Source organism: Lathamus discolor, chromosome 2, assembly GCF_037157495.1.
Source record: "Lathamus discolor isolate bLatDis1 chromosome 2, bLatDis1.hap1, whole genome shotgun sequence".
NCBI classification, from domain to species: Eukaryota; Metazoa; Chordata; class Aves; order Psittaciformes; family Psittacidae; genus Lathamus; species Lathamus discolor.
The window spans coordinates 113,108,059-113,216,084 of record NC_088885.1 but is presented as its reverse complement, the minus strand read 5'-3'; the positions used below and the strand labels follow the sequence as shown (position 1 = coordinate 113,216,084).

Sequence of the window (108,026 nt, the reverse complement as noted above, 5' to 3'; positions counted from 1 at the left end):
GGAAAATGGGAGGTTATGGGAATATTCAGGATGAGATAAGGAATCTGAGGCAGAAAAGAACACACCAATTACCTCAGCTCACACGCTCATCTGCCAGATGAAACCAGTTTTACCGGCTGTTGCCCAAAGGCAAAACACCATAGGGCTTCTGATGTCATGTTGGCCTTTGGTTATGAGCCCGGGTAAATGGGTACCTGGCAGAGAGAGAAAAAGGTCTGTGCTGCTTAATGCCAGCTTCATCTATTTATGTTCGTCTAGCATCAATTAAAAATATCTCTGTCTCATTCTGCCTGCCTGCCTGCCTGCCTGCCTGCTAGTGTGGTATTCGTTTTCTTTCCATAACACTGTAAATTGCCTTGCCTTACAGTTTACAACAGCGAGAGCTGGCATTTGCCTTTGGCAGGGCAGAGGATGAGAAACCATTTTACTTTCATACCACTTTTCCTCCGCTCTGTGTGCAGAGCAGCAAAGGTGTTTGATGTGCCAGTTGTCGTGGAGGGGTGATGTACAAGGCCAGGGGTGCTGTTAATTTGCAGTGCTTCAATAACATTAACTTTTTCCTTAGGATTTAAATTGAACTGGTGGCATTGCTGGGGCAATATAGCGCTGTATATCTGAACTGTGCTCCGTGTACTCATCTGTCTTTTTTTCCTTTATTATATTAACCTTCTTTTTTTTCCCTTTTTGTTTTTTTCCTTTTTATATCAGCAAGACCCAGTGAAGCAGACTTTATGTTGCAATAATTCTGCATGTTTTGGTTATAAATATCCCGAAGCAAAGTGAAGGTTTTTTTCACATAACTATCAAAGCAAGTGTCTGCTTCGGCACAGAGCGAAAGGGACGTTTTACACATAAAAGCTCATCAGTGGGCGGTAAACAGCTTTTGTCCTAATACATATTGCAAATACTCTGCTGCGGCACAGACTGATGGCTTTGGTGAAATTGGTAGCATCTGACTGAGACGCAACAGTTCCCTGTGCAAGCAGCTATCGTGGGAGCCTAACCAGGGTCTGAGCACTCAGGAAATCCTAGGAAAATCAAGTCTTTCGCCTGCTGCACTACAAAGGGCATCTTCTCGTGTTTTAAATTTCCAGTTGTCTCCTTGAGAGCAAATAACGCCGCAAAGTGATTTAGAAACAGAGGTAAAAATCAGTAACTTCAGCAGTAGCACTGTAGACAGTTTCCTCCATCACGATCTCCCATCTAGATTTTCCAAGCAGACCTGTGATTTCAGCAGCTGCCTTGGCAGGTGCCCAGCGTGATGCACCTGAAAGCAGCCAGGCTGTCTCAGAGCAGATGTGCAGTGGTTTCGGAAAACCAGAGTTCTTCAGGAGTTCTCAAGTCGATCATTGAAAACTACTAAATATTTCACTTTTTTCTTCCTGCACACCCTCAGAATGACAAAATCTGAAGTCAACACAACAGTACTGTTGTATCACTGGCTTGCAATAACATCTCTGTGAAAGGATGTCTTAAAGCAGTCTGCAGTGCTGGAAGGCGGCTTTTTCTGTACTGCTCCTAGCAAGGATGTGCTGATCTGAGCACTCAGTAGCATGATTTATTTATTAGAACTTCATGCCATTTTTTTCTTCCCATTGACACAGGATTAAAATTAAACATCCTCAACGGCACAAGATGAAAGTATAGCTTAGTTCAGTCAGGTACGTCTGTATTAGGTACATGTGAAAGTGATTGCTCTCCACTAGCTTGATCTTGCATTCTCGTACAGGCAGAACTCCCATGACATGACTCTCCCTAGTTGGATGTTTAGATGAACCATGACTGGACCAGGCCAGAACAAAGCTTTGCAGCCTTTGATTCTGCAAAGACCTCATCAATAGCTGTCATTAATACTAAGGGGGGCTGTTGTTAAGGCTGAGCTCCTTGGAGCTCAGTAGTTAAACAATCATCCAACAATCATTAAAGCTCAGTAACTCATCTCTTCACCCCTTCACTTCGTAACCCAAGATGAGTTCTTGGGTCACGCACCTGCCTTGCAACTGCTCTCCAGTGGTGCTGAGTGGCCATGGGGACACCCATGCTAGAGGAGTCTGACCAGGCAAGAGGTGCTTCCACGAGTGAGAGCCTCATGGTGGGGCTTTGATGTTGTAGGAGCACTGCAGCGGAACTCGATGCATTGGCAGCAAGTGGGGTTTGCATTCAAAGACCCATTAGAGGTGTACTAAGCTGAGGACGATGCTTTAGCACGTGCAGATTTTGCAGCTGAGAGGAGAGGGGTGGGAAGCAGTCATCCATTCTGGGTGCAGGAAAGGGACTTGCTAGTCTTCTGCTGATGAGCATGGTATGGAGAAGTCAGAGTCAGACAAGATGGGGTGGTGTTTTTTGGCATGTTAGAAGCATGCATGGTGAGGACTTGCTTGGACTGAGTGAAGTCTGAAAGAGCCTTGTTGAGGATGCAGAGGGTTTTTTGGAAGAGTGCTGCCCACAAAGGCCCTTAAGCTTTGCAAAGCACGGAAGTGAGCACAGTTCCTTTTAAAAGGAGCAGGATGGACTGTGGTGGGAAATGGGCTGTGCTCGATCTGCCAGGGGGTCTGCACAGCATCCAGCAGACCAGTGCGGATATGGGTTTCAGAGGAAAGCAGCGGCTGGAAGTAGTGTTACCTGGAAACTGTATGCTTTCCCAGCAAGGATGACAAAGGAGAGATGAAATACACTTCTTGTTGGAAATACCATTGAACGCACAGCTTGTTGCCTTTTACATGAACTGTTTTGGAACACAACCTCATCCTGCATGCAACCATCTATGAAATCCAGGTCTACTTTATCCTTCAGACTGCCCAGTTTCCCTCCATTTGTGATAACTAACAAGTCTATTACTTTATCCATTGCTCTGTGCATACATTACGTGGTGGCATATGATGTGGTGATGGGACTGAAAACAGCTGCCTTGTGCTTGAGATTGCCCAAGGCCTGTAAAGGTGGGCTGGAATGAAAGCCACCGCCACAAAGACCTTCACACATGGATTGGTTGGTCGGTGATTATAGAATATGAAGGGATGCACTAGTAATGCTTGGGCAGTTAGATTGCAAACACTGTGGTGAAGGTTATGCCGTAAATGTTGTGGTGTCCTCGTTCATGAAGCTTAAATCACACAACTGGAGAAACAGCCATGTTACCAATGCTTGAAGAAAGGTAACGTATATGAAAGTACTTCCAGTGCTTCCATCTCCCCAGAAGTAAACAGAAATTATAATGTGCTCTAAGTTTGCACACACAGGATCATTAACTCTGTATAGTTAGGGACTAGAGGGAGGGAGGGAAGGGGGATTTTTTGGTAGGGTTTTTTCCTTTTTTTCACTTTTGCCCTGGGCAAAATTTTCAACATTAACTAATTAATGTTTATAAAGCACTTTGCATATATAGTGCCTTTCATCAGGGGATCTCCGAGTATTAGATTATATTATCTTGAAGGCCCCAGGCCTGTGCATACTAGCCCTATAAAGTATTAGCCTTATAAACTTCAGTAATACGTTTTGCGTGTTGTTTTTTTTTTTCCTGCTGGGCCTTTTTTGGTTGGGTTTTTAATCTTGCCTCTTCTGAAAATGTGCCGAGCAGTTTGGCTGTGTATGTAAAAAGGCGGTAAAAAGGGTGGTGTCAGCCAGAATGACCATATGAAAAATCAGCGCCCCACAATGCACTTCTCAAATCCTCTAATTGCTGGAGTTGGGGAGTAGCAAATGTGCAGGCTTAAATTGAACTGTAAATCCCACACGTCAAGTAGGGATCAGGAGGAGGCATCATCACAGGTGAGGGAAGGAACTCTGATATTTGCTCTGCATTACATGCTAATGACAATGGGGATAGGGAAGGAAAAGAAGACCTCTGATCTCCAGCAGCGTCACAAGGCAAATACAAGTTCCAGCACGGGGCAAGCTGGTGGCTCTTCTGTGTCACATCAAGTTTCTGTTCCTGGTGGCTGGGAACCCGAGGATGGTCATGCAAATGGCCACATTTAGCCCATCTGGTGTCTCCCTTGCTGTCACCACACTGGGGGGAGGCAGGAAGCAGTGTACCCCAAAGCCACGCCAACAGTAGTGAATCTCCCATGTGTTAAATCTGAAAAGCCTGCCTGGGCGTGGGCTCAGCGGATGACTCAAACAATTACTTAACAATAGCTGGTTGCATGAGCTGGCAGGGATGTAGCCAGGTTCACAATGGAAAAAATGTGTGGGCATCTCGGCTTTGCAAAACACATGGGGAGCAGACTTGCTGCTGCATGCAGGAACTACCAACAGAGAAAGCAAGGCCTTGGGGAGCAGAAACTTGACAGGGACAAGGCAGAGGATGTCTTTGCCCTTACTTGCACATCTTACAGGTGGAATTCCCCCAGCTGAATTTAGCTAGGTAAGGGCTGCTGCTCCAAGGGCAAAGACTGAGCAGCAAATCCAGTCTTTCTAAGAGTCAGCGGTATTCAGAAGAACAGAACCATCTCCTCCGAGGCTGTCTTGCTCTGACCAAAGCACCCTTGTGAGCAGTGAAAGTCCACAGTGAAGGGTGGGAAATCATAGAACAGTTTGGGTTGGAAGGGAACTTAAGCTCATCCAGTTCCAAGCCCCTGCCATGGGCAGGGACACCTTCCACTAGACCAGGTTGCTCCACGGCCCTTCCAGCCTGGCCTTGAACACTGCCAGCGATGGGACAATCACAGCTTCCCTTCCCTTCAAAGGAGAAGGAGAGTTCAGAAGGCTGATGGCACACGTAGCTTAATCAGACAGGTCATAAGACCTTCTTAAGAGTTCTTCCAGAGCCTGCACACGCTGAAGAACTTGATGGGGAGATTGGAATGAATGAAACCACTCACTTGCCACCCATGGGCTGATGTTCTGAGTCTCAAAACAACCCCTGTGTGGGATTCCCAAGGGAGAGGAAGTTGGGAGAATTGTGCCAGGGGTCTGCGGGGAATGTCTCTTCAGCCTGGGTGCAGGCAGCATCTGGACACAGAAATTCATGTCAGGAAAATGAGCAAGTAGGATTCACTCACCAGGCCTGCAATGTGAACAAGAGGCTTGGGAGGCTGTCTTGCACCCTGCACTGTATCCTGAGGAAGAGTGAGAATCCCATATGGATCTGAAGGGTGCTCACTGTGTTGACCTAGAGCAGCATTCAGTTGGAGGCGTAGCTGTGACACCTCAGGTCACAGCAGGAGACGGCTTTTCTGTGGAGCTCCACATCCTCTATCCCTGGAGCCAACACTGAGTGGCCAGGAGGCCCATGTGTTGGCAGATCTCCTGGGAAGCATGGCCCACATGGGCTGCCCCGTTGCTGCAAACAAGAGAAGTCTGTGAGGGCCAGCTGTGGATTGTGAGTGAAGAGAGAGCTAACTTTCCTCCTCCTTTTCTCTTTCCTTTACAGCGCAGAGTTAGCCTGGGAGCAAGCAAAGGTTTCATCACCTTGCTCCGGCTAACAGTGTAGGCTGATGTACTGTACAGGAACCCCGGGGAGCATTAAGAAGAATGCTGGTCTTCTCTCCCCCCTCAGGTAGTTATGGTTGAAGAGAGACTGGAAGAGGAACCAAAGCAAGAGCTATGTTGGGGTATGGCTGCGTCTGTTCTCCTTGGCTCTGATGGTGCTCTTTTCCTGGGATCTCCACATGTGCTGGGCTCATTTTGCTCTTACATCTTCTCCTGAGCTACACACACCGTGCTCATCTCCCACTAGCAAGTGTGTATTTATACTGGCAAATGAGACCATGTAGCAGACAAAGGGCATCTGATGAGGCAAGCAGGCACATTTGCAAAGTGCCACTGCCCCTGGCTGTGTATGCATGCGTTATTGTCACTTCATCTTTGATACAGACGCTTTTCTTTCGGGTCAGGCTGATATGCCTGGTCTTTCAGGCCAGGGTATTCCAACACTTGGTTGTTATGCAGCAGAAGGGAGCGCTTGGTCCTATTGGTGTTACCTCCAACCTAGGGCAAGAGTGGATTAATCCACGCTCATCAATAAGGAGCAAGGCAGCTTTTCCCTTTCACTGAACTCAGGGAGCAGACATTGCTGCACCAGGCCCCGGGGAGCCTGGAGCCGGTCATGGTGGCTCACAGGTAACCATAAACTGGCTGTGAGTCACTCCTGCGCTGGAAGCCAACCAGCTCCCTCTCATAAGCTACCGTTGCAAGAACTACTGCCCCGGTTAGACATGAGTGGTTTCCCTGCCTACTGGGTTGGAAGTCACCTGCATTCCTCTGCCATGGGTAGGTGGTACAAGTGTTTTGGAGCTAAATACGATGCTCAACTTGAAAGGCTGTGAGGTTTTACCCATTGCCTGGCTGCAGCTCCACCCTTCACCGAGGCAGGTGCACTGCCAACTGCAGGCTCCAGCCTCAGCAGGTCTGGGAGAATCGGAGCTCTTTGGTTGCTCTTCCCATTTGTATGCAATTCCCTCTACCTCCTGAATCCTCTCCCTGCAACAGGTAATTTGCCTACCTGACAGGAGCTTGGGAAGAGCCATGCAACCTGGGATTTCCCCACGCTTCACACCAATGAGTCCTGGCTGGTATGTTCCTGTAACTGTGAGCTGCGCTGTAGAAGCAACAAGGCAGCAACACACAAGGACGAGAGTGGCTTCTGCTGAAGCAGAAGAGATGTTGGTCCAGTGCAGGGAGGCAGTGCTAACACGTGTGGGCTAGGGAAGACCATCGCATGGTGCTGTGCAGGCACTCATCCATGGGGGTGCTCCCCCACAGAGGTCACCCTGCTGCTCCTCTGATGTGTGCAGCTGCAGCACGACTGAAGGGTTTGCAAGGACCAACATCGCAGCACTGGCAGTGGCTGAGGGACTCCAGAGGAATAGGCAAGAAAGGACTTGCAGCAGAGCTGACTCTGCAAGGCTGAGTTGGGCAACAGCAGTTTAGATCAGCTATAGATCTAGAGGCCCTCAAGTGAGGCAGGAGACAGAGGCAGCTTCCCTCTCCTGCCAGCACATCCCTATTTGGAGGCGTGGGTGATGGCTGCTCGCTGCCTGGAGGCTCAGGGGCCATCAAATTGGGCAACCTAGTCTAGCACAGAGGAAGTTCTCCCCAGTGCTCTCCTTCTCACGTTTTGGGGCTTTGGGGTGACTTTGGAGGAAGAGGCATTAATTTGTACCCCCCAGATGAAATATCTTCAGCTCTGTCTTATACCGAGCTCTTGCGCAGTGTGGAAAGCAACTCATGTCCCTCTAAAATGGTTATTATGGGCAGCTCTCCCTACCTTGGGCAGTGCTGCTTTAGTTTAAGGCCCAAGCTAAGTACATCTTTGGAGTATTCAAAGCAGTGGATCCTCTTACCAAGGTCTATGGTACAAAACAGAGGTGCCGCTTCCTCACCACCTATCCATGCAGCTGGGTAAGTGCAAGTGGCTGGTTTTCCCCACTGTGTCAAGATGGGCACTGGGGCTCTACCACCCCTCCAGGCAGCTCAGCAGGGACGTGAGGGAGCACAGTGTGGGGTGAGCACTGCAGAGATACAGGCTTAGGGGTTTGGGAGGGTGGGATGACTGTCTCAGGCTGCAGCACAGGGGGGTTGGCCTCCCATAAACATGTGTAAGCCTCAGCTCCAGCCCATCAGAGCATTCTCTCCCCAGCGGAGAGCGTGCAGATTCCCCTAGAGCACTGAAAACATGAGGGAAATACCCTTCAGAAACTGCCCAGATTTCATATTTGAAATTCAGACCACCAGTCTTGTGATTCCTGGAGATCTGATTCATGCTTTTTGAACGTGTGGGTTTGGCAATCCTGTGCTTGCACTTACAGCCGTTTCCCAACCCCTTATTTTCCCCAGAGGTGTTCTTACTTTTCCCTTTTTTCACTCCTGTATACATGAAATAAACTGCTCGGGGGCTAGGGGAGTTGTTACCGATAGCAAAACTTATCTATTAAATTCACAGTGAGCTGCTCACTAAACAGCAACAACAAAAAAATCCCCCCAACGTCACAGCCTAAAACAACCACAGCGAAGTGGAGCAACTCCTCCCTGCTCCTGCTTTGCCTTGGGGCGGGACACACTGGGCTCGTTTCCCCAAGGAGCAGCAGGAAAATGCTGTCCCCCACAGCAGCCATGCTGGTGGTGGCAGACAAACCCTGGACCATCGTGGTGGACGTGACCTATCTGTCCCCATGTGTTTCTGTGGGGAACCTGAGCTCCTGCCCCATCCGCTGCTCTGGGGAGGGAAGTCCAGGATGCATGCAGGCACGTAAACCCCTAGGAGAGCATCTAAGGACCTTTCCTGGAGTCACAAGAAGAGGATGGTTTTGTTTGGGGAGATTACGTGTGGGAGTTTTGGACCTCTATTCACTCAAGTAGCAAAAAAACCCTTTTTTTTTTCCTGTCAGATGTTTTTTTTCATCCAGTCATGGCAGGGACTGTATTTTTATCACCACAGATATCAATCAGGGCATAAATGCTACCTTAGCTCAAAGAAACAGCATTCATTATCCAAAGCCTGTGCTGAGCACCATTTGTATTCTCATAGACAGCCTGCTGCTGGCATGATGGAAGGCAAAACCCCACACCCATGGGAGTGGAGACTGTTTTCCATTCCCTGTGAGGGATCCCTGCCCGTTTGAAGAGAAAGCAGCAGTCAGCGAGCGAAAAGGAGCCCCACTGCGAGGGAGAAGGGTTGTGGGGTGCCAATCCGGAGCGGGGCAGCGTCATCCAGGGGAGGTGCTATGAGTGTAGCTTTGTTGGTGGGTTTGGGGCTAGCAGCTAATTTCAGCAAAGGGCTTTGTTGTGGTAAAGGTCAGGGAGGTATAAGTAGCCCCTGCTGCCCTTAGCTCCACTGACTCAAGTGACATGCCAAAGAGATCCCCAGAGGGTGGCACATTGGGAAGGGGAACTACCAACACTAGATGGAGGGAAATTCCCAACACAGGGCTTTAGCTGTGGAGAAGCAAGTGCTTCCTTCCAGCGGCTTTGGCTGTGATGCTGCAGAACCTGACAACAGCAAGTTTTTATTGGCATCGTAGCAAAGCCCAGCTGGAAGGAGACAATCAAAAGGTGCCTCCTTACTGCAGCGGGCATGCACAGGGGTCTGGGAAAGGAAAACTGCTCCACCCTAGCTGTCCTCACATGGGGAAAGGGAACCTGCATCTCTGACACCTTGGGAAGACAGAGATGATGGCAAAGACCTTTGCAGCCAGCACTCCTCAAGGCCTTCCAGAAGTCATGTCCCAGATTTGGAAGCTCTGGTGAGGGCAAATACAACAGCAGCAACATCACCTAGACATTTACAAAGAAGGGGTAACGGGTTAAAACTTAAACAGGGGAAGTTTAGATTGGATATAAGGAGGAAATTCTTTCCTGTTAGGGTGGTGAGGCACTGGAATGGGTTGCCCAGGGAGGTTGTGAGTGCTCCATCCCTGGCGGTGTTCAAGGCCAGGTTGGATGAAGCCTTGGGTGGGATGGTTTAGTGTGAGGTGCCCCTGTCCATGGCAGGGGGGTTGGAACTAGATGATCTTGAGGTCCTTTCCAACCCTAACTCTTCTATGATTCTATGATTCTATGATCATAGGAAGAGAAAGTGGCTGAGCCTTATTTTTGCCCCATTGAATTTATCTGTCTCAGCATGCCCTGAGGATCTCCAGGTGATCACAGTTTCTGCGTATGTAGGGGACAACAGGTTAGTAGTGATCAAGATTTGTGAACCATTAGCCCAGACAAGTGGCAGCTGAGGAGCTGTCTGTGCCGGAGGTGTCTCCTATGGAAGGCAATCAAAGCAGCGAGCCTGGGGAAGCCTGGGAAGGGATGGTAATCATCCAAGTGCAGCGGGTTATTTGACGGATGGGGATAAGAATCAGGAGAGCCATAGAAGCTGATGAGGAAGGCAAGATTTTTTGGGAGGAGAAGTGCCCAACAAGCTGGGCAACACAAAGGAAGGAGCACCTGGTCTGGATATTTCTTGGGCATGAGAATTGACTTTGGTTTTACCTGAGCAGAGAAGGTAAAGACAGGCTGGAGGGTGCCTGGACAAAGCAGTTTGCTCTGTTTACAAGTCACTCCAGGTCTTAAAACACTGAGAAAGGGGAGTGGATAGGGAGACCAGAAAGGGAAGGCAAGCAGTGTTACAGAGTGCATGAGCATGGGGGCAAAATACACCAGCTTTCCAGTACCTAAAGGGGGCCTGCAAAATATCTGGAGAGGGGCTTTTTACAAGGGCAGGTGGTGACAGGACAAGGGGAATGGCTTTGAACTGGCAGAGGGGAGGTTTACATTAGGTATTAGAAAGAAATATTCCCCTGTGAGGGTGCTGAGATCCTGGCACAGGTTGCCCAGAGAAGCTGTGGCTGCCCCATCCCTGGCAGTGTTCAAGGTCAGGATGGAAGAGGCTTTGAGCAACTTCATGTAGTGGAAGGTGTCCCTGCCCATGGCAGGGGTTTGGAACCGGATGAGCTTTAAGGTCCCTTCCAACCCAAACCATTCTATGGCTCTATGAAAATGCAAAACTGAGGCAGCTGTGGGTGAGGAGGGCAGGGGAGGTGGGAAGGAGATCCAGTACCACAGAAAGCAGGTGGATGGAATGACAGATAAGAGTGGAAAAGCTGGGTGGGGCCACCCTGCATCTCAGCCAGAGGCATCTGGGGATCGCTGGGGATCACTCATGCCGCATCCTCTTGTCGGGAGCTCGAGCCCCTTACATTTGGGTTTGCTGTCCATGATGGAGACTGTCTTGTCAAGGAGACCCCCTCAGTGTGGGGTGTGCCGGAGCACACGGTGCTGTGACACATCACGAAGGAGCACGCAGGCGGAGCAGCCGGGCCAACTAAGGCTCACCCCCCGCCCCCATGCAGGGCTCATCCCCCGGCCGGGAGCCACCGTCGCCGTGCCGGCGCAGCCGAGGGGCAGGGCAGTCCCGCAGCAGCTCGCTGGCAGGCTGGGCCGGGCCGGGCATGCCGGCGGCCCGAGGCGGTGTTGGCTCTTGCGGGCCCTCCGCCAAGCAGGCGGCTTTCTCAAGGGCGCCTCCGCCAGCGCAGCCCCGCCGCCCTGACCGGGACCGGGACCCCATGCAGGAGGCAAGGCAGAGGGGCCGGCAGCTCCTGCCGCTCGTTGTCCCCGTGTCCCCTGCGCTGCCTCTGGCGCCTCCCAGGGCAGGGGCAGCCGCACAGGGTTTAAAATCCCTTCTCGAGTGGAGAGCCGTGCTTCTGGAGGAAAAGAGCACTCCCAAGAAGCAGCGCCCTGCTGCTGCCTCCCTTGATAGATGCTCCCCGTCTATCTCCCTTGAGGGATACCGCCCTGGGGTCAGCTCGGCTTCCCCTTTCCCAGCCATCCTCAGAACGCAGCTCAGGACTGCAGAACGTTTAGTCTCTCACGGAGAAAGAGCCTGCAAAGGCAGCCGTCCACCTCAGGAGGTGCAGGAGCCTCACCCAGGTGTAGGGAGGTCCGAAAGAGCTGGGTCTCTGCGAAGTGTTCTTACATTTTGATCAAGATTATAAAGAAAAAAGAACTCAAACGCAAGCCTCCTGACTCACCCTCTTCCCAAGACTGCCCCAGCCCAGGGCATTTTCCCTGCCTTGGGAAGTGTTGCAAAATTTGAGCTTGCCCTGGAGGTATCTCTCACTAATTACTGGATATCCTGGTTTTGTGTAAGGACATAGGCAGAACCTTCCCACAGCTGCTGCTCCACGGCATGGGAAAAAAAGCTCGAAACACTGATTTCTGTTTCAGCATCCGCAGCAGACTGCTGTGAAGGGCTGATTGCACACTCGAGGGGATGGATCTCTTTCTGGAGCTATCCTCCCCAGCTCTGGGGCATCACTCAACAGCAGTCTCTAAGCAGAGAGGAATTTCAAAGGCAAAACCAGCCTCACTTTTAATATTTGCCCTCTGTACCTGAAGTTTGGGTCACTTTCATTTTTTTCCCCTGTAATAAAGAAGGCTAAAGCTTTCAAATTAGAAGCAAAGACTGAGAGCTGTGTGAAATGAGGCCTGTTTCAGTTCCTACTGCTGCCAGCTGTGCTGCAAAGGGCTAATGAATTGGCTGGTGAAAGGCAGGGTACAGAAAATTACAGCCCTGGCCTTGACAAGAGGTAGCACAACCCTAATTATCATGTCAGCTTGACGCAAGGCAGATGCTGACATGGGCTGTAAGCCTCCATCCATGGTTTATTCGCATCGGGAGAGGCAAAACTGCTTCAGCTCTGAGATGTTGAATAGCCCATGATGTATATCTACACATCCTCTAGTATCTACCTTGTTTAACATCTTCGTTGCTGACATGGACAGTGGGATTGAGTGCGCCCTCAGCAAGTTTGCCGATGACACCAAGCTGTGTGGTTCGATTGATATGCTGGAGGGAAGGGATGCCATCCAGAGGGACTTCGACACACTTGTGAGGTGGGCTGATGCCAACCTTTTGAAGTTCAACCATGCCAAGTGCAAGGTCCTACACCTGGGTCGGAGCAATCCCAGGCACAGCTACAGACTGGGCAAAGAAGAGATTCAGAGCGGCCCTGCAGAGGACTTGGGGGTGTTGTCTATGAGAAAATGAACATGAGCCGGCTTCAGTGTGCGCTCGCAGCCCAGAAAGCCAACCGTATCCTGGGCTGCAACAAAAGGAGCGTGACCAGCAGGTTGAAGGAGGTGATCCTGCCCCTCTGCTCTGCTCTTGTGAGACCTCACCTGGAGTATTGTGTGCAGTTCTGGTGTCCTCAACATAAAAAGGACATGGAACTGCTGGAACAAGTCCAGAGGAGGGCCACGAGGATGATCAGGGGACTGGAGCACCTCCCGTATGAAGACAGGCTGAGGAAGTTGGGTCTGTTCAGCCTGGAGAAGAGAAGGCTGCGTGGAGACCTCATAGCAGCCTTCCAGTACCTGAAGGGGGCCTATAGGGATGCTGGGGAGGGACTCTTTGTCAGGGACTGTAGTGACAGGACAAGGGGTAACTGGTTCAAACTTAAACAGGGGAAGTTTAGATTGGGTGTAAGGAAGAAGTTCTTTACTGTTAGGGTGATGAGGCACTGGAATGGGTTGCCCAAGGAAGTCATGACTGCTCCATCCCTGGCGGTGTTCAAGGGCAGGTCGGACAGAGCCTTGGGTGACATTGGTTCAGTGTAAAGGAGCATGGAGGGGGGGAACCCATGGCAGGGGGGTGGAACTAGATGATCTTAAGGTCCTTTCCAACCCTGACTGTTCTATGATTCTATGATCTACTGTACCTACACATCTACATTCAAGGCCAGGCTGGATGTGGTTCTGGGAAGCCTGATCTAGTTGAAGTTGCCCCTGCTCATTGCAGGGGGGTTGGACTGGGTGACCTTTGAAGGTCCCTTTCAACCCAAACTATTCTCTGACTATGATTCTATGATCTTCCACTCATTCCAACCTCTTCTTTCAGTATGTGTCATGGTTTAAACCCAGTCAGCCACAATTTCTACTCCTCCCCCCCCCACCCCCCGCTTCCAGAGGGATGGGGAGGAGAATCAAAGGAATGTAACTCCCATGGGTTGAGATAAGAACAGCCCAGTAACTAACGTATAACACAAACCACTACTGCTACCACCAATGATAATAAGAGGAATAACAGGGGAAGAGAATATGATACCACCCACCAAGACGAGCCCGACCAAGAAGAGAGTGCCCTTCCAGGTAACTCCCAGTTACCTCCTGGGCATGACGTGCTGTGGTATGGAATACCTCTTTGGCTAGTTTGGGTCAGGCGTCCTGTCTCTGCTTCCTCCCGGCTTCCCCTCCTCCCTGGCAGAGCATGAGACTCACAAAGTCCTACGGCCAGTCTAAACATTTGAGCAGTAACTAAAACCATCGTGTTATCAGCACTGTTCCCAGGCTGAAAGTCAAAAACACAGCGCTGCACTAGCTATTAAGAAGGAGAAAAATGACTGCTACTGCTGAACCCAGGATGGTGTCAGGCCACAGGCTCCCGTGAACAGCATATGCCCCCCAGTCCTGCATCCAGCTCTGTGACTGGTCTGCAGCTGGCCATCGCTCTTCTTGCTGCTCCTTCAAAGACAGATGAGATAATTACCGAGTGCTTCTCTAAATTGTAACAGACATTAAGACAAGGACAAAGACTGCGTTGAATAAGAAGCAATGATTTAAGGATTTCTTCCTCAATAAATCATTAAATACACAGCCTGCGTTCAAATACCCACCTATTTTGATGGATCTTTTTTTTTTATAGCTAGGCCCTTTTCTGTCATTTCTGTAAATGAAAGCCTCCGCCAGAATATACATAAAGGTATCACCAAAGCTCCTGGAGAGAGGAGCAAGCTCTGTCTTCCATACTCCAAGTGCCTTTTCCTTTCCCTACCGTCGCTCCTTGAGAAGCCCTGCTGATCAGCTCTTCAAGAGACTGTTCTCAGCCCAATTTTGCACAAAGGTATCAAAGGATTTTAACATACTAAAACTGGCAACCGCACCAAGAATTTGTCCCCTTCCTCCCTCTCTCCGTATTGCTGCAGTTTCTCACCTGGGAGCTGCTGTAACTCACTCTTTACAAGAAGAAGGGTTTTTCTTTTTAGAAGTTACTCAGCCATCCTTAGACACACACAGTACATGTATATTCATACATAATTCCTTGGGAAAAAAGAAATACTTCCCCTCCTCCTTTCCAGCTTCTCAGGACGAAAATAAGAAACACCTTCAAATAACTGTAAATAATAAACCCCGTCACGCTAAACACTTCAAAGTGGAAGTGCAAATATCTCAAGAAGCTTGGGGAACTGCACGTAATTATGAATTAGCTCTCAAAAACAGATACAGATGATCTGTTAGATAATAATTCATTCCAAATAGATTTAAAAATTATATTCCCTGTGATCTGGTTCAGAGAGTAGCTGCTCACCGCTAACTGGAGTTCTCCAAGTACAGCCTGTGGAGTGGGAGCGTGTGTGCCAAGCTGCTGCCGTAAGGATGACTTTTCTGCCTTAGCAGTACCCATACATAAGACCCCCACCTTTGCTCCGTCCCACCATGGCACAGCCCTAGAGGAGGCAGTGACAGTACTGATGGGCAGAGCTCTGGAAAAACATGTACTGGTCACCCTCTGGGTCCTCCGGGCAGGTCTAGATACCACTCAAGGTCCTCCTGAAACACACAAGACAGCTCTATATCCTTCCCTACTTCTGAGAGAAACAGGCTGAAGAGGAGATACCTGGAAGAGATGTAGGACTGCGAGATTGGGGTTGGGAAGAGAACAATGACGGGCTCTGATTGGGTCTCCAGCATGAATTTTAGGTAGCTCTGCCAGGGAAGCATCTCTTGGAAGGTGGAAGCACCTACAGCTGCAAGGACATCACAGAAAGCTCAACTGAAGTAGTACTTAATGGTAGAAGCCTTGGCCAGCATGAAACACAAGCTTTCTGCGAGGACCTGCTCCCTGCACAGAAAGGAGCAGCCTCAGGGCTGATGTGAGCTGACCTGCACCACCACTTCCCTCCACCCCACAATAACCTTTCAAGTCCAGATTGGACATCCTCCTTTCCCCACTCCTTCACAGCAAAAACCCTTTCAAAAGCAGGCTGCCAGGCTGCCTGGAGACAACTTGGGGTCTGTGAAGCAAGGGATCCTGAGGAGAGACTGGGTAGCAAGGTTAGCAGCTGACCTGCCAGAATAGGCACAGAGAGCAGGCAACGAGTGACCAGCTCTTCCCTATAGTGGAAGAGGTAAGAAAAGCTGGTAGGAGCAAGGACTGACGTACTCAGAAGGAAAAGACAGTGTTTCTTGATATTCCTTCAGTGTTACAAAGCCAGCAGAGGTGGTCATCTAGCTTACGAAAGGCCTGCACCAAGTGAAACGCTAGCACTGTGGCCTGCATAGAGGCAGCCTTTCTGCCAGATGAGGATGGGAGAAGCCACTGACACATGGTAATGACCCCAGCTCTGAAAGCTGCAAAACAGAGAGGCCTGGCATGCTACATTCTTCAGCCTTGGTACTCAACTTTGCACCCATCAAAGGAGTAAAGCCTTCATTGCATACTGTAGTTATCTCCACAGCTGCAGGCTCCAGCCATGAGGCCTTGGATAACAATGGCTGGATGCAGCTCTCAGAGTATCTGTAGACATCGTGTGCGCTATGTGCAGAGGGAAGCATGTGCAGCACTTGGCCTCAGAAACCCAGCAGCCCTCATTTGAGAAGCTGCTGCAAGCAAGCCCATTTTGCCAAGTCCAATCACTTGGACTGTCTGCCCCTTCAGGACATCCTCATTTGCTTTAGTCTTTCCTTCTTCACCCCAGAGATTACAAACGAAGAGGAAAGCAAAGAACAGAGCAAAGAGATGAACCTGGAGAACAGCTGACAGCATTTTTGCTGAGCACAGTGCACTCACATGGCAGGACACAGGTGCCTACAAGAGAGTGGGCTTAGAACAACTAGATGCAAACAGTAGCCTTAAGCTACTCGTGTCAAAGTGTCCAAGAGAGTGCAATGGCTTTGAGGAATCATCTAGCAATGTCTCACAGTTCCCCACTACCTTCCTCATTAAACCTCGAACAAAGCTGCGGGGTGTGTTAGTGCACTCCGGCTAGTCTTTCCCAGGGGGAGAAGGGAAAAGCTGGAGTCAAAGACAGTGCAAAGGGCTGGATTCAGTGGTAAGACTTGAAAACGCCAATAAAGGGAAAAAGCAGCAGCTGGAGGAGAAAGATTACAAAGCCCCTTTTGTTACCATGTAACATACAAAACTTGGCATACTACACTGCTAAGATAAGTAGTAAAGAGCCAGCCACAACAGCTTTTCCCCCACAACTGTATACAGTGTTTTCCCTAAAGGCTGAATACTTGAATGCCAGGGATAGCTGCCCAGATAGCTAGGTGCCACCAGGCTAGCAGACCATCTGGACAGCAAGAAGTGCTTGGAGCAAGCTTTAGAACCCTCGCAGCATCAGTGGCATAGATAGCTCTGCTGCTAGGCTCCCAAGCTTGAATATGAGCATGCCAAGAACCAAGAGGCAAGGGACAGTGATGGCAGGGTTTGTCCTCATCACCTTGTGACTGGGATTTTAGTATTCCCATAAAGCGCAGTAAGACTGCGGAAAGGGGAGAAGTGAACTGCTGGTGAACTCTCCTTCTATACCTACTGTGCATGAGTAAAGCCCAAGTGTCTCCTATGTGCCACTCTAGAGGACACTTCTTATTCTCAGAAGCCAAGCTGCACTTGAATGAGAGGCAGGCTGAACCCTTGGAAGGGAGACAAGTACTTTCAGCATTTGCACCAAGGCCTTCTCTGTCCTGTCTGTAATTAGGCCTAAGGACCTGCTGAGAAACCTTGCTGAAAACGTCTGCTACTCAGACTACTTGTGCTACTACAGCAGAAATTTTTTGGGTTGGGGTGCGGGGAGGTGGTGGACTACTGGTGAAAGAGCAGGGCAACAACGAAAGTATGCAACCTGCATTGCACTCGAACCATCTAGCATACTTTTTATGTACCTAGCTATCAATTATTTTCTCCAACATCTTTCATTTCAGTATCGCACTGGTTTAAAGATGATGAAGAGGCAGGCCAATGTGCTCATCTTTGTTCTCCAACCTGCACTTAATTGATTGGGAGTTGCTTTAGAAACAACTCAGGACAATGCTTCCACTGCACATCGCTGAAGTCTGTGTTTTTACTGCCCAGAACATGTGCAAAGCGCTCGCCTCTGCCCAGCTGTTAAAAGAGCCCCAACCAACAACAAAACCCAGCCTCTGCACTGACGGTGGGAAATCACACAAACGAGAGGTTGCTTTTTCTCCCTGCCCACTCCCCCTTCAAGTAATCATCTGCTCTGTCACCTCGTTCTGTTTAAAAACCTTAAAGTATAGATGTTTATCACTAACATGTCACATGAGGCAACCGTGCCAAGCACTGTGATGGGCAGATAGACAGGTCTCTCTCTCAGAGCCACGCCATTAGTCATGGTGGTGAGTGCTTCAGATGCTGAATTTCTCATGTTAGGAAACAAAGATACTGATTTATTATTTTTAATAAAATAATTGCTTTGATGCAGTATTTAAAATAATTTTAAACATCTGCTCAATAAGATATAGTACACAAATATGGAAAATGCTGCACTTTACATAAAAAGTAAAGCTAAGCATTTAATTATACAAAACAATTTTGCCTGATGCCATCAATATCTTGCAAACTATAGCTTACTCAAAGTACTGCTCTTTTATATATATATATATATGCTATATATACATATATAAATAATTTACAGCATTCATTTACTAGATTTCTTTACTACTGTTCCAACAAAAAAAACCCATAACAGATTCAAAACTTCATGAATTTGGTAACTATCTGCAGTGGTTCTGAAAGAGGAAGGTGTTTGAATCATTGCTTCAAGTTTTGAAGTAGCATGCCAAGTAACCATAGAGGAAGCTCATTTCTTGAAAGAAAACAGTTTCAGCAGGAAGCCATTCAATACAGTCAGTGCCTTTCCCACTGATCCTGGGAAACAGCCACGCTATACAGCACTGTGTCATGGGAGGCAAAAAGTTTGGAGGCTGGGGAGAAGAGTGACCCTGAGGGTATTCCTTCCACCACAAGCCAAGCAAGTACAAAATATCTGTATCTATCCTAGCAGTCTTTATAATTCGGAGTCCTCCTCCTTCTCACTGAATGGAAACCAACTGCCTAAATACTTTCGATTTGGTAATTTTCCCTGTTGCAGCACATTAAGGTATTAAATCAGTATTCTCAACAAAGCAGTGAATCCGGTGCTTTGGAAACATTGTTTTTCTCCTTAAGAGAGTCTCCAGCTGCAAAGTTACAATGCACCTCAAGCTTTCCCCTTTTTGTAGTCAGTAAAGGTTGCTTTTGTTAATTTCTTTCTACATCTATGCTCAAGTTGAATGCTACAGAAAGATAAACTGTTTCTTCTGTTTACCCTTCCTTTTTAGGGTCTTTCACTCCTTGTATTCAAGTCTATTAACTCCAGATTTTCCCCAATATATGTCCTAACTACACTGTCTAATGTACTTTAATCACAAGAACCACCAATTTGTTCACCTTCCCAAGTCACTTTCTCAGAGGAAAGGGGGAGGGCAGTTGAGGCAAGGCGATGGGGAGAAAACACCCCTCACTCCTTTTGCTTGTTACTTTGCTTTTCACAAATGAGCATCGAGTAGTAATTATAAACCCAGAAAAGTTAAGGAGACGCTGAGCCTGATAGGCAATACATTAGCATATTGACTGACTGCCGGTTCACGATTACAGTTGCCATGCTGTGCAGTGCATTTAAAGTGTTACTTGTTGCCCTAAATAAAGTTGGATTCAAAGAAGGCACTACATGTAGAACAGATGTGGCAAACTCTGGAGTACATAAGAAAGCGACAGACATGAGCTGGGGACATGTATCAAGCCCTCAGACCCTGCATGACAGTTAAATGCAAGCAGGTAGTAGTCAAGTGCTTGTGTGTGCAGCTCAGTGTTTTCACTGGTTTAGAGACTGGTTTAAGCCAAGTATTATTAAAACCCCTACAGGTGCTAGGTTAGGCATTTAATAAAAATGTTTATCTGTAAACAAGAGTTATCCTTACAACGGATCATTTTCCAGAAATTGGAATTTCAAGACAGTGCAACAATGCTTCAGTGTTTTCTTTGGCAGTAGACAGCAAGGTGAAATGTAAAATTCAAATCACTTCAGAAGAGCGCGGTACAAGGTTAGAGAATGCTTCATCTCCCTCTCTTGTTCCATGCAGAATATCAAGTCCCTGAGACAGACACGGGTTATTCTTGGACAGAGCAGCTGTTTCGTAAGGCTAAAACCTGATGATCCAGGAGCAACTCCATTGCCATTCAAACCCTAAATGGGGGAGAGACAGAGAAAAAATTATTAGAATTCCATGTAAATACATGTTTTTAACTGAACTTGTTGGATTATACTGCCTGCTTGCATAAACCTAGCCGGCTGATGTTCAGCTTTACATGTTGAAACCCAGTCCTTGCACATTAGGTAGTTTAAAAGACAAAGCAAGCACTTGCCGATTGCTGCTTTATTTCAGTCAAAGCAGCCAGAAAAATTCTTTCTTTAGACAAATCTTTCTTTAAAACTATACTGTTATGGTAAGGTGAATAACTGCCATTTCACTGAAGTCATATAACACAAGACACTTGCACTGAGAAAGAACAAACTAACTATGAAGGAGGTACTACCGCAGTTCCTATGCACAGCTGTTACTGCCACAAGACCCCTAAGCCAGATGTTTGTATCTCTTCTTGAAGAAGACCATCACTGTGAGTGGGCTCTAGCCTTGGAACACAGACAGAAGAAACTCTTACCCTGGCCATCACCTCTGAATTGTCCTTTAAGGAAGCAACAAATACACACAGTCAAAGCATCTGCATGTTCAGAACACTGTATCTGAGTCTATCCATCTCAGTCGGCTGCCTCGCTTGGTTATGAAAGCACAATTGGTAGGAGATGATGATGTTGAGTAGTTATACATTCAGGCTACTGGAATGAGCAACCCCCACGCATTCCAAAATGCCCCAAGATTTATTATTAGGGGCAGGGAGGAGGAAGATTACCATGAGCTGCACAATAGACTGGCTACTTATCTTGGAGCCAATCTATGCTACACAGCCAGTCTCTTATCACTACTGGAGGGTTCTTGGTAATGAATGCAATTTGTACAAATACGAGTGCTCAGTCTCTGTAACTTCAGGAAGGCAATGCCTGCCAGCATCAACACCACTTGGAGATGGTGTTGCTTGGATGCTGTGTTAACTATATCAGTTCTTACCCTAACACTCTCTGCAAGACTTCTGCAAAATGACTTTGCCCACTTTGCTTAGAGAAATCTGGTTAAACCTCCCATATACTAGAAACAAATACCAGTGCTGGACTATCTGTAGCAGTGAATGCCACTGTTGTTTGGTGGGAAGCATTGAAATTTATTTAAAAGATAAAAGAGATTCACCAGAGAGCACACACTAACCACAGAAAACCCAGGGCATATTGCAGAAATGGAAGCTGTATTTCTTACTAGCAGCATGCAGGGTATTCAGCACCATTTCATTTGCTTTACAGTCGATACTATTAAACACTATGAAACGCCATCATTTGAAACTTTCAGTTTGTTAAATGGCTTGGAACAAATGTGTGCGTGGGGAAGACTGCTGGCCACATCACACAGAGAGGGCACTGCTGGCCTGGTAAGACACAAAAGGGTCACAGTTCAAGTTTGTCATATGACAACCCTGAAGGATCCAGGGAAAAGACAACTCTGCAATGCAGCTGCCAGCACGGGTTGAAAAGGAGGTCAATCCAACAGGATGCAGCAGAAGGCCCGAGGCAATGTTATAAATGAAACAAACCCCAAGGGTTTTCAGTAACCCAACAGCAATGTCCTTTATAATTCAAAGAACTTTATTGAGGTGAAAGTATTTTCTCTCTAAACAGTTATTAGACTAGAAGTCTTACCTTTAAAGGGACACCAAACAAAGCCACCTCAATCCTGTTCACTGCCTTACAAAAAGGAGGCAGGCAGCACAAATCCCACAGCCTGCTTTGGATGCTGTTGGGAGCTGTGAGATGCTACAATAGGGCAGAAGTGCCAAGCTGCCTGCATTTGAGACAGAGTTATGGATTTGTTTATTCTTAAATTCTTACCCATCGTGCCCAGTGCAGAGATGTAAAGTGATGTTACACTGTAATAACACATCCAAAGCTTGTCCTGGCATCCTGTTTGCTAAACCAGACAGTTCATACTTTTAAGTTCCATGTAGCATCATACCAGTTTATCAGAGCTACTGAGTAGAGCATTACAGAGGCCAGGCACTCTTTGAATAGTTACTGAATACATTTAAAGCAATCAACAGCTGCTGCCACACCAGAGTTAAAAGAAAAGGTCCTTCTCTCAAAGCCTCTAAAGGTTTAAAATTAAAGAAGCCAACAGACAGCCTAGGTCATTCCAGACCTGGGACTGTGTTGGGGGACTCACTCTAAGTTTAAAGGGAGATAAGCACTAACTCCATTTAGCTACTGTCCTCCACAGCTGCATCAAAACATTGGTCTTTCATGGTTTGGTTTTGAACCAAGCAGTGGAGGGTGAGGAGGACTAACTTTCTGTCATAAAACATTTAGAGAACCAAAAGTTCCTGTTGGGCAAAAGGTTGATCTTGTCTGGCCCTAGGCAACAGCCAGGAGGCCTCTCCCTTACATCTCATATACCCCTTCCTGCACAGAAGCTCCCTCACACTGCTTCTGAGACCTTAAATACTCTGTTTTGAAAACCGGTCCGCTCCCTGCTCCCAGACATCTCTATTATGTTCCTTCCAGTTGGGTAGCAACTGCTTCTTGCATCTTGCTGTACTGGGGGATTCTTACCTGCAAAAGTCTTCAGCCTACCCCAAGACAGCCTCTTCTGAGGGGAAGTGACAAGTGCTACTTTTCAACCAGGCTACAGACAAGTACAAAGGTAAGTGAATATAAAGCGTATCCCTGTAGATCCAATGTTAGCAAAGGGTGCTGCCACCAGCCTGCAATCCCCCTTCCGCAACATCTAATTATTAGTGCCTTAGCTAGCAACTGAAGTCAGCCATATCCTGAAGTTCCTGACTTCCGCTGAACCCCCAGCACCCCGCTTCCCTTCTGAAAGAGAAATGACAGAGACATGCAGCCCAGAAAAGGCAACTACCAGCACAGATACAACCAGTCAACTTGGGTACCAACAGCTGATAGACCCTGTTCATACGCCAGGTAAGGTGCTGTGGCAATGGCACTGGAAACCACCCTTCACAGCAACAAGAACACCAGCTGGCTTAAAAACAGCCCCAGGAGGCCACAATAGTAGCAGTCCTGCTTTTGGCCTTATCCTGAGAGTCAAGCCAAATGAGCTACTTTGCCAAAGCAATGTGTTGCTGCCCTTTCTTCATCCTTAGAGCCTTTTATACACAGCTGATAGAGATCAGTTGCTCTCACTGATCTGGGCAGCAGAATATAATGTGGCACTCCTGTTGCAGACCCATGCCTGTTGTGCAGCTAGTTTTGTTGAGAGGTTGCTCTTGAAACCTGTTTTAAGATCTCTAGAGCTCTCTCCAGTGGCTGGACTGAGAATTAAATACCAACTCTCCAAAAAGGCAAGAGCAAAGTTGATAAAGAGGCACAGCTTGCACCAAGGCTCTTAATTTACCTGAGCTGCCATCACCACCTTATTCCTAGTCTCCGAGGTACCTGGAGTTTGTGACCTACAAGTCTGTATCACAAACATCGGCATGGATATCAGAGTTGCACAGAGCTATTCTGCAGGCCCTGAAACAAAGTTCAGAGGGGTCAGCAGAAAACTTCCCTCCCATCAAGTTCAGGTGAGGCTCAGTGAGCTGTTCCTGGCTCCCTTCTCAAATTCAATGGCTTCACACCAATCAATTGCAAAACTTTAAACTCTTGGGAGGGGGGGGCACTTTAAGGGAGCAAAGTGTTCAGTCAAAAGTCAAGACAAGAGTTCTCATTTCAGCTTCTGGTGTGGCTCAAACCTATCCCAGTCCCAGAGTTAAGATCCTAAGAGACAGAACTGCCATTGCAGCTCTGCTGCACATTATAAAGAACACCACCAGCAGAAGGAAGCAAAGTCACTAGATTTTTTAATGACATCTCCAAACACTGTAAGCTGCATGCAGAGAGACATTGTCAGAAGGTGGTAAGAGCACCTAGCAAGTCAGAGCCAAAAGCATCCAGGTTCAACCCCCAGATCTGTCACCTGCGGTCACACTGAGTTTGGTGGTGTCTAGTGTACCCTGTGTGGCAGTTTCTCAGCTGTAAAACACAGGACACATTCGTGTCTCACAGGAGGCAAAAAGGTTGAAAAGACATTAACACATTGTGGAGCACAAAAACACTTTCCTGGGTCGCCCTCAGCAGCAAGGGGGAACAAAGAGACCCTGTCAGAACTGTGACAGTTTTGCTCTACAAATAAGTGCCTAATTAAAGCCTGAGAAAACAAAGTGAAAGAAGTTGGTAATACTTTGGTTACAAGCCAACTTACTGATGCTCCCTTTTCTAACAAACCTTAGCCTAACAGAAAAACTCTCACATTCACAATACGAAATACCACATTACTCAGTATTTACATGATTCTTTTTTAAAAAATAAAGTTGGTTAAGTGGTTGGGATTTGGGAGAGCTGGGGTTTTTTTAACCTTATAGACCATTAGGGTAGATCAATCCAATGACTGAAAGGCTTTAGATCTTTTTCCAGGCTGCTTCTCACAGAGCTGAAAACAAACATGTATATTTATGATGTTATCTGCAGCGTGAAGCTGTCAGATCTATGTAATAGAGAACTCTATTCAACTACACATTTTTTCTGCAATTTCATTGCAACATTCCTACAAGTCCTTTCAAAAGTAGGCAACAACATGTTTTACATATTGAAACAAATTACTGTGAATGTAATGTCAGTTTATTCACTATTATGCCCAAGATTCATGTACGCATGTCACTTTGTATGGGTACATCAGATGCTTAATCTGTACCTGGAGGTAATGAATACTATACAAATATGTCATGTTAGTTAATAGACAATTATTAAGCTGAAATTTTCTGGCTCTTTGCCACTTCATTTTAAGCAATGTATTGTCAACTAAATTATAAATCTCTTGACCCTTCACATGTCATCAACATTTGCACGTTACCAATATGTTCAGCCTAAAGCTACAATGCAATTAGTCATTTAAATTGCAGATATCTTTCACACATAAGAAGAATTAAGTTCATCCGTAGTACAGAGAAGGCACAATATGGGCCAATGAACTGTATTTCTGGTGTGTGTGAATGGCAGACGAGAATATTTTTGCCTATTTACACGGGGAAAAATTCACATCAGTTGTACGGCCTAGACTGACAGCAGCCAGGAAAATCAGCACTGAAACTGAAACTCTCTAGCTGACAGGCTTGTACTTTGTACTTAGATAAGCAAATTTCTATGTGCTTATCTTGCAGCAGATATTAAGATGCTGAAGACATATTTTATAATTGCAGCAACACTTTCAGCTCCCCTCTTTCCCCAAGGTATGACCCCACTGTAGACTCTTCCATTGTCTGATAGCTTGAATAAGAAACAGAAACTGAAATCAAGAGTCTGCATATGTTAAGCATAAGGAAAGAACCTTCCCCCCCCCCCACTTCCCCACACCAACACCGCCCTCCTGTACCGCTTTAGACCTATAGACCAATGGGTCATAGAGACACAAATTGAGAGAAACCCCTCAAGTATAGAAACAGATTTTGTAACCTGGCTCTGAACACCTACTTACACCGAAGTCAGTCTAGGTCCAGTGGGTGAAGTGATTGTTTTTAAGTTCATTTTCTGCAGCTTTTAAGAAATTATATTAGCAGACTATCACATACCACTGCCAAGCACCAGCCAGCAGCCTCTCTGCACCCTGTGGATATACAGGGAACAGGAAACCTGTCATGATTCACTACAGAACCAACTTCTGCATTTAACTCACATTTAGACACAATCACATCCTTAACAATTCTGAAGTTGATGAACTGGGCTAGTGGGTCCTCTCATCGGAAGAGCTTATGGCCAAAAAAGTGGCAGTAATTTCTACAGCTACTGCTTTTAAGAGTGTAAAGCCACATAACCCTTAACTACCACACATCCCTTCTGAAAATGCCAAAAAACCTGAAAGTGATTTGACTGTCACACAGTCGAAAAAAAAAAAAAGCCCAAAACAACCTCTCTTCTCCAATCATTAAGAAGAGTTGGGGTTTTCTTTCATTCTGCAGAAAAGGGCTTGCTGCTCAGAAGTTTAATTCTTCCTAGGTCAACCTAAAGAGCATTTCTAAAGCTTAAACAAGCACCATATACAGAATACATTTAATCAGCATGCATTCCAACATCCTAAGCTGTAAAGCAAGGCAGTTAAGTTCTACTAACAATGATCAGATGTGGCAGAGACCTAGCCCTAGAAGAGATCTGGAGAGTTATTTTCTCCACTCACAATCAATATTTAAAATGGAACAATGACCGGTGTGGTAAACAAGACATTTCTCCCATTTCTTGCCAAACTTCTTCCCAGAAGAATAAAAGCTTATTTGTGAAATGCTGTGTTAGATCACTCTGGAAGTATCACATTATTTTAAGTATGTTGACCAGAGCTAGGAGTTTGACAAAAAGACAGTACTTGAATGGCTCTGCACTGACCTGAGGATGTCAGCTGCACCATTTGCTTCTGTAGCAGCTACTTGCAGTAGCTTCAGTTTCTACAGCAGAGCTAGACTACAGGGGGCAAGGCAAGACCCACACTTCATAACAGTAGCCAGCCTTGGCAGTGGACAGAACAGCCACAGTGTCTGGGAGGAAGAAATTTCCTTTGAAACTGGATCAGGCTAAAGAAAGAATATTTAACCCAAGATTTACCCCTCAGTCAGTCAATGTGACCAACCTGGAAGAAGGCAAGTGAAGGACACAACAACAGCAGCACTTCAGGGCAAGACAGACTGCACCACTTCCAAGTAGTTAATGTAAAAATTACACAGAAGCACAGGCAGCCAACTGAGTTTTCCTGTATAAAGCAGAACGATGGTCCCACCACAGACTTCAGAAGCTGACCATAAGAGCAACAGCCAAGTCTCCTAGCCATATATAGGCTTTTTCCCTTCCCTGCTGCATGACACCACACAAACATACAGCTCTCAGTTCAAGGTCAAAGACTACCTTGGACCCAGAACACCTTTGGATAAAAGCAAAGAAAGTTTAAGGGCTCAGAACTGCAACCTGTTTCTCACAGAAATAAGCTTTAAATATCCGCAAGGGTTTTCAAACTTCTAAGACTCCACAGTTGCAGTGAGAACGAGACAAAGCTGTTTCCAAAGTAGCTTTGTCATCAGAAAAGCAATAAAACTTAATCCAAAAATATCTTTGGCTATTTGTCAGCATTGGAAACATTATGGGGCATGTTACCAACCAATAAAGACTATGAGACAGAACACAGAATTGGGAAAACGAGTCTGTGGCTTCAAGTTTACTTTTTTCTGATTTGTTTTAGAAGTGTTCTCTCTTCTCAAGATGAGTTATTTTTCAGTTCTTCCCACCCTTTAATTTATTACTGTTCACCACACGCCTCCAAACTGGGGGAGGGAGGGAGAAGAGGTGGGTAACAAATACACAAACCCAAAAATGCACATGAATCAAATCCAAAGGCCTCTCCCCCTCACTGTATCCAAAAGTGTCCAGAGGGACCACAATGACAGAGATGAAGATATCACCACCTCTGGAATACAAGTAGCAGCAATTAACACATTTCCACAATACAGAGATTTTCCTACCAGGGCTTTCTCAAATTGCTCTTTCTGAACAATGCCATTCAAATGTTAAGTTGCAGTGAAAAGAACAAGCAGAACTACCCAAACCAGTGTTTCCGACAAGGAGAAAAGAGCTCCCATTATACTGATGCCTTTTTCTTTTTTTAATTAGGCCTAGAGCATTAGCCTTATTTTTCCATTCCATGAACATCATGGATTTGTCCCTACTGCTACTTCATTTAGGGATACATAAGCAATAATCATGGCAAGATAGAGCTCACTCTTTTTATATTGCTTTTAGGTCCAAATTAGTTGACAGACTCCTTGGGGCAAGAACCTGTTTATTTGTTACCTGCCACACTATGAAGTGATGTGGCTTCTGGTAAGCAGGCTCCTAGCCGTAAAGCAAATGCTTGTGTCACCACATGAGCTAGTTCCAAAATTAAAATAATCCATAACAAGTCTCCCTAAAAGACCAAGTACAGAAAGCAGAATTTCAAGTAACAAGATAAAATGAACGTGCAGGCATCAGGCACTCAACTACCACAGAAAAAAAGACTTTCCAGGCAAGATGCAAAGTCAGGTAGCACAGTGCAGAGAAACAGATACCTAGGGCTGAAAAACCATCCCCATTAAACAGATACTTGCCTGTGGAGAAAGCAAACATGGTATGCTAACAAAATGCCCTTCACACTGAAACAGAAGGCAGCAGATCCATACCAACACAGTCTGCTAAGCTGCTTTCTTCCAGTACCCATTACATTTTGGTAGTGAATAATGAAAGGCAAATAAGTAACAAATTTGCTTACAGAGTTTCACTTTTTTTAATACATTCTATAACTGATTATTTCTTCCCTGTCTCCTGAAATACCTTAGGGCTTCTTTTTACATCAATAATGGCTTGAAACAATTCCTTTCCTTTAATTACTGCAGTAGGCAACAGTAAGAAGAGGCTGAACAGAGTCAACTTTGCTGTAATATGGATGTAAGAAATACAAGCACTGTACAAAGAACATTATCCAAGGATAGCTGAAGTCTTGAGTTAAAAAACTTAATGTGGTTAGCACCAGTGATTTCATTCAATACTGTCAGAAGATCACTCGTATACAGGAATAACTTCTTCCATCATTCCTGTCTACCAAGGTATCAGGCTTAAAAAAAAAAGGTCACAGGAGTATTACCCAGAGATTTACTCCTTGCCATTGCAGTCAGAAAGTTCTGACATTTAAGATTACTTGAGAGTAAAGCTGTCTCTATTTGCAATTTGAAATGAGAAAGTACATCCTGCCTGTTTAAATTATTCTCAGACAGGTTGCCCAAAAAGATGATTTTAAAGATGCCCAAATGTGCATCAGCCTAAGGCCATATTGTACTTGCTTTCAGTTTCAAAGACCTCCTTTCATCTTTAAAGAATGGAATGTTGTTTACTGCTTAGGATGTTTTGCCATGTTATCATGAATGTATTACAAATGTTCTGCTTCTTGAATTAGAGTGTTTGTCAAAACCATTCTTTATTCCACATGAGATGTCTTAAGCCCTTTATAAATCCTTCTCAGATATATTTGGACACTTAAACATCTAAATCTAAACATCCCTCCCAAGTTTGCTATCCTGCATAATTTCACAGAAAAAGAAAAGAAGGTCTGCAGAGAATTGCTTTCTGGTAGCAGGAAGCCTAAGCACTAGGTACGGGAAGAATGCAAGATTGCATGTGAGAAAAGTAGTTTCAGTGGCAGAATTGCTTCCACCTACTGCCCTTACAATTCAGTCTAATAAAGCAACCTATATGAGAAGCATCTTAAAATACAGCAGGTAAGTTTGTGACAATGGAATACTGCCAAGGCTTATGGTCAGTTTGAGGCATGTTATGTCCATGTTCTCTTAAACTGGCAATGTAAATAATGGATCACCACCTTTTAATAGCAACACTGTTATCTGTCTCATTCTGGCACAATCTTATGAAGCTTTTAATAAAGCAGACACACCGCAGACGATGAGAAATAACTAAAAAGTACCTAACAGGCAGACTTGTTAAATATTCAGAAACAAATCCGGCAATAATTATAGAAAACCACTACGAAGAACAGGAATAGTTACTCGATAGAAGCTCGGGGGAAGAGGAGAAAAGGATGGGGAAAGTCATTCTTGTGCTAGACTCATTTTTTCAAGTTTTTCCAGTGGTATTATAAAAAAGTAACTATACCTTCAGCATGATGTGAAAGTACATTAAAAAACTTCAAAGAAAAGAAAAATAGCTGCTCAAAAGCTGGGAACGCTGCTTTCTGCAGCTTGTTAGGTACAGATTCCTTCACTTGCAGGAAATTAAGCATTCGAGGAGCTAATTCTGTCTCCATGTGAGGAAAAAAAAGTAAAAATCAGAAAAACAAGTCTGCCTTGGCTCCTTAGACAGGCCTCTTGTCACAGTCAAGGCTGAGGGAAAACCTACAGGACAGATGCCACCATTGTCTCAGTTACACTGCAAATAACTGAGCTTCATACAAGGTCCCTCCAGACTACAGTATGCAAAAACACTGGAGTGTTTTCAATCCTAGCATCTATTTTAGCTTCCTAAGCCACAACAATGAAAAAGACTTAATGAAAAAGACGTAAGGTTTATCAAAAAGGACAGCTTTACTACCACTTCCTCCACATGAGAGTTACTTTCCAGGCTTCTGCTCACTGTGCTTGGGTCAGCCGCCAATCAGCCATCCACTTGAGCAATATTAAGGCTTTATGAGAAAAAGGAGCAAAACTGGCAACAACACTTGAATGGCAGCCTGCAATACACTTCTGTCTCCAGCCAAGATTATGGCCTCTTAACAGAAGTAGGCTGTCAGTCTCCTTGGAAAGAACTTCTACAGTCCCACAGGTTTCCCGGGTCCCAGAAACTTAATCTCCAACACAACATTGAGAGATTTGTTCAGACAAAGATTTGTTAAAAGCACCTTCAAGGCACTTTTAAAAAGCAGCATGAGCCAGAAAAGATAATCTGTCTTACTGCAGGAACTGAATGGCCTAGCTTTATTTATTTATTGGTTGGTGGGGGGATCTAGCCAATGTGAACTCACAGTTCACTTGAAAAGAATGCCTATGCACTATGCGTGGAAGAAAGTCCACAGCCAAATGTGAAAGCAAGAGCCATTTCAAAAGCCATCCAAAACAGCCATCGTGAGCAAAATGAGGGGCCATGACAACTAGCTGCTGTGAAAGATCACCACAGCTTTGTTACCCTCCAATGCAGATGGAAGTTTCTCTGAGCCATCATTTCATTCAGTCCTTTACACAGTGCTCTCATCCACAGTTATTCCTGTACACACAAGTAAACATCCCCATCAAATTTACCAGAAACAATCCTTTCAAGTATCTAACACAGAGACTAGTTTTCTTATAGTATGTAACCAGCCATTTTGTGTAAGCGAATCCTCACTTCTTCCTACAAGGAAAGATAAAAATAATTCAGTATGAAGATTCAACGCCATGCAAGTAATTGTAAGCCATCTACGTACCTCCAGCCCAGATGCAACGTTTGCTGAATCCAGTGGTCTTTTCTTCCTTGATCCAATGGCTGCCAAAGCTGTGAGGTTGGCTTCTCTTTGTTGTATTTGTGCTAACTCCAACTGTTGCATCTAATTTAAAAAGAAAACACCTACATTAATTATGACACACAGTATTGTAAAGGTCTTGTTTTCTTTATGGCAACTTCAGACAGCTCTGCAGTCCCTACTGAAGGAATGTATTTCACAGGATCTTCTCCTGTCTTTCCAGACAGTTTTGACAAATTCCAGTACTCAGTCATGCTCAGAGCCTTGAAATGCTAACGACCCTGTAGGTAGCACTGGGTAAGTAACTCTTTTCATGGAGTCTGCATTGTGGTATCAACGTGGCCTTAACAGGAGCCTTGCTGCTGGTTCCTCAGCTCATAAGCTTTGCCATTTCTGATTAATAGAAAACATTGATCAGAACTGGTTTGAGGCCAGATCAGTATTGAAATTTGAAGTTACCGAGTTCTTTGAACTGGGCATATTCTTAATTCAAAATCTCAATTCACGACTGCACGAGCAAGACACTCAATTTCTTCATGCTGTATTACCTGAACCCAGCACCCAATGTTACTATTGTGTAGCATCTTATAATCAAGTGAACAAGATGCTGTCAGTTCACCTTTTTCTCTTTTCTCAGAACACATTTGTGTGTTTAGGCATACCTGAAGCAAGTTAGAGATACACTGCATGCATCTATTCTCACTCATCTCCAAAAGCTGTTCAACACACAAAAATCCTTAGGAAACAACCCCTCAGGTAAACTTCAGATGGGAGAAAACCCCATAGTCAAGAGGATTAAGGAAAAAAATGTTTTATGTCTGAATTCCAGGTACATACTCCTTCATTCTATTTGATAATTATGGATACCAGCTGCCTTACAGCTCAAACTAGTCAAGTCTGCTAACAGATTTAGTAGCTTGGATTGGCCATCTTAATAATGCAACCACACTGCTTTCAGATCTGCTAGCTGTCCGGCTTGGAGCATGGGTGGAAGGCAACACTCTCTTCTCTGTAGAGAACAAAGCTTTTCTGCTTACTTTGGTTGAGGTTTTCCTTAAACAGAAACTTCTGGGTTTGATGCTAACCCTTACGTGATCTGATATACAACTAGAGCAGCTCCCTAGCCCATGCTCATGTTTCAGTTATGAAAACAACACTGTTTGCAGTCAGCTTTGATCACACTATGTAGGCTTTTACTTACAGAAATGCAGTAGCACTTTTTCAGGGCTAGATACCATCATTCACTTACCAGACAACCTATTCTTACTTTTGTGTGCAGTGAAATCACTTATAACTTTATTTACCAGATTTAATTCCATTCTGAGTGGGGGTTTGTTTGGCTTTGTTTGGCTTTGTTTCAAAGCATATAGTATTGCTTTCAATAATATTTTAGAGGCTGTAAGGTTTTATGTCCGTTAAAACTTGGGAACTTCCAGCGTTCTGCAATTGTCTGAGGCTACCTACAGCCAGCCTACTTGCATAAAATGCAAGTCAGGAAGACTCTGCAAACAATCAGGGACAGGGGAAAATCAGATTACATCCAAAGTAGTAACCCAAAACTTCACAAACTGTGTGAAACACTGAGGCTTAGGAACTATTTTCATGTGACATCTTCATTATCCCTTGGGTTGATCTGGAACAATAAAACACCAAGATTCTTTAGCAGAGGCATGTGCTGACTTCCAGCCCCAGCTGCCCAGGCCTCCAACACCTGCAGCCGCCCCTGCTTACAGGCAACTATGGAGCATCCCTGTAGAAGTACACCTTCCTACTAGCAATGTAGTTCAGTTGTCACAGTAGTTGCATGTACACCACAGTTTCCTTGCCAAGAGAAGAGGCGTTACAACATGCCATACACATGGCATTCCTCTGGGGCAAATATCCAAAAGGCTACAGTGGCTAACAAAGGCAGAAGGGGGAAGATTATTTGCTTTACTTTTTAAGAATCATTACACTTAAAATGAAGAGGACTTTTAAAACCATTTAACTTAAAACAAGAAAACAAAACAGAAACCTTTATTAGCCTAACCTTATGCTTCCATCCCTGGGAGTCATTAGAAAACATATCTCCCCTCTCCGTCAACCCTACGAAACACATAAAACCAGCTCGGTGCAGTTAAATATGTCAAAAATGAGTAGCTGCTAAATATTTGGTCACTGGCCTGAAGAGCACTGAAAGAAGACCCCATCATCTTTTTTGCAGCCGATGTTCATGGGCAGCCATGGTAAAGACTAAGGACAAGGGACTTTTTACAAGGGCAGGTTGTGCCAAAACAAAGGGAAATGGCTTTAAACTGAAAGATGGAAGATTTACATTAGGTATTAGGAAGAAATTCTTCACTAGGAGGGTGGTGATGCACTGGCACAGGTTGCCCAGAGAGGCTGTGGCTGGCAGTGTTCAAGGCCAGGCTGGATAGTGCTTTGAGCAACCTGGACTAGCGGAAGGTGTCCTGAAACTGGATGATCTTTAAGTTCCCTTACAACCCAAACCATTTTGATTTCATGATAATACCAAGGGCCTTTGGGCTGGCAATCAGCACAAGGTACAGGGGACTGAGGGCAGATAACAAGACAGGATGACACTTCCTGAACTGTAAGGAAAAGATGAGTTTTCCAGAAACGGAACTGGTGCACCTTTGACAATGCAGTTCCCAAGACAAGGCTGGAAATGCATGTCATCATCTACTCCCCTCAGTACATTTTCAACCTTGCAAACAGTCAGAGGATTTTTCAAATCAGGCAGAATCTCACCATGGTTTTGGAGCAAAAGGAAAAAAGAAATCATAGTCTTCTTGCATTCTAGGCATCTCGGGGATTTTTCTGAGAACCTAATTAAGACAAATGAATTTAAACACTCAATCTCCATAATGGACTCAACAGATCCCCATTAAGCAATATGGGCAGACATCCAAATTACCCTGCTGAAGCCAGCAAAAATCATTTTTTTTCCTCAAGTTTTGTTCCATTAAATAGGGTGAGATTAAATGTCCAAACATTGTGTGAGCAGTTAAAAGCACAGGATCAGGAGAAGACAAGCAGATAATGTCAAGGGATATCTGAGGATACTGGCTGGCTAAATACTGCCAGATTTTCCTAAACGAGTTTAGGAAAGAGCAAGAGGCAACTATGTAGAGTCAAATCTGTCTTTAACAGTTTTGTAGCACACACATTAGGGCAGAAAGAGCACTGCAGCAAGTGAAGGACAGTAAAAGTAGTATATATACTTTATTAAAATATAACATAGAGAAGCTGCATCTAGTATTGTTTCCCTTCCAGGGGCCAGTTTTATTCATACTGGTGTCTCTGACTAAAATAGAATATAAATAGAAACTGTCATACCCAGGTTTGTATCTTGAAACTAGATGATTTTTCTTTTTCCTTGAAGGTATAAGTGTGTAATGGCAACTCAGGAGGAGCAAGGGGAACTTGCACCACACATTAGACCCACAAACTACCAGGTTTCTCCTCAATCCAACCTACTTGGATCTGCTGAAAGATGCTGCTATTCCACCACAACACAGGAGTCCAACAGAGATTCCGTTCAAAATTCATTCCTCAAGATGGGCATTGAGAGGGGAGAGTCTCCAGGCAAGAAGCAAATGAATGTTCATGCTCCTTCTCCCCCCTTTCTTATTTTTACATATGCTAAGAATTGCAGTACAAAGAGTTTTAAAAACTTGTGTATAAAGATCAAATTGCTATGAAAACGTCTCAGAACTTGTAAAATAGTCTTTGTTGCTGCTGGCCTTTTTAATAATAAAAATAGGGTTTAAAGTCTGGTCTTGCAGCAAGCTGGAATCTCTAGGGTGACACAATAACCGTTTTAGTTAATCTGACCTGCAGCACAAATCAAGAAATAAGGTATGATTTAAAGTCCTCCCTTATAGTGAAATGGCATTTGCAGCATGGCTGTAATCACACAAAATGAAAGGTTTTAAAATTGACCTCTCTGTTCTGTACTCAATCCTCTACTGAGAAAAATATTTCTTTTCCTGCTCACGGAAATTCTATCTCACTTATGTCTCACACTCCACATTTCAGAAAATGTGCAAAATCTATTTTTACTACTACACCAGTGACATTTTTGTGGCATTTTAATATTAAAAATTAAATTTCAAGTTCCATGAGAAGACAAGAAGTACTTCAGCTATGAGATGCTGAGACTGTTTTTTTAAAGCAATACTGCAAGTTAGTTTTAAACTCCACCTGTTACGAAGTGCATGGTATGCGATTGTCCACATTATTAGAGCTCCATTAATTCAAGTCATGGAAATTTTGCAAGATTTTCCCTAAGCACTGTTTCCCTAACAGGAAGAATCCCTTCAACACAACTGAAGTATTTGGTATAAGCTTTCACAGAAGACAAAGCACATGAAGCCTTTGCTCTCTAGATCCTCATGAACAGTTTTATTGGGGAAGGTTTACCTTTAGAAAAAGATAGAGATAAGAAATTGGGTATCTGTATTAGCCACAGCTAACACGGCTCACAGAGCAGTAATAGGACAGGGGTTACAGAAAAACCAAAACGGAAGGCACTTGTCCAGCACAATGCTGGCAGACAACATACATCGCAAGAAATTCATACCACTGTCCACTTACACAGGAGCTTCAATACACAAGTGCTAGGTAATAAATGAAGAGATTTCTTACCTCGACTTAGAATGCTAGGAATTTATACTTAAAAAAAAAATAGTCTTGGCAATGCAATAACAAATAAATACAGCAATATGGATGTAAATGAGCTCAGATGAAATGCTAGTAAGACAGATGGGGAACCTACACACCACAGTTCTTTACTTGGTTATAATTAATGTAAGGGAAAGACTAAGAAGTATATGTACAGGATACTGGGTTTAATATGACGCAAAAAGTGGGGATGTCTCCACATATGGCATTGTCGGCTTATAAGAGAGTGGGACAGATTAAATAAATATTTAAAGTAACAGAAGAACTGGCAGGAAAGGGAACCAGGGAAAGCTGAAGACAAGTTAATGTATGCCTAAGGGTTATGTGTGTTATCCAGCAATAAGTACATCAGGAGTAATAAAAGCACTAAAGCAGATGAACAAGAATTTGTATAAGACTTGCAGGGGAAAAAAATCAGCAAGGAATATAGGCATACCAAAGAGGCAGAAGCTTTCCACTTCTTTGTTTCTGCTTTCACAGTAAAAAAAAAAACCCAACAATAAATTAATGAACATTAAAATACAAAGTATGTCAAAGCAACTGTGACCAACCATCAACATGTATTTTTAATAGACTGCACCAGTGAAAAAGGAACCTGAACACCTACATGGGTCTTTACTATCACCCTTTACTGTAAATTTTAAAGAACTTAATACCAAGGTGCCTTTTAAGTGGGGCCACTTATCCCACTGAAATGACTTCTCTCTCTTGTTTCTCTCCATTATTTTCTGACTAGCTTTTCCAAAGTTTCACTGGGTTTCATTGTGTCCTCCGTTTAGCGCTTTGAAAGCTTTCTGCTCTTCTCAGTTGCTTCTGCCTTCATTGTCTTTGGAAGAAAGCACTCCAATTTTTTTCAAATTCCCTTTAAGCATTTTATGGAACTTGTGACGAAAATGAAAAATAAACCTTAAAAATCTGTTTTCAATCCCAAGACTCTCGCACTGGTTGTCATTACTGCCTCCAGCCTCTACCTTTCCTGTACAAAACTTTCTGCCCTACAGGTTGAACGCAGCTGAATAGCAGACTTCTCATATGGGGGGCATTCTCTGAGGAAAACTGACATTTGAAAGCTGCATATTTAAACATTTACCATCCTCTCCTCTTGCCTATAATGCAATTTCTCTTCTCACAATTGCTTCCTTTCAAACTGTTTTAATTAGCCATACAATTAGTTTCCACTGACTTTTCCCTCTGTTGTAATTTAGATTTAACAGCAGAAAGGCAGAAGAGCATGCACTGGTTTAATACGTGGTCCTAACTTATAATAGGGCTGTATGTAATTCCGTAAATTTCTTTCAGGTTAATATTCCACATATATGCTTCAGTGGCAGAACATGCCCTACCATGGCTGCATTTCCCCAAGTTCAGCTGCCTTGTCTGTCTAGGAACCAAAGGGTGCAACAGGATGCTTTGGATAACAACAGCAAATTTCTCAAGGATAGCCACGAAGCAACCTACCCATAGGGCCGGGGAGAAAGAAATCCTTCAGCTGATATCTGATATTCCCTAACATATAAATAATTAACTCCCCATACAAATTTAAGGGAAAAAAATCCAGGGTGCAGTGACTTCCTGATTCTTTCTTCTTCTCCATTCTTGAATTTCCCAGGTGTGGAATGTGTGTTGCCTTCTATCAGTGTTTTGGTTTGTTTAACAATTATTGATGCATTTCTGTGTATTCTAGACCACCTGGAGCATGCCATGTGCGATCCCATCAGCTTGTCTTGCTTGGAGGCCCGGGGAACTTCCAAAATATCTAGCACCCAGCAATGAGCTCTTTACCTGTGTTTTCAGACACTGCCTAGGCTACTTTTGTTGCAAGACCAAGAAGGTGGCTGCAGCACACCACCCCAAAGCAGTATATTCTGTAGTTTTTGTTTCAGATGCTATCACTTGTGAGATGGCTGCTCAGTGACTGTCAGCAGACCTGCATTATCACAAAGGGACAGTGTCCAACCCTTGCAAGACATTACTTTAAAACCAATCACAGTTCTCCCAAATATATGGTATTTTGAACGATTTTTATCTTCTGTAATACTGTGTATTCATTCACTCGTGCTTGAGGTCTCAAAGCAAGAGAATGTTTAAGACTCATCTTCCACCCGCAGGTTTCTCTATCTCATCATGCAGTCCACCCAACACTTGTTCTTGGCACAGAACTCTCTGGCTTTCCATTTTCATCGATTTGTCATACTTTCAGTCCTAAAATTTCCTCTATTAGCAAGCTTCTAATCCAAGGCCATCCTTCCAGCTCATTACATGCCCATCATAGTCTCTCAGAGAAACTGAGAGAAGACTATTATTTGACAATCCAAGAACAGGCTTAATGGAGTTTTGAGGGAGCTTTTGGGTTTCATCAGATGAAAGACAGTTGCTACCATCTTCCAGATGGTTTTAGGGTATCTGAAGCAGTATCTCAGCTGCTGTTTTCTTACACTCCTTCCAAACACCCATATGAATGCCACATAAACAGGGATTTGGTTCACTTCTTAGCTTGCTCGATAATCTAGCACTAGACAGGATTTCCATCCCTGATCTTCTGCAAGACTCGTAACACAAAATCTCTGATGACAGTCCTTTGTGATTTGTAGGGCTCCACTGCAGGTAACAAAATGTATGTTTGTTCAATAACCATGCCTGTTTTTTTTGTTTTCTTTTTTTCCTCAAAACATGCAGAAGCAGGTAATAAATGCTAACAGAACAACAAAGATAATATAAATCAGATAATTAAGCAGAAGCTCTCAGGATGTCACTAAAGGCTCACAAAAAGCCAACCAATCACAATGAGATGTTATTTTGTTCACAGCATCTTGTTTGCTTTCTTGAGAGGCTCTGGTTAACTAGGGAGTTTCCTTTTCCCCTGTCGCAAGAGTGGTCTTAAAGAATTTGAACCATTAAGTCCAGAAGACTAAATATAGAAGCAGCATAAGAGGTGTGGGGGGAAAAGGAAACAATCAGCTTGAAAACATGGGTTAGAGATGGTAGCGAGAGCAGCAAAGAATCAGGTTACTTGTTATCTGAGAATGAGAGAGGAAATAAGGGGAAGAGTTGGGATGGAGAGATGAAATAGGCAAAAAGCCCAGATCATTTTTGAAAAAGATTCTACAGACAACTAAATTTCGGTCATTACTATATAGCAACCAGGAGCTCACTGGAATCATGCAGGCTTTCTGTTTTATGTTTTTGATAGGGTTTGTTTTGCCTCTGCAAAAAAAAACCAAAACAACACACCCTTGGGTCTGCTATTTTCCTCCCAGCCAATTGATACTAAAGGTACTGAATTTTCTCAGCACCTCATCTACTGCCGTCTTCTGACATCTGTGTCAAAACTGTAACACGGAAATGCAAAAGTGCATCAAGCAGGCAAAAACAAGGGAGGATCTGTGTAGTCATAAGTGAGCAGAGCTGCTTGAAGAGCAAGGAATGGGGCAGGTGAGTCTGCTGTCCATCAGGTGCTTGCTCCACATGCTCTCTCCCTTAATCCAGGATGTGGCTGCTCACCTCTATCCAATGATAGATGCTGCAAGGTGCCACAAGGTAAGAGCAGAGGAAGGTAGATACTACAGAATAAGCAAAGATGCTACCAGGATGATACCTGCTTAACCCCAAGCAGCAATCTTGCACACATACAATTTGAAAGACTTGTCCAGGTTCAGCCTTAAGCTTCCTGAAGCCATATTGCAAGCACACTCACTTTTGAAGGTAAGACAGAAGTACAAAAGATTAGGGTTTATATTTAAATTTACACTACACACTGTTTAATACTGACATTTTCACAGGTCTTCTGGGATGACATACTTGACTTCATATGACATACTTGCACATTTGACAGCACCCTACACCTGGTCAATTTAAGTAAACTCATTTCAGAAAAGGCATGAACCCAGAAGAAGTATAAATACAGCTACAAGAATTGCATCAAGTGAACATATTCTTTGTAGCTGGAAGTATAGTTGAAAGTAGAAGAGGAAATAACAGAAGGCACCCAAAACCAGTTACAGTTTAAAAGTACAAGTGTCAGGGACAATGCGAGGACTGTATCCTCTCAGCTTGAAATGACAGATAAGGCTGAATGAAAAGCAGGGGTCATTTACCCAAACTTCAGGAATGGTGTTGCACAAAGAGCAGGCCCATGAGGTGAGAAAGGACAAAATTCTTGAGTGCACAAAGGAGCAGCTTGGGGCAAGCCTTGCAGCTGCCTCAGAAGGAGTGCACACTTTCCACAGGTATTAAAATCTGCTGAAACAGGTGAAAGGGGAAAGAAAGTAAATAAAGACTTAATTCATAGTAAGCTACATAGACGAAGAATATAGGAAAGTAAATGACTTGGCATAGGGGAAGTTCGAGGCAATAGGTCATGCAAAAAGGAATGAAAAGGTCACAGCAATTATGTATAGCCTCTTGGATAAAAGAATCCACTGCAGAGTCTCTGGATATACTTCCAGCAATGTTAAGATGTTGCCTCCAGCTGCTGGATGACAGCACATCCTGGATTTGTAAGCATTCATTGTTAGGATGTACAGACTGCATTTTGGGAAACTTCACTTTAGAACATGCTCCAGTGCCATTACCCCACACCATCTCCCTTCCCCTGAGGCTTCATCATCAACAGATAAAAGACAGCTTTAAGGAAGGAAGGTGCATATTTGTTTTTAAAGAACTATAAGCAGACAGTCAGATCAGGCTTTCCAATGGATACTCAACCAGAATGGCCAGGAAAGGATCTGATTCCAGCTGACAGAGGTATCTAAGATCCCAAGTTTGGTTTCTTAGGAGCAGACTATAATTACAATCTGATAAGACAGACAATGGTGAGCCATTTCAGGCTGTCATCCCAGTATACTGTACTTCTGCATTACCAGTTTCAGCCTTGGGATATTTGTTGATTCTTATTTTGCTCTTACTCCAGCTCTACTTACATTTTTTAATGCAAATGCGTGTTGACCATTTATATCCAAACTGTCAGTGAAGCACTCAAATTAACCAGCTACATTTGGGCTCACTTCCACTCAAGGTCGAGATGGTCTCACAGATAAGAAAACACCCCTGGCACAGAAGGTGGGCTTCCCATGTGACATGTGAAGCCTGGAGAAGTTCTGCTGCCTCATTCCTAGAAAACAAAGCAGCAGGACAGAGGGCAGTGCAATACTGACACAAAGATCTTTGTTGTCCAAGAGGCACATCTGCTGCTGCTTCTTTTGGTGAAGCAGTTGGAGATCATCACTCTGAGAGCAGCACAGCATGGACAAATACGCAGTACAAGTGCAATGTGTTAGTCTGTGTTAGTCTGGCACAAGATAAGATGCACTGAAGGAGGTCAACTCAAGCACTTAGAACACCAAGCGCTAAACTTAAATACCTTCTCCACTCTGTTAGCTCCTTTTCTGTACACCTATATGCCACTTTTAAAGAGAGATCAGAAAAAAAAGACCCAGATCACACACCTCACTTCTGTCTGTCCTAAATATCCAAATCACTGAGTATTTTTCAAGATGATAGAATCATAGAATGGTTAGGGTTGGAAAGGACCTTAAGATCATCTAGTTTCAACCCCCCCACCTACACATTAGAGGAAAAGAGAAAAGAAGCTGCATAAATTAATTGCTTTGCAGTGTTGTATTGAAAGAAAGAATATCTAGAAATGACCAAATGATACAGAGGTAAAGCCACCTACAAAACAAATTAGCATCACCAATTGAAGTGTTGATACCGGTGGCACTAGAGGCAAACTGGGAAGGGCTTTAGGGCAACTCTGTACTCACAGATTGGAAGCATGAAGAAAGAGTTATAAGCAGAAAGAAAGAATTAAAAGAGAGATAATAAAGCAAGTTCCTTCTCTCTCCTCTTATTTTACAAATTTCTTTTACTATGGTGCAAATCCAGAGCATTGATTCTAATACTATTTTACTGGATTTCCATTTGTTTTGCCTGGGCTCCTACATTAATCCAAACAATAAGGGCCTTTAAAGCATTCATAAATAACCTGCTTCTGCTGCTGGCACCTAGGAGCCAAGTGCAGCAATGTTAAGCAACAACGAATTTCATAGTTCAAGAGGCACAGTTAAGGAAAAAGGTTGCTCAGAAAATCACTCTCATTTAGCACAAAGATCCTTAAAAATTGCATGAAATCAGTCAAGTAACTATAGAAACCAATTTCTTCAGCTCTGTATCACACGTCTCACACCTCAATTGTCTTTATTATCGTCTGCTGTCAGATCCTTAATCAGAAATGTGAACAGGCTTGATGATTTATTCAGCAGGGAAAAGAATCTGTAGGTCAAGTGAAAAATTTCACACACACATACACATGCACACACATCTTCAACCTTAGGTACTTTCATTTCATTCTGTTCCCAGTAGCTCTGGGGGCAACTCCAGTGAGATCCAATATTAAGGCTCAATTAAAATAAGCTCCAATTAGTGGAGCTTTTTTCTCCCAGGCTAGAAAAGTCAGGAAATGGATATTGGGAAATGTAAAAAGTCAGCTACTGAGAGGAGGCTGCAGACATAAATGAACTTATTTGTTGATTTCTACAGTTGCTATGCAGAGGCCTCTGGGAGTAAAAGCTTAACCAGTCTAAGCTATAAACTAAAACCCCTGCAGCTAAACATGAACTGTGTGAAACAAGGGCTCCATTCCAGAACAGAAAACTGCTGGGCCCAGAAAATTAAAAGCCAGAGGCGTTTTCCATTTAAAACTAAATCCCAGTACCGCCTCCCAGCCAAAGAATTATAAGCAGTATCAGATTTACAAAACGAACAATTACCCTGGAAAAACGTAGCCTATTGTACAGTCCCAGATGCTAAATCTCAAAGTTTCTTTCTTTTTCTTTTTTTCTCTAATCCCACGTTATATTCCTACCAAGTGAACTGCTGCAGTTTACAAAGCACCATTTCTAGACAGGACTGAAACTACAAAAATAAAATAAAATGTTAAGAAAGAGAGCTCATAATTCATTGACCTCATTTGAAGCACTGCCCTTGCCTGTGGCAGTTCCTGTCCTTCCCCAAGGCCTCTGCAAATGGTATGCAGCAGCAAAATAAACCCTGACCTAATTGCCAGGACAGGGCTGCCAACCTTCTCTCAACACACAAAGGCAAGCATGGTAACTGGAAAGTCCTACCTCTTTTGCTTTCTGCTTTAACCGCAGTTGCTCTGGATCTTCTTTGTTGGAACGGCTCTACCAAAGGAAGAGGGAAAAAAATTGAACAGAAATTACTGGCATCCAAACACCATCGCATCCGTTAAATATTTAATAAATGACAATTTTCTCTGGTGATTGAAAGATTTAGCTCCAGGGGCGAATGCCTCAATCCAGACTGGCTTCCCTCCCCCCCTCCACACACATACACGCACCCCCCTCCTCATCTGGGCCAGCTGCCTCTGCTCTAGCCTGAAGCAAGATTAAGCTGAAAATGATGCTAACACTGTCAGTCAGGTCCAGTCTAGGCATGATGTTGTTCATGTCAGCAGCAGACACTTAAAAAGGACAGGAAGTATAGGAAAGAAAGGGAGTCGTACTCATGCAAGTACAACATGATTCTTTCAACTCAAGATTAGGCTTCCACCCAAGGGGCTTCAGAATTCAGCTTGAAACAAAACAGAAACACAAAAAAAAAAAAAAAAAGGATCAAGTCACACCTGATGGAGCAACATCTATGGATTTTTTTTCCCTCCTGTTCTTGAGAGGAGGGAAGGGGGAAGAAGGGTACTTTTGCTGTACTAGCAGTGGCTACATTGGGGTTCAGAGATGCTTGGGTACCAGCTCCAAGGACAGCTCCAAGGCTAGCGTTCTGATCTTGACTACAGAAAATAAATACCCCTGGCAGGATGGTGAGATCTCACCAGGCTCCAGGTTGGTGAGATAGTGAATCCATATTTTCAGTGCTCAGTATGTGATGGAGAATGACATACTGAGCCAGAAACAGAGACAGGAAGAAGGTTTACGGCTATATGAATACTGCTTTTATTTCCTTTCGACCAGTAGGAGTAACCTCAAAGGAAGAGTTCACACCACCACACATGTGAAAGAACTGCTTTGATATTTTTTTGTAGGAATGCAAAAAGCTAAAATCCTTTTTTTGTATAGCCTAAGCTGTCCTAAATATTACAGATTTCCTGTTACAGGGTTAATGGTGACTGCATTTAAAGCAGAAATTGGAGAAACCTGAAGTTGTTTGCCAGTCTAAAGAACAATACTTCTTGCTTTCCAAGGAAATAGTGAAGTTCTTACCTTGGCTGCTCGAAGCAACATTTCACGTTCCTCTTCATCCCTTCTCCGTTTTTCTAGGTGATCAAGCTCTTCAAGAAATCTCAGCTGTGCTCTGGTGTCACTAGATACGATGTAGTTATCACTCCCCTGGAAACAGAAGTTTGTTATAGACAACCAGGCTTTCATATACACCAATAGGGATAAGAAACCCAATGGGAACAATCCAACAAGAACAATGCTATTTTTCAAAGCCAGCAAGTGTCTCACTGAAACCACTGTTTCAGAAAGACTTCAGGTGGTAGGCAGTCATTTACAGATCTCTCCACTGAAGTATGTTTCTTGGCATCTGTGATGACTAAGAGTATACTGAACAAGTGACTACTAAGAGGTTATTGAACAATACCGACAAGAATAAAGTCTTTTAGATTTAAAGGCTAAAATTTTGTTTTAAACAGCAACCTCATACCCAGTAAACATACGTACAAGACTGCCTTTTGGATAGGTTAAGAGGGGAAAAAAAAACAAACAACTGTAAAGCAACAGAATATCATATCCTTTATCCTTTCCCTTTTAATATGAGAAAAAGTGAAATTTGTCATTTGAGTGTTTGGCATTGTAGCTACAGACATAATCCAGAGTTTTAAATAAGCATCACCTAGTATTTCCAAAAAGAGGTTTTATGGTTTAGAACTAGTTATAATGAATCTTGAGGGTGTAGAAAGTGAGGTAAATTATATATGGTTTATTACAGCTTTAGTAATACGTATCTTTTCCTCAGTGGATGCTCTCAAGTTATAGAATAGTTGATGTTGAAAGGTGACCTCTGGAAGTTATCTGGTCCAACTCCTGTACAAAGCTGGGCTAGTGAATAATAATGACTAGTTCCAACAGTTAACTGGACATGTATGCATCGAAACACAACTAGGGTCCCTTTGGTCTAAAACCCAGCAATTAGTAGTTTGGTTTTCACACTATTTTTACCCTCACTGGAAAGCCTGAGTTTAGCTCTACTTTAGCTACGAAAGACGACAAAGAAAGGAAATATCTAAAACATGGTCAACATGGAAAAGCTTGTTTTTACTATTCAGCCTATCTCTGGAAGAGCAATTTAAGCCATGTGTTGGCCAGAGTGCGTTAGGCAAAACAAGGCAGGGAGCCCATTCTAGATGAGGCATGTCTGTGCCACCTGTTTGTACCACTCTTTAATGCATGTCTTGGAGTCATCTTCTTTCCCTGTTACTTTGTGAACTTGTCTGTTCCTGAGAAATTCATCCTTGAGCTTTTATCAGTCAAACGCAGTATGTACTTTCAGCAACTCTTCACCCCACCCCAATTTCACATTTTTAATGAAGCAACCTTGACACACAACTATAAGCATACGATGTTTTACAGCTGTATTTCAGGCAAGGGTATATTTTAAGCTTATGGACTCTCAGTGACTTCAGATGCTAAATTTTTAGTTCTCAAACACACTATACTCAGACTTTTCTTCCCACACTCAGTCATACACTTTTAAAAGCTGTAAGGAAAGTAAAAGTCTTCTTGTGGGGCACCATTGTCTCCTGATCTGAATTCTCACAACCCAGCCAAAGACTGAAATCAATCCCTCCTCTGGTATTAAGTTTGGTCCTTTTCAATGAGCCGCCACATTGTCACGTATCACCAATTGTGGCTCAGACCACACCATGTGTTGCAACCAAGGAGGCTTTCCAAAGAAGAGTCTGTGGCTCTGCAGAAAGTCCAAACAACCTTTCCCCCTCTTCTGTTCCTACTCAAGACTTTTTTTCCCCATTGCTCCCCACAAAACATACACTACTTTGAGTCAGTCTCAGTACATTAGTACAATTTGTTTTGAAACAGCAGTTTATAATAATCCACCACCATGCCACAATCCTTTTAAAGGGACAAAGAAGAAAGCCGTATTACCAGAAGATTATTTTTTCCAAAGTTTAGAAGAATTTTGCTTTGGAACGCTCAAAGTCAGAGTCAGATTACATTTTTAAAGCCAAATCCAAGACCATATGCCAATTAGAAAGGCAAGCCTCTCAACCAGAAGCACTCTACCATGTTCTTATATGGGACATGAAATGGGAGCATCCGTAATAGTGTTTCAGCTTATCAACAACTGGTTTAAGATACTCTATTTCAGGAATTTTTAGAAGAGGAACACCTATTTATATTTTGTCCAAAATAAACTTGTTATCTATAATCATTTAGCACTGAATTGCTTAGACAGAAAAGATTATATTATATACCTGTTCATAAATTGTAGCCATTACTGTTATGATGGAGTAAGTTGGATTCAGTTGTTCATGCAACAGTTAAACTTCCTTACATAAGGCCAAAGTGTCCGCAGCTACAACAGTGCAATCCCAACCAAAGTAAAGTTAAAAGTGTAATCACAGACAGAATTTAAGCTACAGATAAAGCACATAACCACAATAGAGAGCATGGTTAGATTCGTACACGTGAAAGCTGATCTTGTATATCTGGCAGTTAAAAAGTTGGTTTTACTTTATCTGAGCTACACTTGATCTGCAGTTCACTAAAAGTGAAAGCCATTCTGCTACCTTAAAATAAATTATTGCTTTCAAACAACAATAGCACATCTATATAATCTTGTTATAAAATTAATTTTTCCATGCCTTTTTTTTTCCATCAAAAGAAATAAAGAAATGTATACAGTCAAGACTCTCACAGATGTGCTCTACAGCACAGCCAGCTCCTACCAAACTTTTTATGTTAGGTTTACACATATTTGAGACATGCAGCTTTGAAGCAAAGTATTCCCAGGTACATCTTTAGCAAGAAGAGAACTAGCAACAAATTCAAGAGCAGGTATATGCCTTGTCTGTGATTTGCAACTTCCTTCTTAGATTGTCACATACCTGTAAATGAATCTGAAACCTGACTAAGGTACTTGCATTTTAGCACCAGGAATGTATTGTATGTCCAGGGGCAGAAAGGAAAAACCACACACAGCAAAGCTGTGCTCCACTCCAGTCCACCAGGAAATAAGTGGAAAGAATCCCACAAAGACCAGCTCTCCCACAAAATTGGAACAGTTTAAGTCACACTGAACAGCCCTGCTGAGGACAGAGCAGGGACAAGCAGCTGCAGAGGTTCAGCTACTATGTGGGAACTTGATAAGCTCTGGCTTTAAACAGTCAACTCCTAAACCAGGTTAATAACAGAAAAGCTTCTGGTAAGTTATTTCTGCACTCTGCAGTTTGCTGGTGGCATGGGGTAGGTAGAAGACTGGCTGCTACCACATCTAGGAGTGCTCACTCCTCGCTATGTTTAAAGCTTACCCCTAAAACCAGACCGGTGACACACCACATCACCCTACAGATAGTGCAGTTTAGGGTTGCAGTATTTTACTGCTATTGCACATGGGGAAAATGTTTGCATGAAGCAATGCTTATAGCACAGCATGGTACCATGCCTCTCATGTGCTCATGGGCTCCAAACACAGGAACAGAGCAGTCATGCTGTGCTGAACCCATCCACATAAAAAACATGTTTTTAATCACCGTACTCTTTAGTTGTCATTATTAATTCTGGTTTTGGGTATCATATTATGTCACATACATACTCTTACACCTCAGCAGTTCTCCAGACTGTAGGAAGTAAGCAGTCAAGGAACCAAACCAGCAAGCTAATTACCTTTGTGGTCTTAGCAAGGCTCTATAAAGGCACTGCAACAAGAATCACAACAAAGAGCCGTTTACAGCAACCTGACAGGCTACTCCGCCTTCAGATAAAGAGACTGCTATGATAGTTTTATCTCAGTTAAGTTAGTGACTTCCAAAGACAGACTCCTCTATCTCCCCGCTCCAAAACTTAGTAAAAAAGGGGCAAAAGTTGGCAAGCATGGCTGCATGATATGGCTGCCGACTCACTCTCCCTGCAAGGGTACCAATCAGATGTAAGTTGCTAGGCATGAGCTGAGCAAACTGGGGAGAAGAGTTTCCCAAGTATGATCCCATGAATTACTGGCTTTTTACACCAACTTCAACCTTAACAATACTTACCCTAGTTTCACCCCACCTAGACCCATTACTGTATATCTTTTTGTCATGGACATAAGCAAATACAAAGCCTTACAGGGCAACTTGAAAAGGCTCTGGAAAATTCTCTGAAAAATATGATGCCCACATTGCCCACTGATACCTATCAATAGCCTAGAGGGAAAAGAGGATGGGGAAGCACTGGGGGAAGTGGAATACAGGGTTGTGTACATACATAAATAAATACATAACAGGGCTCCAAAACCCTGTAGTGTTCTGCTCTTGAACATTTAAAAGCCTGTCAGCATCTTTCACAATATTATTACTCACAAACATAATCCTAAGGACACTCCTGTAACGTAATACCATCTTCCTGACAGAAGAGGGTCCCTGTGCCTCTAGGATTATCATGCCCATTACTTGTTTGTTTTGTTTATAAGAAAAAAAGGACAAGAAAGCAAGCTTATTGTAAGACTGCAATCTTATCATTGCTCCTGGCAATTCAATCAGACAAAAACCTATCAGTTTTCCTACTGCTTTAGTTCAGTGAGAAAGAAATCAGCCCTATCAAGCTCACTGTCCAAGAACATTCCCTTGTGCCCTTGGTGTCTGCAGGACACAAAGTCCTACTGGTTACCCAGGACTTCAACTTCCACCTCAATTTTTGCTCAGGATCGTTACTGGATCTCCCACTTTGAAGAGACAACATAGAACATGTACAGATTTCTAAAGACTTCTCATTAAAAACTCTTTTTCTTTTTCTGCATGGATTTTCTACCATGTCTTCTTCTGGCAAGGAACAACATACTCCAACTGCTCCAGACATCACTATAAATACTTGGAAGTTTCTAAATAGTTTCTGCTCTTTACTATTGATTCTTCAGTGCTTAAAAGCCGATAAAAAGTGTTCAGTCAAAAATAACTCCTATTCCACCAGTTAGTAGCTCTTCTTAAATTTCATTAAGTATAAGTTCCTGTGAAAAAAAACTCAATAAACTAAACCTGCTTGATATTGAAAATGTGTGGACTAATATCTTATTACTGAATGACAAAAAAAGAGAACTATTTTGGCCAGTAAGTTATTGCTTCCCATTTGTACCATACAAGTATCTTAAGGGATACTGGCTCACTGGAACCTAATTTACTTCATACTGAATGAAGCTAATACAAGAAGGAGGGGAGGGAATTTTAAGTAGCACTGGCAGAAGAAGAGTTCTGGAAACTTTAAGATCAAAGGGGTCTCTGCCTTCACATGGAGCACATTCTAAAAATAAAATACTCCATTCAGTTTCCCAAGGCTTTTTTATTGAGCCAATACTGCAGTTTCATCAACAGTAAACACATAAAGCAAACACACGCCCCTAAATCAACCCGACCACCAAGAGCATTCAAAAATAGCTTTACATTTAACTATGCAAGACAGATTTTTGTGTAACAGCCACCACTTTAGTGGAAGAGGAGAAACACATGCATTTACTCTTATGCTGGGTTTTAAAAGCATCTATCCAACAAGCTGAATGGAAAACCTAAGGACCAGTTAGAGGCTAAAAACAGTTAAAACCAGCCTTTGGTAGACACTGCAAACACACATACTGCATATGATGTGGCTATACTTGGAAGAGGTTTACCTTCGAGGCTGCAAAGCAGGAAAACTTTGGTGCAAAACTTGCTTAATGATTTCCTTTACCTTGTGGGTTGACACTCTGTGCTGAGCAATTACAGTCAGCTTTTCTAGGAGCCCTCGTAATCTCTCCTGTGTAGCACGGGAGATCAAGTTCACAACATCAGAGTTAAGTTCCGTAATGTCATGCCTTTTACCTGTGGAAGCAGAGAAAATCCATTACGTGTTTTAGTAGTAGCTGATAATTGAAATAATTAGCACAGCAGGTATTCTGTTCCCCCTGGAAGTCATACCCATTATGAATAAAGGTTTGGAGATTATGATTTTCCTGGTAAAGTCACAACTTCAAAGATCTTAGACATTACATTAATAAAACTTAGCCTGGAGCTTCAGAAAATATAGACATTGTTTCACTTAGCCTCCAGAACCACTCTCCTTGCAAGGTCATTTATAGGACAAAGTTAATAAGAACACAAATCAAGCTTCATGTTCGGGGAGGGGGAGAAGTGGTAGTTGTAGAAATTAGTGCCATATTCTGTTAATTCCAGTAATTAAAAAAAATAGAGAATTACATTGTGCCCTGCTTGACACCGTGCTTGTTAACAACTCATGACATTTATTCGATGAGCAGAGACGATTTTTGCAGCCCACTCCAGGCATGCAGGACCCTCTTCACCTGCCTCAGCCGACCAGCACAGGGCAGACAGACCCAACCATCCCATGGCAGTGGCTCAGACAACACAGATCAAGTCCAGCCAGGGTCATCATGCCATCACCTTCAACCTTTTCTCTCAGGCTGCTGCTGCCTCTCTGCATTTCAGCAGCTGCGACCGAGGCTGGTGACCGCTCCAGGCAAAGCTGTGCCAGCCCCGCACCCAGAGCTGGGCATCACCTCTGCAACCTTCCCGCGGCTGCAGGCTGCCGACGGAGAAGCCTGCCTGTGGTTGACACCATCGATCATTCAGTGCGACTCTGTTGAGACACCTGGATGGCAATGATTTTTCCCTGGTAGGCACAGCAGGCAGCAGTTTCACATGCCTCATGTGCTGTACCTGTCAGAAGCACTTTCCCTTGCCCCTTGCTGCATTTACAGCGGCTGTAATATTTTATGATGCAATATACAGCACGCCTTCAAAACCCATTTCAGTATTTATTGCCAAGCAGAGTGTTAAGAATGGATAAACACTACACAGTAAAAAAAAAACTAATCACCTAATTCATTTGCTTTTGCTACTCTAACTGAAAATGAAAAACAGTCTCGTGAGACAGGGAGAATCTACAATGCTTTCCCAGATATAATCTAAGTGTTCCCACTACTTGATCTTTGCCAGCGAGCACTGGCCTGTACCCTAGCAGAGTGCAAAGCTCATTTTGTTCAAGCACCTTTCAACACTTCCACAGCAACTTCTCACTAGACTATCAGAATACATTTTAGTATGCCAACTTGAAGACAAAACATCCCAAATCTCAAGACCTCCCTTCACACACGATTCATAAACCAAAAGGGCTTGGTTCAAAAGCAGAAGTGTTCATTTTCTGAATTGCTGTATTCCCTCACTGTAATATTTTCCTTGCAATCAAAACGCTCTTCATTTACAACATGCATTATTATTATTAGTAATGTGAAACAGCTACCACGCCAGCCATGAAACAGCCAGGCTTGTATCCATCCATCTTCAAATGAATTGTCTTCACACCCTAAATGAGAAAATTATTCTAGAAGTACTTTATGTTTTTGTACAGCTCTTCATTTTTCCTTATGCCCACTTCCCCTGAACGACTGGTTAATGCTCTACTGAATTTTGGGAAAGTCTTCTAGGCACCAGTTTTGATGTGTATTTTCTCTTTTCCACTACTGACACAGCACTTCCCTCAACTATGCTGTATACAGCTCAGATGGCACATCTGCACTAATGCAGGATGTATGGAGGTAGCAGGCAGCATTTGCAGGCCACATGCTCATCACATGCTAGCTGCTCAGTTTGGACCAAGAACCAGTTGCATGTAGAAACAGAAAGATTTTATGATCATGTAGTTAAACCACTGTGACAGAATTACAACTGCATGTACAAACAACAGGCTTTCTTGAATGCTCAGCTGTAAAACTCACTGTTCCAGTAGGGCAAGCTACCAGGCAGAGAGCATGAGCATGGAGTTGAGCAATATTCATCCAGTTTGCTGTAGACAGCAGTGGTACCAATCAGCGTGGTGCTATACAAATACATGCACCCTGCTCTGACATAATACAACATTGCTAAGCAACAGTTGTTATTTTGCTCAGAAACTAACAGCTGAAATAATACATACACTAAAAGCTTCCTATAAGAGGTTAGTCACAGGCACTTAACATACATTCCAGTATTATTCAGTGATACAGACAAACAGCTTTAATGTCTCTTTCACATAAAATTAAATTTTTTCCCATAGAAAGAGTTATAAACTAAGGTCTGCCCTGTGTGTATTGGCAGTTTGAAACCCTTAATGCTGGTCAATAGAATACGTACACCTGAGCAGGCTGAGGAATGCAAAAACTGTTAGGAAAGTCAGTGTAATGTATCAAGTTGGGAGCTGCAGAAATAGAAAAGCACACTTAAAGTGTTTTGACACCAGCATCTATACGGTTATTAAGTGTTCCATTAAGTTTAAGAGTCATAAAGTTGCTCACTTCTCACATGTTAAAGTGGCACCAGTTTGTTTCTTCTGCTTGTGCTTCAGACTATTTACATGTAAAAGAAAACCTTACAAAAGAGCTGTTTCCTAGAAGCAGAAATAAAAACTCAGTATATTTTGGTAGAAACACATGACTTGAGATGATCAAAGTAGTTCCAGCTCCTCCTTCAAAGACTGGAGGCTAGCTAATGAAGCAGGCAAGGAAATGCTACATCCATACATATCTGTTGCACACACTTTATTCTCACCTATGTTCAAGATCTTCTTCTGAAGCGCTTCCGAGGAGAGAAAAGGTTCATCTGCACAAGAGCGGATCACAGTACCAATGGCCTCAGAGTTTGTTGACAAAATGCATGCATTCTCCTCGTTAAGATTGACCCCAGCCATAGAAGTCACATCATTTATATCATCTTCAACTCTACTAAAGAGAAAAACAACACTTAATGCTTTGCTCAGAATAGATAGAAAGAAAAAGCTTCTTGACTATCAACAGCCACATTGCGTATCTTGGAGGCTACCCCTACACAATAGATGTTTAGTGTGGGTGTGGACAAGGACAGGTGGAAGTTAACAGCTTTCACACTTCAGTGAAGTGCGTCTCAAACATTAGATTGACTAATGCCTCAGTTGCTAGGCATGCAAATCCTCTATATGAAACCGAAATTCTGAGAGAGCTCAAAAGCCAGGGACTGAGGTAAACCTGGATTAAAAGCTCCCAAACCCCCTGCCCTGCACTACCACTCTTAAAGCTTGAAATTTGTTTCAAAACTCCAATTCATCAGGCAGAACTAAGTGCTGAAGGAAACTGGATATTGACTCATAAAGAAGCCCACTTTCTAACTGAGATACCTACCCTATGAACTGAAGCTTACAGCACAGGCATGTTAGCACAGACCTGAACTTTGCTTTCCTTTTAGTGAGTTCTCTTAAAAAATAAGATGCAAACACTCCTTTGTCTATATACTAGAACCAACCTAGACCTTGCCCTTTGAATCACTCCTACCATACAGTACTTACGTATGTAGCAGAGGGGATGTCATGCTTTTGAAGAACAGCAGCAGAGCTCTAGTTCCAGCTCAATTTGCTGGATTCTGCTGTAGCAGCTTTGGACTATGTGTTTAAAATAAAACCTCAAATCTGGCATACTGAGCACTAACACATACTCATAGCAAAGCTCATGTTAAGCAAATAGCCTGTGTGCCTCAGCTTTCTTTTTATTATTTTTTTTTTAATAAAATCATTTAAGTTAAAATACTGAATGAATCTTATATGGGAAAAGATTTGTCAGGACTTTGGCAGTGAAACAATCCAAGTTATTTTCAAGTAAGTGAAATAAAGTAACAAAGGCCCTGACAGTGGCTTCAAGAACCAATCCAGAATAGATGTCTGCAATATCAATACAGACAAGTGAAAGCACTCAATCTGAAGGTCTTTTGATTTGGAAAACAAAACTAAAACACACACTTCTCCTCTTGAAGAGTATTCTCTGGCAAGGTCTGATAAAGTTCACCTTCAGAAAATACTGTGTGGCCTACCTCACTCTTGAACAAGGGGTTAGCCAGAAATATGCCTTTCTTAAGTGAAATGTGATCTCTTAGGGCTGGCAGTGGGTAGAAGCTGATGTTATTAACATGTAGGTTGGGTTTGAGCCATACTCAAAACACACAAGAAAGTGTTGGGATTTTTTCCTTAGGGATCTTCTCCTTTGGGCTTCAGTAAGTTTCTATGGTGTAAGTTGTCTACCACAAATTTCTGGAGATAAGCCTGGCTAGGAAAGGAGTCCAGCCCTTCCCTACTCCTCCTTCTATTTATTTGTGTGCCCTCATGGCTGGGAGCTATACAAAAATGATTCATTCAGGAATAGAGATCCAAAGGATTCTCAAACCAGCTTCATTCATTAAGTCTAACTAGACACGATAGCTTCCTGACTAGGCTTGTACCCCAAATCCATTGTGCTAAAAGCATTAAACCCCAGGACTGTCAGAGCAGTTAGATGACCATGATCAGGATTCAAAGTTGAAGTTACCGCTGCCAGAACTATTTCTCTCTCCCTACTCTTTCACGCCCAGCAACTGAGCATATAGTCAAGCCCTATCAGCCTAACAGAGACCCTGATCTTTCAAGAAGTATGTAAATGAAACTTCACTGCATGATAATTGAGTGCTAACTGATCTTCACAAGTACACTCCTGTTTCTTCTTCTTAATGACCACTACTCTGCTGATGGCAGAGACAAGAATCCCACTAAAGTGGAGGCTGACACCAATCTTCCGATAAAGGAGATTACAAAAATCAGCACGACTAGCACCAAGAACACATCAGAAGATATCAGAGCTAGATGCTGGAACCTGACATTACCCCAGTGGAGCTGCTTACAAAATCCAGGTAAGGATGCTCACAGCTCAGGTACAACTGTATAGTACACTGTTTCAGGAAACCATTTTAGCTTTCAATCTGGCCACATACTCCAAATACTCAACATGAAGGAGGTAAACTTCTACACTACATATCTATCCACCTTTCTACATACCTGAGTTTCTCTTTATCAGTTTACTGTTTTCTTTAATACTTCCATGCATATTTCCATTTCTCACTGTCTCTCTTGTGAGTACACATGTACAAGAGCGTATATGCAAGCAGACATCCTTACCTGTACTGTTTTTAAGGACCAATTCTAATTTCTTCATAACTTTGCATTAAATCACCAAGTCACTAGCCTTGATGGAAGACTAATTTTCACTTATGAAAACACTCCGGCACTTATTTTACCTAACCCAAAGAAACTATAATTACATTTCCTTAGAAGTAGTACTCACTAAAGAAAATATAAGTTTCAGAAGCCATGTGAAGTTTGTACTTTTTACTATTCTGTTTCCCTTTGCTGTTCCAACAAACCTCACTCATTTTAGGTAAGGTATGATGTACTTCGAGTAAGCGATAGAAATCATTCTACTAAAGTGACAAATTTAAAATATGCCATAGCAAACACACACACATTCCTGTTGGATACTGACTTGCTTTCATTTTCAACAATCCCCCCCATAAAGCCCCCCTTCCACACCACTTTCTTTAATGCTTTTTATATTTCACATATCACACCCAGAAACCAACAAGAAAAAACTCTCCCAGCTGTTTTAAGTCTCCAGTGATTTAAGTTTATTAGGACAATGGGGAAACAGAACAGAAAGTGCTACCCTGTATGAAGTCAGTTTCGACACTTACGCTGAACGTTCTCTTGGAAAAGAGGAGCAAGCAAGGCAGATGCACCACGCACCTACAAATGTGCCTGTACTGGCTTGAAAAGTGAGGCTGTGGCACCCTCTGGTGTTCGACCAACGCACGTGTATTCTTCTGAATCCATCTTTAACGCATGTTATACAACAGCCAAAAGCTAAAACGAGAAGGGCATGTGCAGCCCTAACCTCCCTGCACCATCACAGACAACTCCAGTGGGGCAAGAACCACCAGCGCTCACCACCAGCATGGGGGAGGAGGAGCAGCTGCCAGGACATTCTCCACTCTGCTGCCTCACTCCTGTTTGTCTTCTGATTGAGATCGCTAGTCCCTTCTGGACAAAATGCACAGAAGTCAAGAGTTGTATGTGCTTTGGAGAACAATTCTATTAGACAGAATAGATGCACAAAGAGGCAAACATGTGTCTCATTTTTTCCAGAGTGCTCTAGCATATACTTTACAGAAGTATATAAAGCAGTTTATAAAAACTTGATGCTTTAAAACAGACTTCCCTTTACAATACATGCTATGGGGCAATCAAGTGACAGTGAAGAACATAATTTCTAGAACCTTTTTTCTTTTTTTTTTTAACTGGGAGATAAGGAATCACCACTTTATTACTGCTCATCTCAAGCAACCTAAACCAGCCCATTAAGGAGCAGACATGGTCAAATTGCAGCCTATTAAGTACAGCTTAGTGAGTACACTCGAGCTCAAATCCTAACCTAACCAAGTCACACAGTAGCAGAGGGAGCCAGGCTCAGTGACATACTGCAATGAGAGTATAGTTTGCAGTGCCACATGTACAATCACATCAATTACAAGACACACTCTCTGCCCATAACGAATCTCATCACAAAACCTGAAAGGGGGCTATGGTGCTTCTCTCTGCCTCACACATGATCAGCAGGTCATGCATGATGGATCACAGGTCACAAAGAACAGCTGTGCTGGGAATACTGAAAGTCAAGACAGAAGAGAACAACCCACTTCACAGCTTACTGGGGAACACCTATTGCCCAGGCCAGATTAACCCTATGTGGTGTTAGGCCTGCTTGGAGAACATACATACTTGATGGAGGGAAGCCAAAAGCTCAGGTAAACGCTGCCCAGGTTCAGATATAAGAGGATGCTCATATATAGGTTTTGAAGTTGGAAGTTTTGGTTATAGCAGTGAATAGAAGAAGCACCAGGGATATAAGAATGCTTCTTAGAAAAAATTAAGGTGAGTTAGAGATTTTAAATATGAATTCTCATGAAATTAAGCTACTTTGAAAATCATAATCCAAAAGCAAGAGCAGAAATCCATCTTGGATCACACTGTAAAACCAGAGTTTTTCCTACACTAAGAATTCCACAATTTGGAGAACGAACTTCAAGAATTCAAACTTTTTCATGTAAGACAGTTAATATATTCCAACTGGCAGAGAAAAAAAAAGTTCCCCTTTTTTATTTATTTAATTTGTTTGTTGTTTTGGCTTTTTTTTCTATTAATTATATTTATGAAGTGATTTTCTTTTTCCCAAACATCACTACCCAAAATTACATCCCAAATTATATTCCGAAGTGTATTTCGTAAGAGCTTGAGACAGCTGAACAGAGCTATTGCTTTAACATCAGCTTTTTATTTCAACTTCTGGCTACCTGTATTCTGGTGTTTACTATATACTGTATGTTACTATAAACAACAACAGCTCTCTGTCTTGTATCAGTGCACACAAAGCTGTATGTAGCTTTCAAGAGATAAGAAGTCAACTGGTCAACAAGACAAAGGTGTCATATCTGCTTTTATCCCCAGAAGAGCAAATTCGTGCTTGCCTTAAAGTCATAAGTTTATAATGCTTACAGCAGTCTGTACCTCTGTTCCAACATGACATTTCAGAGCTACAAAAATAATTTCTGCTTTTGAAAAGTTAATCAGTTACCAGAACTAAAGGCTTTAAGCACTCTTGTAATCTAAATGCCTAGGAGAATGTGCCAGAAGTCATAATTAGTGGTGTAGTCAAAGACTTTCACCTCTACATACAGGAACAAGCTTGTAAGAGGAACTAATAAAAGACTTTGAAATACAGCACAGAGCTTTAGACAGGTTACCAACCAGTCCAAGTAACAGTTCAATGCTATCTTTCGATCTGTAAAAAACAGGTTATATCTGCTTTAATTCTACAGAAAGCTTTTAATACAAGGTAACTGCTTTAGATTAGTTAATAGTACTCATAGGATAGAGATCAAATATGCCTCCTCTGCAAGTGAAAAACTGGTACACAGTGATGCACACTGTTTATATAATTACATTCTTGTGACAGCATGATAAAAATCCAACCTCATCAAGACAGCTTTCTTATATTAAAAATAGTTATCATCTGATATGAAGTCAAAAGTTTTAGGTTTCCCCTTCCCAACTGGTATTATAAATTGAAAAACTTCTATCATAAACAAGTTTCTAAAGAAAGTTGCTTTGATTTGGGTTCTGTTGCCACTTCTAAACTGTCTGTTTCTTTTGTTCCTTCTTACAGTAAACTTCTGATATTGTTTATTTTTACCTGAAGGATGTTGCTCCATTTGCTTTTATTTCAGCTTTCTGAACAGGAGATGCTTGAAGCGACAGAATTTTATTTCCTGGCAAGGTAATTTGTTTCAGAATGGAACCTAAAACAAAACAAAGAACATGCCATGGTAGAAAGCAAAATGCTAAAACAACTGTTTAATCAGTTCATGCTTCTAGCAAAGGCTACTGCAGTCTCAATAACTACTCAGGTCCATGGAAAACTAGACACTCTAGAATCTTACATTCTACACGTTCTGTTTGGCCCAAACCACTACACAATGCCAGCAAACACCCTCCTCTCTGCTGACCAGTGGAAGGTTTTAGTGAAAACTGGCTGCCTGAGACAAACTCACATTGTGCATCAACCAGGACCTGTTGAAGGAAAACAATTCTCAAAAGCATCACGGTTTAAAGGAATTTCATTGCAAGGAGCTTACTCACAGTATTTTTAACAAGTACATATGTTTGGCTGACATGCTTGTAACAGGTTCCAGAAGCTGACATGGCACTCTCATCAGAGCTCCAAGCAAAGATGTTCAACTTATCACACGGAGCTGGCTGCTCCCAACAGACAGCCACCTTCTTATATTCCTACAATCCACCAACAGCCTGCACTTATTTCTATACTTCAACAGTCTTCTCCCTTCTCCATTAAAAAGGTTTCACTTTACCTGCAGGTAACTGGCTAGTTTGAACAAGTGTATTCAGTGGCATGCTTTTCTGAGATGTCTGTAGGGTCAGTGTTGAGGGTTGCGGGAGTGAAGATACTTGCTTTACAATGGTCCCTGATGGTTGTTGGACTACCTGGAAGTGCAATATACAATATCACAGAGTGAGAAGAGATGAACATACACAGAAGTAAATAGTATCAATGTATCAACATGTTCATTTAGCTTTAAGCTCTAACTCTGTGAGTTCTAACAGATACTTCACCTTTACTCTCTACTGAAAACCATATTAGACAAGTTTCACTGAGTATTACACGATCCATTACACTTAGAGGCTTTCCTCTATGTAAGTCCTGCTTAACAAGACAGTTGAATATTGAGTCTGTGTGCCAACAGGTTCAAAAGGGTAGATATCACATACACCTAGTTAAAAAGAGAGAACACCAAAACAGTTAGAAGTCAAACATGAAATCCTTTTCCTGTCAGGAATTAAGAGTATACACTGTAAAGTTACTAAGGCATTTTTAGAGCTGCAACATCAATTGTAAATTGAGATGCCGCGTTTCAAAGTGTTAAGCAAAAGTAAACTGAACACATCAGTTAGCTGGAACATGAAGTACTAACCAGCAACACCCATAGTGAGTACAGCCTCTACACAAAAGCATCAGTACGCTGCTGAAGGGTAAAAAGGAAAGGGGATGATTGTTTTGTTTTATTTAAAGAGGCTCTTTAAAGAAATAAAACCAGACAGCAGGATGTTGTCACACAGGCCTACAGGCACAGCCCATAAATACTAAGTCTTCCTCTTCAGGGGCACATATTAAAATGCAAGAAAGTAACAAAATTCCCCCACCCCTAAAAGCCCATTTCTAAGCCTCCTAGCTAGCAGAATGTGGGCTGCAGCTTTTGTTACATCCTTTGGAAAAGTTCTTGATTACAAGTAATAGAAAGATGTGCTTTTAGCAAAACACAAAATTATCAACATCTTCAGATTGAATCCTACTTTTTGTCAGCAAAAGCTAATATAAAGGAAGTTCTGGAATCAAGAAGCCACGTTTTCTCCTCTACATCTTTTTTGTCTGACTTTAGAAAGTCTAAAGAGTGCTTGTACAGCAACACAGCACAAGTTTAATTACAAAAATAATTTATTATACTTCAGAAATTAGTCTGTCTCCTTCTGTCATCTAGCTTCATATTTGTCAGTAAACATCATCAGGATAAGCATCACTCATTCACAAAAAGAGGCATTTTGTGTATCAAATACTCAAGATACACCCCACCCATGCCCATATTAATAGCATCAGGGTTTGGCATCGCAACAGGAAAGCAGAATAACTGAGCTGAAGGTGGTGTCCAAGAACCAGACAAGAAACAGACAGCTGTTGAGAAGAAACCTAGGTTCCAGAAAAGGAAAGAACCATGGGAGTACATGCATGGGTAGACTGTGTACAGAGTCAAGGTTCACACACGCAGCACTTGCTCATGAAGTAATACAGACATGAACATTAGCTGCCATATGTTTTACCAAAGTGCAGTTAGATACTTCTGAGAGACCCAGCTTCCATGTGCTGGAAGTTGTAAATAACATTAACAGCATCATTTAGGTGTTCAGGCAATTACTGAGCCACCAACCGATCAGCTTGGACAAACTGCTCGCAAGGCTCTGCCAGCACCCACACTGACACGCATCAAGAGATCCTCCCTACCACCAGTGAGAATGATGCTTCATCTTCGGCATCGAAACACTGAAACAGCACAGGAGGAAAGCGCAGCATTCAAGATTAAGGTACAACAGACAAAAGAACAGAGACTGGCAACGTTAAATCAACAGTCTAGGTGGAGGTTGGGAAATAAGCCAAGTAACCGAGGAGACTAGATCAACAAGACACGGAAAGGATGTATTGGCAGTAAAGCTAATTTTCTGTTTGCCATTCTAACTGCTAGACTAACAGAAGCTTGAAGTCCTTGGGAGTTGCTACAGGGAGGGCAACAATGCTAGAAATTTCAACAAGGATCTAAATCCAGAAAGAAGTATTACAAAAGTAGGTAATACCTATGAGAAAGAGTTATTGTCTCTTCATGTTAGCAGCAAGAAGTAATAAAGGAAAAGGACTGTTCCTTTGTGCCCCATTAAGGAGGTTGACAGAGACATCAGAATAAAAAGCACCAACACTCTTAAGTAAAGCAAAATTACAATGCAACATCCAGACAACAGCATAAAGTCAGCTGCCTGAGAGAGACTTTGACTAGCCTTACTTGCGTCTGTTCTACATTCATAAAGCAAAATTCAGAGAGCAGCAGAGGAATGTTGAGGTATCATCACACACCTCAAGGACTGCTTCAGGAAGGAAGCCTCACCAGCTGAATGCAAAAGCATACATCCAGGACAAAAATCTCTTGAAAAATAACAGAGACTCTCTAGTCAAGAAAGCTCAGCTCTGAAGGGACTCAACTAACAACTCACTAAAAACAAGTAGCTGGAACAGCACAAGCACTCCACTTCTTGCTTCAACTGTTAGCAACGTCCAGGGAGTGCATCTCACTGGTAATTGTGGGGACTACACCATAAAACTCTTGTTCTTTAAGCTTATCATGAAGTTGTAGTCTCACAGCAACTTTCCTGCCACTGGAGGCCAGCAGCTGGTAACGTAGATTTTCATTTATTGTACTTTAACAAGAGATACAGAAATATGGCAGCAAGACAAGCCTTATTTCCAAGATGAAACTTCTTTGTGACCCAATGCCTTTAAATGAGGCTGTATAAAAGAAGTCATCAGGAGGGAACCCTTCCAAGAGGGCAACTCTTACAGCACAGGTGTGCAATCAATCCCAACAGCATTCCCGAAGAACAGGTCCCTCTGTATCCACCATACAAACCTAGAGTTTTGATAATCACACTATGGAAATGAAAGTTACATGGTGCATCACTCTGGTCACAATTTTGATACTAAAATACTGCAGTACTGCATTCTTAAGCACCACCAACATTACAACAGAGTTGGCACATGAAAGTTCATTTCACATTCATCAAGCACAAGAGTCCTAAATTAGAAATGGGCATGTAGAGGGAGTGCATGGCATCAGACGACCCTGTGGGCTGGAAAGGGAAAGAAATTGCTGGCAGCATTATATGGACAGATTTGCACAGCTGGCATGTGCTTCCTTTCAGCTGCCAACAGGACCCTTCTGTTAGGGAGGGGAGGTCCATATCTGTTTTCTTGTGGGAGGAAACAGACCCTCTGTCCTTTCAAGGAAAGGCATCAGGGAAGCCCAAGAAGATGCAGCCACTTCCACTAACTTGCTCTTTGTGCTAACATGTCTGAACAAACACCAAGTTCCTGATAAGGCTAAGCTGCAAAGTGGTCAACTCAGCCTTTCTACAGCAAGTATTTTAATCACTGTGCCTGGGATCTACCCAAATGAGGATAAAAACATGTTTTATATGCAAGTCAGTGTTTTCAACGCACAGTGAAGAAAAAGAATTGCAACAGGCTGCCACAATGCAGCAGTGGAGGAAGCAGGAGTAACTTCTTGAGTTCATCAATATCATACTCAAGAAGCATTTTGACTCCCTAGCGTAGAGTTAAGCTTCCTCATCTGTTTGTACAGATGGTCAACCTTTCCCCTGGATTACATGGCTTGCTGCGTAGCCAACAAACTGCTCTCCAGCCTTTGTACAACCTAAGAAGCTCCTATTTTCTTCTGGCTGGAATTTCAAATTGAATCCTCAAAGCCAGTAAGGGTATAAACTCCTTTTCCAATTTGGCTTTATCTATTACTATTGAAGATTATCAGTGCATATGCTTATACCTGGTTTTGGTGGGTTTTATTTCTTAGTTTTTGAAACAAACACACTCACAAAAAGGACCCCTCATCTCCTCCAAGATGTGCTGTTCCTTTTAAGCAAGTCTGGAAAGGTGAAAAGCTGGTAGCATAAGCTTTTTATTTAGAATCCAGGATTCTTGCATTACGTCCACCACCATAACTATATCCCAGCTGAAACCAGGACACTTATGTACTTTGAAAAGAAGAAATCTAAAAAAGCAAAACATTTTAGGGGTCTGCATACTGTTAAATCAAGTATACACAATGAATTACATAGGAAATTCACACACTAAATGTCCTACTATACCTGCGAAAACTAAATGTGGCTTCACAGCAAGCCTAATGTTTTCCCCCCTTTTAGGGAAGAAATCTTTACAAGGAAGTCCTATTCAAGAACTGGAGTTCTTTAACTGCCAAAGGGAGACTGTTGTCTCGAAACACTTGGGAACATTACTTACAGGTAAGCCAGTTAAATGGCATACTACTTGGTATCTCAAACACCCAGAAACCAAACCTCATGTATTTCACAACGTTGGTCTTTGGGGTATACCTACGATCCACAGTTTGCTGGTATTTAATATTAACAATAGCAAGAGGTTAACCTGTGCAAAGACAAAAAGTTAACACACTGCTTTTGAAGGTATTGCTTTAATAAGGTATTTATTTTCCCTCAAACCTGTTAGCTAATGAGGCCTAATAGAAAAAACCTCACTTTTGGATGACTTCATAATTAACACGTCTTAGTAAATGTGGAGGTCAAAACTCCACTCTGAAAAGCTCATTTAGCTAGTTTGTACATTTCAGTTAACATATAACTAAACATCATCAAGTCATCTGTGCCTGAGAAGTATCCAGGTGTATCCCGGGTAGGAACTGGTAGAGAGACTGGAATCCCTGGTGGCTAGCCGAGGCACAGCCCTAACAGGGCACCTAACAGTAATTAACACAAGCATCCCATGAGCAGTTTCTGTTTCTGACACAAGCACTTGTTGCCTTTTCTTTCAGATGCCAACTTACCCTGGCTGCACACACAGAGTGGTCAGAACTCACATTCCCTCATGTCTCCAGCTCTGTGTTTGGTCTGGTGGAATGGTGGTCAGCCTGTCTTGCAAGAGACCAAGCTTACAGTTTGGCTTTCACCTTTTCAGCGAGGGCTCAGTATCCATAAACTATAATGTAAATGATTAACTTCTGACAGACTAGCTTCTGGTTAGCTCACGGCAGACTGATTTCGTAAGTTTAGAAAAAAAAAAACAACAGCTAAGATCCAAATTGGTATCCTCTTTACAAAATGGTAGAAGTAAAGACGCATGGTTATAGAGACACAGAGAAACTCCTCTTACCAACTGTTTCACTTTAACCACTTGCTGAGCACCCACTGACTGCGCAGCGACTGAGTTCGGTTGTGAGATTTTGATAGTGATTGGGGTTCCAGTGACTGATTTCAGATGCTGGAGAGGGGATGTTGCTGAAGATGCCACTGTAGAGACCAGCACTGGCTTTGGAGACTGGAGAGTGGACGTTGGTACCACAGAGGTGAAGACTGGCTTGACAGTTCGGATAGCCGTCAGCCCTGATGTTGCTGTTGTGGTGGTGAGGACTGAAGCTGCAGGCCGAAGAGATGCCGTCACCACTGCAGAGGAAGGAACAGACTTTACGGTCTGCAGAGATGCTGTCGCTGATGCACTGACAAGGACTGGTTTTATAACTGGAGAGGCTGTGACTGTTACAGAGGCAGATACTGGTTTTATAACTGGAGAGGCTGTGACTGTTACAGAGGCAGATACTGGTTTTATAACTGGAAGAGAAGTTGTTGCTACAGCTGAGGTTACCACCCCTCTCGAAGTAGTTGGTGCTGCAGAGATACAAGTCAAAACAGCTTCTGGGGTTGGAGCTGCCTGCTGCATACACTGCTGGATAAAGCTCTGAGCATTGGGCATTAGCTGCCGTAAAGCAAACATGCTTTTCTAGAAGAAAAAAAACAAAAAAACACTTGATGTAATATTAGCAGAATCTTCCACAGTACTGATACATTAGCAACTAAATCCTCATATTCTAATTTAATTTTTCATGAGACAATGGATTGCTTACTTCAAACAAGTTTTACAAGAATTCAGGGACCCTTAACTTGATGATGCTCAGTGAAGACCACAAGAATCACCCAACGCAGGCTGAACAAAGGTCGACAGTCACAATGGCTTCACTGTATGCAGCAAACCCCATCTATAGGAAACTCACCCATAACCTGGTTCTCTTGTTCAGATTTTTCAAATTGGAATTTATGTTTCATAGTAAGGCCATTCTAACCGCTTTTCTAACTCAAAAAAATCTGTTTTGCAAAAAAACTGCTATATGGTAACAGCTGTGTTTATTCCACCAAGCCTGTCTGACAAAGAACTACAAACTATCTACCAAAGTCAGAAACAAGCTCTGAAAACAGGAGCACTTCTATACCAATACAGCTGTATCTACACTAGGGGGAGATACCACTTTAATAATGTCTGCATTGCTCCAGCAGCATAACTTAAACCAGACAGTTCTTTGCAACAGGAGAACATCAGTAAAGGTATATGGCAACTTCTCATTTTCACCACAGCTGTGTTTGAGAAGGTTAATGGACAGAATAATCTTCAAGCCCTCTAAAGATTTTTCTCCTTGACTATGTACAATCTCTTATGGCTCAGAACCAGGGGAAATCAGTTCTGCAACTACCTGTATATTCTCACAACCCCCTCTTTTTTTTATACCCTTGTCAGTTTTGAAGTTTGTAAGAGTCTGCAGTATAGTGCTGTTGCTCTGGGCTTCATACAAAAGGAATGTGTCTCACACGCTAATACACAAGTGAACAAATTGTTTGCACGCCTGCACCTTCTGCAGCATGCCTACGTTTAACATTCACTTCCTTTTCTTTTGAAAGGCTGCTCGGCGTTCCACATGCTCCTGATGCAATTTGTTTACCAAAAGCATCCATCAGAGATTTGAAAAATCAAGCAGGCTTCACAGCCAAAGTCACTGTACTTTTCCACCTATTGGAACAGACAAAACAAAATGTGCACCAATTTCATCAAAAGCCTGCAGCTCAAAGATAAGACAACTCTAGAGAGTCCTCCCTAAAATTCCACTTCACTAGCTAACAGTAAATTGGAAACAAGCTGTACCACATTTCTTTCCAGACTCAAGCTGCAAGTGTTCCTCCCACAACAAGGCCAGCACAGATCCTTGTAGCACTTTAGAGAAGTGCTCCTGAAGTCAGCTTCCATTTGGCACTCAGTCCTGTTACAGCTGCTCAGAGTTACAGACCAGACCCAACTCATGTGTATCAACCTTAAGGAATTTCACATAAAACAATCAGAGTGCAAGATGTTTCAAAGGATGGGTAACACTACGAAGTCAGCTAACTTTGATCACAGTGATGTTTAAATGTATGCGAAATCCCAGTCTTTCTTTCTCAACGTAAGTGTACAACAGGGAGAGAGCATCTTGTCAAGGATTATGGGGTATGGATACTGCCCAAAACAGAAAAGCCTGGATGATGCCAGTACCTGGCAACATGCCACAGTGGCTCTATTGTGATGGGTCAGGGTCTGATCCATGCTGATAAACCCAACTTAACTTCTGTGGAACTGCTTAGAGGTCTGTGACCCGAGCGTAGCAGCTCTCCACATTGTGGGATAGCTTATTAGCTCAGGCTGAGCAACTCTGTAAGTGCATGAGGACAGTGCTGTGCCTGAGCTAAAAAACTCTTGGGGGGCCCCAAGGAAGCATTTGCAAGCACAGTGCAGCCACCCCTCCACTCCTCTATAGGGCTCACCAGCCCCAGACAAGGTCTAGCTGTGCCAGATTCAAGCTGGGTCTGTGCAAAGCTTCTGAGGTTCAACTGCACTGTTTTGGGAAGACAGCAACACCTAAACTGGCCGCATGCAAGTACAGTCAGCCCATGTCCAGTGGCTTTCATAGCCAGGGCCCCTGCAGGAAGCAGCTATGCTACTTCTGAAGCCAAACTTGCCTGGTTGTCAGTAGGACTCTGCTAAGACTCCACACAGCTCATAGGAAACCACTACCACTCACACTGACCCTACACTCACAGCCTGGTCCTTCTGCAGCCAGAGATGCACTGGGTGCAGGAAAGCCCATACTCTAAGCTGTTTGTTCTTCTAGATTTTGCATGGGCATTTAAGAAGCCTCCAGGAAATTAAACAGAGAATAAGTAAACAACCAAAATTTTCCATCAAGCCTTGCAGAAATAACTGTAGTCTTCAAGACTCATGGCAAACTTGACAGCAAAGCATTTCAAGATTGACACTCTAACAAAAATACTCATTCCATACTCGAACAGATTAACACCAGCCATTTAAAGTAGTATCAACATTACCATATTCATTGTTATATGTGCTGTCAAATACTAAAGAGGACAAGGTCCAGAAAACCTTTATCTCAGCTTCACCACTTAACTATACCTCAATTCTCCATCATGCCTATAAGGAATGCCAAGGAAAAGTACACATGTATCAAGCCTAAGAATAGTGCATACATTGCAATTAAATAAGTGTAGCCAAGTTTTACATCCTTCCACTGGGATTTAATGCTTGCTGTGCAACAAGCATGTTAATTTTTATTTTATTACTACCATTCTACCATATGATTAGAAGCGTTAAAACAGAATTTTTAATTTACATGATTATTTGCTTGAATGGAAGTAAGAGTTATCTTTGGTTACCTTTCCTAAGCTGCAGTAGCCCTGTCAGACCCTTTCTAGAGAAACGGGTGGCATTTTCTTCTGCCTCCAGTTAAACCAGCAGGCATACGAATAGCTTTGTGTAGATACTCTGAGATTAAATACTGCATAAACTGTACACAGCCACTGTTGTCAGTCTTGTGTATTAGAACTCAGAATAGCTAGTTTTGACAAGCAAGTAAGAGGTCATCTTGGTATCGTTGCTCTACCGGAGATGCACCAGTTTAATGACTTTGAGGGTAATTACTCTCCAATTTAAGAACACAGCATAAATCACTCCTCTGAACTCCTTTGTCCCCCCAAAAATTGTCTTTCCAAGAGTAATAGTCACACAGGGCCAGGTTAACTACCATTTCCTCAAGTAACCTGAGAAAACACTTATTTGAATGCTCTCTCTTGATTTTCTTTTCTTGTCCTCCTCCTTCCCCTCAATAAATATTATATATCCACAGACACTTACCTTGAGAAAAGGAGCTAAATATGGTTGTGGAGATGACTTGAGCTCTATGTATAGCTTTTTTGTAAATTCTTCTGGTTCAATTTTTGCTTCCTAAGAGGAAAGTATAATTACAATGGTAAGTTATAACTATGAATCTACCATATTTTCCCCCCAGATGTATCAAAAATTCATGAAAATTTAAATGATCATTAAATTGTTCAATTTCAGTACTCAATTGCTTTTCTCCTCCTGTAGTTTTAAACAAAATGTTTTAGGATAGAATGATGTTGTAATTTAAATATACTATGATCAAATTAAATTACTTTCTTCAACTATAAGCAGCACACTGAAGTGAACTGACAGAAACAAGCAGTACTGATCAATTTGAGTATCTTGCTGTTACACAGAGATATTTAAAATCTGCTTTGAGTACTTTTTTCTTTAAAGGTAGTTTATCTGCATAAAGATCAATTTAAAGAAACCAGGGTCAAAAGACAACTCGGTAGGTTTTGTAAGACAATTCTAGTCTAATGTATACCTAGCATAATAAAGCAGAACACTTGACATTGTTTTTCAAAAGGAGAAATTGAACATTAGAACGTCACTCCTGCACACCACTATAGAAACAGCCTTCTGGACTGTAGAGTCTCCTTTCTTAATGCTTTCCACTCTTCCCCTAGCACAGACACATGACTCAAGGGCTCAGGAGTGTTAGGAAGTTGCAGCAGACTTCTGAGACCCTCTGCTTACTACTTCAGTGTCACTATGATGGGGCTAAGGTGATGGGTAGCCCCAGACACTGCTGCCCTTTCTCACCCTCCCATGTGAGACCCTGCCACAGAGTCCCCAAGAAAATTAAGTCCTCCGAGAAGGTGCAGACATACAAGGAAAAGGAACGCAGCACTAATCTCTGTCTCTACAGAGAAATTACTCCTTTCAGCCATATTCTCATTCAGAACCACCATCCCAAGGAGCTACATGACCAGAGCAGTTTTAAGGACTGTATATTCACAGACAGAACTTGCAGCAGCTCTCCTACCTAGTAATTTGATCTGCTGCCTATTAGGTCTCACTGAGCTTTGGATGCAGTTCACCAAGGTTGCACTGATACAGATGCAATGATTTGGTACACTACATCTCAGTGCATACAAGGCTCTAGACATCCACTTCACAAGATGCTGCCTTAAGGACCATTTTACTTCACAGCTGCCATTTCCCTCATACATACAAAACATGAATTTATTTCACATTCAAATCATACACACATACTGAATGGCAGAAGAATAGCATTTTTTAAAATACTACAAAAAGCAAACAAGTGCACAGTTAGCGATGTATTAATGTCTGGTAACAACTGTGCTTAAAAATAAAGTACTGTAAGCACAGTAAGGAACAATTCTAGTATTTTCCTACAGAAGAAGGAGTCCAGCAGGGACACAAAGGCAAAGGGCTCAAACTCTTGCAAGGCTGCGTCTTCAAACAATCTGCTCTCTGAAATTACATCTCTTGTCTACACCATGCTTTTCTAGTCTGAAAAGCCCTTTGGTACCACTAGCAAAGCCATCCCCCTCCACCAGCCCACAGCCTTCTGCTACGGTGGAACAACAGAACAGCAGCAGCGGTCAAATGCCAAGACAAGAAGTGGCAAGAGAAATCGTTACCAAGAAAACCCAGCTGCGCTGGGGTGCAGCACAAAGCAGCATAAGGAAGCCACCTGCAAGGAGAGAGACAGGTTGGCAGCCACCACGTTATTTTCTCCATCTCACTGTCTAAAGAAATAGATAATGTCATGCTTGTTCCACAGGAGCTTCACTATCAACATGTAAATCAGTTCTGTCTTGGAATAAAGTAGTATGTAAAAAAGTAATAATAATAAAATAAGTAGTATGGACTTAGCACTGCACTACAACCTTCATAGTAGTACTTTTTCCATTGAGGACTCAATACTATATTAACATGATAAAATAAAAAAGCAGCTTAGACCCAGAAGCTGTGTTAACACTATCAACTCTTTCTGCTGTCAGTTACCTGCATGCATAAAATGAAACAGGAAGGGGTGGGCAATACAACATGTATTTAAACACAGTTAAATTAAGAGTTATACTGTAAGGCTTAAAGAGTCAGATGTACTCAGCTGCAAGTCCAACTCTTCAGCTGCTCACAAAAAAAGAAAAGGAAAATAAAAAAAGACAAGGAACAAACCTATGATGAAGTCAATGTCAAAAACAGTAACACAAACGATGCCGACTTTCAGACTTTGTTAAAAACAATAAATAAATAAATAGTCTCACCAGTAGGTTTTGCACCAGATTCTTCACATTCTGCCCTGTCTCAGGGGCTTGAGGTCCACTAGATGCCAGTTTTATTAGTGTAGCAAGAAAATTCTTGCATTTCTTCACATTCTCTAGCATCTCCTAGTGTGGAAATAAAGAGAAGACTGTTAGATGTTGCACTGGCTCTCCAACCTCTGATGAATATAGAGAATGTTAATTAAAAACTTTTTTTTCCCCTTACTGTAGAAGCACTGATCTGTGCTACTGCTGTGCCCTCTGCTTTCACAGAGACTGCCTTTTGGGAGATAGCTTGTGCAGGTGGTCCTGTAACTGGAAGTTTTACAGGTGTTCCAGTACTCGAAGGCTTTACAGCAGTAACTGTAGTAACACTAGCTGTTGCAGCTGCTGTCTGGAAAGAAAAATTAACACTTTTCAACCAAAGACTAACGTGACAAACATACTGTATTCTGCTAGTGTACAAGGTAGAACCCTCCCTCCACACTACTATTTGAAACATAAATAAACAACATTTATCTTTGGTTTTAAAGCTTTGATTCATGTGCTTTGAGAGGCTGTATTTAATACAGGAAGTGACAGAACCCACACAGCCATAATTTTGTTTTTAAATTAAGAGCAGGGGGAAAAAATGGCAAAGGCTCACTCAGACTGAAGCATCGCCTACAACTCTGCAACTTCCAAGTGCGGCGAGAAAAGTAAAGCTGTGTTGAAGAAACCAATGTATTAGCTTTGCCAGGCTCTTGCATTCTAAGACTAATGAATTTTGGACAATGCTAAGGCAGGTGATTCTACTCTGAAGAAAAATACAATCTCTAGTGATTATTTATCTTCCCCTCTTCCCCTGGAGTTTCTCTCCTAATTGCAATATCCCTTACTCTTCCTACCACACGCACAGTAGGCAAAAGGCATCATGTCCACTTCGGAAGGATGCATGCTCCAGCAAAAGCAGCCAGGTGAGCAAATGCACCTAACCAGTTCTTCCTGCTTTTCCTTGCAGCCAGCAATTTGGATCTCTCTCCTCTGCCCAGACACAAATCCTCACAAAATTCAGTTATGTTGGGACCTCTTTTTAAAATCTCATTAGAATTTACCAACAGAAGCTCCAGCAACAGGAGTAATAAAGGTTTAAGAAAAAATAAGAACAAAATTGCCTCTTGCCTTTGCTAATCAGGCTAAATAGTAGTTTCCAGAGGAAAACCTACTAAACTGAAGTATTTCTACTTCAGATTTTAAAGAAAGAAAAAAAATAATAAGAAAAAAAAAAATCACACCAACCCACACCCCAAAACCCCAATACAGCTCTTCTGATACAACAGAATACAATGAGTAAAAGATTTTGCCTCTACAACAACTACTACTTTTGATTTCTCAGCTTGAACACTAAAAAGCCAGACTGAACCTGCAAGTTACAGAAAAGCTAGAGTTTCAGGTTAGCATTTGAAACCTGAAGTTGGGCGTTGTTTTCCCTCCAATCTTCTCAAGAGAAAGGGGAAGTCTGGGTTTGTAGGTGAAATTCTAGGTTGAGATCTGCACAATTGCTTTCACCAACTTAACACATTTAAATGCCCCAGTTTAGTGCAACAGTCACAAATTATTACTTGCTAATTGCATTAATGATAAGACAGTAACACAAGTGCTTAACACCCTACCATGGATAAAACAAAGAGCAATCAGAGCATGATGTAGACTATCAAAGGGCATTTAAGTCTTTCAGGATAGGGAAAATTAATGAACAAACATATAAAGCTAAACCAAAACACTGTCACTTTATTGATTTATTTATAAATTACATTTTTCCTGGGTGGGTGTCCCCCCTCCCCAGGCTGCTGCCAGCTTGACATTAAAGAAGCAGGCAGCTACCGGAAAGCATTCCAGCTTAGGCTCCCACTGTTGGTAACACTTTAATAGCTCTCTGCAGGATCTTTGCCACCACTGCCTCTTCCAAGGATGAGGCTCAACAGCTCTAAGACCACAGGGAGGCAAACTGGGCACGAGAATCCCACAAACAGATGGACAGGAGGAAGACGGAAGGGGACAGAGCACAGATCTGCCAAGCTGCAATGCCCTGGGCATTTAAAAGTCGAAAACATGAGGTTTGCAGGAGCTGATCTATTGCAAACTCCAGCACGTTTACACATCAAGACCAGAACAGCATTTTATCAACCGAGGGAGGGAACAACAGGAAGTCTGCTGGATCTTTTTCCCAGGAAGATGAGTATATGGGAATTAACTTCTGTCATCTGCCCTTAGCCTTTTTCACTACTGACAACTCTCATTCTCACTTTGAGCAACAGAGAAATAGTCACCACAAAAAATGGCATTAATCCTGCATATTTTGAAGTCATTTCAAGAGAAGTGCTCTGCATCTAAATAAAAGTGCCCCAGCATGATGCTAATTAGATACTTTGCAGCTTCGTTACCCCATCTGGGAAGAAGGTAAAAAATAAAAATGTGCAGGTATTTTGTCTAACCTCAGAGCTTAAACATTGAGGAATATCAAAAAACAGAAATGTTTTTGTAGATGAGGAGAATAATCCTGGAGTCAGCAACTAGACAGGAGTTTTGCAGATGGTAGTGTTCCAATTAGTACTTCACAGAGGATAGGAGATACACAACCAAGCCAAGGATAATTTCCTCTCCGGTGTCTCCCACTTTTTGTGATGACATCGTGCTTCCACACCAACACTTCTCTCCTGTGACCTCGAAAAATCTGTCATGATTAACATCAGCAAATTCTTTTTGGACTGATAAATGAATCACTGCCAAGGAAATCAGAACCACAGGCTCTCCCTTCCCCAGACTAAGGTTCCTGCAACCTTATGCACAGATTCCCTTGCCAGCACTCTTCTCTTGTGCATCCCAGGGTGAGGAGTGAAGTGTCCCTGTAATGGCAGGATGTATCCATATTGCACCTATCTTTATTGTACAAGGAGGTTGTACAGAGGGCTTTACAATCCTCTGCAAAACAGAGGGGCTCCAAGGAAGCCACTCCAAACAAAACAGCGCTATTAATTTTTCCTACAGTCATCATTCCTGTTATTTAAATCCAGCCCCATGGCTCATTAGAAGTCTTTCAGTTTCTACAGCATAAAGATGTATCTTATTCTACTTACTCCATGTCTACCTCTTTAAATATCTCAGAAGAACACAACTAAAATTAGTTACATTAAAACTGAACAGAAGAAACAAGTCAAAGGCAGATATAAGCTAAAAATGGAAAAGTTAATAGCATGATGAATCTCAATGCTTATCCACACAAGAGTGTGAAGATGCAGGCAGATTCACCCATCAGATGATAGATGAACTTCGCCTCTTCTTCCCAGTGCAAGGGTAGTATTGTTAACGATTTGCTTTTATATCCTGAAGATCTCTATGCATAGATCGCAAGCACATGGTTTGCAAGCTAGTATTCCAAAATAAAACTGGGTGAGGGCTATCCATTACTGTTCTTAGACACAAAGTATATGTTGTTTCCATTCTTAGCAAAATAGAAAATGTATTAAGAGGCATCTGGGTTTTCACATCTAGCCCCAGCATTATCCACCTGTAGCAAGAAGGAAAACAAAAAAGATCAGAGCTGTGAGTAACTTTCAGTTGCTGATAAGGAGAACAGCAGGACGATGAATTTTTAAGTCAGACTGCTAGTTACCACTGTCAGGAAACATATCCCCCAATAGTTCAAACACTCTCAAGGTTGAGAGCATACATCCAGCAAGGTTTTTTTGAATGACTGACCCTGCTCATTTACTGAGTGCTTGGTCAATAGCTACAGCACTGTCTTCTTCAAGCTCTTGTTCACAAAAGATATGGACAAGCCAGACTTCTTCCCAATTTCTCCTCCAGATTATGATAAGAACAGAAAACTTCAGCTGCAGAAAGAAGTAGTTTTCTTTTCATCACACATATTTATCCAGAACTCTGGTCCCCAAGAACAGAGGATGAACTGTATCTGAAATTCCCATACTCTTCAGGTAGCAAGAGCTTCTTCAGAAGAGTCCTACAAAATTTTTCTCTGGAAAAACAGAAATAAGACCTAGGAAATGAGACTGTCTATTCACAGTCATATTTGTGGAATCTGTCTACCAAACTCAATTAGAGAATAGAGGTCTTCAGTTATGACCTTCCTTCAGTTTTTAATGAGAGGAAAAAAAAAACCTACACATGAAAAACAGCTTGACTGGTGCAGACAGCTCATTTTCCACTCAACATCATCTTAGGTATACTTTTTTTCCCCTAAGGAATCAGGGAATCCCAAACAGAGAGCATTAGGAATTCTTCATTTCCCAGAAAGGCTTCAGCCTGAAGGAGCTCTGTCACAGGGTACAAAAGCACTGGAAATGGCTCTCTGAACTATTTATTCTATCCATTGTTCATGTGTTTTTTTACTGTAGTGAGATGAGATGATCTGACACACACTGGCAGAAGCATAATTAAATTATGTATTTAAAAAAGACATTCAGGAAATAATTTATTGCGAGGACAGACGTTATCAAGATTACTGAAAAACTGATTAGAGTAAGAAACAACAAGGATGCATCTGTATCTTCTTCAGTTCTTTCACTTATTCCACCACATTATAAAGCTTGTCACCTACCTGTATTACAGCAAGTGGCTGAACAGTAGAAGCCACAGCACTTGTCTGAGATAATGTTTTCACAGAAGTAGCTGCTACTTTCTTTAGTAACTGGGTAGCAGAGTTCTTTAAAATAATTAAGAAAAAAATTATACATGCGAAGAGAACAGCTGTCAGACAAATCAGTGACAAAACAGACATTGAAGTTAATACCTGCTCTTGTCCGATATAAACCAAGACACCCACTCCTACAGTAACAACAGGCATCAGTCACATAGTCCATATAGTTTAATCACTTTCAACAAAGCTATTTGTCTATTAGTTTAATACTCAAGAACTGATGCAGAGGCATTTAGACACGATGCCTAATTAGAATAAAACAGTTAAAAGATGAGCATGTTGGCAAGAAATATGCAGATAGTCACATTTTTTTACCCACTCTTACATGCTGACCACATTAGAAGACGTGAAAGCAAACAGCCATCACAGCTCAGGGAAGGAGGTACATCCTGGGGACATGGAAAAGGTCCTCAGCTCCACTCAGCCTTACAGAAGTATCCAACCAGAGGACTGCAAGGCTGCATTTATTAACAGTAACCATTCATGTAGGTTCTTTTTCATTTGGGGTTGTGCGGGGTTTTATTTTGTTGTGGTGGTTTGGGGATTTTTTTGGGGGGGGCAGGGGACAGGAGGGGAGGAAGTGGTGGGTTTTCTTCTTAAAACCCTTTACATTGTCATCACCATCAGTGAGGAATTCCTTAATTTGAACTATACCATATGTAATGGCCAGCAGTATTTTTTTAAAACTGAGAAAACAAAGTACCTGGTGATGCTTATGTGCAAAATCAAACACCATCATGCTGCTCAGAAGGTGTTCAAATGCTTATTTAGCCCACCCTGACTTCTTTGCAAACCCTGTTGTAACTACATAACACAAAGCTATAAGAGTGGTTACCTGTACAGCACATATTCTGATTGCAGGTGTGGTGGTCGGTACAGATGGTCTCACACTTGCGTTATTTTGTGGCTGATTCTGTGCTTGTGCTATTGCTTGCTGAGATACTAGCATTAGCTGGCCACTACTGCTTCTGATAAGAACTGTTCCTGTTGGAGAAAAACATCCAGACTGTTAAAAATTAAGCAGTATTACGGCTTTCCCATGCTTCTGTTGAAGAAATAACTAGACCACACCAATAAGGTAATGTAATATTTAGTTTCTTACTCCAAGGAACAGCTGCCAAGATATGCAAGAGCTAACCTTACATCAGCTTTACTCTGCATTTTATGACAGAAAACAATTCCTAAAGTCAAGAGAAAAACTTACCTAGACAGCCACATCAAAATAGTATATGCATACAAGATGCAAACCGCATCATTTTGAGTCAAAAAGATATTCTGGACATTAAAAAGCCAGACACACCCCACACACTTGGCAATTACTTTAACGGTAACTCCTTTCAGCTGCTCTCCAACCTGCAAAATTCATCACCACTATCATACTTGGCTGCCTCTACACATTTGTACTTTCCATCTAGGCACATTTGGTGAAGATACGGTTTAGAGAAAACCTGCAATGGGAACTGAAGCCTGATTAATACCAGTTCACCTGCCTATATCAAGACGATCCCCATCATTCAGAGAGCAGTGGTATCCAGTTAAAGCCAAGGGCACATTTGAAGCTGTCCCTCTCTCAAGGGTCTGTCCAGATGCATTAAAATGAATGTTTTTAATCAAAGCAGCTTACAACCAAATAGGGAGATTCCAATGGGAAAGAGAGAAAAAAAAAAGGGGGGAGGGGGAGTGGCAAGAGACTCTTCTGCCTTGTTTCATTCCTTATGTTTTCCTTTCAAACCTACAGCAATGTCAGCCCATCATGATTCAACTCTTACCACCTTTCTCGTACCCCATCAGGTATAATGATAAGCAATTAAACAGATAAATAATGAACATTTCTACTAAAGCTTTCAAGTGAAAACCACCTTAATGAGAATCAGTCAGATGCCACAACACAGCCCCATGTTCCCTGCGTTTGGAAACCATTCAGCTACCCATGCCTCCTCCTCCTCCTCCACCCCGAAGGGCTAGTGGAAAATCCAGAGTTTCATCAGGATCGCAAACACAAAATGCCAGCTGGATCCCCACTCTGAACGGCTTCAGATCCTTCAAGGGAACAGCTACATTGCATCCTCCCTTTGCCTCACATCTCCTTTACCTTCAACAGCAGCTGCGGCGGAGTCCACCACTAAAACCACCATCCTCTAACACCTCACTTAAAGGCTTTATTAAACTTTCTTACGAGTTATCCAGTATCTGAAAAATAAGAACGAAACCAGATCTCCCATGCGCACTCACGAACAAGGCTGCATCAATGAAATAGTCTTTTTACCACCTGGTTAATCTGGAAGCTGTCAAAACATTCTGTACAATACAGACTATAACACTGCTTCTGTCTAAGTTTAAATGAATGCAACAGGAAAAGCCACAAGCTCTGCAAGTTGGGCTCTGTTTAAAAAGAAAAAAGATCAAGCTATAACCACATGCTTAGAAACAGCTTTTCATCCTCCACATCTAAAAACATAAGAGGATTATTGCAAGACAACACAAAATATGGTATAAAACTCTAACGTCAACATATTGCCATTTACATAGCACACAGAAACTTAGACTGCAAGTGCAGCATCCAGACATTCCTTTCTTTCTCAAGCAGCCTTTACTAGATGGGGCAGATGCACAAGACAGTTGCATATGCAGAAAAATCCTGTTACTCCATCTGACAACTCAGCTTTCTCCTCCTCCACTGAAGTGTTGACTATAACTATATTCAGGTACAGATGGATCTTTTAATTTAATAAATGAATAGCTGTAATCACAGAAAACAGATCAGATTTCTAATTCTCTTTTCATGCCATCTTATTCAGACAGTGAATCGTGGCATACAACTCATCATCAGTCAGGAAAAGGGCAGTTTTTCCCTTGTTCACATTACATGCTCTTGCAGATTCTACGAGAAGAGAGTTGACGTTACCACACATTTTGATAGCAATAGCTTTTCTCTGTAGGTCTACTTTCAGGATGGCAGAATGTTGCTACTGGAGGTTTAAGGCTTTTCTTTCCTAAACTTGCTTAAAAATGTCATTGCTAGCTCTGCTCTTTGAGAGGGCACATATAAGTTTATCATTTAATTCCCTTAGAGATCTGGAATGCATTAAGTGGTTTGCTTTCATGTATCTGGCTATTTTGTCACTACTCATTAAATTCGTTTTTTAAGCCAAGCTGTCAAAAGCACAACTGCACAATTTCTACTTCTCTAAATCATACTGCGTACCAGAAACAGGATCATTATCAGCCAACTCAGTTATAAGGGTTGGAGCTTTTTTCCTGCTCTTGGTTGAAACTCTTCTGAAGTTTCAGGTAACATTTGGCAGAGATGGAAACTCTGCCTGAAGAGTATCCCATCCTCCAGTCACTTGAATGGCAGAGAATTTCCTTGACAAAATTGACTCAAGGGCAATACAGCTAGCAAGCTTATACAAATACAATACAGTTCATTTGCAAATTCATGAACATCTCAAAAAAACAAAAGTAAACAGAAAACAACCACTAAAATATGAACAAGTCCCAGCAGTTCCTTACATTTGACCATCATCAACAGCGCTGTACCCTGAAATATAAATCAACTTTCCTCCTAGTAACAGGATTAATCAATGTAAGGACATCCATACTTCACCAGAACACTGTAAAATAACTTCAGGCTTATTCTTGGTGCAAGCATCCACAGAAGTTACCTAAGGCCACTCCAGTGGCCTTGATTGGAATATATGACCGAGATGATACCTGTCTACTTCCGTGTAAGTTATGGTAAGAACCTGTTCCACTTGGAACAAACATTAATTTCTCTGCATCTGTTCCATTTGGCGGTGTCCTGGGTTCAGCTTAAACCATGACAGGCAGAATTTTTAATATGGTGGTAGCCTTTTCATGTCAGCAGCTCTTCTGACAGCTAGCAAAATTAGAATTCCCCAAATCAACAAACCCAGTATCATAGTAATCTTCTAACTGGCTTTTGTAGGCTTAATACAGTAAATTCCTGATGCTAGCAAGAATAAAGCTGAAAACAAATTTGAAATGGCTGTCATAGCTACAGATTTGTACAGTGAAGAGCCATAAGACATCACTTCAAGCATGAAACACGATTCTGGACAGTTACAACCTACTGTCATGAAGTGACAGTAAACTGGCACATGGATTGTCTGAAACAGTTTGAAAGCTGTTGAGAATGGCATTTATTTTTTTACTTCTGGTTGCCATAATTTACGTAGACTTTCATGACTTAAAAATACCCCCAATCTTTTGATACACCTTTTCTGCTTTGAAACAAAAGCAACAACCCGACACTGAAGTCAGTAGTGTAGACTCCAAGAAGAGACAAGGGAAGTGCCTTCTGCCAGAAGAAAAGGATCCATGGTATTCGAACTCAGTGTCTGAAGTCTTAAACACCACATACATCTGCACAGCTTTGAAACAGGGAACAGCAGGTGATGGTAACCTTGAGCTTATCAATAAAAAGGTCACATAAACAGACTCATGCGGCTACCAAGACAGACTACTGTCAGAAATGAAGATAAGTGCAAGAATCCACATTCTTCACTTAAGGGGGAGGAAGGAAAAGATAATATTTCTTATCAAGAGCTGTTACATTCACTAGAAAGCAATTTTTGACAAACTAAAAGTGAAAACAGATCAGGTCTTGCAGTCACTGCAACTCCACAGCAAAATGGGGGTTGGGACTGACTTCTGAACAGCTGAAACAACGAAGTTTCGGGTAACATCACTCAGCACAGCATTTAAAACCAGAAAAAGTATCTTCAATCTCTGACCAAAATATCAGCACTAACCATAGTTACTGAACAGCAATGAGGCATCTTTGTAACACCAAAGGTGCCCTCTTTTAGGCAACGCTTCCAAGAAAGATGGTTTTACTGAAGTTGTTTCAGAGAACAGGAAAGACTTTCTCACCAATTATGCACTTTGATAGTAAGAGTAAGGCTACAAGGCTCTTCCCATTTTCCAGTCACAAACAGAAAACCTAAAATGACCAGTTACAAGCAGGGATGAGCTCTTGCATGTTTTGCTGGAGGACTCTGGTGTCTCACAGATTAACAAACAGCCCTTTTTAAAATTAATTGAGATTCCTGCCTCTGGGTATATTCTGCCTATCCTGCCAAGAATAAAATCCTTTGGAAAGTTACTTCTTTCTCCTAACTGCCAGACAGGACAGTTAAACTAAAATCAGCTATTTGAGCCCTTTGTTCCCTGCACACCTTCTTTCAGCAAGTCTGAAGGGGAAGGAACTGACAACCAAACCCCAGCTCAGCTTCCTCCAGAGCTACTCAAGACCAGCCACGCTATAGCTTCTCACCTTAAAGAGGTCTCATTGAGATCTATGCCCTTTCTCCCCAGTGACCTGACCTCCTGGAACAGGGGCTCCAAGAACCATGCCTCCAGAAACAGTGCCCAGCATCATTCCTGCAAAGCTCAGGCAGCTGCAACCTACAATAGCCTCTTCCTAGGCATGCCAGTAGTGTGTGCCAAGGAAAGCCAGAGGCCTTCTATTACAATTCTATTTGTTGTTCAAACCCAAGATACCTCCACTATGATTTTTTGTTGTCCCAGTACCACCAATAAGGAAATCCAGCTTTTTCAGAACTTGGTTAGAATACACTTCAAATTTTCTAAGCTGTAGCTGTGTTTAGCATTCAACCTGGAATCAAGAAACAGAGGTTAGAAGGAGGAGCAGCTTCCAGATACCTCTTCATCGTAACTACAGACAGAGAACCAAAATTCACCACAGACATGAACAAGATGCTGTGGGATCATGGCAGGGATCTGTTTATGCCACTGAACATAAGGTCATCTGCACGGGCTTCACTGTGGTTCGGGAAATGGTGTCAAGGAAACAACCCTATTGTTAATGTAAGCTGTGCTGCCAACCAAAGCTCAGGGTTTCATCTATCAGCACCGAACACCAATGTATGCTAAAAGCATCCCACATAAGGACAACTTTCACCACATAAGACAAGCCTGAGGCTGTTTCTGAAGGGGAACATCCAGAAGGAAATCTCCTGAGATGAGCCAGCCAGCAGGTGTGCTCCGGTGGAGACACACCACATGCTGTTACACATGAAGCTGAAGTTGTTGAGTTAAACCACGACTTCGATTACATGATTTCCAACAAAACTACTCAACACAACAGCCCTTCGGAACTGCTGGCTGGGGAGCAACACAAGGAAACAAAAATAAGCATCTTGCTCCTAAAATAAAGTACAAGCAAGAACTAACTGCATTAGATACAACCCATTTAAGAGAACACAAGTTACAACAGCCACTTTCAAACAAGGATAAAATTCAGCTTATTTCAAAACAAGGGGTGCCTGTATCAGGTATGTAGCCAACACTTTAACACCAATTACAAATACAAGGCTAAATGAGACTTTCAGGTCCCAAAACAGTAAGTGAACAGCAAAAAATGTTTTACAACAGTAATGTTTCAGTGCTCTCTGTTCCTAAACAAATCTCATTCTTTCAATAAACTATTGAAAATAAAGGGATAGCTTTTAAGGTAGTTACAAAGTAAGACCAAGCTTTAAAGGGGATGTTTTAGCAGGAAACTGAATGTCAAGTAGAAAGGAATATTGGTTTTCTTAGCCCAACTAAAGGCATTCTTAAAAAAAAAATATATAAAAGAATAAAAGAATGCATTTTTCCTTCTTCAACCCCATTTATTGAGCCCCACAGAACACATCAGTTCAAGTTACAGAAACACAGTACAGGACTGAATAAGACAGACCCAGACCGGACACTATTAGAGACCCAGAGTGTTTAGGTACTGATCATATCAAGGTGGTGTTTTGTTGTAGCCTGACTGCTAAAGAGGCAGAAAGCATTAATGAAATACTGTGAAAGACACAATAGGCAAGTTTGACACTGAAGTGACTTAACTTTTACATTACTTGCATAATCCCTCTAACGGACACCTTGTTTTCCCCAAGATATGTTGGGGAATTTCCAGGTCAGGAGAAGAGTTCAAAAGGCATAATCCCAGTATGTTTTCATGCCACAACAGAACATAGACAACCTAAGTAAAATGCAATACAGTGTTATACCCACAAGTTCATGAAAGAAGTTGACTGCATCTTTCCCAACTGCATAAAACACTACATTGCAAATTCTTGTAGACTCTGAAACTTTGAAGGTTGCACCAGCCAGGGACTAGCCCTAACCACAGACATCACTGTTCAGTTGATAGCACTGTTTCACTAGCATTAATGTCTCCCAGATTGCCTGGGTTGCTGTGAGCAGCTATTCAAACCACCACCATGCATCCACAGCTCTGCCACACTAAGAGCTCAAGGGGTGCACAGTCCCAGAGAAGTCACCAGTAACTCCAACCTGTCTCTTGCAAGGTCCTGGGCACCAGCTCCTGAGACACCCAGTACAGACACAGCCTTGTCAAATACAGGAAGCCAGGAAACGGATGATGGTATCCCTTCTAGGCAGGATGGAGCAGAGTCTGATAACCTATTGTTTCACATAGGCTGGAATAATGGACACCATGCATCTTTCTGAAGAGCATAAACAACGCCCCCTCTCCCTCCCTTCCTCCAGGAACTAAGTGCTAAAAATGCAAAAGTCTGAAGTAAAGTTTCACACACTGCTTCATCACTAAGTCTTATCCAAGCTGTTAGAGGCTAGCTGCTCACCAATGCATTTTGGTGCTCAGATGAGTATCTCTACTTAACAGACTAGCAATTGGGGCCCCATAGTGCTGATGCCTTTTCACAGAATACAGGCCCATGTTTCAGCTCTCCTTGACTGCATGCACAGTTGAGCTTCATTACTTGAGAATATATTTATATCCACGCAATTTTACAGTTACAGTAGGACTCTTGGGCAAAAATATAAGTCCCTGTTGCAAGGTAGTACACCTTTTATTTATAGCAAACAACAGACATCCATACAAACCATCTAAAGAAAATCTGGACATTGCACTGATTCTTGAAGGGGCTGTAAGTAAGTGACAGGTCAAAGATATTTTATAGGCATAGTTCCAAGATGGCACTACTGTTTCTATTCGAACTCAAAGTATATTTATTACACTCGAATCCCAAGGGGTTTTAGTTTTATTGTGTGTAGGCACACGGGATTCCTGGCCAATAATGCATTCCACAATGCAGTCTCACTTGATACTGTGAAAACATCTAGCACTTGTCCTTGGGCCATGTCTTTCAGCAACTGGGATCATTCCTATCAGGGTTTTCCCACCTCATCTTTGTGGTTTGCAACTTTGCTACTTGAGGCTTGGTTGCTTTCCTACCCAGTAATCAGACAATTACAGGATTGTCTACAGATAAGATGCTCTGACTTAAAAGTTCCCTGGGACCCAAGTTACCTCATGAAGGATCTTCAAATATTTGCAGAGCTGATGGAAGTGAAACAGTCCCTCAAAAGAGTCAAAGTGACACGTCCTTACTTTCAAGACAATTCTTACTGCACTGGAAAAGGCACTGAATCTATATACCACAACCTCTTCTAGTTTGCTGTGTACTCCTAGTATTCTCTGGAGTCAAATTCTTTAAACAGCAAGTTAGATGCTGGCCACATTCCAGCCATATATATACAGTGCCCAGCTCCATAAGCACCAGAAGGTATGCTAACACCCTGCACTTCCCATTTCTAGAAAACTGTGAGAGCTATTGGGCTGCTGCAGAGAAAACTGAAATTTACAGAGTGTTGTAGCATAAAACTTAATATTAAACCAACAGATGCTACAAACATAACAGCTGCCTTGTTACAGTTCTAATAAAGGACCACATCAGTCCCCTTTAAATCTCTATCTCCTTTAAATGAGAATCAACTCAATAGAGATTAATTTTGCAATGGAACACTTGTTTCCTTGGTGTTTGCATGAGGACTAGCAGAAGGTTGAATTTCACTTAATTTCCTCTAGAAATACATACTCACCTCACTGTTGGATGGATTTTCACTTATTTCAGAGAGGCCAAACAAGGGTTTAACACTGAATTTTAACACTGATTACCACCCAGCTCTAAGTGGGATGGAGCAAACAAAAATTCTTACAGAAGACAGCAAAACTTTCATGGAAGCATTAGCTTCTGCCTACACAGATACTGTGGAAACCATGATCAAAATAGTGTGATGTTTATCAAGTGGCTAGTATGCAAGCCACATATATGAAGGTGGTCTGAACAGACTTACCCCCTCCAGCACACGCTATCAGCTGCCCCAAGCAGACTGCCAAGTAAGACACCACCAAGCAGTCAGCTGGACCTGGCCCACAGAACTTTGATTTCCCAGGTAACTCCTAGGAGCAGTCAGTACTAACAAAGCAATCTCTTCTGCCTCCACCAAACTAGAAGCATGCACTAGAAGAGGTCTGCGAACACAAGCTATGAAAACCAAGTGCCATCATTACATCTGACTGTTGTTAGTTCACGAAATCACCCCAGTAAGATGACTGAGATTCATGAGTTCTCCAGCCTTAACAGACCCTAGATTTTCTCATCAGCATCAAGGATATTCCATCTGCTGCCATTTTTAACTTGCTTCAGTTGTGATCAGAGATTATCAAGACACTGGTGGAAAAGATCAGTTAGTGGACTTTGTTCAAAAGGTGACCCAGATGGCAGAACATGCCTTAATCCTGACAATTTGAATAGCAAACCACTTAGAAACATCTACTGTGATCTCTTCCACTTTGCGATTATATACATTTTTCTTCTGAAATCATCATAGATTTCAGAGAAGTCAGCTTTCATAGAAGTTAGCTTCAAGCAAAAAGAATTAAGAAAAGAAGTATTTGCCGTTGGGTTTTTGTCAAGCGGTTCAGGCAGTACTAATTACTCATCTTTGATAGTCATCAGAAGCTTTGCAACTTTCAACAACACTCACACAACTGTAACATCCAATCCTACCCACTAAGCACAGCACAGATTTCTACCACATGGCATGACAAATACTTGGTTCTCTAAGACAACTTGAAAAAGTATCTGGCATTGCAGACTACTCAATGTGACAACTCATGAGCTTACCTACTTTATCAGGAAAAGAATGCTGAAATACAATTAGTACTTCTTCCAGCTGTCACTTGTACATAGATGATGCCATTTTTCACTTCTACAAGCTGAGGGCTCCTTTAAATACTGCAAAAGCTACAGAAGTCAGGCTCACATTCTCTCCCTTCTAAGGATTGAAAAAGTTTACTATTCACCAATCTGTAGCTGTACTTTTTGCAACACACTCCAATTGATTGTAAAATCTGAACAACATGAATTAATCGTATTTCAGCGCTTCACTATTCAGAATGCATCTGGGTTTTGTGAGAATCATAAATCTAGAATCTGGCTTTATACCTTCTGCCAAGATTTAAATCTTAATTACCACAGGGCTGTGCATTTAATGATATGAAGGCATTGTTTTGCTAGACACATTCAGTCCTGAAAGCAAAATCAAGTCCTACAGGGCAGCTGAAATTTCTGCTTTCTTACAGCAGAAGACATTTACTCACTATTTTTTAAGTCTGACTTAGTTCCTCAAGCCTGATGAAGCTTTGCTGACTCCTCCTCAGAAATAAGTAAATAAAGTTGACCAGTGTTGCCTAATGTGAAAAGTCTGCAAATAATCTACCTGTATAAACCTGGCAAACAGAGGATGCTATTGGGATATAAAAGGTTGCAACCATGTATTATTTAGCCCCTACTGGTCATCCTACAGAACAAGTATTATTATGCTCAGACTTCACGATATTATCGACATCCAGAAACTGCAGACTTTGAAGGATTTTCTAGGGTATTTTTTGTCATGTTAAAACAAGAAATCTTTAGATAGCCCCCTCCTACTTACTCAAACATAATACAAATTAAGCAGTATTTTAAAATCAGCACTTCCTCCTATTCCAAAGTGGGAATATGAAAATAACAAATTCCTCGTGTGGTTTTACAACCAAGACATAACTACAACACGAAGAGGAAGATGAGGAGTACTGCACTTGAGAGGTACTAGGCCAACTTCAAGAGCAGAAAGCAGCAGCATCCACATATTCACCAACCTTTCTATGTCCAATTAAGAGAAGCCTGACGATATCAGGCTCTGTACCACCCCCCCACCCCAGCAGCTTTGGGATACCCACATCAGTCCTCTCCCTCCCACCAGCAGGTGCCCACATGCCAACCGCCTGCCCCCTGCCATGCAGCCCTGGCCTCCTGCCATGAGCAGCGGTTCTGCCTCCTGAGCAGTTACCCACTATCAGTCTTGATAAGCTGTAGGCCGTGGAAAACCTGCCAGGGACAAGGCAAAACATCCAAAGACAACAGAGCTGCACACAGAAACCAAGGACCTGTACCTCCTGCCATCCCCCTCCAAGTCAGGTGCCGGGGAAACCGTACAGCAGCTGTGTCTTGCATCAGCTTACTACTGCAAATGAAGGCAGATGCAGGGCAACTTCTCTTTGCTGACCCCACACTTGCTCAGGCCCATTGGTGTTAGCAATAACAGAAAGCATAAAACAGAAATACACACACCAGAGGCAGCTGATACTACAGTGAAGAACACTGGCAGCTGCTGTCATAGCCCTGACAGCAGCAGCAGCGGGATCAGGTAGGCTTTTTGAAGAGCTTCCTGCTGTAAGCAGATCCTAAGGTAAACAATGGTGGATCCCTAGCATCCAGTCGAGTCCTTTGTTGCTTTATCCCTCCACAAGAGAAGCAGACAGATCTGCTAACTGTCCTCTGAATGCCTGCCTGGACATTCCAGGGCCAGAATGAAAGCTGCAAGAACAGAGAGAGAAGTAACAAAAAACTAAGTCAAGAAAAGTAAAGAACTCAAGTAACAACATTCTCTGTGTTGTTTTTATGCTTTTGCTCTACCTTCCATGTCTCCAAAGTGGTGCAGGGCCCAAAGACACCAAGGTGAGATAAAGACATTTGTCATGGCCCGTGGAAAACTTGTCACTCCTTCCCCTTCCCAAGCCTTTAACTATTTCTTCCTGCTTACAGCACAGCCAAACCATTTTTGCTCCCAACATTAAGCTCAAGTTAACCAAAGACCCAATTTGTTAAGCAGATGGTCCATAACACAAGACATTTGCAGTTTTGCAAGCATCAGCACAGACCACACAAACAGCAGAACTCAGGACTGAGGCAGTACTGCACTCACCATGCCACTGCTCACTGCCAGCACCACATACTGCTACAAGCCCTCTGAAATGCTGCTGTTGTGTTCTTGTCAACAAAAAGGGCAACTGAGCAAGGGTTCCTTCAGTAGATCATACAAACGCCCTCCATTTAGGAAGATACAGCCCAACCATTCAGTCTGTGAGCTGACAGCATGCCAGGTGAAAATACCACAACCAAACCTTCAAAGCACAATTTGTCCCTGTATATAAGGATATGGTCCCCTGCTGGAGTTCTGCTGAGTGCTAAAACCCCTGGTGGTGGGGAGAATATGAGCCACAGCTGGACTTAACACCTCCTGACTGCTGGTACAGGAGATACCCTCAGTGTGCAGGAGGATGCGCTGGCCTAAGCATTTGGCTACTTAGCTGAAAACTGGCACTTTGCAGAGGAAAACATTGGAAAGTGATGGGCTTGATGTTCAAAGGCAGCGTCTCCTCTACACAGCACTGCACGAGCTACTGGGAAGGAGAAAAAAATAACTTAAAGCTGAACCCAGGACAGTGACAAAAACCCTTTATTACTCATGAGCAAGCCCGGGTCCTGCAAGATGTGCTGAATTTGCGAAGCTCAATGATCTTTCCTGTGTAACTAACTGGGTAAAGTGGTACTGGGCAGAAGGCAATCTGTGCTAAGAGAAGTGACAAGTCATACCCAGTCATCTGTCCTTCCCACCCCTCCCTCCTGGCTTTATTCTGGACAAGAGAGAGGGGGAGGTAGAGATGGAAGAGAAAGAACAGTCTAAATCCATGACTAAAAGCCAGGGTGACACAGTCCCCTTGATGCCCTTCCCCTCCCAGACTGCAGTCCTGTAGAAGCACAGGGGCAGTGTAAGCTCCAGGCCACAAACTGTTCATGAGTACTTCAGGATGACCAGTAAGGGCAGTGCTGTCCAGCCTTCCTCCAAACAAGCTAGTTCAAGTACCTCCCTTTGAAACTCAGGGGGGAGGATGCTTTCCATATGCATTTTTCTTAGCAGGTGCCCCAGGTTCAATGCCATGATTTTAAAGCCAAGTGCATTCCCCCTTTTCTGTTTTATGCTGCTTGGCTAGAGATTTTGCAGCTTATTTGAAACAAAAACTTTCCAAGCCTAAAAGTTCGTCGGTTTATTCCGCTTCTTTTTTTAAGGAGACTAACACTTGTAGATTTAATGCTATTCATCTTGCATTTAAATTTCTGAATTATTTGATTATTCATTACATATTGAATCCACATAGAAGACAGAGGTGGAATCCTAATGCTTGCTCTAGCCAGAATGCGCTTTTACATTGTCCTCAGGACAATTATTTAGACAGGTTTCCCTGAAACACAGATCCATTTGAGATACGACAACTTCTGTGCTGCTTCTGGAGCAGCAAGTTCCATACAGCTACATTGACAATGCTGCACACTACTGGCACCTCTGAACTTCCAATACAAAGTCTGCTCGCTTTGCTTTTTGTCCCAGGAGAAAGGAAAATAAGCTGATGCAACCAAGGGGTAACACTACTTTTGTTACACCTGCCTACCGTCACAATACAAGTCAGATGACAGCAGCATTCCTTGATGCAATCAGCACCAAGCTACTATAGAAAGCAAAAGTTTTGCTAATTTGTAGTTCCCAAATTACAAGCAACTTGCATTAGCATTCACCCCCTTGGAATGATGTTTAACTGAATGCCGATACATTCCAGAAAATGAAGTATTAGATAGAAACTATGAACATCTGGGGAGACCTACTACAAAAGAATTAATATATTTCCATCACGATTCATTTCGGAGGAAAGTTGGCAGAGATTTAGCCTCATCCTTGACTGCTGACTGCTCAGACATTATAGCATCATCATGTTGAGTGCTGGGAAATCTACAGTGAAACTTACTGATTAAAAAATTTATTTTTCTAATTACATTAGCATTATATATTTCCTTGAGAGCTGCAGGTCTTTGATAAAGATGGGGAGGGAGGGGGGAGAACAGAAAGAACGAAAGAAAAAATGAAAACAAAAATGCAAATATGCACCAGCAGCACAGGAATGAAATGTAAAACTAGTCATCATTTTCAGGCAATATCCTACCTGAAAGTAATTGCAACAGATTGCTCCAACAAAGGAACCATCCTGGCAAGAAATAATTATAGCAACAAATGGCAATCAAGTGATTACACTACCTCTTGGGTCTCAATATAGTGAGAACAAGACCAGTGGAATAAAATTAACTTTTCGGGGTTTTTTGTAAGAAAAAGAAACAAAACAAAACAAAACAAAAAAAAAAAACAAACAAAAAAACCAACATTTAAATACAGCCTGACAGGGAAGTTTAGAATGGACACTACCTCTTTCCTCCTGTGAGATAGTGCAGGTAGGAGCCCTGGCTAGCCCTCTGCTGCTATCCCGAGTACCAAGCCATCTTTATCAGCACTACACAATTCCTACATTAGTATTTTCTTTGCTGCTGCTCCAGTAACACTTCACATCGGCCTGACTGTAACAGTGAGAACGATTCTAACAGGACAGCTTGCTTAGAGGGGGACCAAGAGCCGTGTGACTCACAGCGGGAGCAGGAGTTACTTTGCAGTCAGTCTCTTAACACACGCTCCCACTTCTCCGCGCTACTCGCTCCCCCGAGTTCCACGAAAGCCTCGATTTTGTCTTTTCCAAGTCACAAATTAAGACAACTCGGCTACTGTTTTCTGCTTAGTCCTCCTGCTCTTCGTGCTATACAGCCAAGGAAAAAAGTTAGTCTTAATCCAGAGACTTCCAGATCCATCCTTCCACACCCGCTATCGGCATCCCCAGTGCTTCCCCCATTCCCGCCTCCTGCGCCCTGAAGGCCAGGCGAACACCGCAATTCCCACAAGTTCGGCGCAGAACAGCAACTCGCCCCAAACTTTCGGGGCAGCCCCGGAAAACTCCCTCCCACCAGCGGGACTGCTCCGTCAGCCCGTCCGCCCGTCTTTCGCTACCGCTCGTCCCTAGCGCCAAGGGCAGGTGGGCTGCCCCTCCATCCTCCCGACCCGCTCCCAGGCAGCGACATGCCCGCTCAGTCGCGACACGGGCTCACTCACCCGGGGACAGCTGCAAGTTGGCCGGTAATTGGAGAGTGGCCGCGGGCGGACCCTTGGGTGCCACCGGCCGTGGGCCCCCGGCGGCGACCACCCGCACGGCCGGGGCGCCGCCGGTGCCAGCCGCCTGGCGCGGTGGCTGAGGGGCGGCGGAGGGCGCCGGGCCGCCGGGTACCTTGGCGGCGAGGCTGTCGGCGGCAGGGGTGCCGGGGAGTGCGGCGGGCGGCGCGGCGGCGGCCGCCTGCTCCGGTTGCCCGCCGGGCATCAGCCCGACGGGGGCCGCCGCCGAGGTGCTCATGGAGGAGGAGGAGGCGACGGGACGGGGGGCGGCCGCTCTGCGTAGCCCCGCAGCATCGCGGGCAGAGGACGCTCAGTCGCTGCTCCGGCCGCCGGCTCGCTCGGGGTAACACATGGTGACCGCGCTCTGCCGGCTCCGGGCGCCGCGCACGTGGGCCCGCCCGGCCCGGCCTCCGCTGCCGGCGGCGGGAGGGAGGGAGAGAGGGCGGGCGAGGGCGGTGGGAGGACGGGCAAAGGGCGGGCCCACGCCGCCGGGCGCGACCTACTGCGGCGGCGCTCGGCCCGGCCCGGCCCCGCCGCTCCCCGCCGCCCGCCGTGTTTACTGAGCCACGCGGCGGCGGGGCCCGCCTGCCCCGGCCCGGCTGAGGCCAATGTGGCGGCACCACGGGAGTGCCGGCGGCGGCCTGCGGGGCGGGGAGCGTCTGCCGGGGAGACGGGACAGCGCAGCCGCCCCCCTCGCCCCTCGTTGCGGGACCCGCCTGCCGTCCCCGCCTGCGCCCGCGGCGTAGCTTTTAGTGGTCCGGGCAGGTAAAGCCGGGCGCCGTGCGCGCAGCCGGCCGCCTCCCTGCGGCAGAGCGGGGCTGCAGGTGTTCTGCGCTGCCTCTCGTAACGGGAGCGCCGGCCAGGGTAAGGATCCCCGTGTCGCGTCATGCTCAGGAGCGCGGCTGAACATACCGGCAGGCCGAAAAGGCGGCAGCAGCGCGTACCTGTGCGGAGGAAGGGGACAGGGATGTCCCGTTTGACCTTCAGGCCCGGGGCTCGATGTGGAGGAGGGCTGAGGAGGGACGTGCCACCTGCCTCGCCTGTAAAGCAAGTGTGATGGTTAAGAGGACATGCATAACACAGCCTTTAAAGTCAGTAGAGTATAGCTGAAAGTCTTTGCTCGTTTGAATGGGATGTTAGCATGACCTTCAGTAATACAGTGGTATATCATAGCCAAGTTTGGGCTAAATTCCAGTAGGTTTGGAAGGATGCTTATGCACTTGTTCTTCTTTACCCATAAAACTTGAGGGGCATTGCCCATGTGCCCAAGTTGAGCACAACGTTAAAATGAGTATAAAAACCAAGGCCTGATGTACAGTTCCTTACAGAGGTGCAAAAAGCAGAGTCCAACAAAATGTTAGGAGAGAAAAAAATAAATTTCCTTTCGAGTACCCTTTGAAACTACATTTTTCAGATCGAAGCATAGACAATAAATTCTAATACTTGATGATATGCTGAAAATTATGTAAAATGTGAACAGAATGCAAGAACAGACACAAACTCTTTTTCCATGCCCCAATAGATGAACCATGCCCAAATAGGTGCAGTTCCATGCTCTGCTGCTTTGTGAGACTGAGGGAGCAAAGGAAACACTCCTCTCTTTGACCATATCCTTTCTCAGCCTTGCTTGATTTCATGGCATCACTGCTTTAAAATGCAGTCAGCATTTTAACTGATACAGCTGCAGAGCAGAAATTCCTTGAGATGAGAACTGAAAGCATATGGCCACATTGATTTCCAGTGCAGTCACAACACAGTACAGTCACAACTGTACCCTCCCAAACTCCACTAGTACTGGTAACAACAGCCATGAAGATAAGCCACATGGACTGGCAGGCTAAGTGCCTTAATCTTTTACATGCATGTCGAGTTTGCCCTGCTGTGCTTTCACTATTGCTACACTGGTAGTTTTGACAGATTGCAGAAAGTGCAGCTATCACACCTGCATTCACAACATACGAGGTAAGAAACACTGTCATTGAAGCCTATATGCAGGAACGCAGAAACCCAACCCTATTTAGGATCCAAGCAGTTTTTTCTCTCTCACATGGCATCCCTTCTCCCTCATTGCTGCAGCTCTTTGCCTTACCTCAGCTCTCACTGTGCCTACCATTCCAGAGCAAACTCATCCCAAAATCCAAAAGGGGTGACAGCAGCAGCAATGGTTACAATTCCCAAGAGTGAGAGCAAGCAAGATGATAACACAGGAGGGAGGCAGTCTCTGTACCCCTTAGAGCTCTGCCAAGTCTGAGCAAATTACATCACTTCTTAACACATAGGAAGCTGCATTACACACAGAGAGTAATGACCAGAGTACAATGAGTTACCTTCCACCTGCCAAAGGATGCTCAGAGACCAGGAGACATGGAAGCTGTAGTTCCAGTAAAGACCACCGACAGTGACCAGCAGGAGGACGATGCCAGGGAAAGCACACTGCCCACTCTTCTTGGACTCAAGAAGAACAACTAGCTTATTACTTAAGGCCAAGTTTTTCCTCTTGTTGGGGCCATTCAGCTTCTGAAGGAATCTCTGAGATCCCCATGCAAATACTCAGGAGTGAAAGCATATCTGGAAGAGACAAAAAGAAACAGCTGAAGGAGACAGAAGGTATGCACTAAAGCTGCGAGGCACAGCAGAATGTGGAAAGAGGAAGCTGAAAATACAGCATAGTGAGAGAAAAACATAAGAAGGCTGCAAAAGAGGCAAAGGAAGTTATATGAAAGACAACACAGGAAAAGGTATTATAGCACAATGATAATAAAGAGAAAAGGAAAACTAACCAGTGCACAAAGCCTAGAAGATTTAGCAATATGCATGTCTTAAAATACAGGGCTAACAAGTAGCCATAAGTACCCTCCAAATGAAGCAGGTGCACCCATCATTCTACGAAACTGCACAGGAAACAAAAAGAAGAGTCTTTTTTCCACACTGGAAAAATATGTTACAGTAAGGACTAAACATTACTAGTATGCAGTCTTCATTACCCAAGTTAAGAGAAATGCAAAAAGAATAGCAAGGAATAAGTAATCTGGAATTTTAAAAGAATTTTCATAATTGAACAAGTTACAGCACATGAAGGAAAGTTACTTTTGTTACTACCTGGAGCTTGTTGGTTTTATTTTTAAATAACCTTTATTTTCTTGGGTGACTGCTACGACCAAAGAAAACCCATGCACTGAAAAACTCTGATTCAAGTCATCATCTTGTCTGCAGCTTTTCCTCCCTGCCACAACCTAGTCCAGGAGATACTGATGAACATGGCAACTGCTTTTCGAAGTCAGACAAAGATATATCAAATGTTAATTCCATGAATGCTGAGCCTTGGCAAATTGACATGCTTTGCTACTTCAGATAACCAATGAATGGATTAATCTGATGTTCACGTAGAAGTATATTCTTTACCATCTGGGCACAGGAAAGCATTACTGCAGACAACAGTTTTCTTCTCCAGGAGTCATTAGGTTATATACTGCCTGTTTTCAACAGCCAAGACCTATACGGCATAGACTTAATCGGTCTCTGCTGTTCTAAGCTTTCTTGAGGCTTTCAAATAGCATATTTGAAACCAAACATCCACCCTCCAAAATTTCTGTCCAGACAGCAGGTCTTAACTCTTCCGAAGATGGACCTTTATAAAGCCCTTAAGATTTTACGTCAGTTTCACATCCAGTGCTTTGGTTTTAGTTTCCTACAGTCCTAATAAACCCATCTGATATGCTTGAGGGTTTTTAATCTGTCAGTGATCCAATTTATGAAAGTTTTATTTCCCCTGATTGATAAATCATCAATTAAATACTACCAGTAAATTAGCTGGAATGAGAAACTTGTAATATTTGCCTTAAGCTTTTCTTAAATGACAGAGACTTGGCAGCACTATGGAATTAACTTAAGCATGTAACAGCAACATAAAGCAAAGAAAAAGGTGTGAAGATTTAATCTCATTAGTTGAAATAGTTAATGGGAAAAAATAAAAGCTTACCATGAAACAAGTTTAATAGTAACAAAGAACACTTGCTCTTCAGGAAAAGATACTGGAATAGATGAGATACTGTAGTTAAGAGCAGTAAAATTCACAGAATAGAAATTTTCATTAAATAAATAAATAAATAAATGAGAACGGGTTAACTCGAGGTGCCAGCATAGAAGATATGGCTAAAAAGACTAAGTCATGGGAACACAGTTGCAAATGTGAATCTCTTTATTAATTAAAAAACAATGTGAAATCACAGCTGGGTATTTAATATCCTCAGTAACCCCACCCCTACATCAAGTTTGCAATTTGAGTAGATTTTTTTTCTTACTTTACAGTCAGTGTTACAGTCTGCTCTGTTTTTTCTGTCTCAACTGAGGATCTTTTATGGATGTGCCAGCTTCTTTTGGCCATTCAGGTCACAAGTGCCAATCAAGCATCACATTTATGTAAGTCAAACTCTTTGTTCCATGAGGTACAATCCACTGTGGCTTTTAAAACCTTATACATCATTTAAAACTACATCAGGAAAGTACAACAAAATAATTAGGCATATACTTTTACATTATTCTAAGCCATAAAGCTTGCATGACTATAGTGACCTACTCATAACAAGAGAGCTAGCTGAACAGGGAGCTTAGCTGTACAGTGGGAGATGTTAAGTCCCAGCAGAGGAAAGGCTACTTGGCTGCTTGTTTGGGAAACCCAAAGCTACATCATGAAGCCACAGAAGTGATCTAATGAGGTTTGGAGGGTCAGGGAAGCACACATACCTCACGGGCTAGGCTTTAAATGACAGAGAAAGAAGGGAGGAATGGGCACAAGCAATAGAAATGGGTGGCTGAAAATAGTAACAGGGAATAGGTAGAGTTAAAATCATAGATCACAGAATGATGGGTTGGAAAGGACCTTAAAGATCGTCCAGTTCCAACCCCCCTCCCATGGGCAGGTACACCTTCCATTAGACCAGGTTGCTCAAAGCCTTGTCCAACCTGGGCTTGAACACTTCCAGGGAAAGGCTTAGCCACTGAACACAAATTAATTCTCAGTGGAACAGAAAGAGTAAAAAATAAATAAATAAGCTAAGACTTACCATTTTAAGACTTACATAACTGTATTAATAAATTGTACTTGCTGTCCTGTATAATTCACTAAAAGCAAGCAGGTTTATCACTGCAGCTGCAGTGGCCTGTAATAATGCAGCATTATGTAAAGCGATAGTGCTAATCTATTTGTCGTGGGTTACGTGACCCTTTTTTCTATTTGTCATTGTACAGGGTTGCAACACTTAGCAAATGAAATAGAACATAAAATCAGAACTTTACTGGACTTGTAATACCACTGAGCACTAATTATCCCATTTGGAAAAAGTTACAGAATCATAGAATATCTTCAGTTGGAAGGGACCTATAAGGATCACTGAGTCCAATACCCTGCTCCTCACAGGATGACCTAAAACTAAACCACATGACAAAGAGTGTTGTCCAGATGCTCCTTGAAATGTGACAGTCTTGGTGCTATGACTGCTTCCCTGGGGAGCCTGTTTCAGAGACCAGCCATCTTCTCAAGTGAAGTTACAGTAGGAAAGGGGAAAAAATTCTGGGGTTCTGTTGACAGATTTTACATATCCTGTAACAACACCAACTGAGGGCAGTCATCAGCTTCTGGAAAACACGTTAGTAACTTTCTGTGGCAAATACATGTGCAAGACAAAAAAAAGGAGTATGTGAATATATGCCTCTTTGCACAGTGCAAGCATATTGAGTTTAGCACAACTGTAGCTCCATCAAGTTTCAGGAAACATACAGAACTCAGCTTAAGAAGAAACAAGTTAATTCAGCAACTCTGTGCACTGCAGACAGTTACTGCCTCTTAGAACTTCACAGACGTTAACAGCTATTATCATTGTTCTGTGACTTGGGTATTATTCTTTTTTTCTTCTCAGATGTTTTCCTTTCCCTATTTCTGCAACTTGCATTTCAGTATCTTTTGCACTAGAAAGCTGAATAAGATGAAATGATTAATACCCCTGATTACCAGTTGTGATGCTCTAATCTATTTAGTTACATCCTATTTAGTTAATCTGTTAGCAGCAAAAATGGTGCTGCTAAATATTTGTAAAGCATTTCAAAGCGATGCAGTCAGAATCACGTATGAGTCAGGTGCTGGTGAATTAAAAGACCACCAACAACCAATACTGGAGTTGCCAGAGGGGCTAAACAGGGCTGCATCCCCTTCCCACTGCTTAACACCAGCCACAGTAAAGCTGAGCAAAAGCTGTAACGCAGACCACACCAGTAAAAACTGAAACGCAACTGCAGACAAATTAAAACTGGTGTTAGTGTTCACCTACCTCCTTACACAGAGACTGGAATTCTGTGTGGCATATAGGATGTCTTCCTGTTCTTTCATGCTGTGTACTAGTATTAAACAAGCTCAGATGTCTATAGGAAATCACTCCACTAGGTACTTTCCCAAATTTAAATATATGTAATATATTTAATTGTGTTCCTAAGCTTTTTATAAACACATGGGTAGTTATGCCAGCTATTAGAAATTTTTATTTCTAAAAGAAAATACTCAAGGATTAACACTCTGGTAGTATTCCAACTTTTTGTGGGAAAACAAGCCTACAGCACTATTTGTTTTGTTTTTTCTCAGCAAAAAAATCAAAACCAAACCAAAACCAGAAAATCCCACTCCTGGCTGGAAAAAGGACATAGCAAATCAGTTTAATCAGGGCAAATCATGAATTCTCCTTCAAATGACAAGGTTGTGTCCTTGTTTATCCTCACAAGTATCATGTTGTAGCAAACTTGCTGGAGTGGTGCACTTAATTTCCACCTCCCTGTGTTTGTATATTATCTTGGATTAAGCAAATACATGTTTTTTTAGCTGAACTGCTGACCTTCCACTGGGAATTCATAATTTGATTCACCCTTATCACACACAAAGCATTAAAGCATGGAAATACATGATTTCTGAACCTGGAACTGCAATCTTCCTTCCTTCTAGTAGTTCTATGGATGTTTCAAATGAGCTGGTTTGCTTGATCAAAAATAAGAAGTGTCTGCAAAGAATACCTGGGTTTATCTTTTTATCTCTTTTGGTGAATAATAAGAAGATTTACATTCCTACTTCCCCCCTTTTTGAAGGGGTGGAGGGGTATTTTAAACTCTGAGCACAGGAAAAAAAAAAAAATAAACAAACCCCAAACCAAACCAAAAATGTATTTCCTGGTGTTTAGAGAAAACCTCCTGTTGTTTCAGACCGCTACCTCAGGTCCTGCTGCTGGGCACCATGGACAAAAGCCTGGGTCCATCCTCTTCATACCCTCCCTTCAGGTATTTATAGACATTGACTGGATCCCCTGGTGCCTTCACTTCTCCAGGGTAAGCAGTCCCAGCTTTCTCAGTCGTTCCTCATAGAAGAGATCATCTTCAGAGCCCTTTGCTGGACTCTTCCCAGTTTGTCCGTGTCTGCCATACCGTGGGGCCTGGAACTGCGCCCATCACTCCAGCTGCGGCCTCACCAGTGCTGAGCAGAGAGGACGACCTCTATCAATCTGCTGGCAATACTTTGTATTAAAGTAACCAATCAAAAAAAAAAAAAAATAAATCGTGTATTCTGGTAACCTTTTTAGTGTAAACTTTTGTATATTCTCTAAAGCCTGTATTTTCCATTTGTGATAGAAACAGACTCCATTAAGCTGTGAAGAGACCACAGCATGTCAGAAATACAGTGATAAGAATCACTACAGGATAAAACACTGCTATCATTTTCATCATTTTCAAAGACAGTAATAACATCTAATGGAACCCACACAAGTAGCACGTTCCCATACACCTTCCTACACTGCTTCCTGCATGGAATGTTCCCAACAGTGTCTTACACTATTACAAATTAGCTGCAATCACTATAGCTCCCAGCACTATCAATCTACAGAGACACTACAAAAGTCACCTAACATTGTACCACCAGATGTTAGGGGAGATTTCATACATCAAGTTGAATGCACAGGTGTCACCTGGAATAATTTCTATGAGAAGATTCTGTGTACCAGTTATATCATTGTTTCCTATAAAGTCATTAACACATACCTGTCTTGGCTAGCTTCTTCTTATTATAGCAAGTTCAGTGTTTTTTCCACCAAATTTTGCACCACAGCATACAGTGAAATCATTAAGTATGTTTACCAAATGTTTCACAATGTCATGAAGGAAAGAAGCTCAAGCTTTTCTTCAAGCATTTATTATGTGCTTTGTACTGGATTTTTCTTTGAAAAACTAATTACTAATGCAATGGTGTTCTTTTGAGCTCCTGTAGCTTCCCCGGGTAGTTCTTTTCCAGAATCTCTTCCCTAGTTTTAGCACTGCCACCAATTGTGTTGGCCTGTGGAGGACAGAAAGGAAGTTATAAATCTCACCACCTCATACATTAGCTTACCTGCTGTAATCAATCAATTGTAAACAATTCATACTGGGACTCCCTCACTACCACTATGCAATATGCAGTGCACAACTTGCCTGTCTACAAGGTCAATGATTTCCCCTTGCAGCTTCTACTTGGGCTCTGCTAATGTTTCAGTGCTTGATCTTAGGGTATCTGGGAACATAAATGTGTGTTCTCAACTTTTAATGCCAGCCATGTGTATGTAAACTGTTCTAACAACTGTGTTTGCCAAAACCCCTTTTGATGTAGAACTAACAGAAGGACCAAAATTTCAAAACCGTAAAAAGGCATGCACAGGGTTTCTCTCAAATAGAGTTCAAAACCTTTTCCAGTTTCATTGGCATCTAAATTGCTGTCAGAGCTTCCTGGTGAATTCAAGTGTGCATGTGTGTAGTGAGCAAGACTGGCTTCTAGTGCTGCAGCTATTTTCTTTTCTTCCAGTATCTGGTGAATAAGTATTTGTAGTGATTCAAGGATTATCTTTCCCTCACTGATGTTTAATAATAATAAAGTTATTATAATGTACTACTAATAAAAAAAATTGCTAACATTTGTTCATGCAAAAGGGAAGTGTAAGGTGGGCAGAAGTTTCATCTGGGTTTACTGAGAAGTGGATTATGATCATCTCCACCCATGCCATGGCTTTGTCAACTCACCATATACCTGGTGGCTCAACTGCCAACACCTCTCTATCAATCCTGCAGACGAGGTTCCATCAGCATTTTCTCATATTAAAATGAGAATGTCAAGAATGGTGTGCTGCACTGTTTACAGTGAAAAAAGTACATTCAGAAAGTAATTTTTCTTTTCATGTTTACAATACTGTCATTAATAAACCAGTTGTCAGATTCTGTAAATCCTCAGCTTTTCACGGGCTCGTTGCTTGATCTATCCAATATCTATCTGAATGCTCCAGAACTCTTTCTCAGCTAGCTCAAAACCACCTTTGTAGCATTATGATAGCTCATGAGCACAGTGGCCTGTGTTTTGGTCTGAATTCATTAGAGATGAAAGAAATCCACAAGATGGGAGAAAAGCAGATGGTGGCTAGGATTTCCCTGCTTTCTGGCTCTTGGGAATCAAGCAGAAAACATGAACCATAATCCAGTTAACTACACCCTTGAGGCAAAAAGTAGGGAATAAGAAGCAACTACAGGCAGGGACAGGGAACCAAGAAAACGTGATGGCCACATCACAGTATAGAACAATAGGAGACTGCAAAGCAAAACCACTTCCACTTGTATCAGTAATTCATTCTGCTACTCTACACTCACCTTGGGAAAAATGAAAACAAACTAACAAACATGCAATAATTAGGAAAGGAGGAATTAGGACTTCTTGTTACCCTCTGTCCATAAGCTTTGAGTTAAAAATCCAAATCTCAGAGCAAAAGGGGAATCGGGAGAGAGATAATGTTAACAGCAAGAATGGCTGTTATCCTACATATTAGATTATCTAAAAGGCAACTTTCCAAACAAAGTTGCTTAACTAGAAACAATGCAAAGTGATTACTTACTTGCCAATTCTAGCAGCTATGTTAAAGCCATCAGCCACATTAAAAGGTGTCAAAAAAATGGCAAAAAATATCAAATTGATAAGACTAGCACTTATAGTATCAACACAGTAATGAGGAATACTTATAGGACAAAACTCCACTTGGAAACAAAGATAGGTCAATACAGAAGTGATATTCACTAATTAGCTTTCTCTTTGGATTTTTATTTCATTGGTGGACAGACAAATGAATAAAATATGCAACAAAATATAAAATTAGTGTAAGATGTTAAAGGCTTCTTACGCCCTTCAGTCTTTTGCCTCACAGCAAATATGATCTTTGATTTTGCCTTCACAAAGGCAAATACACTTGTAAGTCTGGGGGAGTTTTAATCTATTCTGCAGAAAAATTGCTCCCATTTATACATAACCAAAGTACGGAAACTATTACGACATGCTGGCATACAATCTCCCCCCATCCTTTTCTCCTGCCAAGTTTGGTAGCTACTTACCAAAGAGAATTAATCCAAAGCCTTCTGAGCAGTGAAGGTGCACATCACTCTTGTTGGTATAGACCAACCCACCCCAGCAGCTTTCAGCTGCCTTAGCTATACCTATGCCAGAACTTGAAAGTCATCAGTGCATGGGTACAGAGCCTGGTTATCTCTATTGCTACAATGGCCTCTGGCACACATGGGGAGCCATGACACAGCTGGTCCATTTTGGAGGTAAGGAGAGTCTGGTACAAATGTGGTCTCAAGGGACAAAAAGGGTGCTTTGGCAATTTTGTTCACTAATGAGGAGTACCCTGTGAACTCACGCATTGTAAGAGCTTTCAGCAACGGTTAGGCACAAACTCAGCAGTGACATTACTCCAGTAAACTGAGGTGGTAAATATCTGATTGACTGAGTACGAAGTATGGATGACAACAGTTGCAGTCAGGTGTGACCGTTCCTTTAGCCAGAGGACTTCCTCAACCCTGACTCTACCTGTCTTCGTTTAATATTACTTCTACTCTCAGTCATTGCCTCTCTGACCAACCAACATATTCAACAATTTCCCAGCAATTGGAATGGAAGCCTGAATACAGTCATCCAGAATGCTCTCTTGCTACTGTTTCCTGCAGCACAGCTGCAACACTGACAGGGAGAGCTTCTAGTGTGAACAGGCCATACACCATGGCTGTTCCAGTCCTGCTCGAGTCAATTGCAAAAACCTGTGATCAAGAGCAAGGTATGACTCAAAATTCTCTGGTACAAAACTCCACTAATGGCCTAGCTGCAATTTGTGTTCTTTCAAATTCAGCGGATATGTGAATTTTAAGTATCTATACAGAAAAGTGTCTATAAAAAGTGACAAGTGAACAAAAGAATCACAAAGAAAGACAAAACACCTCGGATGGATATTATTTTCCTGCATGAACAGGCTACCACTTCTTGCAGCAAGCATTAAGCCTTTGTAAAGCTTTTAAATCTCTTGACATATTTTGCTATAGATTATTATAACTTTGTTTCGAAAGCCAAGCATGCTTCAGTGACTTGGCTTGAACCTTCCTTCTGTTGCAGTTTGGTTCAGAATTCAACATCCAGTGTGAGAGACATGCACTGACTATGCAAAAACTTCTAAATATAAAACTGATTCTTCATGCAGTCCATATATGCAGTATTTACATATAAGTACTTAGATACTTACAGACTATTTATAATACACATAAAGTTGACACTTATCTTCCAAGACTGGTAGGTACCAGATGGATCTGTCTGGTGTAGTTCAAGACTCCCACTGCTATCAAAGCCCACAGTCAAGGCAGGCAATACCAAGAAGTCTACATCCATTGCTTTGTGTGTAGCACCCTAGGAAAGCTGAACAGTTTTGGCATCCCAGAAAATGAAGAAATTTACTGTCAGAATACACCAGGAAAGCACAAGACTGAAAAGGCTAGGTGCAGGTATTCAACATAAACATTTTCATTTCCAGTCCATCAACAGCTTATTTCTGATCTTCAGACATTAGTTTGTGGTCAGTGTTCTGGTTGTGCAACTCTGTTCAAATCACACCTAAGTAACTGAGGCAAAACAGACTTCACTATAAAGAAACTACTCCCTGTTATAACCACACAGACGACAGGAATTAAGGCTTAATCAGGTTATCCTTTAACATGATCTCAGGCGCAGTTGTGAAAAGATTTGCAGGAACATCTCAGATGGTTGCAATCAATCAGCCTGCTCACAGGTGTTCTGCTAGTCTTAAAGTATTTGAAAATAAGAATCTGTGAGTTTTACATTCAGTTTGACCTTTCACACTGCTCTCTGATTTTGTTTTTACGTTTATATTTTTATCTCAACTCTTTATACAGTAAAATTTTTTGGTCACTGTGTTATTATTTCCAAATTATACAATATTCACAGATCTATACATACAAGGAACAGCTGTTTGCTGCTTACCTTGTAAAGCTGCAAAGCAGTGTGTGGTATATTCTGTGACTGGACCCTCAAGAGTCAGTTTATGGTGCTGTTAATCACTATTCTGGCACCAGTAGCTAGGTCTGCATAATCATAATGGTAAAGTCATCACACGGCTTCTTTAAATAATTAGCAACAAATTATTATTATTCAAAAAGGAGCAAACCATTGCACCTTTTTTCTTTTTTTTAGTAAAAAACTGCCGAAAAACAGTGCAGATGAAGACAGGAATAAATTCAAAACAGCACACAGAGGTAGCCTTATGCTATCTGAGAAACAGCAATTTTAAGTAAATTTCAGGCCATAGCAGTTTTAAGTTTACAGAAAATTAACTTACATAATTAAACATGTATTTAGCAACTCCAAAACCACATGTAAGAAGTTCTCTGCTCCCTATCGTACTACATTACATGGTTTTGGTATTGTACCACCCCTTCTGTCCCACACTACCAGGAAATGGGAGTTATAGCACCATAATAGTGTGAAGAATCATAGAATCATAGAATAGTTAGGGTTGGAAAGGACCTCAAGATCATCTAGTTCCAACCCCCCTGCCATAGGCAGGGACACCTCACACTAAACCATCCCACACAAGGCTTCATCCAACCTGGCCTTGAACACTGCCAAGGATGGAGCACTCACAACCTCCCTGGGCAACCGGTTCCAGTGTGTCACCACCCTAACAGGAAAGAATTTCCTCCTTATAGCCAAGCTGAGGTACCTCCTTATTCTTCTTGATTACATGCTACTGTAGAAAATCCAACGCACAGTTTCACATTTTAGCTTTCCTGACAATAAAGCCAGTTGAGTAGATTCCCAATTTCCTAGCCAATTATTCCCTTACTGATGTAGTTGCTCATTCTTCCACAATGTCACCTGCTTGTGAGACCAGTGAAAACACTCAGCTTCAGAAAGTAAAAGATAAATATATAATTTGGTTGTATTTTTTTTAAGTTGGATCATTTGGGTGAGCTGTTTACTACAAAAAGCTGAAAATTTCTTCTATCACTTGGAATCCCAATCTTGGGAAGCAGCTTTATGTTCAGCATCAGCCAAGCTACGAGCACACTGCTATCAAGAGAGACTTCCCCCATCTCCTGTCTCCCACTGCATCTTCTCATTCGCTCCCTGTGTTAGGACAAGCTGTTCTGCAGTTGCTAAGTCAGATCAGTGTCTTCACCCAACTCACAACTAAATTTCTTTTGACAAGCTGAGTTTTGTTTTCACCCCATCTGAAAGCATGCAAAGAGGATGGTTTCACATCCTGGTAGCATGAGCTAAATGGAGATTGACACAAAAAGCAGCAGTTCTCTTCTTCCCAACCACTTCCATGCAGACATTCCTGCAGCTTCCCCTGAGCTGCATTTAACATTACAGTTATATGGGGCAATTCACCAAAAAAAGAATTCACTTTGTATTAGATCAGTGAATTTAGGACTGTTTGCTTCAGTAGCGACTTGCATGCACAGTTGGTTAGGTGTAACATCAAATTGCACCCTTGGTGGGTGGTAATGATGACCACCAAAAAAAGGACAGTTCCATTTCCTCCCCCAGCTTCTTCTCCACTCCCCCTTTCCCTCACAGAGTTATGGGATTCATACAGTTGCACACTAAATCAATTCAAAAAGCAAATGAAGTGTTTCTTATTGTTAGGTTAGTGAGTTGAGTCAACTCAAAAGGGGTCAAAGAAGCATCAGCAAGGACACCAAGGATGATGACAGTGCCTAGGGTAAAGCAGAAAGAGGAGGAAGAAGTGCCACTACGCAGGAGCACACATATAGGAGTATTTGCAAGGGAGGAACTATAAGCGTGGGTCTTCCCTTGTCTTAAAATTAAAGCAAAAAGGGATGCATGTTAGAAATAGGTAAAACTGCCTTTGGACTACCCTAAAGAGAGGAATTTACTGTAATTGTCTCTAAGCAACATAGAAAAACAGAAAGAAAATAGTAACTGTGATGACTTCTAGTATTCACTTTGTCATCCTTATGCCTGCCTGGATCAGTTATACACCTGCTTTCCTCAGTGGCGTAACAGGGAAAGAGCAGCACCCCAGCAGCTATCATCCCTGCAGGCCAGACTTATCCCCATGGATGCAGCCTCCTGTTCTCTTTCTTTTTGCTCCTGCTTGAAAAGAAACACACATGCATGGGTGCAAGGAGGTCTGCATGCATGAACACAAGCGAGGAGGCCTGCAGGGATAAACAAGCAACTCCTGACAAAACCCCAAACATAAAAAGGGAGCACACCAGAGGTGGAAGTAGGGACAGGTGATTTTAAGGAATACAGAGACACTGTCTGAGCATGCAGAAAGGGGAGAGCAGTGGATTATGTTTTTATTCCAACCTTAGTAAGTCTTTAGACAATATGTCCCATAACCTTCTCATGGGGAAACTGATGAAGTTATAGACAGTGGCTGAACTGGCTGAACTGCCAGGCTCATAGGGTTGTGGTCAGTACCATGGAGTCCAGCTGGGGGTCCAGTTAGCAGTGATATATCTTAGGGGTCAATACTGGGGCCAATACTGTTTAACTTCATTTATGACGTGGATGATGGCAGAGAGTGGACCCTCAGCAACTCTGCAGATGTTACAAGACTGGGAGGAGTGGCTGATGCACCAAGCGGTTGTGCTGCCATTCAAAGGACCTCAACTGGTTGAAGAAATAGGCAGATGTGGCCCTCATAAAGTTCCACAAAGGGAAGTGCAAAGTCCTGCACCTGGGAAGGAACAACCGCATGCACCAGTACGTGCTGGGAGATGACTGTCGGAGAGCAGCTTTACAGAAAAGACCCACGAGTCCTGATGGAACAGGTGAATGTGAGCCATCAATGTGCCCTTGCAGCAAAGGCCAACAGCATTTTGGGCAGTAATGGAACGAGCACTGCCAGCAGAAGGAGGGAGGTCTTCTTTAGGTCATGGGATCAAACTGTTTGAAAGAAAATTGCACTTTACATAATTTGCACTTTCTATACTTCCTTAGTAAGTTGTGGATATGTAAAAGTACTGTAGTCATTCAGTCATCTCCTCTGTCCTTCACGGTTACAAGTCTTGAGAAGGCAGTAATTGAAGATGATGCAGATGATGCAGAAGTGAGAGTCCCCAGCAGCATCTCCAGGAGAACAGTGTACCTCTCCATTGCAAACATGTTGCCTTTCAACAGATCTGCATGTTCAGTGATTACCAAGATCGCTGCTACCTTCTTTTCTTCAGCACTGCTTGGCAGTGCCTTCTTCTGTTCATGTTTTCTGCTTTGCTTTCAACATTCAAAAAATGAGGAAGTTAGTGACATACAGCACTTTGCTTCTGTGTCCCAAAATAAAATATTAACCTTTAAGAATTCTTGAGAAATTTCAGCTCTAAGGAGGCTCAGATTACGTGTGCTGTTATCCTTTATTTACAGCATACATTCCTAGTTGCTGGAGATTCCCTTTTGAAGAATAAAATCAGGACATGGAAAGATCTCACTGCAGCCGTTGCACTTACTCCCATCAGTGCCAACTGCTGAACCCACTGTGAGTTTCTTTAGTCTAAATATTTATATTTGCAGACTAAAATGACAGATATTAGAAGAAAAATTTAGCAATCCAATGATTTTTTTTTCTTATTTTTTATTGCTTTTTTCTGTTTTTTTACTGCTCTTCTGGAATATGGCAGAGCCAGTAATATCCTTGTAGTGTGCATATCTGTTTGGGTCCTTTACACCAGAAACAGGCTTGCATTTCAGGTGCTACTTCTTACTAATATTCTACATAGTAGCCAGCGCAGAATATAAATGACAAAACTGCGGAAAAAAAAAAAAAACCAAACACCCAAGAAGCTGACAGAATAAATTGAAGACAAATTTATCCTGTTAGTATGATCCCTTTTAGGAAGAAAAAAAGCACCATTTACCCTAAAACCACTCTGATATTGTTGTGTATTTTGATAACAAGTTATTGTTTCTTAAACAGAATCATAGTTGGCGTAGGAAAGGACCTTAAGATCATCCAGTTCCAACCCCTCTGCCATGGGCAGGGATGCTTCACCCTAGACCAAGTCACCCAAGGCCCTATCCAACCTGGCCTTTGAACACTGCCAGGAATGGAGCATTCACCACTTCTTTTGGCAACCTGTTCCATAAACTATTTTCAAAACTATTTCCAATACAAGCATTTATGTAGGCAGACCTTCAAGAGCAAGCTCCATTTTGCAACAAGGTGAATCAACACAGAGACTGGGCACGCAGGAAATGCCACTAAGGTTATGAGATTACACAAAGATCAGCTGGTGAAGAAATACTATACCAAAAATAGCATTTCTTCTCTTTGTTGTCTTCCTTTTTCATCTACCAAAAAACACTCCTTCCTTGGGACTTGCCCTGTTACCTGATTGCATTGCTGATGTTACAAAACACAAATGTGCAAACACCTTTTTCAGTTAAAAGATGGAAAAGTAGTCTACCCTGAAAAAGAGGCTCAAATTCACCCTCTCAGCCTGTTAACAGGATAGATCCTGAGCCATCATACTTATTAGAGAATGTGGGGTTATTTTTGTCAACTTGAAATGAATGCACAAAATGAGGTGCTGTCACCAACATGTTAAAGGCTTTGCCTAGAAATGTCTAACTCTCAAGAACTAATCTCAACTTTCACGAGGAGACCTTTAGTCGAGCAGGTTTAAGCAGATGGTGCTACCATAACATTATTTGCTGTCCTCTTTGCTATATATATAGCTTTGTAAATGCTAAGTTTGAATTTTTCATTTTACATGCAAATTTAAAAATGGTGATGAATCAGCAATCTGTATTTTCCCACTTTCGGATGGGAAAGTCTCTGGGTTCCTTCTCTTACTTCTCTCTCCTACTCCAGGGAATTTATGGAAACTCAGATAATAAAAATGGCAAAAAATACAGAAACTGAAGATCACTTACATTTTTTTCTCAGAATTGTTGGAAGACTGTATTGCTGCAAATATTATAGGTTTCTCCAAAACTAAATTGATTTATCTGCAATGAGGAATTCTGACACAATCCTGAGAGGACTAAAATTGCTCTGCTATTAGCATTTAATTTCAAACAAATAGCTTTCGTTAGGAGCCAAATATTAATGCTTTCCAGACCCTAGTCTCAGGAACTGTATCTCTACCTACTACTTGTCACTGACAAATATGAGTTGGAAACATGGTGAAAACATCTTGGAAAAGGACCTATCCTCTTCTGTCTACACACTTTTTTCCCCCAAAATACGTCATACTCAAATGCACACCAACAAAAAATGACACTACTACACTGACAAAAGTTGGAACAGAGGTGGAAGAAAGATCCGACTGAAACATATTTGCATTTCAAACTCTTGATGATGGTCTAGATTTATGCATCTAAATTACAATTAAATAATGTTAAGGTTGTGAGTAACTCACAAGAGCAAAGAAATGTGCAATTAAAGAGGAAATACGCCATATGTCCTTTGATATCTAGGCATATTGCAGTGCATTAAGAAAGTCGTAAAAGAGACACCCTGTTGTGGTTATGTGTTCTGAGACATGTGGCCCATTTCCATTGCAGCTATCTATTTCCCTGCTTGTATGCATCTGTGCCATCATTTAAATGTTGATTCTGAGTGTGAATTTCCCTTTCCATGGTAAAAGAAAAGGGAGCTGCAGACTCTTTTTCAACATTTCTTTAGATCTGTTGCTATTTATGTGTGTGGAAGTCAAAAATGAGAAACACATGAATGAAGAATCATCACAGAGCGAAATTAATTTAATCGTCAGACAAAATTAGGCAAGGAGACGGTTTTAATTACTACAAATTAATGAGCTTATATCTTCCTCTAAAAATTGATACGGTTGAATCTCAAATACTGCTCTTCTGTATTTTGCATGGAAATAGGCATGTGCTAAAAAGTTTCACATATTTAATTTGTATCATTTTAGGAAATACAATAAGAAGTTACTCCTTTAATTTTAAGGTTCGTCACCTGTGGCATCCTTCAAGCCTATTTTTTTTTCCTCTATGCAAAATGAAGCTGAAAATGTGGGAGAATATGATGGAACATTCGGATTGATAGGACAAGGGGGAA

The 108,026-nt window shown here is 42.5% G+C and overlaps 1 protein-coding gene across 2 annotated transcripts; it reads right to left on the bottom strand.

The window, feature by feature from the left end:
* Nucleotides 1-19,418: 19,418 nt before the first annotated feature.
* Nucleotides 19,419-90,053, bottom strand: TAF4B (TATA-box binding protein associated factor 4b). 2 transcript variants are annotated; one of them, XM_065668158.1, is made up of 15 exons: nucleotides 89,533-90,053; nucleotides 75,197-75,345; nucleotides 74,263-74,367; nucleotides 69,892-70,059; nucleotides 69,669-69,791; nucleotides 67,399-67,488; nucleotides 63,547-64,170; nucleotides 58,382-58,514; nucleotides 57,706-57,811; nucleotides 52,178-52,350; nucleotides 49,326-49,456; nucleotides 43,650-43,775; nucleotides 42,540-42,596; nucleotides 30,694-30,813; nucleotides 19,419-19,739 (listed from the first exon to the last, which is right to left on the bottom strand). In XM_065668158.1, the coding sequence occupies exons 1-15, from the start codon at nucleotides 89,825-89,827 to the stop codon at nucleotides 19,572-19,574; spliced, it is 2,568 nt and encodes an 855-aa protein (XP_065524230.1). In that variant the 5' UTR covers nucleotides 89,828-90,053; the 3' UTR covers nucleotides 19,419-19,571. The 2 variants fall into 2 exon arrangements, with proteins under 2 accessions (XP_065524230.1, XP_065524231.1); XM_065668159.1 differs by having other exon boundaries at nucleotides 52,178-52,347.
* Between the last annotated feature and the right edge of the window lie 17,973 nt (nucleotides 90,054-108,026).

What these genes read in the sequence shown, in the direction of transcription:
- TAF4B (XM_065668158.1), bottom strand. Translation starts at nt 89,827, where the DNA reads ATGAGCACCTCGGCGGCGGCCCCCGTCGGGCTGATGCCCGGCGGGCAA. An exon ending in AGCCACTTGCTGTAATACAG is followed by an intron (nt 70,060 to 74,262) that starts GTAGGTGACAAG and finishes TTTTCTTTCCAG; the next exon opens with ACAGCAGCTGCAACAGCTAG. An exon ending in AACTAGCCAGTTACCTGCAG is followed by an intron (nt 57,812 to 58,381) that starts GTAAAGTGAAAC and finishes GTTTTGTTTTAG; the next exon opens with GTTCCATTCTGAAACAAATT.